We start from the raw sequence: 136,264 nt of genomic DNA on the forward strand, positions 1-136,264 counted from the left end.
GAGAGAGGGAGAATCAGAGAGAGAGAGAGAGCGAGCATCCATCTGCTGGTTCACTCCCCAGATGGCCACAACAGCTAGGGCTGGGCCAGGTGGAAGCCAGGAGCCAGGAGCCAGGAGCTTCATCTGGGTCTCCCATGTAGGTAGCTGGCAGGGGCCCCAGCACTTGGGCCGTCCTCCACTGCCTTTTCCAGGCCATCAGCAGGGAGCTGGATGGGCAGTGGAGCAGGCAGGAAACAAACCAGTGCCCGTATGGGATCCCGGCATCGCAGGCGGTGGCTTTACCTGCTCTGCCACGAGGCCGGCCCTGTCATTTTCAACGTAGCTTCTGCGTGAGTTTCATTTATGTTTGAGCGGTTAGGCTTGCGTGGGCTCACTGCGGGTCCGCAGAAGGTCTGGCGTGGTGGCTCCTGTCCTGTCGCTGGTTTGTTTCTAAGTCACACAAACATGTGGGGCTTCTTTGGGATTTTCTACGTAGAAAATCGTATCTTCTGCGAGCTGGGACAGTTTTGTCGCCCTCCGGGGGGGCTTCTCAGCACCTTGTTGACCGCGGGCGGTGAGGGCCGCTTCCCGCCGGGCCCCAGCTTTGGGGAGATGGCTCAGCTTGTCACCTGTGAGAGTAACGGTGCTGCCGGCTTCTGTGAACCCCTCTGGTCAAGCCGAGCAATTGTCCTCCGTTCCCGTTCTCATTTCTTGTTTTTACCCAGAATGGGTATCGGATGTTGTTAAGTAACTTTTTCTGCAGTATTGATATGATCTCGTGACTTTCCCTCATTAGTATATGCACACAGTGGTTATGTGTTTTTTTTTTTTTTTTTTTTACAGGCAGAGTGGACAGTGAGAAACAGAGACAGAGAGAAAGGTCTTCCTTTACCGTTGGTTCACCCTCCAATGGCCGCCGCGGCTGGCGTGCTGCGGCCGGCGTACCACGCTGATCTGATGGCAGGAGCCAGGTACTTCTGGTCTCCCATGGGGTGCAGGGCCCAAGCACTTGGGCCATCCTCCACTGCACTCCCTGGCCACAGCAGAGAGCTGGCCTGGAAGAGGGGCAACCGGGACAGAATCTGGTGCCCCGACCGGGACTAGAACCCTGTGTGCTGGCGCTGCAGGCGGAGGATTAGCCTAGTGAGCCGTGGCGCCGGCCTTATTGAGGTCTTTAGGGTCTGCACTGCTATCTCTGCTCCACCGTGGGGTGGAGAAATTTGTGTCAATATTATTGATCGCTTGTTTATTGATCGCTTGCTTATTGATCATTGTTCTCTATGATTTTTCTGCTGTTTCTTTCATTGATTGCTCCTGCATTCTCCATCAGTACCCCCGTCCACTTTCGTAGGGTGTGCTCGTCCCCTCCCCTGGAGGTGGGGTTTAGGTGACTGACATGAGACCGTTTCTCTGGTCAGTGGCAGTGTCCCGCGTGCCTTGTTAACATTTCTGCACTGCCGTCACTGGGACCCACACGCTGCTGTCATTTTTCTTCAGTTCCAAGTATATTTTAAAATTAATGAACTATTATTTATTTATTTGAAAGGGTTGGGGGAGAGACAGAGAGAGAGAGAGAGACAGGGAGACAGAGATTCTCCATCCGCTGGTTTACTCCTCAAATGTCTGTCAGCCAGGGTGGGCCCAGCCAAAGTCAGGAGCCAGGAACTCCATCCTGGTCTCCCGGGTGGGTGGCAGGGGCCCAAGCGCTTGGACCGTCACCTGCTGCCTCCCAGGGTGCGCACTGGCAGGCAGTGTAGCCGGGACTCGGGCACTCCAGCGTGGGATGTGGGTGTCCCGAGCCGCGTCCTGACCACGGTGCCAAGCGCCTAGCCTGCCAGATGTATTTTTGTTTCCCGCGAGCGGTTTCTTCAATCGGCGGTTACTTGAGAAGCGTGTTGGCGACTTTCCAGTTGTTTCTAGTAATCCCATTGTGACTGCACTTGATCTGGACACACCCACGTCTACAGAGGACGCAGCAAAGGCCCTGGAGGTCAGCCAAGCGGCTCGGGCCTCTGGGCTGGGGGTGCTGGGGTGGGGGGCGGTCCTGACACCGGGCGGCCCTGCTCCCGGTGGGGAGCTGCTCTGTGAGCAGCTGGGGTCTTGCGTTGGGCTCCGACATCACGCAGCCACGGCTCCCCACAGTGGAGCAGGGGCTGGGGAGCAGGGAGGTCCAACTGAACAGGCAGGAGACCCCAGAGCCCCAGAGCAGTCACTTCTGTGCTGACGCAGAGGCGCGAGGAGGTCTGGGGGTGTGGGACACAGAAGCCAGCCTGGTGTATCCCCTTCTGGGGGAATCCAGGTGACCACCGGGCAGAGGCGGCATTAGGGAGGGGAGCAACTGAGGCCGGTGCCCCTCAGAAGGCGGCTGGGGATGGGAGCCTGGGCAGGGGTGCAGCCGTGGACTGGGGAGGAGAGTGCCACTGACCATGGCCCAGGATTGGGGGGGGGGGGAGCCGGTGCCACAGTAAGACACAGACACAGAACAGCAAGCAGGGAGCCCAGGAGACACAGGAGACCCCACTCTGCAGGGGCTGTGCTGCGGTCTCCGGCCACGGCCGGCTCGGGCTCAGCACGGCTCCCTACGGGGAGACTCACTGATTGAGAGATCGTCACCGTGCCATGTATCTGCCGATCCGGTCCTGACGCAGGGACAGACCCAGGATGGAGTAGCCTGGGAAATGCCCACAAGGACTGTAGGGGTCCAGCCGGGCGTGCTGGGGTCCCTGAGACGGCCACGCTGCCTGCTCACAGGCGGTGCAGCAGCCATGGCCACAACACGAGCTGGCCAGGTGCACGGGGGGTGTCAGGGGCCTCCAGGAAGGTCACATGGGCTCCCCTCTCCCCCCAGCCATGCACCCGAGGCAGCCAGGTCCTCAAGGACCCCCAGGGCCACCGCTGCTCGGCTGGAAGCCCTCACAGGCACCTGCTGCAGGAGCAGCCCCACAGAGGGTGACGGGGGCGGCCGCTGCGGCAAAAGGGCCAGACGAGGGGCGGCGGCAGGGGCTCAGCTGAGACGGAGCAGTTCTAAACAGATATCCGGGAACAAAAATAGATCCTTGGTTTTAAAATAAAATCTCTGCAAAATAGCAGCTATTTTGGGGGAAAGAACTAACCGGAGGGGAGTGAGGGAGCCAGCTGGGTGCTGAGTGTTCGTGATCTTGACTTGGGAGGGGGCTGTATGAGTCTACGTGTGGATAAAATCCGTCAGTGCCTGTCCTTGAGATCTGTCCGTGTTGCTGCACGTGAGCTGTAACGGGCTGAGCCGTGGCCATGCCCAAGGTGCTTGTCAACATCCTGGCGCCCAGTGCTTCATCGAGCGCTCTTATCTGGGTCTTACTGTGTCGTCAGCTAAGTGTGTGCAGCCAGGCTTCGTGGTTAGGATGGTCCCTAAGCTCACGCTGTGTCTGAGGGCAGGCACAGGCGGGCATGCATGGGAGTGGGCATTTGCTGCCACAGATGCCGGAGCGAGGGCCGCACCACTCACGCCCGCAGGCCCCGCCGACACCCTGGCTCCGGGACCAGGAGACGGCGAGCTTCTGGTCTGAAGCCACCCAGATGGCGAGACTGTCACAGCAGCCAGGGCAGACACACACGTGCCGCACCCGGCTCCCGTTAATCAACACCCTTGGGCCCAGCTTCCTGCTAACATGCGCCTGGACCGCAGCAGGTGACAGCCCGAGGAGCCGGGTCCCTGACGGTCACGTGGGGCTCAGGGGGGTGGAGTGAAAAGTTTATTTTGATGCAAAAGGTTTTGAATCTAAATCTTCAAAGCATTCATGGAAAACATGGATTTCAAATTTTTTTTGTACCAAAATGAACTTATAAGTCCTTGAACTCTGTGAAGTACCCTGTATGTCTGTGTGTGCACCCACAGAGAGAGATGCAGCTCCGAGATTGTGGTGATGGTGAGGCTGGAAACAGTAGGGCAGGGGTGCGGGCTGAGGGCAGCGGGGGCCGAGGTCACAGCTCACCTCCAAGGCAGGGGGAGCCGAGGTCACGGCTCACCTCCAGGGCAGGGGGGCCGAGGTCACGACTCACCTCCAGGGCAGGGGTGCGGGCTGAGGGCAGCTGGGCTGAGGTCACAGCTCACCTCCAGGGCAGGGTGTGGACTGAGAGCAGGGGGCCCCCCCCCCGAGGTCACGGCTCACCTCCAGGACAGGGGTGCGGGCTGAGGGCGGGGGGGGGCCGAGGTCACGGCTCACCTCCAGGGCAGGGGTGCAGGCTGAGGGCAGCGGGGGCCGAGGTCACAGCTCACCTCCAAGGCAGGGGGGGCCGAGGTCACGGCTCACCTCCAGGGCAGGGTGTGGACTGAGAGCAGGGGGGGCCGAGGTCACGGCTCACCTCCAGGGCAGGGTGTGGACTGAGAGCAGGGGGGGCCGAGGTCACGGCTCACCTCCAGGGCAGGGTGTGGACTGAGAGCAGCTGGGCTGAGGTCACAGCTCACCTCCAGGGCAGGGGTGCAGGCTGAGGGCAGGGGGGGGCCGAGGTCACGGCTCACCTCCAAGGCAGGGTGTGGACTGAGAGCAGGGGGCCCCCCCCCGAGGTCACGGCTCACCTCCAGGGCAGGGGTGCGGGCTGAGGGCGGGGGGGGGGGCCAAGGTCACAGCTCACCTCCAGGGCAGGGTGTGGACTGAGAGCAGCTGGGCTGAGGTCACAGCTCACCTCCAGGGCAGGGTGTGGACTGAGAGCAGGGGGGGCCCAAGGTCACGGCTCACCTCCAGGGCAGGGTGTGGACTGAGAGCAGGGGGGGCTGAGGTCACGGCTCACCTCCAGGGCAGGGTGTGGACTGAGAGCAGGGGGTGCCGAGGCCACGGCTCACCTCCAGGGCAGGGTGTGGACTGAGAGCAGGGGGGGCCGAGGTCACAGCTCACCTCCAGGGCAGGGTGTGGACTGAGAGCAGGGGGGCTGAGGCCACGGCTCACCTTGGAAGGCTCTTCCTGGGACTCATTTCTCCTTCAAGGTTTTGACTGGTGGGATACGACTGCTTTCGTGTTAAAGGGTAACGTGTTTTATTCAAACCTGTGGGTTTACTTCACCTAAAAATATCGTCACAACACATGCAGAACAGCGTTGGATCAAATGTCTGAGTAACCAGTTTCATATTTTCTAGCATTATTGATCGAGCATCTGTCTTCCCCCAAGGACCCGTAATGTTTTACCACGGAACCTTTGCTAAGTGCCACTGTTTGGGGCACACGTGGATCCGTTTCTGAATTATTTTGTTCCAGGGTTCAATTTGTCGCTTCCCCTTCCTCAGGAATGCCTGCCTCTCCCAAGGTCTTGCTCTGACACTGAAGTTTTTTTTTAAATTTATTTTTTATTTTATTTTATTTTTTGACAGGCAGAGTGGAAAGGTCTTCCTTTGCCGTTGGTTCACCCTCCAATGGCCGCCGCGGCTGGTGCGTTGCGGCTGGCGCACCACACTGATCCGAAGCCAGGAGCCAGGTGCTTCTCCTGGTCTCCCATGGGGTGCAGGGCCCAAGCACCTGGGCCATCCTCCACTGCACTCCCTGGCCACAGCAGAGAGCTGGCCTGGAAGAGGGGCAACCGGGACAGAATCCGGCGCCTCGACCGGGACTAGAACCCGGTGTGCCGGCGCCACAAGGCGGAGGATTAGCCTAGTGAGCCGCGGCGCCGGCCGACACTGAAGTTTTAAAATTAGGCTGTCAGTTTTATATTTAAAACCTTTTAAGGCTTGTGATTGGGATTGTAATAGAGAGAATGGACATCTTTTGGACACTGGGTTTTTTGACTCTTAAATACAGCAATTCTTCCATTTATGTGAGTTTCTTCAGGACTTATAACTCTTGTGCTAGATTTATTCCTGGATATCTTATAATTTTTCCTGTTATCCTGAACTAATCTTTTCCAAGATCCTGTGTCTGGTTTTTTCGGAGGTATAAACACATAGTTACCTTCTGATGCTGATCTGTCCCATGCAAAGCCATCGTGCTTAGGCTGCCGCTGGGCTCGGCTGGGGTTTCTGTGTGGGAATCACCCCGTATCCGCATGGTTTCCCAGTGTGCGAGCTTTCTGTTTTTCACATTGTGCGCTGCTTCTTGACCTTCCGTAATTCTGAACGTGAGCCGGGCAGATGGCTTCTTTATCGCGTTCTCTGTTTGTGAAGAAAATGTTTCCAAGACCTCGTCACACAGCATCCCGCGTCCTGAAGGCTCCTGACAGACACGTGCTGTCACGTGCTGTCAGCCGAGAGCTCCTCCTGTTTGCTGTCAATTAGAAGACTCATCACGAGTGTGTGATGAATTCTACCAGATTTTACTGCCTTAGTTGAGATGATCCTGCGGTTTCCCCCTCATTAATATGCTAATTTGGAGAAAGATATTTACAGATTTTTCAATGCTAATAAAGTGTGGTAGCTTAGAAAAGAAGCTGTATGTAGAATATCCCCTCTTTTTCTACCTAAAATGCTCTAAATTAACTTTTCAAACAAACGGCTATTCACGTTTTTTAATTAAAAAAAATTTTTTTTTAATTTTTGACAGGCAGAGTGGACAGTGAGAGAAAGAGAGAGACAGAGAGAAAGGTCTTCCTTTTTGCTGTTGGTTCACCCTCCAATGGCCGCCACAGCCAGCGTGCTTCAGCGGGCGCACCGCGCTGATCCGAAGCCAGGAGCCAGGTGCTTTTCCTGGTCTCCCATGGGGTGCAGGGCCCAAGGACTTGGGCCATCCTCCACTGCACTCCCGGGCCACAGCAGAGAGCTGGCCTGGAAGAGGGGCAACCGGGACAGAATCCGGCACCCCGACCGGGACTAGAACCCGGTGTGCCGGCGCCGCAGGCGGAGGATTAGCCTAGTGAGCTGTGGCGCTGGCCTCACTTTTTTATTTATTTAAAAGACAGAGTGATATAGAGAGATAGAAATAGAGAAAGAGGGAGCGAAACAGAGGGAGAGAGAGAGATTGTCTACATAAGACTCCCGGCCCCCTGCCCCCAACACACACACAATCCCTAAAGCGGAGTGAGCCATCCAGGACCGCGGCTCCAGGTGACCCTGCACCGCAGGCAAGGTGCTGCTCCGGACCCCCGGGAAGGGCAGGAGGAGGGGCAAACACCGTCTCCACCCTCAGCTGAGCGGCAGTCTGTTTTCAGAACCACTCCACTGACAGAAGTCAGGCCTGGTGCCTGGACAGCCTGGGCGGGCTCATCCGGAAAGAGGCCGAGGCTGGATAACAAACTGACTGAGTGCCCGCAGCCGGCTGCTGGGCTCCACACGGTGTGTCCTGCCCCAGGGAGCTCCCTCCACGTCCAGGTGCGGCCCCCAGCAAGGGTGCAGGTGTGCAGGGGGCTGGGCCCAGGGGCGGGCCTGGGGGCCGTGTGCTGCCCCAGTGGGGTTCCCAGCTGGCTCCTCGGCCCCTTCTCACACGACACCAGCACCAGCGGGAGCCCGCGTGTCGGGAGAGTGCTGCCCGGCACCGGCGTCTCTGAGCCTTTCTCCCCGGGGGCACCGCGGTCCCACTCCTCTCTTCCATGACGACCTTGGGAGCGCGTCCCTCAGTTTCTGGCTGTGGACGCTGACTGCACGGCGCCGAGCTGGCCGGCTCTGCCCTGCCCTGCTAGGACGCAGCGTCCCAGTGGGGTCTGCGTCCTTGTGCGTCTCAGCCGCCCAGCCCAGCTACTTGTCGGTCCCCACAGCAAACCAGCGCTGGGTCAGCTTTCAAACCTCGCACGTTGACTTGTTTTGGTAAAGAAGATTTTTTTGCTGACTTGAAAGGCAGAGTCACACCGAGAAAGTGATCTTCCACCCACTGGTTCGCTCCCCAAGTGGCCGAAACACCCAGGGCTGGGCCAGACCGAAGCCGCAGCAGACTGAAGCCTGCAGCTCCATCTCGGGCCGCCTTCCGCTGCTTTCCCAAGCACATTAGCAGGAAGCAGGGTCGGAAGTGGAGCAGCTGCGACTGGAACTGGTGCCCGAAGGGGATGCTGGCCTTGCAGGCAGCTGCTTAACCTGCTGTGCCACAATACGGGCTCCAAATCGCACTTCTCTGATGAGAAAAACCTACCGCGGAAACTGCGGGTCACAGAAGCGTGTATAGATGAGGAACAGGCACCTTGAAACTCCACGGGGCTGGAGGCACGCGCCCCGCGCCCCTCTGAACCGCGGGGCTGTTCCTGTGAACCCGTGGTGCACCCTGCGGGTAAGCGGGGCACCTGGGTGAGTCGCCTGCTGCCCTGGGGGCCGCTGGCTGCTCCAGACAGGGCTCGTGAGAGGCTCAAGTCTGCAGACGAGGGGGCACAAGCTGTGGGTGACGTGGGGGCCCCCGCTGTGGCTGGCACCTGAAGCGGGCGCACCCCGTGGGCTGCAGGCTAACTGCAGCTAAGCTGTAGGACGCCCAGCAGGTGCCGGGGTTGGTGGGTGTGGGGAAAAGCCTGCACCGTGGTGATGAGAGGGGTTCTGTGCTGAGTGTGAGGGTATAGGGGACACTGGGGCTTTGCTCTCTACTCCGGAGGAGGAACAGACACTGGGGGAGGGAGTGGCAGGGTGCAGGGGGAGAGGGCACAACAGGTGAGGAGTCCCAGGTGGGAGTTGGGGGCGAGAGGGCCCCAGGACGCCGGCCTGTCCCCTGCAGCGCCCGCGTTGCCCAGAGCAATCTCAAGCTCTCCTGATGCGAGGGCGGCCACAGGTGCTCCCTGCTTGGATACACTGGAGACGCCGCCTGCGGGGAACGCGAGCGCATTTCCTGCCCGCGATTTCTCTCGAATGCACTCAAACACAGCCTTTCTTTTTATAGGGTTTTCTCAGGACTTGTGTGCTGTAAAAACACACTTCAGAGGATGCTTGGAGGCACTTGGAAGCTCTCGATTTTTTTTTTTTTTTTAAGAGCAAGACATGGGAAAGACCTCTCCACATTTCAGAAGAAATGCAGAGTGACGGAGCTGGGGGAGGGTGGGGGCTGAGGCCCTGCAGGAGTCGGTGGCGGGGACCCGAACGTGGGGGACACAGAGGAGGGAGCTATTTTGGGCAAGCGATCCGCAGGACTCGGGGACAGATTGGGCGTGGGGAGGAGAGGAAGGCGTGCAGCGAGATGCTGGCTCCCGGCGGGGGGAGGGCGGTGTGTGGCGTTGCGGGGAGGCCGGAAGGGGCTGTGTGGGGCTGGCAGGAGCGTGGTCACGTGTGTGTGTCAGGTGCGAGGCCCCGCAGCACGAGACGCTCTGCTTTAGCCAGAGCCCAGCAGCGGCTGGGGCACCACTCAGGTTCCAGCGGCTCCGCGGCCGGCCGTGAAATGCAAGCTCCCTGGGCCGGCTCAGCTGGGTCCCCACGGAGCAGCCGCTGCATCTGCAGGGTCCGGGGCCCCTTCCCTTAAAGGAGATGCACAATTTATTTTCAAATCTTTGTGGGGTTTTGGTTTTCCTTTTAATCCCAAATGGCCTTTTAAGCTTCTGGCTCCTATATTTAACCTATTTAATGAGATTTCTTTTCCAGTAATTCCTGAAACGGGTAATCTCTAATTGGGTCAGATTCTCTACCCACAAGCCAGCGATGCTATTTTTAGCAAATCCTCAGGCCGGAGCTGCTCGGCCTGTCAGACGCAGCTGCCGGAGCCGGCTCCCGGCTGCGCTTGCTCTCCTGAGCCAGACCTGATTTTAAATATTTTCCCGGTGGGTTCCAGGGTGCGCCTGCCGGCCTGCTCCCGGTCTGCTGTCCATCTGGGCCCCAGGATGGTTTTCACAAATCCATTTAACGCTCATCAGCTTAGCTCTCTAGGGTCACTATAAATAACAAGGCCAGCCTGGCTGTGGGGCAGCACCTGGGGGCTCACCAGCCATGGCCTCTGCCCCCCGCTGGGGATGGTGCAGGGAACAGGGGCTGTGGGGGCCGGGGTTCCACGAGGGCTCCTGCTGGCCCAGAGAGCCATGGGGTGGGTGGGGTTTGCGCCCACCTGCTGCCACGGCCTCCCTGGGCCCCTCTCAGAGCCTGCAGCCTGTGGTCCTCTCATGCTGCCTGTTCTGCCTCCTTCCTAGAGGGCAGGCGGGGGGCCTCCCCACGTCTGTGTCCCCAGAACGTGGTGCGGGGCGTCCTCTCCTGCCTAGGGAGACCCTGGCTCAGTCCAGGGTGGGACCAGCAAGAGGTGGCCGGGGAGACCCTGAGTCTGGTCTGACGTGGGCGGGCTCCTGGGCGCACCTGCCCGGCAGGTCGTCACAGGGCCGTGACCAAAAAGCCCAGCCCATTCCCTTAAAAGCCAGGATGCTGGCGAGAGGGAGACAGACCAGGGCAGCCCCTGGCTGCTGCTTCCCAAAGATCCTTTAGCTCTCAGCAGTGTCCATGGTGAGACTGTGCTGGAAGTTTGTCACCCTCCCCCTGTCCCGGGGGCACTTAGAGGAAGGACACCCCGCCCAGTGGCACCTTCACGTCCCGAGCCTCAGGTCCAGCCCTGGGAGAGGGCTCTGGTCTCTAACACTTTGCTCACCCGCAGACCAGGCTGCTGCGACTCAGGAAGTTGCCCTGCGGACAGCTTCCCTCTCCGGTGGCGTGGGCCGGACTCCCCGGGACAGCTAACTTCAGGGCGGGGCCATGGCGCCCGGGTGTGCGCCACACACTATCCCGGTGTTGCAGGACGAAATTGGCAGCCAAGTCTGAGGACCACGCACAGAGCAGATGTCCCGCTCTGGGGGCCCCATGTGATTGGACGCGCAGCAGACTCCAGCCACCTGGACAGCGTCCTTGCTGTGGGAACGGCGCGGCTGTGGTCTGAAGCCAATGCAGAGGAGTTGGAAGGGAGCACGTGAGCCCCCAGCCTGCGGCGCTCAGCAGGAAAGGACTGTGGGGGTCCCTGGTCCTGTTCTCCCAATGCCCCGGTACCTGGCCACAGCTGGCCTTGAAGCACCCCGCCTCCTCCCACCGAGCGTATTAGGACAAGGACTGGGTGTCCTCTATGAAGTGGGCAACCAGTCTGGGACAAGCAAGTACCTGTGCTAGGAGGTGCTCACAGGGTGGCCAGCCCTGGTGGGACGCACAGCCCGAGCTGACAGAGTGAGTCCTGCACCCAAGGATGAGCCTCGGGGGGCTCAGCCAGGACACAGCATTGCCACACGCCACGTCCACGCCACGTGGGTAAGCTCCGGCTTGCCTGGGCTTTCAGGAAACGGGGACGTGGGGATTGGGGTTGCCCCGCGAACCTCAGCGAATCCCTTGTCTTCTGAAGTGAGTAGGGAGAAACTGCAGTGAGAAAGAACGGGAGCAGATGCGCCGGCTCGGCTCCTGGGGGACAGCTGAGCGGGTGGCGGGTGGCAGTGACCTGTCGCCTCCCAGGAGTGGACACAGCATGGAAGCTGCGTGTGGATAGCACTGGAGACAGAACTCACCGCTCGCCCAGGGCTCGGGGGCACGCGCTGGTCTGCAGAGGGCCAGGGAGAGAGGCTGGGTCTCAGATGGGCTCAGGGAGCTCAGGGGGGTGGCAGCCGGGGCCGACGGTGTCCTGGGGACTGAAGCCTTGGGAGGTTCTACAGCGTCTTCGGGGCGGCCTTTGTTCAGTCTGTCCCTGCATCCACTGTGAGGTCTGCTCGGCTCGGGGGGACAACGGAAAGGCAGGGAGGTGGCGGTGGGGAGAGGACGAGGAAGGGGAAGCCCCACCCTGCCCTGCAGGTGCCAGGGACCACGGCTTCCCTCGGTGGACGTTCCAAGGGCGTGCCGGAGGCAGCAGGGGAGCAGCCCTCTCTGTGCGAGTCAGCGTGGCCAGGACGATGTGTGAATTCAGCAGCCTGCTGCGGCCCCTGTGTTTGCGCCACCGCCCCCTCCCCCAGGGGCGAGGACCCCCGTCCCGTGGACCTGGGCGCAGCTCCCTCACACGGCCACTTCATAGAGCAGTGGGAGAGAGAGCCAGAGCAGGTGTCCCCGCCCGCTCCCGGGTGTGCTGCAGCCATGCCCGGGCGGCTCCTCTCTCTGGCCACGTTGACAAGCACCTGTTTAGGCTTACAGCCTGCCTCTCCCACCCGGCCAGGTGTCCTGATGGGGCAGGGCCTCCTCTGTCCACCACCAAATCCCATGGGACAAGGACAATGCGCAAAGCTGTACCCGCCAGCCTGAACACAGGCACACACAGCAGATGCTTATCTGATGCCCAGTGTCCGCCCCCAGGCCGGCCTGCGACCCTGGGGACCCTGAGTGCTGCAGCCCCCCACCCCGTCAAGCTGAGGCGGAATCAGCAAGGTCAGCTCCTCCCACCTCTGTCTGCTGGGCGTGGCCAACCATCATCCACCTCTTTCCTGCACCTGCTGCCCTGCCCTTCCCCCCAGGACTCTTTCCCCATGGTGTCTGGGTGCTGCCCCCTGGTTCCAGGAGGGGAGCACACGGGTGGCCAGCACCTCCTGCTGTAGTCACGTGGCCTTGGCAGCTGAGCAGGGTGATGTGGGTGGCAGCAGAGACCCCAGCCGTAGCCTCTCCAGGCTCTGGGGCTGTGGGCCTGACACAGCCACGCTGCTCACTGCCAAGCGCAGACCCGACTCTGCCAGCCCCAGGCTTCTGTCACCACAGCCCCTGCCGTCTGGCTGTGCCGGCTTAAGGTGTTGTGCCACAGAGCTTTCTTCACGTTGGGACCGGAGGAAGCCTGAACAGATGCCTGTGCCGCTTCCTACTGCCACCCTCCACACACCACAGATGCTTCGTGTGTCCCCACGCGATCCAAGCACAGAGCAGGAAGTAAGCAGGGGCCGCGGGCCGGTGCCCGGTGTCCCTCCGAGGGGGCTGGGGTTGGGAGTGGCCCCACACAGGGGAGGAGCGGGAAGAAAGCCCGACTTCTAGGGCGTCCCCATCTGAAACAGCCCTGAGGTTGGTCTTCACCCCTCCGGAAACTGCTGTGCCCAGGCTCACCCCGTGAGCGTCCCACGGACAGAGCTGATGGCCTCTGCCCAACTTCATCCCACCAGCGGCTCCAGAGCTGGAGACCGTGAGGCTGATGTGGCTCTACATGTGGCCCAGGAGAACACGAAGCAGGGCGGTGTCCCATACGTGCTCCCCCCTGAGGCTCAGTCTCTGGAGTTAGTGGGAACGGGTAAGCGTCTCCCCAGGCTGTCCCGATGCCTGAACCGATGCATGGAGCTGGAACAGCTTGAATGACACCTGCCCAATTCTTGGGCACACAGAGCAACGAGCTCTTAGAGCAAAGGCTGTGTGCCTGTCACGTGGACAAAGCGCAGACTGTGGGCGCGCATGGGCCCCACTTCCCACGCATCCTGGGAGCGAGGCGCTAAGAGATAGAGGACAGAGAAGGGTGGCAGCTTATGCAGTCACATAGCCAGGAAGGGTGGTGCCGCGACACCAGCACAGCAAAGCAGCTCAGGGCTCCGGACCCCCAGCCCCGACACCACCTGACCCTCTTGTAATGGCCGTGAGCTGGACTTGGGTCAGAGGAGCTGAGCCCGCCCCTTGCAATCTGGGAAATTCATTCAGTTTCTGGAGAAGTTCCGGGCGCTTGGCGGTCAGGAGGCTCCAGAGCAAAGACGCACAGGAGAGGTTTGCACATGGTGAAGGGCCGGGGACGCGGGCGGCGGCGTCACCGCTGCCTGAGCCCTGCCCGTGTCTCCAGCGAGGCCCAGGCAGGAGGGGCCGCGGTGGGAAGGAGCCGGCCCAACATGCCCCGCGAACTTGTTTCTCTGGAGAGCCGGAGGGTGCTGGCGGGAGGAGGAGGCAGCCCCGTGGCCGTCCCTGCAGACACCCCCACAAGTGCCCCCTTTGCTGCCCTCTGAGGGGGTAGCAGGTGCTCCCCAAAGGGGCGGCCTTTCCCAGGGACCATCGTGCAGGTGGACAAAGCGCTCACTGGGGGAGGCTTAAGCCACAGACATGTCCTCCTCCCGATGCTGGAGGCCGGGGCTCCCAGCTCAGGGGGAACCAGGGCTGGTTTCTCCGGAGGGTCTGGTGCTGGCCTCTCCCCCCACCTCTCTCCGACTTCACCCAGCGTCCTCCCCTCCCGGTGTGCTCCAAGTTCCCGTGCACATTTCCCCGGCTGCACCGGTTGCATTGCAGGGGGGCCCGCCCCTCCCCAGCACAGCCCATCTTTTCCAATCCCATCTGCAATGACCCTGCTTCCAGACAAAGCCACGGCTCCAGGCACTTGAGAACTTGGTGGGGGGGCAATGCAACCTCTGACAGCCACGGGGTGTGACAGCAGCTCTGAGACTTGGCCTGCGCTTGCACACTGCCCCCGTGGAGGCTGCCTCTTTCCAGGGAGTTACAGGCTCTCCCTCAGGGGTTTGAACAACAGGTGGTTGAGGGAGGGGCCCCCTGCTCCGGGCCCATTCGGGGGGACCCCCAAGGCTTGGGTGTCTACTTCATTGACAAACGAAGCCCCAAAATCTGCTTTCTAAGATGCCCCTTTGGGGCCAGTGGGACCAGAGGCATGAGGATGACGGACGCCACGTGGGGCCCACCAGCAGCCCCGGGTGCCATCCTGGGACGGGGCGGCCATGCCCAGTAGCAAACCCCTTGCCGTCCGAACCTGAAGATACTCGGAAGCCCAGCAGTCTCCCGGACCGCCTTCAATGCTGTAAAGATACTTCCTGAATGCGGGGGGGCCCGAGGGCCCAGGCAGGTGCAACAGGGGCTCTGTGCGTGTGAGCTTTGTCACGCTGCCCTCATCTGAACGCCGCTTGGTCTGTTTTGGTTGTTACCTAGCTCTGCTTTCATAAAATCCCGAGGCCGTGGACACACAGCATTGAGTCACAGGCAGGATCCTGGTGCCCGGTTCTTCGGAGGAAGACTCTGGGCGATTTGGCTGTGCTCTGGGGAGGAGGAAGGCAGCACACGATGAGGACAGAGTGACAAACCAAGACCCAGCCAGGCCTCCTTCCAGTGCTCAGAGACGGCACCAGGAACAGAAAACGGCTTTGGAGGGGTGCGGATGAGCCTGCGGGAAGGTGGGGGCCGCAGGCAGCAGGGAGCTGCGTGGGTGGGTGCCCGTGCCCGGGAGGAGCCAGCCGGTCAGCCAGCGCGCACCCGCGCCTTCACTGGGAGCTGCTGTAGGCTCTGCGTGGGACCCCGCGCGTGCCCTGGGCACTGGCTGGAGCCTGGCGGTGGATGCGGGGCTGCCTTGGACTTTTTTACAAAGGCGGTTTCACGCGGTTCTGCCTACTGCTGCATTTCTCATTCTCACGCCCATCTAACAGCCCCGGGCCGTGGCTGTCACTCGAGCGTCACTGGGTCTCTGGGGGCCCCTAAAATACACCCGTGTCTCCGAGAATTCAGGGGATCCCCAGGTCGTGGGACGACGACGGGCGGGTTGTCCTCGCCGCCTCCACGCCCACGGTTACTCGGGATGCTCACGGTACACGGCGCCGGCCAGAGGGCGCCCACCGAGACGCTGGGCGCGCAACCCGTCCCCTGTGCCCCCCGCCCCTTCCTCCCCGCACGCGGGGACACAACTCCTTGGTGCAGCCCGGGGGAGCGACCCCACAGCCCGCCCCCTCCTCAGGCTGCGCTAATTCGACTTCGCCCCGCCCCCTGCCGCAGCCCCACGCCCCGCACCTGCGCACGCGGTGTGCAGGCGCCCCGGGGGAACAGCCACGTGGAGGGTCCCGCGTGCGTGCCGAGGGGCCGCCGGCCTCCGCCCAGCCCCGGGCGTCCCCAGGCCCGCTCTCCTGCCGCGCCCTGGGTCCGCAGTCCGGCACCGTCCGGGTCTCACTGGGGGAGGGGACGCGCTGGTGGCGGGATCACGCCCCCCTCCCTGGGCGATTTCGAGGATTTCGGCTTTTTTAAGGTCCCAAAAGACGCTGAGGGGGCGGGCTCCGCTGCGTAAGGGCGGGGAAAGTGAGGCCCTGCGGGGCTAGGCAGGTGCCCGCAGGTCACGAGGCCCTCCCTGCGGGCGGGGGCGCCGGTCGCCCAGGCGGGGCGCGCCCCGGACCGCGGCTCCCGGGCCCGGCTGTCGCAGCGCGGCCGCCGCCGAGCCCCGCGGCCGGGGTGCGGGCGGGCGCAGTGCGCAGGCGCGGCGGGCGGGAAAGGACGCGCTCGGGGCGCGCGCGCTGGGCAGCCGGCGCCCCAACTCCGCCCGCCGCGCCCCGGCGCCTAGCCGCCCGCCCGCCCGCCCGCCCCGGCGCCCCGGCGCCCCGGGCTGGCGAGGGGCGCGCCCGCGGCGGCGGCCGCTGCATGGCGCTGAGATGGCGGGGGCGCCGCGCGGCGGAGGCGGCGGCGGAGGCGGCGGCGCGGGCGAGCCCGGGGGCGCCGAGAGGGCGGCCGGGCCGGGCGGCCGGCGCGGGCTGCGGGCGTGCGGCGAGGAGTTCGCGTGCCCCGAGCTGGAGGCGCTGTTCCGCGGCTACACGCTGCGGCTGGAGCAGGCGGCCACGCTGAAGGCGCTGGCCGTGCTCAGCCTGCTGGCCGGCGCGCTGGCGCTGGCCGAGCTGCTCGGCGCGCCGGGGCCCGCGCCCGGCCTGGCCAAGGGCTCGCACCCGGTGCACTGCGTCCTCTTCCTGGCGCTGCTCGTGGTCACCAACGTGCGCTCCCTGCAGGTGCCCCAGCTGCAGCAGGTCGGCCAGCTGGCGCTGCTGTTCAGCCTCACCTTCGCGCTGCTCTGCTGCCCCTTCGCGCTGGGCGGCCCCGCGGGGGGCCCCGCGGGCGCGGCGGCGGGGCCGGCGGCCGCAGAGCAGGGGGTCTGGCAGCTGCTGTTGGTCACCTTCGTGTCCTATGCCCTGCTGCCCGTGCGCAGCCTGCTGGCCGTCGGCTTCGGGCTCGTGGTGGCTGCCTCGCACTTGCTGGTCACCGCCACCTTGGTCCCCGCCAGGCGCCCTCGTCTCTGGAGGACGGTAAGTGCCGCTGTGCCCCGCATCTGGTCTGGGACGCACCTGCCCGGTGGGACCGGGAGCGCCCGCAGTGGGGCGCGCTTTTCCCTATCGGGCGGGGGGTGGGGGGAAACTGAGGCCCCGAATGTGGGGAAGGGGCGGGGGTGCGTGTTCAAGGTCACCCAGACCCTTGGGAACGCAGCCGGGGATGGCACCCTCGTCCGGGCGCTCCTCTGAGCTGGAGTCCACCCAGCTCCCTCTTGGAGACAGGCAGGAGGAGAGGGGGACTGGCCCAAGGTCAGGCAGCTGTTGAGCGGTGCTGGAGCCGGGGCCGTCGCTGGCTGTCTCGCTGCACCGCTCTCCGTGGGCGGGGGTCTCCGCTCCTGGGCTGGCGGAGCGCGTCGCCCGGGGCTCCTCTTGGGAGCGCCCAGGGCGCATGCCGGGCTCGCCTCCCAGCCTTGCGGATCCGGGGATGGATTGCGGGAGGAGAAAGGACTTCGCCGCCGCTCCCGCTCCCTGCCCACCCCGCGCGCGTCTCCCGGGGCCGCTCTGTGCGGCCCCGCCTGCGGCCCCGAGGGAACAGGTTTGCCAAGGTCACACTCGCGGTAGGCGCTGCCGCCGTCCTGACTGGTTCCGCAGCGCCGGAACTTTGCCACTGTCCTCCGAGCGGGGCGGGCGAGGTGGTGGCAAGGACGGCTTCCAGCTCCTCCTGGGCTCTGGGGAGGTGGAGGTGCAGGCGGCCCGAGCTCTCCGCGGGGCTTTCGGAGCCGGTGGGGGGCAGCGTGCCTGGGGCTGGAAGTGCCCCAGAGACCGTTTGGTTTCTCCCTCTAGCTGCAGTGGGCAGGAGGACTGGCTGAGTCAGGTGGGGAGGGGGCTCCACCAGGAGAGGTTTGCAGTACTAGTGAAGGGGGGGAGCTGGACAGAGAGGGTGAGAGGGGTCAGACCCTGTGCCGTGGTCACCGGGCATTGGGACATACGGCTGGGTGCAGGGACAGGCGCATGTCTGGACTCTGCTTTAAGGGCAGAGAGCTGGGATGTGCTCAAAACCACGGGCCCCTAGGGGCGACATGGAAACGGAGCTGAGAGAGGGAGGGTACGGAGCAGAGGTGAAGGTGGAGAAAGGGGGAATGGAGCCAGAGACCGTGAGACCCCTCCCCTTGAGGGCGGTGCAGGGTTCTCCAGCAGCCTCCTCTGGACTCCAGGTCGGCCTTGCCTGACCATCTCAGGGACACACCTGTGCCTGCCCCACAGGTCTGTGTTTAGCCGGGGCCTCATGCCGTCCCCCACACCAGACCTGTCCCCAGGAGACGACTTCCCCACTCTGACCAGACACCCAGGCCGTTCAGGAGTAGAACAGGGGCCCAGGGACCCCGACCAGGCTGTTTTCCCTGTGCACACCAGGGACGCAGCAGGTGCACTAAAAGGCTGCATTATTGTTTTCTCCTTTTAAATTAAGAATTTTCCTGTAGAGCCTCCAGGCTTTCATTTTAGAAGATTAAAGCTTTGAAAAGGGAGGGGGTTTTGCAGAGGTGCCCGCGTCACAGCACTGGTCCACCCCGCCACTGGTGGCCTCAGAGGTGCCTGTGTCAAGCAGTGCCCCCCCCCCCCCGCCCCGTATGGGGCAGCCTCAGAGGTGCCCGTGTCAAGCAGTGGTCCACCCCCCACTGGTGGCCTCAGAGGTGCCCGTGTCAAGCAGTGGTCCACCCCCCCATGGGTGGCCTGAGGTTCCTGTGGCACAGCAGTGGTCCACCCCCCCACTGGTGGCCTCAGAGGTGCCCGTGTCGAGCAGTGGCCCACCCCCACGGGGCAGCCTCTGGAGGTGCCTGTGTCACAGCAGTGCCCCCCCCCCCGCCACGGGGCAGCCTCTGTCCCACTTCTCAGGAGGCACCTGGGCTCCTTTCCTAGCAAACGTTGGGGTTTTTCTGCCGCCAGCCCCTTGGGCATTGCAAACCCTGCCCTCCATGGGCCTCGGTTTCCCCACTCACAGGAGGGGCATGAGCCCCCCACCAGCAGTACCGTGCTGAGGGCTGAAGGTCCCCATTGCAGGAGCCCGTGGTGGAAGCCCCCGGTCGTCTTGAACACTCCTATGAAGTCCTCCAGTCGGCACAGTGGTCGTGGTGCTGACATGGTGTGTGGGTGTGGGGTGAATGCACAGAGACGTACTGAGGGGCCTCCAGGACCCCGGGGAATCCCGTCTTCCAGGTGGGAGATTCTGGGACCTGTGGAACTCCTGCCCCGTGTCCTCGAGGGGAGCCAAGCAGGTGGCACCCACCCTGCGGAACGTGGGGGTGGCTGCTGCTCTGCCTCCCATTCAGACCCTGCGTGGTCGCCTGCTGAGAGTAGCACCGCCTCGATCCGGAATTCTGGGCAGGTGCGTTGGATGCCCCCAAAGAGGCCGACTGACCGCCTGGATGAGCAAGAGGACAGGAGGGGCGGCAGCTTCGCGCAGGGGTTGCCCTGCTGCGCAGACAGCCAGACCCTGGAGGGCTCGGGGTCGGGGGTTGGCCTTGCCCTCCAGGGCCCAGCCGGGCAGAGGTGTCATGTACTTGTGCGTCAGGCCCCTGGGTGTTCTAACGCAGCACAATTCATTTTCACTTAGGGGAGTGCCTGCCAGAACTCAGCCCTGCCCGGGTGGGTTGGAGAGTGAGGGCGTGGGTGTGGGCTGAGCCCCCTGCGGACCCCGCTCAAGGGACAGACTGACAGAGCCCAGGAGGGACGATGGCATCTAGGGTGGCCCTTGCCCAGCTGCTGGGGCCGGGCCCCCATCGTGCGCCAGGAGAGCCCAGGGTGTGGTCCCTGGCAGCTGGGAGCACGCGCGCTCTGAGCGCCCTGGCAGGACGATGGGCGTTATTTTATGTTCTGCAGCGGCAGGAGCGCATTGCTGCGTGGAAGAATGAGTGACGCGTGGTCCTGATTCTGCCGAGTCTTCACCGTGGCCAGGGTAGCCGAGATGGCCACTGTAGTTGGGGACGGAAGTCAGCTGAAATTCCCCGTGCGGCCCCAGCTCCTTCCCGGCCCTCGTGCAGAACCGGGTGACCTGGTTGTTGGTGGCACAGCTGGCGGCCCAGGTGTGCGCCGCTGATGCTAAGCGGCCAGCACTCGCGCCTTCGCCTGTGCGGGGCCCAGGGCCGGACACACAGTCTCCAGCTGCTCTGAGGCTGCCTGAGCCCGGCAAACCGCACTTCCCCTGCTGGCTCCGCCTCCTCGCCGCCCCGCCCCCAGCTTAGCTCCTCCCCACCAGCCCCTCCTCATTGGCCCTCTTCTTCCCCAGCTGTCCTTGTCTCGGTCCTGACAGCCCCGTGGTGCTCACCTTCCTGGGCACGCCCCTGCCTTGACAGGAGGGCGACAGATGGGCGCTCCTCCTGGGGCAAGGAGAGGCTGTGGGGAGGAGACACCTGCAGGTGGTCTCCTTGTCCTTGGCTGGGCCCCTCACCCCCACCCTCCCCTGTCTCCTGGCTGCCTGGGCGCTCCTGCCCCCCATGCCTGGCTGCAGGACCCTGCACTCCCACCAGTCTTGCTACTCCCTCCAGGCCTTGTCTGCTGCAGCCCACAGGGGATGCAGATCCCTGGAGGTCACCCCGTGCCTCTGCCCAGAGTGGTGGCTCCCTGGGTCCTGGCCCACAGCCGGGCCTGTTTCTCTGTCACCTCCTGCCCCCCCCCCCCACGCCAGTGGTCTCTGACTCCCACAGGACAGCTAGAGGGAGGCTGGGCTGGGAGTCATCCCGGGCACCGGGACTCCCACCTGCTCCGCCTCCACTGTCCCGTGCCAGGGCTTTCTCTGCTCCCAGCCCAGAGGGACCGCTGCCCGGGAAGGTGCTGGGGCCCAGTCCCCTTGGGAGCACACGCGGCAGCAGCTGCCTGGTGTGTGTGCTTCTCGGTGGCACTTCTGTGGTCAGATGGTGTTGGGAACCAGGCTCAAGCTAGGGGCTGGGGTACCCCCCACCCCCCGGGAGACCCTGGCCTGCACCTGACCTGGGCAGGGGTTCATGGGGCCTTGGGGAGGGGCATGGGGGACTGAGTGACCCAGGGAACAGGCCAGGCCAGGGGCATGGTCAAGGAGGCCAGGGGCCTGGAGAGTGAGAAGAGGCCAGAGGTGGCCCCTGGTGGGGCGTCCCGCTCAGCAGGCTTCTGTGGGCTGGGGTCTGCATGGCCCATCCCCGCCACTCTCAGAATGGTCATCATGCCCTTCTGGGACCCACGGCGATCCTGGATGATGTCCCTCTGCTGTCATGTTTCTGAGGCCCAGGGGGCCGGGTCTGTGCTCTCCTGGGGGGTGGGCCGTTCCGGCAGGGGTGCAGCAGGGCGGGGCAGGTGGAGCAGGGGCTCAGTTGACCATTCAGGCGGAGCCCAGGCCTGCACCTGGGTGGACCACCCAGCACCTCAGGTGCTGGCGTAGCTGTGCGACCTGGGGCACAGGCAGTCCTTGGGCTCAGCCCCCGTGGTCAGTGGGCTCCGTGCCTCTCCCGTGTCTGTAAAGCAAGAGTGTCCTGAGCTCTGCCGTCAGTGCCTCACCCCTGGGCTGCAGGACCAGTGTACCCCGCCCCCCTGCCAGCTCTGATGCTAGTTGTGCCCTGCAGGGCCCTGTGACACGGGAGCTGTGTCTCGCTGTCACACCTACTCTAGCTGGTGGCCTGTGAGCCTGAGCCATCGACGTGTGGCACCGGCCTGGAGCACATGTTGGACGATGCCCTGGCACGCGGGTGGCGGTCTCGGTCAGCCAGCAACCCGAACAGCCGGGCCTCGACAGCCCAGCCAGAGGGGCCGTGTGGTGGCGGTGCAGGTGGGCATCCCTGTGGCTGGGGGCTTTGCGGGTTTCTCCTGTCAGGCTGGCCCCTTTTGGGCCTGGCTGGGGCGCCCAGCAGGGCCCTGGGGCCTTCCTGAGGGACCCTGTTCCCACAGCCACAGGCCCCACCCTTCACTGTGGGGCTGAGTGAGGATGGGAGGTCCCCCCACTGTCACGCACTCACACACGTGCCCCCCACACGTGCCCGCCAGAGCGCTCCCCCTTTCTCACACTTCCACGGGTGCTCCCACCCAAAGACACGCTCCTGTGCCCACTCAGGGCGTGCACTCCTGCACACACTTTTGTCACATGCCCCTCGTTCGTGGGTGGCTGTGTCCCTGTCTCCGAGGGAGGGTCCGTCTGTGTCCCTGCTGACGCTCAGCTCCTGCACCTGCAGATCCGTGACCTTGGGCGACCTCAGAGGTGGCCTGTGGGGTGGGGTCAGTGAATCCGGCGGGAGGTCATTCCCCGGGTCCTCTGCTGCCCCTGTTACGTGTGGGGTTCCACGCTCGCCTGGCTTCCTGGCACCAAGGATGCCCCAGGCTCAGATCATGGTTTCTTTGTGCCATCTACAGTGGCCTTAGTGGCCGTGGGGACAGTGACCAGGACCCCAGGGTCCTAGGCAGGAAAGGGAGTGGAGCCGCCCACCAGCTGTGCGGGCCCCTCTCTCTGCCCTGTCCCTCCTGCCACCCCCCCCCCCCCCAGCTTCCTCCTCTGTCCACTTTGGCTTTGTGTGTCCTCAGTGACGCTCAGGGAGTCCAGTGTGTCCTGCCAGGGGACCCCCCGGCCTCCCTCCCCACGAGCTGTGCAGAGACGCCCGCCCCAGGAAGCAGACAGAGGCTGTGGGGGTTCTGGGGAGAGAGCAGGCCCGTGGGGGCCCCCACCGAGCGGCTGAGCTCCGGCTCCAGCGGGGGGCAGCGCAGACCGCAGGATCCGTCTCCGCAGATTTACCGCGGGCAGAACCTGCTTTGATCTGGAGCTGGGCGTTTGCTTGGGGGGCTGGAGGCTGCTCAGAGCCCGGAGCGCAGGGCTGCCTGGGGTGTCCGGGGCTCGGGTGTCGGCGCACAGTCTGGACGCCGCTCTTGGGGTGGGATCACTGTGTGGGCGTGGGCGTGGAGGTGTGCAGCTGTGCACCAGAGCGTGTGTGTGCGTGCGCGTGCGTGTGAGTGCGTGCAGCATGGTGAGCCTGGGCCGGAGCGTGCTCTCAGAAATCCTCTGTGCCTTTTGCTTGGTGCCTTTGCCTCTGGAATGAGCCGCGGCCTTCAGAGGGTCTGGGATGGTCAGTCCATGAGCACGTTTCCCATCACTCGGTGCCCTGCTGGACTGATTAGCCGAAGGAGCCCCTGTGGGAGTCACGGGTTAGCCTGCAGATGTGGGACTGTTGGGAGGAGGAGCTGCATTTGCAGGTGCCACAGACGCCTGCCGGGCACAGACCACATCCCCGGTGCCGTGCGGGCTCTGGTCCCTGGCTGGACCCTGTGGTTGTCGTTAACCAAAGCCCCTTGGCTTCGGTTTGTTCAGAGGTTGGAAATGGGCGGAGCCCTGAGCGCTCAGCTGACGCTGGGCCCCAGGTGTCTGGAGCTAGGGGAGGTGCTGAGGGGGTGGGTGGGCGCGCCGCGTGGGGGGCTGGCTGAGGCTGGGTGGGGGCTTGGGCCTGAGTTGCCCTCTGTGGGGGGTCCCCCCGTCACGGTGTCACTCACTGATCCTCTAGGCAAGAGAGGTGTGGGGAGCTGCTGGCGTCTGATGGGGGCTGAACCTGGGGTGCTGGGCTGCGTGGGCCCCCATCTCTCTTCCAGTCTCCTCTGCCGGTGCCTGCCGGCCCAGCCTGCACGGGTCCCGGGCGAGGGCCCTGGTGTGCCCACGTGGAGGGCGTGTGGTGGGTGAGCAGATGGTGGTGTGGCTGCTGCATGGGGCCCTGACACCCGAGGCCCCTTGGAATGGCGGTGCTGGGGTCGGCGCAGGAAGCACCAAAACCGGCTGCTGCCCCAGGTCCCGCACGGGTCCGTCCCCGGGTCTGTGACCAAGGTTGCGGGTGTTAGGGACCTGCCATCGGTTGCCTGGAGGCCGTGGGTGTTAGGGACCTGCCATCTGTTCTGGGAGGCCCTGGCAGGTTCCCCCCACTGGTGTTTGTTTTCTTTCTTGTCACGGGAGATTCAGACAGACACAGGAGATTCCTGGAGTGCCCGTCCCGCCTGCCTCGTCCAGCAGGGCTGGTTCCAGGCCACTTTTATTAATTCAGAAGCAGAGCGCTAACGAGCGCTACACTGATTGGAAAACACACTCGCTTGGGGTGTTGAGAAAACAGCCGCGGCTCGGGAGAGGCATGGCCGCCACGCGCAGCCCGCGGTGAGTGCCCAGGGCGGTGAGTGCCCAGGGCGGCCTGCAGTACAGCCAGGCCGTGCCGGTGCTGTGTGGGTCCTGCCGCCGGCCGGGGGAGCAGGGGCTCGGCTGTGTCCTCTCTGGCAGTCGCTCGGCTGGGAGTGGCCCCGCCGGCTCCCTGGGCCCCGTGGGTGGTTCGAGTGCCACCCAGGCACTGCGACCTGGTTGAAGGTGGCAGCAAGTCCCATAGAGGTGGAGTCCGGGGTCAGGAGGCCAGAAGCTGTGGTGACAGGTGTGGACTTGCCTCGCTGGGGTGACACTGAGGGTGTTGTCTGCCCAGAACCGGGGCATGTGCTCAGGTGTGCGCATGCACGCACGCACATACGTGTGCTGCACATACAGCATGCGTGCGGCACAGGGGACGGGAGCCCAGGCTCCTGTGTGCTGGGAGCTGGGAGCTGGGGCTCCGTGCAGTGCAGGTGGGGGGAGGCCCTGCTCCCAGGGTAGTTTTACTGCAGAGCACAGAGGGAAAGAGCGGGGGAGGGGGGCGTCAGAGGACTCGTAGGTTGTCTGGGCAGGGACACCTGTGGCTACATGTGGTACAAAGCTGGTCGGGGGGACGGGCCATTTCTCCTGGGACGTCGCAGGTTGGCAAGGCTGGAGCTGCCCAGGTGAGTGACCGTGAGCGGTGCTCACCTGCTGACCATGAGGCAAGTTCACGCAGTGGCCTTGGAGGGTGCCTGCTGGTTTCCTGTGGTTACTCTGGGCCCCCAGGGCAGCACCCTCTCTCTGTCACAGCCACATCCATCAGCCTGGCTGTCACCCGGTGCCACCGTGGCCGCGCCCCTGTGAGGCAGCAGTGCGCCGGCCCCCAGGGGCGAGGGGCTTCGTCATCAGGAATGCCTGAGTTTTGCCTGCTTGGCTGTTTCCCTTCACTCTCAGCGTGGGCTGGTGATGTTCGTTTGACGCCGTGGGTTTGCTGCAGTCCACTTTATTTGGTGACCGGAGTTGTTCCGGCTGTGGTCCCAAGCTCTGGTTGGCCCCCGAGTCCTCCGACCCCTGTTGGGTGTGGGGTCAGCACCTTCCTTTCTTCCTGGTGCTGGGGACGCTCTGGGGTCCGTCCTGCTCTCGTGGCCTGGCCCAGGAACCTGGCCTGTCCCGGGAGCACCGCCCCTTCTGTTGGTGAGGCCATCACGGTAGAGACCAGGCCCCGGGCCCAGGCGGCCTCGTGGCTCCTGGGCACCCTTTGCTGCAGGGGTGGGCCCATCTGTGTGGACGCTGGCGCCGTGCCCGCCCGTGTCTCTGTTGAGCTGAACCCGAGTTGCTCTGGGTGTGACTGGCTCCCTGTGGGCCCCTGCGGCCTTGCCCAGGCTAACTCGTGGCTCCCTTCCGTGGGAGGCACCTGGGAGTGGGGGTGGGCAGACAGCGACCTCCTGAGGCCCATGGCTGCCTGGGGACTGTGCTGTGCTCAGTGTTGCTGGGTCCCGGGCCCAGGGAGCGCTTGTGCTCGGGACTGGCGGCTCAGTCCCCGGAGGCTGCCCCAGGTTGTCCAGCTGCTGGTCACTGTGTGTTTCCCGTGGCTTCGGTGGTTCTGCTGGGTGCTCTCCCTGTGGTGGGCGGGCCAAGCGGTGTCTGGCCGGAGCCAGCCCACGTTCCTGTGGGAGAATGCCCGAGGGAGGGCCTTGGCCTCTCTGCTTGCCCTCTGCCTCTGGCCTGTGTGAGGTGGGCACTCTGATTCAGGGCTGAGTTCTGCCCCCTCTCTGGGCACGAGTGGGCGCTGGCGGGCTGTGGCCAGGGCGCCACATCCTCTGTCCACTCCTGTGGGCCTGCCTGTCCGGTGGGAGCTGGGGTGCAGGGTGCGGTGGGGCACGAGGAGGGTGCAGCCGCCCCGCCCAGCTCCACACTCAGCTCTGCAGTGGGGGTGGAGTTGTCGGGGTGCCCGTGACGTCGGCGCTACCCTGGCATCCACACAGAGCCTCCCGTGCACATGCGGAAGTTGTGTGGTGGCTCGAAGCGGACCTGAAAGGAGCCGCCCCGGCAGTCTCACAGCCCCCCCCCCCCAGCGGCCCCCTTCCCTGTGATCCTGGTTCCAGAGCAGGACGACGGGAGGGGTGGGAGAGCTCGGAGGGAGGTTTTCTTCTTGATTGCAGCTTTTGTCTTCAGACCGAGCTCTGCCTTTCCCTTCCTGCTGCAGGTGGACACTGGCGCCCAGTGCAGCCCCTCTGCCCCCTTTCCACCCTCCCAGACCCCACGCTGGCCAGTGGCCGGCCAGGTCCGTGCTGTGTCGTCCTGGGGACTCTGCTGCCCCTGCCTCCCCTGCTCAGCCCGGCTGTTGTCCTGCGTCAGGCCACAGCCACCCTCCCACCTCCAGCTGCCCTGATGCCTGCTCCCCGCGGTGCAGGAGCCCTGGAGACCCTGAAGGCTTGTTCACCCTGTGCTGAGGGGCAGAGGTGCTGCGGCCTGCAGCCTCCCCAGTGCAGGGTCACCGCTGTGTCTGACGCCTGGCCCTGAGACCCCCGGTGCAGGGTCACCGCTGTGTCTGACGCCTGGCCCTGAGACCCCCGGTGCTGGGGTCACCGCCTGTGTCTGACGCCTGGCCCTGAGACCCCCAGTGCTGTGCTGGGGTCACCGCCTGTGTCTGACTCCTGGCCCTGAGACCCCCAGTGCTGGGGTCACCGCCTGTGTCTGACGCCTGGCCCTGAGACCCCCAGTGCAGGGTCACCGCCTGTGTCTGACGCCTGGCCCTGAGACCCCCGGTGCAGGGTCACCGCCTGTGTCTGGGACCAGACGCCTGGCCCTGAAACCCCCGGTGCTGGGGTCACCGCCTGTGTCTGATGCCTGGCCCTGAGACCCCCGGTGCTGGGGTCACCGCCTGTGTCTGACGCCAGACCCTGAGGCCCCCGGTGCAGGGTCACCGCCTGTGTCTGATGCCTGGCCCTGAGACCCCCGGTGCAGGGTCACCGCCTGTGTCTGACGCCTGGCCCTGTGACCTTGGGAGCTTTTCCATACAGTGGCAGGCCTTGCCCAGGGCCTGGAGGCAGCCCCTATGGCTCCCTGTGCTCCAGGCCCTCGCAAGGTCCCCCATCCTCTGCAGCCTCCAGTGTGCCTCAGGTGGGGGTGTGGGTGGCTCTTGGCTCCAAGCCTCGCTGTCTCTGGGTGTCCTGTGGGTTCCCAGGCTCCGTGTTCTTCCACCCTCTCTCCTGGCCTCCGTAGCCCTGCAGTCCTGAGCAGTCACCCCTGGGACTGGTTTGTGTCCTTTTGGCTAAGTCACTTCCCTGGGGACTGACGGGGCCGGAGGGTTCAGCACCCAGCATCCTCCCTGGGGCCACTTCACACAGTGCCAGCTGCCAGTCTGTTCTCAGCACCCAAGGAGACGTGGAGGGGGCCTAGCTGGGGTGGGGGCTGCAGGAGGACAGCCTCGTGCCGGCAGGGGGGCAGCAGACTGGCCCACCTGCCCCAGTCCTTGGTGACGTGGCCCCCAGTGGCTGGGGAGATTCAGCGCAGCCCAGCCACTGTCCTTGCACGAAGCAGTCAGAAGAGCTGGGGCCATCCCTGCTTTGGCCAGGTGGCCGAAGTGGACACGCCTGCAGGGTGTGGGCTCAGGAGGCACAGTGGAGGAGGGGACCCTCACCTGAGAGCAGGAGGCACAGGCGGCCTGGGCTCTGAGCTGCGCGAGGGATTCCGTCCCCAGGGCTGCGGGGGGCAGCGACGGGCAGCCTGTAGGAAAACACCGAGCGAGGCATTTCTGCAGCGGGAGTGGGGCTCGGCCTGGACCTGCTCAGAAACCCAGAGCCGAGAGTCACCTCCTAGGGAAACACAGGGACGCAGAGGGAGACCGTGGCTGTGGGAGAGACGGGCCGACTGTGCCCCCCAGAACCTCCAGGTCACTGACACCGTGGCCGTGAGCACCCAGCGACACGTCCCAGGCGCTGTAGGAGAAAGCAGGCTCTAAATCCCAGCCATTCTCTGACGGGAGACGGAAGAGCAAGGACAGGAGGAGTGGCAGATGTACCTGTCACAGTGACATGTCTGAGTCACAGGGAAACATGGTCACTGTGAGGTGGTGAGGTCACAGGTGGTGAGGTCACAGTGAGGTGGTGAGGTCACCATGAGGTGGTGAGGTCACAGGTGGTGAGGTCACAGTGAGGTGGTGAGGTCACAGGTGTTGAGGTCACAGTGAGGTGGTGAGGTCACCGTGAGGTGGTGAGTTCACAGGTGTTGAGGTCACAGTGAGGTGGTGAGGTCACAGGTGTTGAGGTCACAGGTGTTGAGGTCACAGTGAGGTGGTGAGGTCACAGTGAGGTGGTGAGGTCACAGTGAGGTGTTGAGGTCACAGTGAGGTGGTGAGGTCACAGTGAGGTGATGAGGTCACAGGTGTTGAGGTCACAGGTGTTGAGGTCACAGTGAGGTGGTGAGGTCACAGTGAGGTGGTGAGGTCACAGGTGTTGAGGTCACAGTGAGGTGGTGAGGTCACAGGTGTTGAGGTCACCGAGAGGTGGTGAGTTCACAGGTGGTAAGGTCACAGTGAGGTGGTGAGGTCACAGTGAGGTGGTGAGGTCACCGTGAGGTGGTGAGGACACAGGTGTTTGTGTTCCAGGGAGCTGTTGCGGTCACCGTGGAGACTTGAGGTCATCTTGAGGATTTCCAGGGGCCTGGGGAACCCTCTCCGTGGCTGTCACGCCACCCTTGCTGAGCCTCTAAGGAACGCCTGCCTGCATTTTGCTTGGCCCTTGGAGGCTGTGGCCTTGCGGTGACATCAGGCAGGGTGGCTCCTCCCCTTGTCCATGTGTGCTGTTGAGTGTCGTCGAGTTTGTCAGTGGAGGGCTGTGCTGGGCAAGGGGTAGCTGTCCAGGGAGGTTTCGGGCTGTGGGCACTGACCGTGGGGGCTGCAGATGCTTTCCTTAGTTCTCACTCCTGTCACCTTCTGAGACTGTCTCTACTGTCCTGGGTTTCCTGAGACTGTCTCTACTGTCCTAGGATTCCCGTACTGTGGGATGTTCTGGGATCCTGTGACTGTGGAGTGTTCTAGATCTTCTGTGACTGTGGGATGTCCTAGGATTCCTGTGACTGTGGGATGATCTAGGATTCCTGTGACTGTGGGATGTCCTAGGATTCCTGTGACTGTGGGATGTCCTAGGATTCCTGTGACTGTGGGATGTCCTAGGATTCCTGTGACTGTGGGATGTTCTAGGTCTTCTGTGACTGTGAGATGTCCTAGGATTCCTGTGACTGTGGGATGTCCTAGGATTCCTGTGACTGTGGGATGATCTAGGTCTTCTGTGACTGTGGGATGTCCTAGGATTCCTGTGACTGTGGGATGTTTTAGGATTCCTGTGACTGTGGGATGTTCTAGGTCTTCTGTGACTGTGGGATGTCCTAGGATTCCTGTGACTGTGGGATGTCCTAGGATTCCTGTGACTGTGGGATGATCTAGGATTCCTGTGACTGTGGGATGTTCTAGGTTTCCTGTGACTGTGGGATGTCCTAGGATTCCTGTGACTGTGGGATGTCCTAGGTTTCCTGTGACTGTGGGATGTCCTAGGTTTCCTGTGACTGTGGGATGTCCTAGGATTCCTGTGACTGTGGGATGTTCTGGGATTCCTGTGACTATGGGATGTTTTATGTCTTCTGTGACTGTGGAATGTTCTAGGTTTCCTTTGACTGTGGACCACAGGTTTTATTTCCAGCCTCCTGATGTGTGTACCTTGAGGTGTGACAGTGCCACCATATGTGGCACAGTACAGTTGTCAGGCGTTTGAAGCAGCTATGAATTGGGAAATGTCACTGAAGCAGTTAAACGTTCTGAGTGCAGAGCGTTGGGTGCTGGCACACTGGAGACTGCAGAGACATAATGAATTATTATATTGGTTACGGTGATACACCTGCTTCATTTGATCTGTCTCATCGGAAAGTCCCTCACATAATTATAAGATTTTGTTGGCTTCCGAGGGATTGAGCTGCTGTCATATGGGTGTTTGCAAGCAGTTGGCCAAGTTGTGTTTTTATCAGGCAAGGTGGGGTCACTCCAGAGGTGCACCTGCTGTTGTCTGCCCAGCGCTGCTTCAGGCTTGGCCTCCAGACAGAGGTTGTGTCTCACACCTCAAGTCCGGGGTGCCCAGGTCGCCCTCTCGCTGGTCCTGGTCCTGTTCTCCATTCCCCCATGGCCCTTGGCCCAGCACCCAGTGGGTGCAGTGCTGCCAGTGTGTCCGAGGCTGTCTGGATGGCTCCTCTGTGCTCCCTGGTGGTGCTGTTTGTGTCTTTGCTCTGTTCAGTGGAGTGTAGCATGCCGCCATGTCTCAGGTACTTGTGGTCAACCTGTTGTCAGTCATGTCTGGGTGCCATGGTTACTCTGTCGTTGGGTGGTGTGTGGGTGCTGTGATTACCCTGTTGTTAGGTGGTGTGTGGTACACAATCATCTCTGGGTGGGGTTACCCCATCGTTGGGTGGTATGTGGTGCACAGCTGTATCTGGGTGCCATGGGTACCCTGTTGGGTGGTGTGTGGTGCACAATCGTGTCTGGGTGCCATGGTTACCCTGTTGGGTGGTGTGTGGCACACAGTCGTATCTGGGTGCCATGGTTACCCTGTTGTTGGATGGTGTGTGGTGCACAATCGTGTCTGGGTGCCATGGTTACCCTGTTGGGTGGTGTGTGGCACACAGTCGTATCTGGGTGCCATGGTTACCCTGTTGTTGGATGGTGTGTGGTGCACAATCGTGTCTGGGTGCCATGGTTACCCTGTTGGGTGGTGTGTGGTGCACAGCCGTATCTGGGTGCCATGGTTACCCTGTTGTTGGGTGGTGTGTGGTGTACAGCCGTATCTGGGTGCCATGGTTACCCTGTTGTTGGGTGGTATGTGGTGCACAATCATGTCTGGGTGCCATGGGTACCCTGTTGTTGGGTGGTGTGTGGTGCACAGCTGTATCTGGGTGCCATGGTTACCCTGTTGTTGGGTGGTATGTGGTGCACAATCATGTCTGGGTGCCATGGTTACCCTGTTGTTGGGTGGTGTGTGGTGCACAGCCGTATCTGGGTGCCATGGGTACCCTGTTGGGTGGTGTGTGGTGCACAATCGTGTCTGGGTGCCATGGTTACCCCATCGTTGGGTGGTGTGTGGTGCACAGCCGTATCTGGGTGCCATGGTTACCCTGTTGTTGGATGGTGTGGTGCACAATCGTGTCTGGGTGCCATGGTTACCCTGTTGGGTGGTGTGTGGTGCACAGCCGTATCTGGGTGCCATGGTTACCCTGTTGTTGGGTGGTGTGTGGTGCACAATCATGTCTGGGTGCCATGGTTACCCTGTTGTTGGGTGGTGTGTGGTGCACAGCCGTATCTGGGTGCCATGGGTACCCTGTTGGGTGGTGTGTGGTGCACAGCCGTATCTGGGTGCCATGGTTACCCTGTTGTTGGGTGGTGTGTGGTGCACAGCCGTATCTGGGTGCCATGATTACCCTGTTGTTGGGTGATGTGTGGTACACAATCATGTCTGGATGCTGTGGTTACCCCGTTGGGTGGCGTGTTGTGTATAGTCGTATCTGGGTGGGGTTACCCCGTCGTTAGGTGGTGTGTGGTACACAGTCATATCTGGGTGCCATGGTTGCCCTGTTGTTGCATGGTGTGTGGTACGCATTTGTGTCTGGGTGCTGAGGTTTCCCTGTTGTTCAGTGGTCTGTGGTACATGGTTGGGTATCTGGAGACCTGCGGTTGCCCCGTGAGTAGCCGGGCTGGTTGGGACCTGTGGCGCCTGCTCCCTGGGCAGGGAGGAAATGCCCGGCTCTCACCAGGATGCAGAAGTCCCTGCTCCTGCTGGAGCCCACCGCTGCACCCGGCACGTGCAGACCCCAGCCCTCCTGGGGGGCTCCTGAGCGGCGCCTCTGTCTGTCTGTCCTGTGATATGGGGACAGAGCTTTGTCCTGGGGACCAGGTCTCCCAGTGTGGTGGGGCGAGTCCCTGGCTGTCACAGGGTCCTGTGACACGTCCCCTTCTGAACCGTGTGAGGTCTTGACGGGCGCTGGGTTAGGGTCAGGACGTCGTCAATGCCGCGCTCCTGTTCCTGGGGTCCTTGAGCCGAAGCAGCCTCTGGGGGGGGGTGGAGGCCACAGGAGGGGTGCAGCTGCCCACAGCTCGGCCCTGGACTCCGGCCTGTGGACCCAGAGTGCGTTTCCAGGGCGCAGGGCGCGCCACCTGCAGCAGCCCGAGCTGACTCACGCTCAGAAAGTGCGGCCGCTGCCTGTGGCTTGCAGACGCCGTGTTCTCCCTGGGTCCTTGGACACGGTCATCCTGGGTCGGGGCTGCCCTGGCGACATCGGTCAGCTTTTCCCAGGCTCTGCCTCTGAATACGGTTGCATTGGAAGCACGGGGCATTTGGTCTTCAGCGTGTGGGTGTGGGGGGTCGGGTCTTCAGTGCGTGTGTGTGGGGGTCTGGTCTTCAGCGTGTGGGTGTGGGGGGTCTGGTCTTCAGCGTGTGGGTGTGGGGGTCCAGTTCAGCCCTTTCCCTGGGCTGGGCTGCTGGGGTGGGCTGGTAGTCCATCAGCTTGGATGGATGGGGGTGAACCTGTGCCCGGCTCGTGGTGGCTTTGTCTCGAGTGGCCGTGGCTGCCCTGTGGCTGGCTGCAGGGGTGCTGGGGGGCCTGTTGCTCCCTGGACAGCCTGTGGCCCTCAACTCCATGGGAAGTCCAGGCCCTGAAGCCACACGTGTTCTCTCCTGCAGCTCGGCGCCAATGCCCTGCTCTTCGTGGGCGTGAACATGTACGGCGTGTTCGTGCGCATCCTGACCGAGCGCTCACAGCGCAAGGCCTTCCTGCAGGCACGGAGCTGCATTGAGGACCGGCTGCGGCTGGAAGACGAGAATGAGAAGCAGGTGAGTGGCCCCGGCCCCATGGCCCCTCTGCCCCTCTGGAGCTGCGTGGGCGCTGGGCTCCCGGCTGGTCTGTGTCGGGTGGTGGGCCATATTCCCAGTGTCACACATTGGCACTGGGGACACAAGACTCCCTCAAGGTTGTGTAGGAGTCGCACGGATGGGCAGCTGGACTGGCTGTCCTCGGAGGGCTGACCAGCTTGCAGGCAGTGGTGTAGCAGCTGGCATTGGGTGCATTGCCTTCTGGATGTGCCTGGAACAGGCTAATAGGGCCAATGTGAGGACAAGGCTGGTCCTGGCTGTGCCCCTAGGCCTGACCCACAGGCCCCCGCGGCATGGACAAAGGGCTGAAGCCTCCATAAGCTCAGTGTTGGCCCTGCATGGCTGGCCCCAGAACGTGCTGGGAGTGAGTGGGGCAGGGTGGCCACAGTGGAGGCTGCGGCCTGGTTCCTGGACACATCCCACATGGCTGCCACCCCATTCTCACACCCCCAGGCTGGCCTGGCCTCACAGGTGCATCTCTTGGTGGGTCTGGCCAGGCTCTTTCCCAGCCTGGGGCTCCCAGGCCCTCCCAGGCGGGGGCTGCTGGGAGATGGGAGAGGCAGGACCTGTTTCTGAACTGTGTTCCCTATGTGGTGATGATAGGGCGTGGCCGTGCTGACCGCACCCGTACAGATGCACACATTGCTTTTCGCACATAAACATCGTGATGGTACCTCGGGTCCACAGTAAAGCAGGACATAAGTAAGAAGTAGGTCATAGAGGTGTGTTAAGATCACGTGTGTGTTGCCATCTGTGCGTGTGTGTGGAAGGACACACAGGTACAGTACATGTGTCCGTTTGCATATGTGTGGAGAAGCACGTGTGGATATTGCGTGTTTGCCTGTCTCTGCATGGGTGCACATGTGTGTCTTTGTGGCCGCATGTGTGCACCTGCACGTGTCTTGGGTGTGTGGGATCTGCGTACGTGAGTGTGGCCATAGGTCTGTTGTGCGTAAGCCTTAGTCTTCTGACACTGTGCCCTGAGCAGAGTTGTCAGCGCCAGCAGTGACGTCCCCTGGCTGCTTTCTGAGAGGGCTTGACCTTATTTCTCTCACCCACAAGGTCCTAGAAATGAATCTGAGAAGCCCTGTTTCCTGCCAGTGCCGTGGCTCACTAGGCTAATCCTCTGCCTTGTGGTGCCGGCACACCGGGTTCTAGTCCCAGTCAGGGCGCCGGATTCTGTCCCGGTTGCCCCTCTTCCAGGCCAGCTCTCTGCTGTGGCCCGGGAGTGCAGTGGAGGATGGCCCAGGTGCTTGGGCCCTGCACCCCATGGGAGACCAGAAGTACCTGGCTCCTGCCATCAGATCAGCGCGGTACGCCGGCTGCAGCGCGCCCTCCGCGGCGGCCATTGGAGGGTGAACCAACGGCAAAGGAAGACCTTTCTCTCCGTCTCTCTCTCTCTCACTGTGCACTCTGCCTGTCAAAAATAAGGAAAAGCACCTGGCTCCTGGCTCCTGCCATCGGATCAGCGCGGTGCGCCGGCCGCAGCGCGCCGGCCGCAGCGGCCATTGGAGGGTGAACCAACGGCAAAGGAAGACCTTTCTCTCTGTCTCTCTCTCTCACTGTCCACTCTGCCTGTTTAAAAAAATAAAAAAATAAATAAAGAAGCCCTGTTTCCCCTTAAAACCTCCCCTGAGTCCTGGAGAAAGCAGAGACTTCCCTGTGGACTCTGCTTGTGTGCATTTCTTCCTTTTCTTAAAACCTGATGTATTTGAGAGTCAGAGACAAAGAGAGGGCGGGTTGGGGGAGACTCCGTCTGCCTGCAGTGACCAGGCCTGGGCTAGGCGGAAGCTGGGGGCCAGGCGCTCAGTCCAGGTCTCCCTGCGGGCGACAGGGACTCAGCTGCTGGAGCCATCGCCACTGCTTCTGAGGGTGTGCGTCAGCCGGGAGCTGGAGCCCTGGGAGTGCAGCACACGCTCGGCTGAGGCCGTCCGATGTGGGACACGGGTCCTAGCCAGCGTCCTTTTTTTTTTTTTTAATGTAACATTTATTTGTTTACTTGAAAGACAGAGAGAGAGAGAGAGAGAGAGAGAGAAAGGGAGAGGGAGGGAGGGAGGGAGGTATTGATTGAGATTGAGAGAGATTGAGGAGAGAGATGTTCTGTTTACTGGTTCACTTTCCAAATGACTGCAATGGCCAGAGCTTAGTCAGGCAAAAGCCAGGAGCCAGGAGCTTCTTCTGGGTCTTCCTCATGGGTGCAGGGGCCCAAGCGCCTCGGCCATCTTCCACTGCTTTCCCAGGCCATTAGCAGGGAGCTGGATCGGGAGTGGAGCAATCAGGACACAAGCCGGTGCCCATAGGGGAGGTCAGCGATGCAGGCGGCAGCTTTACCCGCTACGCCACAGCGCTGGCCCCGTATCTCCTCCTCCTACCAGCGTGCTTGACGATGGCTGCTTCGCTTTGCCTTTCTGCCTGACTACAGGAGAAGACCAGACCGGAGCTCAGGTTCCCCAGTTCTGCTTTCACAGCTCTGACACCAGGGGCTGGCGCTTCCCTGCCCGGCCAGCCGGCAGTGGCACGGTGATGTCCCCGGCCCTCTCTTGTTTGGTTCTGACGCCATCAGAGCCTGGGGCTGAGGCTCAGTCCCCACGACCACCACCGCTCCAGGGAGCTGGTTCTGGAGTGGAGCCGCCAGGTCTCAAAGCAGTGCCCACATGGGGTGCTGGTATTGTAGGCAGTGCCACAGTGCTGGTCCCTCGCGGTCATTTCTCTCCCAAGTTCCTGGGCGATTCTCTGAAGTTTCCCTCCCTGCAGCACTGGCTCTGCGTGGGGCCCTGGTGAGCCTGTTGGAAATGCAGACTGTGGGGCGCTGCAGGCGGCCGGGCCCTGGGGAGCGGCCCCTGGGGAGCAGCCCCGTGCCCCGTGCGGCTTCTCATCACCTTTGCTTGCCCCCTTCTCTGTCCCTGCCTCTCCCGCCCGCCCCTGTGCCGGCACAGACGCCGCCCTGCCCGCCAGCCCCTGCAGGGCTCCCGCCTCTCCCAGAGAGAGGGGCGCCTGTCTTCCAGCTTTGTGTTCCTTTGCTCAGAGTCTCTACGTTTCCTTCCTGGCTTCCTCTCCTTGAGAGCGGAGCAGGTGTCTCCTTGGGCAAGCACAGACCTGGAACACGGCCTCTGGGGTCCCGGGGCCCTCCTTGTTGGCTGCTGCCCTCTGCCGCCCCAGCCCGGGCTGCCTCTCAGGGGTCGTACCCGGGCCTCAGGGTCCGCCCCGCCTCCTGCTGGATCCGGGAAGGAAGGGAGCCCTCTGCCCTGTGGTCCTGCCGGCTCCGCTGGTCTCAGATGCCACAGGCGTGCGGTCTGCTCCTGTCTGAGCACTGGTGTTTGGGGAGCCCTGCCCAGGCGTCCCCTGTGTCCAGTGAAAGCGCAGCCTCCCGCGTGCATCCCGGGGCGGGGACCCTATCCACAGCCCGCTCAGTTCGCAACACTTCATTCAGTGGCTGCCTCTAGCGCCGCCTTTAGCCACTTAGTGCCTGTTAAGATGGGTGATGGGGAGCACCCATTCTGGGGGTGACTGGGGTAAATCCCACCTGGGGGTCCAGCATTGTCACCAGGGGCCAGGGAGTGGGGCCTGCAGGGGGCCGGGCCTTGGAGTGGGCGCGTGGCAGGGGGAGCTGGGCTCCCGTGTGAGGGGCTGGGGCGTCGGTGGAAGGAGGTGGCCCTGAAGGGGGCAGGAGGCAGGGTGGCTCCTTGTCTCCTATGTCTGCTCAGGGACGGCTGCACACGGTGGTGGCACTGGTGCTGCACGTGGACGGGGCCTGGACACCCATGGGAACGAGGCACTGGCCGTCGGGAGTGAGAGCCCGGCAGGGGAACAGGTGCACAGGGGGGACTTTGGGGCTGCTTTTGTCCCTTCCTGAGGCTGAGTGTGACACCTCTGGGGCCTGGCGGAGGTACCATGGGCGAGGAAAGGGTCCAGCTCCCAAAGTGAGTGCTTGACTCAAGAGACCAGAAAACACCTTCCCCTGGGACCAGCCCAGCAGACGGGAGGCCGAGCGGTAGACTGCTGCCCTGAGACGCAGGCCCAGCACTCACCCCTGGTCCTGTCCCGGGGATGTGACGGAGTGGTTGGGCGATGCTGGGAGAGCAGCTTCCTTGTGCAGGGCCTGGGCAGGGCTTCTGCTGCCTGCACATTGGCGGACCCACGCCAGCAGGGCCCACAGCCCGGGCGGACCCCAGCAGCAGGGTGTGGTCCTGGGTGGAATCCAGCGAGGGCCAGGCTGGGTCTCTGTGCCCACCCGCTGCTGAGTTGTGCACCAACCCTGGGACGTTGCCAGTCACAGCAGCCGTGGACTGAGGAGAGCAGGTCAGGCCTGGGAGGGTGACCCGGGGGTGGTCCCCAAGGCGGGTTGTGGGCTGGGTCCTGGATGCTGTGGGTGGCCGAATGGCGGTCGGCTCAGGGAGCTTCTTGCAGTGGTTGGACAACTGGCGTGGGCCTGGCACGTGAGGGGAGGACTCCGGGGCCTCGTGCCGCCCACCTGGGTGAGGCCGACCAGGTGCTCTTTCTAGGGAGAACACACGGCCCCTCCTTCTCCAGGCACCTTCATGCCCTTTGCGCCTGCATCCGGTCCCTGCCCCCCCCCCCACCTTCCTGCCCAGAAGCCCCCGTGGGAGGGTGCACCCCAGCTGCAGGGAGTGAGGGTCCCAGCGGTGCGTGGGGGAGAGCCACGGGCACCCAGCCCCTCCCATGTCCCCCGGAACCAGGCTGTGCAGCTGAATGCCAGGAGGTGGTGCCTGAGGAGAGCTCTGGCGCTCGTGGCACACGGGTTCCGGCAGCACCGCCCCGTGGGGCCTGCCTGTGGGAGGCTGGGGGCGGTGAGGGCTTTGAGGGAGGTGTAGCAGTCTGCCAGGCCAGGCGGGAGGTGGGAGCTGCCGGTGGCGTCAGGCGCAGGCTGGGGGCCATGGGACGTCTTCAGCAGGGCCGCGAGCTCTGGCTTCCTTCGTCATGGAGAGGTGGGGACGGGCCTAGACCACCTGGGTGCCATGGGTCCTGGGGTCCGGCCCTGGGCTCTGTGCTGGTCACAGCTGAGAGCCCAGAGAAGGGTGCCCTCTGCCTCTGGGTTGCTCCCCCCGCCACCCCCCACTGCGCCCAGGAAGCCTGGGGCCCCTAGCTCAGCACCCCCACCCCCACCCCCACCGTGGAGCTCGGGTCCTCCTGGGGCCCAGCTGTGCCTCAAGTGCGTTATCGAAGCAGAATTCCAGAAAGAACACCTGGCTCCTCACGGCACACCCTCCTCCAGCGCTGTCCTGGCTGGGCGAGCGGAATGGCCTGGGGGCAGCAGGCGTCCCTCTGGGTGACACAGGCTCCATGCAGGGCGGGGCCCCACCTCGGCTCCGCCCTTGTTCTTGTCCATCTTGGTAGTTTCCATGACAACGGCAAATTGCAAGTTCAGAATAATTAAATGCTTTCCCAGTATTTATAGAATTATTGTTCTTTAGAATTGCTATAATTTTATATTAATTATACTTAATATGTATTTTTATGTAACCTTAATAATATTTTGGTCTTATTTAATCCTGATGTTAAGTAGCAGTAATATTGCTGTACAGAATCACTTTTATGATACTTTTTGGGCCATAAACAGAAACTTTGCATCTGCTAGAGTTCTCCCCATTACACCCCCACCCGCATCTCAGCCAGGCCTCAGCACCCCAGCACGCCCCCACCCCCCTGTGTCTCAGCCAGGCCTCGGCACCCCTGCACACCCCCACCCGCATCTCAGCCAGGCCTCTGCACCCCTGCACACCCCCACCCCCCGAGTCTCAGCCAGGCCTTGGCACCCCTGCACACCCCCCACCCCTGGAGTCTCAGCCAGGCCTCGGCACCCCGGCACACCCCCGCCCCCGCTGTGTCTCAGCCAGGCCTCTGCACCCCTGCACACCCCCCACCCCTGGAGTCTCAGCCAGGCCTTGGCACCCCTGCACACCCCCACCCCCTGATTCTCAGCCAGGCCTCGGCACCCCGGCACACCCCCGCCCCCGCTGTGTCTCAGCCAGGCCTTGGCACCCCGGCACACCCCCACCCCCTGTGTCTCAGCCAGGCCTCTGCACCCCTGCACACCCCCCACCCCTGGAGTCTCAGCCAGGCCTTGGCACCCCCCTGGTGCCTGCCCCCACGTGAGGGCCATCTCTCCTCTGCGGCTGGCTCCTTGCACTGAGCCCCGTGTCCACTGGGTGGCGTGAGTCGTGTTGAGATGGTCCCTGTTGGTGGATGGAGCATGCTTTGTGTGCCCGTGTGGGCTGTCTTCACGCTCGCCGCCACGGATACTCTGCTGTGCGGACCGCCTGCAGGTCTGTGTGGACGCGGCTTCGGTTCTGCTGGGGCCGTGCCTAGCAGGGAAGTCGCTGGCCCGGGGGGCCACTCTCAGGCCGGGCTGATTCCCACAGCGACTGCTCCATTCTCTGTTCCCGGTAGGACGAGCTGAGGCTCCCGTGCCTCCACGTTCACGATCTTTTGCTTTTCATCCACTTGCAAGTCAGAGAGTGAGAGGGAGGGAGCGAGAGTGAGCGAGAGTGAGAATGAGCGAATCTGCTGCTTCGCTCCCCAAATGCTTGCGAAAGCCAGGGCCGGACCAGGCTGAAACCAGGAGTCGAGACCTCCACCAGGTCTCCCACGTGGGTGGCAGGGACCCATGATGCACTGCCTCGTAGGATGCATCAGCAGGAAGCTGGATTGGCAGCGGAGGAGCTGGGACTTGGACTGGAGCTCCCGTGTGGGATGTGGTGCCCCAAGTGGCCGCCCAGCCTGCTGTGTCCGCCTCTCACCCCTGTTTTTTTTTTAAACTTTTCAAAAACCTTGAGCCCCCTGTTGGCTCACGTGGATTTGGAAGAAGCAACGCAGAGGTCCCACGTGTCCTTGACCGGTTTCCTTCTGGGGACACGGTGAGGTCGCAGGTGCAGCGTCACAGCCAGGAGCTGGACGCTGGGTGGGGGCACGGGCATCGCTCCCTGTGAGGATCTCTGCTGTCGCCCTGACGTAGCCACACCTGCTCGCTGCAGCCATGGCCCAGTTCTCTGCTTCTGTGAGTTTGTAATTTCAAAAATGCCACGGACGTGGAATCCCGTGGTCTGTGGGCTTTCCGCGCTGGCTTCCTTTCACCCAGCATGCTTCTCCGGAGAGTCGGCCCCGTGGCTGGTTCCGTTGTTTTGCTGGGTGACAGTGTCAGGTGTGTCCGTATCATCGCTAGCCCTCTACCCCTTGAAGGAGGCTTTGGGAGAACATTCGTGAACAGGTTCCATCTGAACGTAGCTGTCACTCTGGATGAATGCCGGGAGTGCAGGGGTTGCACAGTTAGCTTCGCAGACAGAGGAAGCTGTTTTCCAAAGCGTCTACACCATTTCCATTCCTGGCAACATGTGTGTGTTTGTGTCTTTTGTCCACTTGCTTTGTTAAAAAAATATTTATTTGAGAAGCAGAGTTACAGACAGAGGGAGAGGCGGGGGGGGGGGAGGGATGTCTTTCATCTGCTGGTTCACTCCCCAAGTGGCCTCAGTGGCCAGAGCTGGGCTGATTTGAAGCCAGGAGCCAGGAGCTTACTCCAGGTCTCCCACGTGGGTGCAGGAGCCCAAGGACTTGGACCATCTTCCACTGCTTTCCCAGGCCATAGCAGAGAGCTGGATTGGAAGAGGAGCAGTTGGGACTAGAACCAGTGCCCACATGGGATGCTGGTGCTGCAGGTAGCAGCTTTACCTGCTACACCATAGTGCCGGCCCCTCACCCACTTCTTAAGTGGGTTCTTTAACTCTTGGCTTTAGCTGTTGTAGCTTCCATTCCTTCCCTGGGCTGTATGCGTCAGAAACATTTCTCAAAGCTTATCCTTTCATCTTAACAGGCTCTTTCAGAGAATACATGTCTCTAATCTCGATGAGGTGCAATTGATTGGTTTTTCCTGCCATGGGTTGTACTTTTCATGTCAAGTTTAAGGCCTCTGCCCACTCCTTCGTCCTGAAGATTTTCTCATGTGGTTTCTTAAAAGTTTTGTAGCTTCGCATTTTGTGGTTAAATCTGTGAGATATGGTAAGTCAGTGTTTGCACCAGGTGTGGGGTTTGGGCGCAGGTTTGTCTTCTTCCTATGGATGTCCACTTGCTCCAGCGTTTGTTGAAGTCTGCCCTTCCTCCATTGGATTCCTTTGGATCTTTGTCAGAAATTGATTGGGTTCATTTGTGAGGGTCTAGTCCTGGAGTCCTAGGTTCCAGTTCCTGTTATATTGTACTGTGTGGTTATCCTGCAACCAGTATCACAGAGTATTGATTAGTATTGTGGTATAATAAGTATTGAAAGCCAGTAGTTAATCCTTGGCCTGCAGTGCTGGCATCCCATGTGGGCACCGGTTTGCGTCTTAGCTCCTCCTCTTCCAATCCAGCTCTCTGCTATGGCCTGGGAAAGCAGTAGAAGATGGCCCAAGTCCTTGGGCCCCTGCACCAGCGTGGAAGACCTGGAAGAAGCTCCTAGCTCCTGGCTTTGGATCGGCACAGCTCTGGCCATTGCAGCCAATTGGGGAGTGAACCAGTGGATGGAAGACCTTTCTCTCTGTCTCTCCCTCAGACTGTAACTCTACTTCTCAAATAAATAAATTAAATCTTAATAAAAGATGTTTTAAAAAAATCCAGTAGGTTGACTTCTTCTACCTTACTATGCTTTTTCAAAATTGTGTTAGCTATTATTATTATTTATTTTCCTTTTTATGTAAGTTTTATGGTAAACTTGGCTGGAATTTCGATAGGAATTGTGTTAAGTCTGAATTCAATTTGGAGAGGATTGACCTCTTTACCGTGTGGAGTCTTCCAGTCCATGAACATGGTATGTCTCCATTGATTTAGAGCTTTTATGATCTAACCAATGTCTTATCTTTATAAGTGTACAAATCCTCTGTGTATTTGTTAAATTTACATCCAAGTATTTCATTTTTTGAACAATAATAAGTGGTATTTTAATTTTGATGTCAGTTTATGTGTGTTTATTGCTAGTCTACAAAAGCACAATTGACTTTTGGGTGTTGACCTTAAGAATTTCACTCTGCAGGCATGTGTGGTGTTTTGTGTCTGTGCATCCTCTCTGTTTGCTGTGTAGCCCATCATGTCTTTTTCACCTCTCCTTCCCAATCTCTGTGCCGTCTCTTTCTTTCCTTAGCTTGTTTCGCTGACTCGCCCTCCCAGGGCGATGGCATGTCTGGGTGTGGGAGCTGACACCCGGCCTTGTTCCTGGCAGGAGCATTTACTGTTTTTTGCTGTTAAGGGGAACGTTAGCCCCAGGTTCTTGCTGCTAATCTCTATCTGTCTCCATCTCTCTGGAAGTTTTCATCATAAGTGGGTGCTGGGTGTCATCACTTTCCTTGTCTGTACCCATTTCTCTGCAATTTTTAATTCTTTTTCCTGCTGGTATGGTGTTTTTTTCATTAAAAAATTTAAAGTTCTTTTTTAATTTAAAAGGCAGAGTGACACACACACATACACACACACACACACACACACACACACAGATCTTCTGTCTGTTGGTTCATAACACTCCTGGTTCCCAACAGCTGGGGCTGGGCCAGGCCAGAGCCAGCCGTGAGGGACTCCATCTGGATCTCCCACGTGGGAGGCAGAGACCCAAGGACTGGAGCCATCGCTGTTGCCTCCCACGCACGTTAGCAGGGAGCAGAGGCGGAGGTGGGACTCCAGGCGCTCTGGCGTGGAGTGCGATGACTCAGCAGCGTAACCTGCTGAGCGTCACAGCCTGCCCCTGGCGTGGTGTCTAGCGCTGATGGGTGGTGTGGTTTTGAGCACTGGAACATCCGTGGCGTTGCATCCGTGGATGGAGGGAGCCCCGTTGGGCCTGGGAGCACAACTCTTTCTAAGCGTCACTGAATTGCTGGGGTGTTATCAGGAATTCTACATTTATGTTCATGTTTTTACAGATATTTATTTTAGTACTTGAAAGAGTGGTACAGAGAGAGGGAGAGACAGAGATTTTCTGTTCTCTGGTTCACTCCTCAGATGGCTGCATAGAGTCGGGGCTGGAACAGGCTGAAGCCCCGAGCCCGGAACTCCACCTGGGTCCTCCAAGTGGGAGGCAGGGGCCCAAGTCCTCCTGTCATCTCCCCCTGTTTCCCCAGGCATATTAGCAGGGAGCTGCATGGGAAGCGGAGCAGCCGGGGTTTGAACCAGCGCTCGGACGTGGGATGCTGGTATTGCAGGCTGCGGCTCAACCTGCTGTGCCACAGTGCCTGCCCCCATATTCATCCTTAGAGCGTGTTTGCAGCCGTTCACAGGCCCATCCCTAGAATGGCCGCTTTAGGGGCCAGCGCTGCAATATAGGTGGTGGAGCTGCCAGCTGTGATGTTGGCAGCCCATGTGGGCAGCAGTTCGAGTCCTGGCTGCTCCACTTCTGATCTGGCTCCTGCTAACGTGTGTGGGAAAGCAGCGGAGGAGGGCCCTGGGCTCCTGCTCCCACGTGGGAGACCAGGTTGAAGCTCCTGGCTCCTGCCTGGCCCAGCGCAGACAGGTTGGACAGCTGGGGAGGGAGCCAGCACATGGAAGCTCGCTCGCTCACTCTCTGTCTCTCTCTGTAACTATGCCTTTCAAATGAATAAAATAAATCTTTAGGGAAAAAAAAGAATGGCTGTTTTAAAGTCAGTTATGCTAGCGCCTCCTCTGCTTGGTGGGTGTGTGTTGGTGGTCTGGGTCCACTGGCTGAGCCCATGGTGTGTGAGCTTCCACAGGCCCCTGGACCTGGGGGTTGCCTGAGGCTCTGTGACCTTCATCTGGGCTGGTTTCCTGGGTATCGCTCTCGTGGGGGAAGGGGGCTGCCACCTCTCACTGCTGTGTGGATGTGAGAGTCCCGGCTCCTGGGAGGTAGCGGGTAAAGTTTCCGCCTGTGATACCGGCGACCCCTGTATGGGCACTGGTTTGTGGCCCGGCTGCTCCACTTCCAGTCCAGCTCCCTGCTAATGTGCTTGGGAAAGCAGCAGCAGAAGGCCCAAGTGCCTGGGCTCCTGCCACTCACATAGCAACGCTCCTGGCTCCTAGCTTCAGCCTGACACAGTCTGGCCATTGTGGCCATCTGGGGAGTGAACCAGCGGATAGAAGATCCCTCTCTGTGTCTCTCTCGGTTTCTCTCTGTGACTTAACCTTTCAAATAAATAAAGAATATTGAAGAAAAACCAGTGAGTTGTGGCTCCCGTGGCCCCACACATATTCTGTGCTGAGGGAGGAGGGGGGTCCCTCCTTTCTAGGAGGTGGGGGTGCCAGGCCTGGCTCCACTACGTGGCCTGGGGTAGGGTGGGGGCCGCGTCCACTGGGGACCTCTCACGCCAGCTTTGCTGCTGGGGGCGGGGCTGGAGCCCTGGCCTTTCACCGTCTGTGGCCTGCAGTGGGGCTTACTGCCTAGAAGTTTCTTTTCTTTTTCTTTTTCAAGATTTATTTATTTACTTGAAAGTCAGAGTTACACAGAGAGAGAAGGAGAGGCAGAGAGAGAGAAGTCTTCCAGCCATTGATACATTCCCCAGTGGGCACAGTGGCCAGAGCTGCTCTGATCTGAAGCCAGGAGCCAGGAACTCTCCCATGCTGGTGCAGGAGCCCAAGCACTTGGGCCATGCTCCATTGCTTTCCCAGGCTACAGCAGAGAGCTGGATCGGAAGTGGAGCAGTCGGAACTCGAAACGGCACCCATATGGGATGCCGGCACCGCAGGCGGGGACTTTATCCGCTACGTCACAGTGCCGGCCCCGTCTAGAAGTTTCTTTTGTGAGACTGCTCAGCCAAGGGCCTCAGGCTGGGGAGAGGGTTCTGGGGGGCCTTCTCTGGTCTGTGGCCACTGGCGTTTCTGAGTTGCTGCCTCTCCGGCTCTGAGGCCGGGATGTGCTGCGCAGACAGAAGACGCAGCCGAGCCCAGCTGAGTGGGTCCCTGCCGCCTGGGCCATGAGGAGCTTCCTGGGTGGTCCGAGCTGCCCTGCGGGAGGAGGAGGGACCAGGACGCGGCAGAGTCCTCACGGCTGCCACCTCCGCCTCTGATTGGTGTTGAGAGTGGCGTGCCGGGCAGTGAGGGTCACCAGGTTTAGGTTTGCGGGGTCCTAGCAGGCGCTGCCTTCCCTGCAGGGTGCTGGCTCAGGGTGGCCTCTGTCCCGAGGCCTGCTGCCCTGTGTTCTCTCCACACTGATGCTTTGCTTCTTGGGCCCCCGGTCGGTGTTGAGACTGGGTGCACATTTGAAGAAATCCCTCTGTACTGCCGCGGGCCGGGCTGGGAGGGAGGGTGGGGGACTGGCTGGGTAACGGGGACCCCTCTCTCCCGCCCAGGAGCGGCTCCTCATGAGCCTCCTGCCCCGCAACGTCGCCATGGAGATGAAGGAGGACTTCCTGAAGCCGCCAGAGAGGATCTTCCACAAGATCTACATCCAGAGACACGACAACGTGAGGTAGGGTCGCGGTGGGGCGGGGCGGGGTGCGGGCCGGAGCCGAGCCTTGCTCCGCCGGTGCCGGTGCCGGCGTCTCGGCTGAGCCTGCCACACTCCTCGCTCCTCGGCTGTTCCCGTGACAACCTCGGGAGGTGTCACAGTTATCCCCACTTTACAGGTGAGGAAAGTTAGCCCTCAGAGCCAGCCGACTCGCTGGCTGCAGACACTCCAGGGTACGCACTGGCGCTGCCTGTAGGGAGTTGACACTCGAGGTGGGCGGACCCGGCGGGACCCAGACGCTCCCTGTCCGCTGCCCTCTGCCGGCTCTTACGGTGTTGCTGTCAGGCTGTGTGCACTTGGGCCCCTGAGGAGCGCTGGTTCTGCCTTCCGGCCAGCACCGCAGACTGGTCCCCGTGAGCCAGGGTTTGTGGACCTGTCCGGGCCCCTGCTGTCCCTGTGTGCTAAGGGCGTGGCCGCTTGGCAGGCGGCTCATTCACGCCCTGCCTCCGGCTGCTGCGTGAGGACCCTGCAGAGGGTAGGGCCGAGGCCCTGCTCTGTCCTGGAAAGATTTCAGCCGCAGGAGCCAACGGAAGAGAGACCGGGGAGGAATGGAGCGGTCGTCAGTGAGAACAAGCGCCGGGTTTAAGTCAGGGCTGTGGGGCAGCCTGTGGCGCAGGGCGATGCCCGCATCCCACGGGGGAGCCCCGCATCAGGCCCGGCTTCTGCCCCGCCCCGCGTCCCGACGGCAGCAGGACGGGCCTTCCTTCCTCAGAGCTTCCTTGGGCAATGACAACAGGCGAGGCAGACAACAAGGGGACTGGAAACCTCAAGGAAACCCAGCGAGCGAGATGCCCGCGGGGCACTTGGAGAACGGAATTCTGCGGGGCTGCCCAGGGACCGAGCGCGCACAGCGTGAGGTCAGCCGCCGTCTCAGCCGCCGCCCCCAGTGCTTCCTCGCGTCTGAGGGGAAGCTGCGCGTGGTTTGCTTCGTTTCTCTGTGAGACTGTGGCTCCCACGGGCAGAGCAAAGGCAGGCGACAGAAGCCCCCTGAGGACCCTCGGCACTGGACTTCTGGGAGAAAACCTTCAGTCTGCTGGTTTAAAGGTGTTCAGAGAAAAGCCGTCTACACAACAAAAGGAAACGTGTTCTCCTCCAGCCGGGCAGAGCCATAGAAAGTGTTTGAAAAACCCGATGAAGCAGAAATTGCAGATTTGAAAAATTATTGCAATGAAAAATCCGCCGTTGCACACGGCTCAGCAGCACTGAGCGGGCAGGAGGCGGCAGCAGGCGTTTCGGGGAGGGCTGGCGCCCCCGGAGACCAGGGTGGGGGACACACACACACACACACACACACACGCCACCCAGCGGATCGACAGGCGGCCGGGAGTCCCAGCAGAGAGGGAGGCGGGGTGGGGCACGCGGAGAGGAAGCGGGGATTGAAGAAACAGTGGCCAGAGATGTCGCCCACGCTGGGGAAAGCATCGACCCACATCCGAGAAGCTCCGTGTACTCAGAGGGTATGTGCACGGACACCCACCGTCAACAGACGCTCTGAAGCTGAGCGCGGCGGAGCAGCCGGGGAGGGACCACTCGGGCCCTGCAGGGGCTGCCCGGTCAGACCCACAGCCAAGTCCTCCCCGGGGCCCAGGGGGCCGAGGCGGTGGGGGGCAGGAGCAGCCCCGTCAGCAGGTGTATCCCCTGCCCAGCCCTGGCGGACCACCAGGGACCCTGATCCAGTTTTCTCCGTGGCTCCCTGGGCCATCTTGGACGTACGCTGGGTGCAGAGTGGATCCTGCTGAGGGCAGTGACGTTCGCTGGGCGCCGTTGTTCACTGCTGAGTGCCGGGCAGCTGGAGCCGTGCCTGCCCACACAGCCCTCACCATTGGTACCTGGCGGATGAGCCAGTGAAGTAATGGACGAGTTGAACACTGATGGTGATGAATGACTTAAGCACTTGCCTGGCTCATCTCCGGTGCAGGACGAGATGGGCAAGTGGCCTGGGGTCCTTGTGCCCTCCTGTGCTGGCCTGTCTGTGGCGACACCCTCTGCTGTGGCCCTCCTTGGCGTGGATAGCTTCTGTGTGGGGCTGTGGTTTAGGGAGTCCCAAAGTTGGAGAAAAGCCAGGAACATCTGGACTGAGGGGAGCGAGCCATCAGGACCACGTTTCAGCGTCTTTGTTCTGCAAGGAGCACGCTGGGGAAACCCTGGAAGCGTCTTAGTCTTCTCGTCTGCACGGGGGCGGCTGTGGCTTGCAGGCGGACGCCGTCTTGCTCCGGCCCACCCAGCTCCCTGCTGCACCGAGCAGACCCCCAGCCGGCCCTCACCGACCGAGTTTCCACTGCACTGCAGCCTGGCGTGCAGGAAGTCATGGTCGGGGACCCTTCCATTGAGGGCCTTGTGGTCACCCCTGTCCGGCTGGCCAAAGGGGCCAGGGAGGGTGTGCAGGGGCCCAGGCACCTTGGGAAAGCACGCTGCTGCTGCTGCTGGCCACGTCCAGGCACGTGGTCTGCCTGGGGTTGGCGTGGGGGACAGCGAGCCCTGACCAGCTCAGTGGCTGCCCTCCCCACAGCGTCCCTGAGCCCCAGTGTGAAATGGGAGCGAGGAGGCCCTGCTGTCCAGCCTGCACGAGGAGGACGTGGGTGCCCCTGCCGCTCTAGGGGTGCGGTCACTTCCCGAGGGACGGGAGGAGGAGCCCATCACTGTCCCTGCCCCAGGGAAGTGTCCCTGTCCCTGTCACCACTTCTTTCTCTTGCAGCATCCTGTTTGCGGACATCGTGGGCTTCACGGGGCTGGCGTCCCAGTGCACGGCCCAGGAGCTGGTCAAACTCCTCAACGAGCTGTTCGGCAAGTTTGATGAATTAGCCACGGTAAGCAGCTCTGGGCGGCAGCGGGAATTCGGCCGCAACGGCTCCCGCAGCACGCTTTGCCAGGAGGGTTCCGGCCGCGGACTGGGGCAAAGCTGCTCAGCTGGCCCGTGGTCAGTGGCCACAGCTTTTAGCCTCGCCCTTCGCCGATGCGGACCTAGGAGGCAATGCTGCACCAGCTCGGCCAGCCGCCTGCCATCGAGGGCTCTGGGCACACGGCTCGGGCTCGGCTCGGCTCGGCTCAGCCACGTGCTGCCTCGTGGAGTTCTGGGCGTGGCACACAGAGCCAGTGGCTGCAGCCTCAGGGTTGGAGGTGGCTGTGGCCGTGGCTCTGTGGGCGCTGCCTCCGCTGGGCTGCCCTCCTGGGATGGAACTGACTGCTGGGGCCATCTGCAGAGCTGCCGAGCTGGCCTGGGAGAGGGCCACGCTTGCTCAGGGCAGGCTGCCTACTGGGACTGAAAGTCCTTCCTGGGACTGCCCCTGGCAGATCCCACGCAGGAGCGCGCGTGTTTGCATTCCCAGGTGGTCGAGTGGCTGATACTCGCTGGGTGTCCTGGTCTGGGGTCTCGGGAAACTCAGCAGTAAGCCACAAGGTATTTGCAGAGCGGGGAGGGGGCCTGCAGGGCTGGGCTGCCAGCCGAGGACCGTGCAGGCCAGGAGAGGGCACCTGCCCCCGGGTTTCCCCGCGGCCTGCATTGGTGCTGGGGATGGATCCGGCAACAGTGGGTCCTGTGCTGGGCTGCACCCTGCTGGCCCGAGGGGAACCCCGCACTCACTCCACTCCGCTCGTGCGTCCCCCCTAGACGTAGCGGCCCCCGGGCTGGAGGGGACGGCTTCTGAGGCTCCTGCCCACCTCCCAGGAGTCCCCTCTCTCCCTCTCCAGGAGGCCTGTCAGGCGCTGGTGCCCGGGGTCCCTGGAGCCCAGCCCCGTGAGACGGGAGGAGTGTGTGAGAGGAGCGAGCGGGAGGCTGGGCGGGGCCGCTGAGGTCGGGGTGGCCAGAGGTTCCCTGGATGAGGGGAGGGAGGGGCTGGCTGGGCGGGGTCACTGAGGTGCAGGAAACCCTGGAGGCCGTGTGGACCCCGGGGTGGACGCTGCTCCCTTTGGACGGTTGCTTTGGGAAGGGAAGGTCCCGGCATGCGTTGGCTTCCTGGGCATGGGGTGCTGGCAGGTGCACAGCCCTTCCTCCCTGGGGGGGCCGGGGTGCTGCCTAGGAGGCTCTGTGGACAGGAAGGGGAGCTGACACACGGCGCCTTCCTTCTCCCAGAAGACGAGAGTGCTGAGTGCCCGCCCTCTGCCAGCCCTGGCCCTGATCCGCGGCCTCGGGCGCTCTCCCACCCGTGCCTCCCTGTGGCTGGGCCCGAGCCCCGCAGAGCTGCCTCCTCTTGGCTGCTTCCTGCGCGGGTGGCAGTGCCTGCCCCCACCCCGCGGCCGCCTGGACCCTCTGCCGTCCGTCTCTCCCCGTCTCATCCCCACCTCCCTTCAATCCAGGCAGCCTTTGGTCTGCTCTGTGCGCCTCAGGTTGGCATCCTCTATGTCCCTGTGTGAACAGCGCAGGGAGCGCTCTGCGTGTCTGGCGTCCCCTCTCTTGCACCGCCAAGCTGAGACCTGTCCATCCGGGTGCGTGTGCAGCCGTCCCCGCCTTGTCCCCCAGATGCCCAGGACAGCGGCGGGCACCCTGGCACACCGTGCGGCAGCGCAGGTTTCTTTCCTCGGAAGCACGTGGTGGCTTCTCTTGGGCGAGGCTGAGTTGCCAGCACTGACTCTGTCCTTGGGGGCCTTATTCAGAGAAACAAGGCATTTCGTGTCTTTTCCTAGTTTATCCCTAAGGAGTTCCTGGTCTTTGATAGTACTGAAGGTGCTATTATTAACCCAATTTCTGATTCTCGGTTACAGTGTAGCAAAGTATAGTGGAGTTTTTGTATTCATTTGTAGTTCTGAAGTTCTCCTATAGTCACTTATTTTTGGCAGGTTTCTGCGGGTTTCCAGGGAGATCTTGATCATGTTGTTTGCAAATGAAAGCAGGATGCACGGTGCACTTGGGGAGGGCGGGCCCTGCTGTCTCGTTCTCGCTCCCAGGGAGAGCCGTCCAGCCTCTCTCATGAAGTTTGGAGTTAGCTGTGTGTGTGTGTGTGTGTAATCAGCAAATGGAATCTCTTTCTGTGTCACCCTGCTTCTATGCAGATGAAAGTAAAGACACATTGCCCAAAGAATTGTTTATGTCTCCTGCAACTTCCCGGGCCTTGTTCTCTCCATCATTGCGAGTGTTGAGATCTTGAATTCTCCTTCCAGATTGGTCAGTTTTCTGCGTCGCCGGTGCGTCAGCCGGGTCATCAGGTTCTTGGCCCGCACACCTTGCTGTGTCCTCCGGATGAACTGGTCCGTCCATGTGAAGAAGCGGCTCCACCCGTAGTGTTCTCTGCTCTGTCGTCTCGCTAGCCTGACACTGATGACGATCTCTGTTCCGCTTCCCTTTGGTTGTCATCAGAACGTAGGCGTCTTCCATGCTGTTAGGTCGTCTCTTCTGTCTTTCTAGTTAAAGTTTGTTTCCAGTTGGATTTTGCTTTTATTTTTTGTCCCATGCAACAATCTTGGTTAGGTTTGGAGTGTTCAGACTTCTCTTTGAGATATATTTATTTGAAAGATATGTATCTGGGGCTGGCACTGTGGCGTAGCTGGTAAAGCCGCCACCTGCAGTGCCGGCATCCCATATGGGCGCCAGTTCAAGACTTGGCTGCTCCACTTCCAATCCAGCTCTCTGCTATGGCCTGGGAAAGCAGTAGAAGATGGCTCAAGTCCTTGGGCCCCTGCACCCGTGTGGGAGACCCAGAAGAAGCTTCTGGCTCCTGGCTTCGGATCAGCACAGCTGTGGCCGTTGCAGCCATTTGGGGAGTGAAACAGCAGATGGAAGATCTCTGTCTCTCTCTGCCTCTCCTTCTCTCTCTGTAAATCTTTCAAATAAAATAAATAAATTAAAAAAAATAGAAAGATATGTATCTTCCATTTGCTGATTCATTTCCTTAAATAGCCACACACCCAGGGCGGGGCCGGGCTGAAGCCAAGACCAGGAACTCCGTTGTGGTCTCCCACGCGGGCCGTCTTCTGCTGCTTTCCCAGGCGTGTCCGCGGGGAGCTGGATTGGCAGTGGAGCTGCTGGGACTCGACTGGCGCTCTGATGCAGGATGCTGGAACTGCGAGCAGCGGCCTGGCCTGTGGCGTTTGGACTCCTGGCCGCTGTGGCCAGCTGTGACCTGTGGCTTCCCAGGACCGTGGTTTGTCCCCTCTGCCCTTTGTTCCCTGTTTGCTTTTCCCGCCTTTATGTGGATTTGTTGAGTACACTTTATGATGCTGTTTTACTGTGTTTGTTTGTTATTAAAAATAAGTCCCTTTACTCCATACTCGCGTGGTTCCTTTGGGCTTTCCTAGTGTCTTGTAACATCTGGTGTCCCGTGATCTGACTACCGCGTAAGAGCCTCACTTCTGGGGCGCAGCAGGTGAAGCTGCCGCCTGTGATGCCGGCATCCCATTCTGGAGCGCCAGTTCAAGTCCCCGCTGCTCCACGTCCCATCCAGCTCCCTGCTAACAGACGGGAAAGCAGCTGAAGATGGCCCAAGTGCTTGGGCCCCTGCACCCACATGGGAGACCCTTATGGGGTTCTTGGCTCCTGGGTTCCACCTGGCCCAGCCCTGGCTGTTGCGGCCATTTGAGAAGTAAACCAGCTGGCGCCGCGGCTCACTAGGCTAATCCTCCACCTAGCGGCACCAGCACACCGGGTTCTAGTCCCGGTCGGGGTGCTGGATTCTGTCCCAGTTGCCCCTCTTCCAGGCCAGCTCTCTGCTGTGGCCTGGGAGTGCAGGGGAGGATGGCCCAAGTGCTTGGGCCCTGCACCCCATGGGAGACCAGGAGAAGCACCTGGCTCCTGGCTTCGGATCAGCGCTATGCGCTGGCCGCAGTGCGCCGGCCGTGGCGGCCATTGGAGGGTGAACCAATGGCAAAAAGGAAGACCTTTCTCTCTGTCCACTCTGCCTGTCCAAAAAAAGAAAGAAAGAAAGAAAAAAAAAAAAGAGAAGTGAACCAGCAGGCGGAAGAGCTCTCTTTCACCTGCCTTTGAAATTAAAATAATTTTATTTTTTGGTAAAAAGAACCTGACTCCCATTTCTTCCCCGTTGGCCTTTCTGAACACATTCCAGTGTCTTAGTTTCTCCTGTGTGAGGCTGCTGTCTGTTGTTGGTATGCGTGTTTACACGGTCCGTTCCCTTCCGGGGGATTTCAGCACGAGGAGCTGCTGCGTGCGTTTGCGGGGCGCTCTTTCCCTTTCTCCACCCAGAGTCTCCCTGGCGTCTCCCGTGGGCTGGTGGTGACTTCTTCCTGCCTTCGTGTCTCTGAGGAGCTCCTCATTTTGCCTCCATTTACAAGGGGTTTCTCGCCACTGCTCGTCCGATGCTAGGCGGGCGGCTCTGCTTCCTTCGGAACGTTGGAGCCGCAGCTGTCATGCTCTGTGTTCTGTCTCCAGTGGGAGGCCTGCGTCGGCTCGCGCTCCCTGGGGTGGTGGGGCTCTGTCTCTAGTGGGAGGCCTGCGTCGGCTCGCGCTCCCTGTGGTGGTGGGGCTCTCTTGGCCTGGAAGCCCTGCCCTCTGTCCTGGTGTCAAGGGCTTTGACTCTGCTGTGGTTTTCTGTGCTTGCAGTCCGTGGAGCTTCTTGCATCCGTCCATTCACCATTGTGTCTCATTAGAGCCCAAGGGCTGGTGTGGCTTACCGGGCTAAGCTGCTGCCTGTGACACCGGCATCCCATGTGGGTACCGGTTGGAGTCCTGGCTGCTCCACTTCCAATCCAGCTCCTTGCTAATGCACCCAGGAGATCAGTGGAAGATGGCCCAAGTCCTTGGGCCCCTGCGCCCACGTGGGACGCTCCTGGCTCCTGGTTTTAGCCTGGCCCAACCCTGACCATTCTTTTTTAATTTATTTTATTTATTTATTTTTTTTGACAGGCAGAGTGGACAGTGAGAGAGAGAGAGACAGAGAGAAAGGTCTTTTGCCGTTGGTTCACCCTCCAATGGCCACCGCGGCTGGCGCACTGCGACCGGCGCACTGCGCTGATCCAATGGCAGGAGCCAGGTGCTTCTCCTGGTCTCCCATGGGGTGCAGGGCCCAAGCACTTGGGCCATCCTCCCCTGCACTCCCAGGCCACAGCAGAGAGCTGGCCTGGGAGAGTGGCAACTGGGACAGAATCTGGCACCCCGACTAGAACCCGGTGTGCCGGCGCCGCAAGGCGGAGGATTAGTCTCGTGAGCCACAGCGCCGGCCTTTTTTTTTTTTTTTTTTTTAAGATTTTATTTATTTATTTGAAAGGCAGAGTTACAGAGAGGTAGAGAGAGAAAGAGAGAGGTCTTCCATCTGCTGGTTCACTCCCCACATGGCTGCAATGACTGGAGCTGGGCCAATCTGAAGTCAGGAGCCAGGAGCTTCTTCCAGGTCTCCCACATGGGTGCCAGGGCCCAAGCACTTGGGCCATCCTCCACTGCTTCCCCAGGCTCATTAGCAGAGAGCTGAATCGGAAGTGGAGCAGCCGGGACTTGAACCGGCGCCCACGTGGGATGTGAGCATGGCCGGCAGCCGCTTACCTGGTGTTGTGCATTAAGTGAGTGCTTGGATCTGCAGGAGTCCCTCTCAGGGGAGCCCCTGGCGTGTACCCCTCCGATGTGCTCGCCTTGGGGCCAAGTCCCGAGCACCGCGGGTGCCTCTTGGAACGTCACAGACTGCCTTCCCAGAGCTCTCTGTGAAGGCCGGGGGAGGGAAGCAAGCCCAGAGCGCACTTGCCTTGGCTTGGCGGTTGCCGCGTGGTTGACAGTCACAGAAGGGGGCGATATCTTTGACCTTTTCCCATTGGTGGAGTAGTTGGTGGGTTTGCGGTGGCCCTGGCACTCCTGTATTTGGGAAGCTGGCGAAGTCACTGGACATGATGGAGAAGCGCCTGTCCTGCCGTCTTCCTCCAGCGTCACCTGGTGGTGGGGGGGGACAGGCCTCTGTCTGGATGTCAGTCTCCTTAACGGGAGTGCATTTGCTGGCCTCAGCCCATGGAGGGCCAGCTGGGACTGGCACAGCGTGGTGAGGCCCCGGTGTGCATCTGCAGAGGTAAGCCTGCTGGGGCCTGACTTCCTGCCGGCTGCGCCCTGGAAGCCCGTCCTGAGCCTGTCCTGGGGTGGATGAGGGCCTCCTCGTCCTGCTGTGACACTCGGAATCCATCCGGGACCTCCTGTGTCCACGAGAGCACATGGTGGTGTTTTGGGTTTCGGCCCCCGTGTGGCTGCTGCCTGGCCAGTGTGGGTTCCGAGTCAGGAGGGGGCAGGCGACAGCGCCAGTGGCCAATTTGTAGGACTGAGCTCTGGGCCACCCCGTGTGTGAGGAATCCCAGGGGGATGCGTGCTCACAGGCTGTGCTGTCCCCAAACGTGGCCACAACCAGGGACTTTGTCGTCCATAAGGACCGACACCAAGGAGTGTCCCAACAAGAATCCAGTGTGCGTGTGTTGCAGTTGATTTCTCAACAATGTTGCAGTGGATTGGTTTCTGAGAGGAGGAGCGTGGTGGGGGCAAGAGGCGGGGAGTCACCACACAGACCCCGGGAGTCGGGTGAAAGCAGGCCTGAGGCCAGCAGCCTACAAACTCGTTTATTTCAGTTGGTACAACAGCTTATATAGCCAAGACAGCCAATCCGGTCAAGGGGCGGTCTATGCCCCAACCAATCACAGCCTGTTGCCAGGCAATTTTCAAAGCCATCCAATCACAGCCAAGACAGCCAATCCAGTCAAGGGGCGGTCTGTGCCCCAACCAATCACAGCCTGTTGCCAGGCAATTTTCAAAGCCATCCAATCACAGCCAAGACAGCCAATCTGGTCAAGGGGTGGTCTTTACCCTAACCAATCACATCCTGTTGCCAGGCAGTTTTCAAAGCCATCCAATCACAGCCTGTTGCCAGGCAGGCTCCGTTGCCAGTTGGGTTTCAAAGCCATTCCTGAGTAACTGACGCTCGCTTGCCAGTGGCCATCTTGGCATGGCCTTCTCATTCCACCACATGCGTGTAGGGTCGGATCATTTGCATTGCTGTTGTTTGCTTAAAGGGGACAGGAGACAATCGTCGCACCCCCTTTGGGAACACGCGTGGCTTCAGGGTGCAGCGAGGTGTGAAGTCGGAGCAGATAATACGACGGCCCCCTCCGTGCCCACAGAAGTGTAGCCTCAGCAGCTGCCCCCGCCTCCCTCAGAGCCCCAGGTGCCCGTGCACCTGTCCTTAAGCCCGTCAGCACACAGCGCCACCACCTGGGGTGTCAGCCCCGGTCACGCCCACCAACCCGGCGACAGCTGCGGCTGGCTCTGGGGTGACGTAGGGCAGGGACAGTGAGAGGGGACGCGAGGACGTTGGTAGAGGAGTGGAACTTAAAGATGAGTATATTCTGGTGCAAAAAGTGGACGTCCACGTCTGTTTTTTTCGTAATATACATTTCCGTGAACTGGGTGTGGCACCGGGGAGTGCGGGCCGGGCTGGCTCGCACAGGCGAGGTGAGGGCCCCGTGAGCGGCTGCATCCCCGGGTCAGTCGGCGAGGCCCTGAGACGTCAGGAAATAGCCAGTCACGCAGGAGGAGAAGTCTAGAGCTTTCTCGTTTCCCTCTGAAGGTGTGATGGTTTAGTGTCTGGCGGCAATGGACGGTAGGTGGCCGGGCTTGGTCTCCTGCACTGGTTGGTGCAGACTCCCCCCCCCTTCCCGGGGGCATTAGTGCTTTTCCCTGGGGATGTTTGGGAGCCCCTCCCTTTGTGGCCCCGCCTTCTGTGCAGTGGGCCCCGCCCGTCATGACTTGGGTTCTGGGGTCCCTTTGGTTTTCAGCTTTCTTCCCTGGACGGCTGTGGGCGTCTGGTGGCTTCTCCCGGGCAGAGGGCGTTGGCCAGGTCGAGGTTGACCGGGGAACGGTTTGTCACGTGATCTGCCCTCGCTGCCCCCCACCCACCTTGCCCTGTGCTCCCCACACGTGGCTCAGATTGTGTGTATTTGGTTGGCGACGTGGTGGTTTTTAATTCCATCACTGCTGCATTTAACAGCTCCTGGTTTTTTTTCTTAACGAGGGTTTATTCATTGCTTTCGGTCGTCCTCAGAAGTCTTCGGATACTCCATTCTTTTCAATGCATCAGTCTTCCAACCAGCGAGTCGCAGCCTGTCAGAAACTCGTGGGCTTAAACCTTGGCCTGCCGGAGCCTCCCGTCCTGCAGTGCTCCGGTGTTCCCCGGGACGCTCCCGCCGCAGCCATGCCCTCCGCGTGCTCCCAGAAGCCCTCTCTTAAGGACGTCATTTTTCAAGCCCATTTTCTGGGCCGTCATCGGGCCTGGGGTGTTTCAGGGCACAGAGATAAGAGATTTGTTCACGCTTTCTCTCTCTCTTTTTTTTTTAATTTTTGACAGGCAGAATGGACAGTGAGAGAGAGAGACAGAGAGAGAAAGGTCTTCCTTTGCCATTGGTTCACCCTCCAATGGCCGCCGCTGCAGCCCGCGCACCGCGCTGATCCGATGGCAGGAGCCAGGATCCAGGTGCTTTTCCTGGTCTCCCATGGGGTGCAGGGCCCAAGCACCTGGGCCATCCTCCACTGCACTCCCTGGCCATAGCAGAGAGCTGGCCTGGAAGAGGGGCAACCGGGACAGAATCCGGCGCCCCAACTGGGACTAGAACCCGGTGTGCCGGCGCCGCAAGGTGGAGGATTAGCCTATTGAGCCACGGCGCCGGCTCTCTCTCTCTTTTTTAAGATTTATTTATTTATTTGAAAGTCAGAGCTACACAGAGAGGAGTGGCAGAGAGAGAGAGAGAGAAGAGAGAAGAGAGAGAGAGAGAGAGAGAGAGGGGTCTTCCATCCGTTGGTTCACTCCCCAATTGGCTGCAACAGCCAGAGCTGCACTGATCCAAAGCCAGGAGCCAGGAGCTTCTTCCAGGTCTCCCATGTGGGTGCAGGGGCCCAAGCACTTGGGCCATCCTCCACTGCTTTCCCAGGCCATAGCAGGGAGCTGGATAGGAAGTGGAGCAGCCAGGACTAGAACCGGTGCCCATATGGGATGCCTGCGTTTCAGGCCAGGGTGTTAACTGCTGCGCCACAGAGCCGGTCCCTCTTTTTTTTTTAAGAAACAGATTTTGCGGTCATGTTAGGATTCCAGGTTCACTTGCCTTCGCTGCCTGGATCCCTGTGTGTTCTCCCTCGCTGCTGGAGACCTTGCACACGGAATCATTACTGTCTCCTCCGGAGGCTGCCGCGTGCAGTCTCAGCGGTGGGGAAGGGAGACCTGTGCCACGCCAGTGCTCCTGGCTGGTCCCCACAGGGCCCCTCTCTGCGCCCCTTGCCGGGCGAGGCTGCCACGCTCAGCCACGCCGCTGCGCACCCATGGAGTTTTGGAAATTCCCTTCTGCCCCCCGGCTGATGCACGGGCACTCCTCTGTCTTTCTGTGGGAACAGGAAGTGGCTGCTTTGGGGCCCAAACTGGGTTAATTCAGGCTTCTATGCCTTCTCCTGTGGCTGCAGGAGCGGCCACGTCCCAGAACGTCCCTGCTTCTCAGAATCGAGGCGTGGCTGGCGGCCCTGCCTTGACCTCCAGCCTCTGTGCGGGCGGGGCTTGGGCATCTCGGCTCCGGGGCCGCGCGGCTCCTCCTGCCACCGACCCTCCCGTCCCGTTGTGGCCGGAGCCTTCTCAGCACTCTGTGACCTTCTGGGGCCAGCGCTGGAGACAGGCAGGGGCCAGGACGCTAGTGTGTGTGGGTCCCTGCTGCCCTGCGCCCAGGTCACCTGTGCAGCCTCTTAGATGTCCGTGTGTGGGGCATGGCTGTGCCTGCTCTGGGAGGGGCGCTGTCCTTTCCGTGTCACCGCTCTGGCAGGTGCACCCTGGACGCACAGTGAGGCTAGAGCTGGGAGGACACGGGCCTGTCTGACTGTGAGCTTGTGCTCCTGGGCCTGTGATCAGCTGGCTGGGGGCCCGTGGGAGGACCCCATTCCAGCTGGTGTCCTGAGGGTTAAAGGGCCACCATGGACCAAGAGTGCACTCTGGCCAGTGTCCGTGACCAGCTCCTGCCCATGGGAGGAGCCTGCGTGGCCCAGGAAGGGCAGGCCCAGCCCCTGGCCTTGGAGGCCGGGCCCAGTGTCCTCTGACAGGTTGCAGCCTCTGCTCACGTCCTTGCCACCTACGTGTCCGTGGCGTCATGTGCAGAGGGAGGTGTGGGGTGGAAGGAGTGGGCATGGAGCCGTCTGCCCGGCCGGCTGCAGGTGCACTGTTCTCAGATGCTGCACGGTGCCTGGGGGTCCCTCTCAAGATGCCTGTGTCACTAGGCCTGGGTCTGTGCAGGACAGCGGGGACAGCTGTCCACTCGGCTCTGGGCAGGCCTGTCCATGGACAAGCCTGGGGAGACCTCGGGCCATTCAGCTGCTCTGTTGGCCCCTGCCCAGCCCAGGCACTATGGCTTTCTGAGTCTGCTCTGTGCTGGCCCCTGGTCCTCCTGCAGGAGTGGGGGCGTGGGTGAGCTCGGGTGGGGGAGCACCAGGACACCTCACCCCCGGTGCCCCTGCGTGTACCCAGCCACAGGGAGTAGCTCGCTCACAGCAAGGGAAGGGGGAGATGAAATGGCTGGGGGCCATCCTGGGGCCGTGAGCTCTCGCCTTGCTGTGGGGCAGTCTCCCTTCCCGGACGCCTATGAGAAGGGCTGGACGCAGACTCGGGCATCAGACTGTGTCTGTCCAACTGTGTGTCCCTAGACGGGCGGCAGAGGGCGCTGCTCACTCAGTGTCGGGGGACACGCTGTGGTTTCACAGGATGCCACCTAGGTTCTCGTGCAGTGGGGTCGCTGTTCTAAAAACCCCAACCACGCCGCTCTGCAGATCCCTGGGGGTAGCGTCGTGGCGACAGCAGTAGCCTCAAGACGTAGCCTCAAGATGTGAAGGGGCCCGGCATGGAAGCTTCTGGAGCTGCCACCTTAACGTGTGCCTTGCCGTGAGCTAAGGAGTCGCTGCGCTCACCTGCGGCTGGCTTTCCCCGGACGCTGCCCCCTTCAGTGTGGCCCGAGGTGGCTGCCGTCACCTACGGGGCGCCCCGAATCTGCCGATCTGGAATCTGACGTGACTGTCAAATCCCGTCGGATTTTGGGGCATCTTGCGTTTGGATTTTTGGGTTCGAGATGCCCAGCCTGCACAGCCTGATCCAAGATCCCACACCCTGGAAACTCCACAGCCTGAAGCCCTGTGCCCGGCAGTCCTGTCGGGGGACACGCCTCTGGGTTCTGCACCCTGCTGGGCAGAGGGGTGGACGGGCATCCAGCACCCGGCCGTGTCTCGTGCTGGGGAGGTCAGGGCCGAGGACACGGGGACAGGCGTGTTCCCCTCTTCCCGGGGGCGCTCGCCCCACACCCACGACGCTGCACTGCTGGTCAGGGGAGGTGCTGGGCAGGCTCAGGTCGGGGCAGCTCCCCGTAGGGCCACCTGGATCTTGGGTGGGAAGCTTGGCCGCGTGCAGAGGGCTGGAGGGTTCATCCAAGTAGGACAGGAACCCGAGAAGAGGTCCTGGGTGGGTGGGCAGGGCCATGTGGGACGCCTTGCTGTGAACCTGGTCCTGGGTGGGCGGGGCCCTGTGGGAAGCCTTGCTGTGCACCTGGTCCTGGGCGGGTGGGCGGGGTGGGGCCGTGTGGGACGCCTTGCTGTGCGCCTGGTCCTGGGCGGATGGGCGGGGCCGTGTGGGACGCCTTGTTGTGAGCCTGGTCCTGGGTGGGTGGGCGGGGCCATGTGGGATGCCTTGCTGTGAACCTGGTCCTGGGTGGGCGGGGCCGTGTGGGACGCCTTGCTGTGAGCCTGGTCCTGGGCGGGTGGGCGGGGCCGTGTGGGACGCCTTGCTGTGAACCTGGTCCTGGGTGGGCGGGGCCGTGTGGGACGCCTTGCTGTGAGCCTGGTCCTGGGCGGGTGGGCGGGGCCGTGTGGGACGCCTTGCTGTGAACCTGGTCCTGGGTGGGCGGGGTGGGGCCGTGTGGAACGCCTTGCTGTGCGCCTGGTCCTGGGTGGGCGGGGTGGGGCCGTGTGGGACGCCTTGCTGTGCGCCTGGTCCTGGGTGGGTGGGCGGGGCCGTGTGGGACGCCTTGCTGTGAGCCTGGTCCTGGGCGGGTGAGCGGGGCGGGGCCGTGTGGGACGCCTTGCTGTGAGCCTGGTCCTGGGTGGATGGGCGGGGCTGTGTGGGACGCCTTGCTGTGAGCCTGGTCCTGGGCGGGCGGGTGACCCCGTGAGGCTGTGGCCTGAGCGGGCGGGTGCCCCGCGGTGCTCGTGTGCAGTGGCCCCTTCCTCTGGTGGTGGTGAGGGAGGCAGAGGCGCCTGCCGGTGGCGACGTGGTCCCTGACCTGTGCTTTGCCTCCCCAAGGAGAACCACTGTCGCCGCATCAAGATCCTTGGGGACTGCTACTACTGCGTGTCCGGCCTCACCCAGCCCAAGGCCGACCACGCCCACTGCTGCGTGGAGATGGGACTGGACATGATCGACACCATCACGTGAGTGTGCGGTCGCCGAGCCCCCTCCTGCCCGCCACGGGCGCCCCCACAAAGCTGCACGAGGGCCCGGAGGTCTGATGGTGCAGCAGCAGCAGGGCCAGGGGCCAGGAAGCCCACCGCACCCGGGGCTGTGCTCCCCGACCCCTCCTCTGCAGGGGCTGGCGTGTTTCTTCTCCCACAGGATCCCGCGTGCTGTGGGTGTGCATGGATGGCACACAAAGGAATGACCTTGGCAGCTGAGCCAAATCAGGGAGGCCCAGGCAGGAGGCGTGGGCTCCTGGCCTCAGTGCTCCGTGTGGGGCAGGGTTGGGATCCGAGCAGGTGTCTTTGAGGTGTGAACGGTGCACCTGCCAGGCTGCTGCTTCCTGGGCAGTCTCAGCTCACCGTGGTCCTTACCGCTGACAGAGTTGGGGGGCTTTTGTCAGGTGAGGGGGGGTACAGAGCTGGGAGGCTGGCGCCTGGACCTGAGGCCACATCCAAATTCAAGTGTCTCCCGTTGTGGAGAGGTGGGTGTGCTCCAGCGTTCATGGGGATTGGTTACAGCTTCGCCCTGGAGCAGAAAAGCAGTGGCACTGGAACGGTGTAGGTAGGACGTGGCCGTGGGGAGGACGTGGCTATGGGGAGGACGTGGCCGTGGGGAGGACGTGGACGAGTCGCCCAAGAACCACTGTGGGGCTGTGAGCTGGGTGGGCCTGGCTCCCTGGACCGTGGGGCTGTGAGCTGCGTGGGCCTGGCTCCCTGTGCGGTGTTACCGCGTCTGGGCTGCCCCAGCCGTGCCATGTGGGTTTGACCAGAGGAGGCTTCAGGAGGGAGCTGGCGTGGGTCCCCTGTGCCCGGGACACTGAGGGACGCTGGGCCCTCCAGGCACTGATGTGCGTGCTCTCCCCGAGGGCCTGGTGTGGGTCCTGGGTGTGGTCCAAGGCCGGGCGTGGGGCAGCCCCTCACTCCCCATTGCAACCCCTGCCCTGGAGAGATGCTGCCTGCAGGAACCAGGCAGGGGTGTGGGCGGGCGTGTGGCTCGGAGAGCTGCCGGGAGGGGAGGGCTGTCTCCCGCGTGCTGGAGGCTGGCGCGTCACACGCCAGCATCACATCCTCTCACCCCAGGTCACAGAGCATGGAGCACGTCCTAGCATACATCACAGCATCATACACATCCCACATCACATCACACGTGTCACTCAGGTCAGGCTGCATCACTTCACGCATTGTCACGTCCTAGCATACATCGCAGTGTCATACACATCCCACATCACATCACACGTGTCACTCAGGTCAGGCTGCATCACTTCACGCATTGTCACGTCCTAGCATACATCGCAGTGTCATACACATCCCACATCACATCACACGTGTCACTCAGGTCAGGCCGTGTCACTTCACGCATTGTCACGTCCTAGCATACATCGCAGCATCGTACACATCCCACATCACATCACACGTGTCACTCAGGTCAGGCTGCGTCACTTCACGCATTGTCACGTCCTAGCCGATACAGCACGGTCACATTACATACATGTCACACAAAACATCACACGTGTCACTCAGGTCAGGCCGTGTCACTTCACGCATTGTCACGTCCTAGCATACATCGCAGCATTGTACATATCCCACATCACATCACACGTGTCACTCAGGCTGCGTCACTTCACGCATTGTCACGTCCTAGCTGATATAGCACGGTCACATTACATACATGTCACACAAAACATCACACGTGTCACTCAGGTCAGGCCGCGTCACTTCACGCATTGTCACGTCCTAGCATACATCGCAGCATTGTACATATCCCACATCACATCACACGTGTCACTCAGGTCAGGCCGCATCACTTCACGCATTGTCACGTCCTAGCCGATACAGCAGGTCATGTTACATACATGTCACACATGTGCCGTATCATGCATCACAGGATATTGCATCATGTATACAGCATGTCGTCATGTCACATCATACATTATGCACCATGTCAGAACATACATCAGATCGTACTGTGTCTTGCCATGTATCACGTCACGTGCACCAAGTGGTACCCCTGTGTGTCATTGTCTGATGTCCTCATATGTCGCATCATGGCATGGCATGGCACGTTGCATGGTATCCTGTGTCATATGCGTCACACCAGGGTGCTTCAGAAGTCCATAGGGAGACAATTAGGTGAGTTCCTGTTGGGACCGAGCGTTTGGAATCCGTGTGCAGATTTCCCGTGGCACGCACCTGCTGAGAACTGCGGAGGCCCCCTCCGGAGCTGTCGGGCTTTTTCTTTTCTTTTTTTTTTTTTTAAATTTTTATTTATTTATTTATTTGAAAAAGTTACACACAGAGAGAAGGAGAGGCAGAGAGAGGGAGAGAGAGAGGTCTTCCATTCATTGATTCAGTCCCTAGTTGGCAGCAATGGCCAGAGCTACTCTGATCTAAAGCCAGGAGTCAGGAGCTTCCTCCTGGTCTCCCACGTGGGTTCAGGGGTCCAAGGACTTGGGCCATCCTCCACTGCCTTCCCAGGCCACAGCAGAGAGCTGGACTGGAAGAGGAGCAGCCAGGTTGCTGTCGGGCTTTCTCTTCACCACCATAAGCTTGCCTTTCCATTCCGTTTTCTTTTCGAAGTGCCCTGGGGTGTCTGTCTGGACCCTGTGGTGTGTGCTTTCTTGGGGTGGAACACAGAGCGCTGGGTGGGAGCAGCCAGGGGCTGGAGCTCAGCTTGGGCCGAGGTGCGTGTGGGGAGCAGAGCCGTGGCCTGGGCTGGCCGGCAGCTCTCGGAGTTGATCCACGGTCGTGCCCTTGCAGGCAGTGGCCCTGCTGTGCTGTCGGCTGGGACCTCTGGCCGGGGCCCTCGTGCGTTCCGGCTTCTGTCTTGCCCGATTTGCACCTTGATGAATTCTAGCCTGAGGGGCCCTCGTTCCTGGCCACCACCCAGCAAACCCTGTGTGTCCCTGCTCGGTTTGCCACTGTGTGGAGCCGTGTGGAGCCGCACACCCACCATCCCACTCTGCTCCTTGGTCCGCTACTCCACGAAGCGCTGCCCAGCGCTCACCTGTGTGTCAGCTGCTGGCTTTCAGGCCCTGAGCCTCTTGGCCTTGTGTCCTGGCCCCGCCTGAAACCAGCTACCCCAGGGCCACTGGAGCTGCCTTGACTGCTGATTGCCTCGGAATCCCCGGGGCCTCAGCTGTCCAGTGGGGTCCTGGCCCTGGACAGGAAGCTGCAAGACACTGGGCTCTGGAGGTGGCCTCCCCCTGCCCTCTCTGGGGCCACCAGGGCGCACTCTGCTTGGAGCCCCTCCCACTGGGACTCTCCGCACCCGCGCCCTCCCCCGTGGCCACACCAGGCGGCATCTGGAAACCCCAGGACAGCGCAGTATCTGGGGAGGCGGTCCAGGCCGAGGAGGACAGGATGTGGTTCTTCCCCTCCTACCTCCGAGGGGCGCTTCAGCCGGAGCCCCCAGCATGCGGGCATCTCCTTGGAAAGATGATGGAGATGATGTCCTGGGAAGCGGAGGCCCAGGGCTGTCCCCCTCCTTGGCCACTCCTGGCTCCAACAGCCTGGAGGGCCAGCAGGACCAGCCCCCCATCTGCTGCTGTTGGGGGCCCATCCTTGGGTTACTCCAGGACTCCCAGTGGTGCCCTGGTGGCTGGGATGTGGGCAGCAGCACCTGCCTGCGACCCTCGGGAAATGGGAGGCCTGGCCTGTGTGAGGCCTCTGTGCCTGGAACTGCCCACAGCACAGCACTGCCTGGGCAGAGGGGCCAGGGCAGGGCCGAGCAGGTGGAGCCAGATGAGGCCTGCCCCTCCCACCGGCGCTGGCCCCCTGGGAGACCTGTGCCCCTCCCACCGGCGCTGGCTCCCTTGGGAGACCTGTGCCCCTTCCTCCAGCACTGGCCCCCTGGGAGACCTGTGCCCCTCCCGCCGGCACTGGCCCCCTGGGAGACCTGTGCCCCTCCCGCCGGCACTGGCCCCCTGGGAGACCTGTGCCCCTCCCACCGGCACTGGCCCCCTGGGACACCTGTGCCCCTCCCGCCGGCGCTGGCCCCCTGGGAGACCTGTGCCCCTCCCGCCGGCGCTGGCCCCCTGGGAGACCTGTGTCCCTCCCGCTGGCGCTGGTCCCCTGGGAGACCTGTGTCCCTCCCGCCGGCACTGGCCCCCGGGAGACCTGTGCCCCTCCCGCCGGTGCTGGCCCCCGGGAGACCTGTGTCCCTCCCGCCGGCGCTGGCCCCCTGGGAGACCTGTGTCCCTCCCGCCGGCACTGGCCCCATAGGAGACCTGTGTCCCTCCCTGCTGGCACTGGCCCCCTGGGAGACCTGTGTCCCTCCTGCCAGCACTGGCCCCCTGGGAGACCTGTGTCCCTCCCACCAGCACTGGCCCCCTGGGAGACCTGTGCCCCTCCCGCTGGCGCTGGCCCCCTGGGAGACCTGTGCCCCTCCCGCCGGCGCTGGCCCCCTGGGAGACCTGTGCCCCTCCCGCTGGCACTGGCCCCCTGGGAGACCTGTGTCCCTCCCGCTGGCACTGGCCCCCTGGGACACCTGTGCCCGCCCTGCTCTGCTTGTGCCACGCCCCTTGCACATTCCTCCCCGCTGCTGTCTTCCGAGTCTCTGAGGAAGCAGAGGGGCCTCTCCATGGCAGCGCCCGTGTCTCGGTCTCTCTGAGAGCCGGGTGGCGCCTGAGGAGGTGCTCCCGCAGCCATGCAGGGGAGGGGGGTGGCGGCTGGCGCCCAGGGTGCCCTGGGCTGCGGGTCTCCCCATGGGCAAGGCTGGGCCGTGCAGGGGCTGCCCCTGCACACGGCTCCCGCTGTGGTCTGTGGATCTGGCTGGCTGGCGTGTGCTGTCGTCGGTCGTGGGAGCAGGGCCTTGTGCCCAGCCTTGGGGCTGTCGCCAGCGGCACTTGCTCGTGTGTGCACCACGGAGCCTGCCTCAGTTTCCCGGCAGGGAGCACCGTGTCTCAGTGCTGGGTTCTGGTTTTCAGAGGCTGTTGGACTTGGAGCTGGGTTTTCTGTGGGGTCAGGGGTGCCCACGGTTCTTCACCTCTCGGGGTATGCAGAGCCGGTGTGTCCTCGGTTGAGACTGCAGAGTCGCGGGGATCCTGAGGCCCAGGAGGGCCGTGGGGAGCCCCAGGGGAGCTGCGATGTTGGACGAGGGTGGGGTGGGGCTTGACTCTGTCTTCTCCACCGTTTCCACCACACCTGCAGGGGTGTGTGTGTGTGTGTGTGTGTGTGTGTATGTGTATGTTCTTGCCTTTTCTGGAACCTTCCACCTCACCTAGAGGCTGGAGAGCTGGCCTTGGTCGCATCCTCGCCGCCTTTCTGCTCCTGTGGCCTGCGTGGCTGCAGCACAGTACATAAGGAGGACCAGTGACACCTGCTGCAGGTGTGGCCGGTCCTCCCGTGGGGCACTGCAGGTGGCCACCGCGAGGGGTTGGCTCTGGCAGCGTCTCTTAACACCAGGGAGCCCAGAGTGGCCCCCATGCCGTGGGGGGGCTGCTTCCTCCTTCCTCCCTGTTGGGGTCAGACCTGCAGACGTGGGGGGATAACACACGAACTGAAGGGGAGAAAGAAGAAGGGGGCCGGTGAAGCGGGGAGGGCCGTCCCGGGAGAGTGGCCGAGAGCAGGGTGGTGGGCGGCGCTCTGGGCGCCTGGCTGACCAGAAGCAGGGGTCCTAGGGCCGGCAGAGCTGCAGCGTTTGAGGCGGGCCCTGCTGGGCGGGGCTGCAGTGGGGCCAGTGGCAGGAGGCGCGGCAGCAGAGGCTGCGTGGGTTTGGTTGGAGGCCGCTGTGCTGCTCCCTGGACGTCCAGGACAAGGTGGGCCTGGGCCCCAGAGACGCCTGCCCTGTTAACCCTTTCCCGACTGCAGGGGTGAGGACGCTGAGAGGCCCCGCGGCACCGTGTGCCAGGTTCAGCTATGTGTACTCCCCCCTCTTAATTTCCTTTTTTTTTTTAAAATTTTTTTTTGACAGGCAGAGTGGACAGTGAGAGAGAGAGAGACAGAGAGAAAGGTCTTCCTTTGCCGTTGGTTCACCCTCCAATGGCCACCGCGGCCGGCGCACCGTGCTGATCCGAAGGCAGGAGCCGGGTGTTTATCCTGGTCTCCCATGGGGTGCAGGGCCCAAGCACTTGGGCCATCCTCCCCTGCACTCCCAGGCCACAGCAGAGGGCTGGCCTGGAAGAGGGGCAACCGGGACAGAATCCGGCGCCCCAACCGGGACTAGAACCCGGTGTACCGGCGCCGCAAGGCGAAGGATTAGCCTAGTGAGCCGCGGCGCTGGCTTAATTTCCTTTTGTGAATGTCAAAAAATGAGTAAAGTTTTTTTTAAAGATTTATTTATTTAATTTTTTGAAAGGCAGAGTTAGGGAGGCAGAGGCAGAGAGAGAGAGAGAGATCTTCCATCTACTGGTTCACTCCGCAAATGGCCACAATGGCCAGAGCTGGGCCAATCCTGGCCAGGAGCCAGGAGCTTCTTCGGGTCTCCCACGTGGCTGCTGGGGCCCAAGCACTGGGACCATCTTCTGTGGACTTTCCCGGGGCGTTAGCAGGGAGCTGGATCGGAAGTGGAGCAGCTGGGACAGGAATCAGTACCCATGTGGGATGCCTTCGTCCCAGGGGGTGGCTTGACCCCTTGAGCCCCAATTCCGGATAAGGGAAGTTTAACTGAAGTGTTTTGTTTTAGTGCTTCTGGAGATGGACAAAGAACTGGAAAAAACTGAAAATTAAGAAGTTCTGTAGAGAATGCAGGAAGCTGAGTTGGTCTGCCTTCCTAGTAACTCGTAACTCACACACCTAATGGCTCCCGGAAGCGGGGTGCGTGCCGGACCTCGGGGCCCTGGCTTGGTCTGCCGCCGCCCAGGCTGGTGTTCCTCACAGGCCAGCAGCGGCCGCACAGGGCCCTTGTCGTCCTGACTGTCCTGACCTGGCCTCCAAGGACCCTGGCGGCCACTGGGCTCATTTCCAGTTGGGGCCTGCCCTGCAGGGGTGGGCAGTGGAGGGGCCCAGGAAGCTGGGTGGATGCTGTGGCCGAGCAGCCCAGCCCGCCTAGGGACCTAAGCCCCCTGACTGGGCCCGGAGACCTCCCACATCCATCCTGTCGCAGCCCCCACGGTCAAGGCCCAGCCCCACCCTGTGCCCTGTCTTGCAGGTCCGTGGCCGAGGCCACCGAGGTGGACCTGAACATGCGCGTGGGGCTGCACACGGGCCGTGTGCTCTGCGGCGTGCTGGGCCTGCGCAAGTGGCAGTATGACGTGTGGTCCAACGACGTGACCCTGGCCAACGTCATGGAGGCCGCTGGCCTGCCCGGGTGAGTCGGGGGCGGGGTCCCGGCTGTGGGCAGGCGGGTAGGGCTGTCCTCCCCAGGGCTCTGCTCTGACCCCGCCCGTGGCTCTGTCCGTCTCCCATAGGAAGGTTCACATCACAAAGGCAACCCTGGCCTGCTTGAACGGGGACTACGAGGTGGAGCCGGGTCACGGGCAGGAGAGGAACAGCTTCCTGAGGGCCCACGACATCGAGACGTTCTTTATCGTGCCGTCGCATCGCAGGAAGGTGCGCCCTGGCCTGCCCCTGTCCCCTGGGCCCTGACAGCTGGGCCTGGGTCTGGGGGGTGTCCTGTTCCCGCCGCCCTCTCCACCACTGCCTCTCGGCCTGTGAACTTGCAGACGGGGAGAGGGCTCCCCAGCAGCGCTGTGACCTGAGCCGGGTTTCTCGTAGGTGTGCGGTGGGGGGCAGATTAGGCAGGGGAGGGGGCTGGACCCCTGTCAGAGGCCCGGGGTCTTGTGGGGACTGGGCCAGCCTGTGTCCACACTCCCCTCCCTGCCACCTCCCCTTGAGACCCCTGAAGGGGACTGGGTGGGGAGCTCTGGGAGCTGCGGGGTGCAGTGCCTATGGGCGGCCCTGACCATCCCACCTGGAGCACTCGGGGTCACCCTGCCAGGAAGGAGTGACCCGGACAAGGTGCAGGGTGGCGGAGTCATGTGCAGGGAGTAGGTGAGTGCAGAGCTGAGACAGGGTGCTCACTCCAGGTGTTAGCCTCAGGCGAGGGGTGCTTGCCACGGGGGAGATGCAGGAGGCAAAGTGAGAGGTTCTGAAGGGCGCAGGCTCAGGTGGGGGTGGGTGTCAGGTGGGACAGGCTCAGGTGGGGGTGGGTGTCAGGTGGGATGCAGGCTCAGGTGGGGGTGGGTGTCAGGTGGGATGCAGGCTCAGGTGGGGGGTGGGTGTCAGGTGGGACAGGCTCAGGTGGGGGTGTGTGTCAGGTAGGACAGGCTCAGGTGGGGGTGTGTGTCAGGTGGGACAGGCTCAGGTGGGGGTGGGTGTCAGGTGGGACAGGCTCAGGTGGGGGTGGGTGTCAGGTGGGACAGGCTCAGGTGGGGGTGGGTGTCAGGTGGGACAGGCTCAGGTGGGGGTGGGTGTCAGGTGGGACAGGCTCAGGTGGGGGTGTGGGTGTCAGGTGGGACAGGCTCAGGTGGGGGTGTGTGTCAGGTGGGACAGGCTCAGGTGGGGGTGGGTGTCAGGTGGGACAGGCTCAGGTGGGGGTGTGGGTGTCAGGTGGGACAGGCTCAGGTGGGGGTGGGTGTCAGGTGGGACAGGCTCAGGTGGGGGTGTGGGTGTCAGGTGGGACAGGCTCAGGTGGGGGTGTGTGTCAGGTGGGACAGGCTCAGGTGGGGGTGGGTGTCAGGTGGGACAGGCTCAGGTGGGGGTGTGTGTCAGGTGGGACAGGCTCAGGTGGGGGTGTGTGTCAGGTGGGACAGGCTCAGGTGGGGGGTGGGTGTCAGGTGGGACAGGCTCAGGTGGGGGTGTGTGTCAGGTGGGATGCAGGCTCAGGTGGGGGGTGTGTGTCAGGTGGGACAGGCTCAGGTGGGGGTGGGTGTCAGGTGGGACAGGCTCAGGTGGGGGTGGGTGTCAGGTGGGACAGGCTCAGGTGGGGGTGTGGGTGTCAGGTGGGACAGGCTCAGGTGGGGGTGGGTGTCAGGTGGGACAGGCTCAGGTGGGGGTGGGTGTCAGGTGGGACAGGCTCAGGTGGGGGTGGGTGTCAGGTGGGATGCAGGCTCAGGTGGGGGTGTGTGTCAGGTGGGACAGGCTCAGGTGGGGGTGGGTGTCAGGTGGGATGCAGGCTCAGGTGGGGGTGAGTGTCAGGTGGGACAGGCTCAGGTGGGGGTGTGTGTCAGGTGGGACAGGCTCAGGTGGGGGTGGGTGTCAGGTGGGACAGGCTCAGGTGGGGGTGTGGGTGTCAGGTGGGACAGGCTCAGGTGGGGGTGTGTGTCAGGTGGGACAGGCTTAGGTGGGGGTGGGTGTCAGGTGGGATGCAGGCTCAGGTGCGGGTGGGTGTGTCAGGTGGGATGCAGGCTCAGGTGGGGGTGGGTGTCAGGTGGGACAGGCTTAGGTGGGGGTGGGTGTCAGGTGGGATGCAGGCTCAGGTGGGGGTGGGTGTCAGGTGGGATGCAGGCTCAGGTGGGGGTGGGTGTCAGGTGGGATGCAGGCTCAGGTGGGGGTGGGTGTCAGGTGGGACAGGCTCAGGTGGGGGTGGGTGTCAGGTGGGACAGGCTCAGGTGGGGGTGGGTGTCAGGTGGGACAGGCTCAGGTGGGGGTGGGTGTCAGGAGGGACAGGCTCAGGTGGGGGTGGGTGTCAGGTGGGACAGGCTCAGGTGGGGGTGGGTGTCAGGTGGGACAGGCTCAGGTGGGGGGTGGGTGTCAGGTGGGATGCAGGCTCAGGTGGGGGTGTGTGTCAGGTGGGACAGGCTCAGGTGGGGGTGGGTGTCAGGTGGGACAGGCTCAGGTGGGGGTGTGTGTCAGGTGGGACAGGCTCAGGTGGGGGTGGGTGTAAGGTGGGACAGGCTCAGGAACTGACCTGCCCTGAGTCAGAGGCCCTGGGGGGCTGCCTTGAAGCTTGGCCACCCCGACCTGGGCAGGGGAGGTTCTGGGGGAGGGGCCAGGCAGGACGAGCCCCGTCTGCTCCAGCCCTGAGCTCACTGCTCAGCTCTGGAGCCCCTGCCTTGAGGCCTGGGGTCCCAGCAGACCGGGCCTGGCGTGAGTGGACAGGACTTGGACGGTGGGTGTGAGTCCAGTAGTGACTCCCACCCTCCTGCCCTGGGCCTGTGCTCTCCTTGCCGTGGGGATGTGGTTGTGGGCCTGCGAGACCCTTCTCATGGGTGGGTGTGGGGGCCATCCCCATCTGCCTTAAGGGGCTGTGTGTGGGTGGCAGCAGTGCTGGGGTGGCCTGGGGTCCAAGGGCAGGGCGTTCTGCTGGGGGCGGGGGTGGTGTTGGGGTGGGACCCTGAGGGAGAGCCTGAGGAATGTGAGGGGCAGAGCTCAGAGGTGGCCCAAGGACGAGAGGCACAGGTTCAGAAAGGGAGGGGCAGGTGGGTGTGGGGCCCAGGGGCCCTGGGGTCTTGAGAAGGGGGCTCTGTGGTGCCTGTGTGGGTGCTGGTGACAGCGGTGCAGGGCAGGGTCCCGGGAATGAGAGCGAGAGGGGCTCCCGGTGTGACAGGGCATGCAGCCCCTGTGTGCAGGGGTGTGGGGAAGGCGGGGGCGGGGGTCAGCCCCGAAGTAGTTGGTCTTCTCATGTTGGAGAGTAGGGGGCTTCGTGCCTCGGTGTTGGCGCAGGAGAGGGGTGTGGCGGGCGGCCTGAGCCCCACCGAGGCTGGTGTCAGGTGTTTCGGCACCACCTTGGGAAGCCGGCAGCCGGCAGCCGGCAGGGAAGATGTGCCAGTGTCCTGTGGAGCTTGCTGGCCCCCGTGCATCCCCTTGACCCTCCCCGAGCTGCCCCCTGCCGAGCGGGCCCCACCATGCAGACCGAAGCCCAGGCCGGCCGCAGCCCTGCCCCCGTGAGTGGCCCTGGACTGTAGGGGCCGGAGGTGTTTGGGAATGGGCCGTCTCCCCCGCACCTCCCCGATGCCCCGACGCCCGGCACCGAGCACGCCTTTGTCGTCCCAGCAGGTGAGCAGGGAGCGCCCCTGCTGAGCCTCCCTCTTTCCTGCTGTGTTCACACAGATCTTCCCAGGCCTGATTCTCTCAGACATCAAACCGGCCAAGCGGATGAAGTTCAAGACCGTGTGCTACCTGCTGGTGCAGCTCATGCACTGCCGGCGGATGTTCAAGGCTGAGATCCCCTTCTCCAACGTCATGAGCTGTGAGGATGACGACAAGGTAGGGGCCGGCCTGCCCACCCCTCCCCGGCACCGTCCCCCGTCCATCCTGGGAGCGCTGCTCGGAGCCGAGCCCCACTAGGGGAGTGCCGCCTGGAGATGAGCCCCGCCCCGTCCTGCCCACCCCTGTCCCCAGCACAGACCCCCTGTGCATCCTAGGAGTGCTGCCTGGAGATGAGCCCCGCCCCGTCCTGCCCACCCCTGTCCCCAGCACAGACCCCCTGTGCATCCTGGGAGTGCCGCCTGGAGATGAGCCCCGCCCCGTCCTGCCCGCCCCTGTCCCCAGCACAGACCCCCTGTGCATCCTGGGAGTGCTGCCTGGAGATGAGCCCCGCCCCGTCCTGCCCACCCCTGTCCCCAGCACAGACCCCCTGTGCATCCTGGGAGTGCTGCCTGGAGATGAGCCCCGCCCCGTCCTGCCCACCCCTGTCCCCAACACAGACCCCCTGTGCATCCTGGGAGTGCCGCCTGGAGATGAGCCCCGCCCCGTCCTGCCCACTTCCACCCCTGTCGTCATCCCCAGCACGGTCCCCCTGTGCATCCTGGGAGTGCCGCCTGGAGATGAGCCCTGCCCCATCCTGCCCGCCCCCCTCCCCCATCCCTGGCACCGTCCCCTTGTCCATCCTGGGAGTGCTGCTTGGAGCTGAGCCCCACTAGGGGCCTGTCCTGCCCGACCCCTCCCCAGCACGGTCCCCCTGTGCATCCTGGGGGTGCTGCTTGGAGCTGAGCCCCGCTAGGGGCCCCGTCCTGCCCACCCTGCTTTTGCTGGCCTGGGTGGGCGAGGGGTGGCTGCAGCTTCTGTGGCCTTTGGCTGTGGGAGGTGGTGGTCGCTGACGTGTCTGGATTTCTGGGTTTTCCCATTCGAGGTTCTGGAGCAGGCAGGCTTGTCTGGAGGCTTCCAGGAGTGGGGTCCACTGCGGCGGGCGTTTCCCGCTCACTGGCCACTCCTCTCGCCACTGCTTCTCCTTCCGGGGCAGGGCACGAGCCCTGCGCTGTCACTCGGGGCGTGCTCTGCTCCAGGCCCTGTTTCCCCTACTGCACGTGTGCAATGCCCCAACCCCTGACACAGCGCTGGGGACCCCGGCAGGCTGCTGGGAGGACTCACTGCCGGGGGGCAGGGCTGGGGGCGCGTGGAGGGCTCTTCTCCATCAGGGGCGGGGTTCGCTGATGCTCCCCCGTTCCCACGGTGGCCGCAGAGGAGGGCGCTGAGGACAGCCTCGGAGAAAGTCCGAAACCGCTCGTCCTTCTCGACAAACGTCGTCTACGCCACGCCGGGCTCGCGCGTCAACAGGTACATCAGCCGCCTCCTGGAAGCCCGCCAGACGGAACTGGAGATGGCGGATCTCAACTTCTTCACGCTGAAGTACAAGCACGTGGAGCGGGAGCGGAAGGTGAGCGCCTCCGAGTGCCTGCGTGGGCGCGGGTGGGGGGGGCGGGGCTGGGCGGGGCCCCGCTGCCCTCCCGCTGTCCCCTCTCCACAGTACCATCAGCTGCAGGACGAGTGTTTTACCACTGCCGTTGTCCTCGCCCTCGTCCTGGCTGCCTTGTTCGGCCTCGTCTACCTTCTGATCATCCCGCAGTGAGTGCCGGTCCCGTCTGGGTCGCTGGGACGTGGGTGCCGGGGCCCTGGGCTCCTGGGGGTGCCGGCTGCTTCCTTTGAGGTCCAGGCTCTCCTCCCCAGGACCCTCGCTCACGCCTGCCTTTGCTGGGGAGGACACCAGCCCCGCTGTCCTGCTGTTACTCGAATCAGTAGCACAGCAAGCCTCGAAGTGTGGCGCTGGTCACGGCTGGGTTTTGATTCTGAAGTAGGTTTTTAAGGATTCCTTTATTTATTTGAGAGGCAGAGTTGCAGAGAAGGAGAGGGAGAGAGAGGGGGAGAAAGAGAGAGAGAGAGAGAGAGAGAGGTCTTGCATCCACTGGTTTACTCCCCAGATGGCCACAGCAGCCAGGACTGGGCCAGGCTGAAGGCAGGAGCCAGGAGCTTCTTTTAGATTCCCATGTGGGTGCAGGAGTCCCATCTTCTGCTGATTTCCCATGTGCATTAGCAGGCAGCTGGATCAGAACTGGAGCGGCCGGGATGCTCGTTTGTGATGCTGGTGTCGCAGACGATGGCCTAACCCGCTGTGCCGCAACGCGGGTCCCAGGCACATTCATTCCCTAACAGGGTCTCCCTGTGGGGCCAGGCTCCGTGGGGTCTCCAGGAGACACCTGCTGAGGAGGGGGGTCTCAGTCTTAGGCACTGTGCCCCCACACCCACACAGACAGTGCCGTAGTGGCCACCCCACAGCTGTATTTGGGGGTCAAGCATTTTCTAGAAAAAGGGCTCACAGCTGTGTCACACAGCCAGGCCAGGTTGTGGAGGTGGGGACAGTAAGAGTGGGGGCAAGCTTGGGAGAGGCCACTCCCCTGGGGCCCCCAGATGCCCTTCCCTGGAGGGGAACCCCTGTGGGCTCCCAGGGACCCCGGGCAGGCAGCTTCCTCCTGGAGGCGCTGGGGTGTGGGGAGCAGAGCAGGGGCGGTTCCCAGGAGCCTCCTGGTGCCCCTTGGCCCCCGTCCGGCAGGGACACCTGTGTCTTCTGTCTCCAGGAGTGTGGCCGTCCTGCTCCTGCTGGTCTTCTGCATCTGCTTCCTGGTGGCCTGTGTCCTGTACCTGCACATCACCCGAGTCCAGGTGCGTGCGTGTGTGTGTGTGTGTGTGTGTGTCCTGTACCTGCACATCACCCGAGTCCAGGTGCGTGCGCGTGTGTCCTGTGTCTGTCCATCAGCTGACAGGGTGCGTGTGTGTGTGTGTGCGTGTCCTCTGTGTGTGTGTGTGTGTGCATGTCCTGTACCTGCACATCACCCGAGTCCAGGTGCGTGTGTGTGTGTGTGTGCGTGTCCTGTGTGTGTGTGTGCGTGTCCTGTGTGTGTGTGTGTGTGTCCTGTGTATGTGTGTGTGTGTCCTGTACCTGCACATCACCTGAGTCCAGGGGCATGCATGTGTGTCCTGTGTCTGTCCATCAGCTGACCAGGTGCATGTGTGTGTGTGTGTGTCCTGTGCCCATCAGCTGACCAGGTGCATGCGTGCATGTGTGTCCTTTGTCCATCAATCAGGTGTGTGTGTGTGTGTCCTGTGTCTGAACATCACCTGACCTGGTGTGTGTCCTGTGTCTGTCCATTACTTGGATCACGTGTGTGTGTGTGTCCTTTGTCTGTCACCTGACCAGGTGTGTGTGTGTGTGTCCTGTGTCCATCACCTGACCAGGTGCGTGTGCGTGTGTCCTGTGTCCTTCCATCACACGAGGTATGTGTGTGTGTGTGTGTGTGTACATGTGTGTGTGTTCTGTACCTGCACATCATCTGGTTCAGGTACATGTGTGTTTGTCCTCTACCTGTCCATCACCTGGACCAGGTATATGTGTGGTGCGTGTTCCGTAGCTGTCCATCATCCAGTTCCGGTGTGTGCACAGTGTGTGTCCTGCTCCTGCACCTAGTCCAGATTTGCAGGAGTCCTGGCGGCTTGCCCCGTCAGCAGGATGGGTGGCGGAGCCGCCCACGTAGCGGGTGCTCGTTAAGGCCAGTCCTGGGCTGGGTACCATGTGCAGCTGGCCGGTGATGAGTATTGGTCGTAGAAGTGAGCGCTGAGTACAGAACTGTACAGAATATATATTGATTATATAAATGGAGACTCTGACCCTGTGCTCTGGAGGCGAGAGGCCAGCGGGGGCAGGAGGTAGTGGTGCTTCTCATGTCCGCAGCGCAGACCGGGGTCCTGCCTGCTCCGCCGTGGGGCTGGAGCTTCCTGTCCACCAGCGGCTGCCTCCCAGCTGTTGCTGCTGGCACACCCAGAGTGTGTCCCTCTTGCTGTGGAGGGCAGGGACTCTCAGAAGGGAGCGTCTTGCTTTTTGGGTCAGAAGATGCTGTTGATGGGCATTGCGTTCCCAGCTGTGGGCCGCGTGTCCTCCAGTCGGGCAGATTTGAAGTTGCCACTTGAAATGCGATTGCTGTGTGCACGTGATTTCAAGGAGAGCCTGACCGAAGGGAGGTCGTTTTGAAACCTGTCACTTTGTCCCCGTGCTGGGATCCTGTGTGCCCTCCTGCAGGTGTACAGATAGCACGAGGGATGCAGAACGTGTGTGAAGGCAGCAGAGCTGCCGGGGCAGCCCAGGGCCCCCGGCCTCTCGTGGGCTCAGCCCCTGCCCGTGACTGCACTCAGGCTCTGTCTGCAGGCAGGGGCAGCGTGGGAGCAGGCCGTGGCGTGGCCCATCGTGTGGCTGGGGAGCTGCACCGCCCCCGGCCTCTGTCTGTCGGGATGGTGTCAGACTTGAGCCCGACCTGGCTGCCCACGCGCGAGCCTGGGGGTGTCGCCCCCTCGCTGATGAGGTGGCTGTGCCTATGGCTGGGAGCGTGGGCCAGGACAATCCCGAGTGGCCCGTGTGAGGGGACGCACAGCTGGGCGAGGAGCACGCTCCCCGGTGTGGGGCGCCCAAGGACTAGGCTCGCAGCGTCCCAGGGCTCTGGCTCGCCGTGGCCCGGGGTCCCCGTGCTCGAGTGGGAAAGCCGAGCTGGCAGTGCGGCCCACTCGACGCAGGCCTGGCGTGGCGTGCGAGTGTGGAGAGGCTTCTTCCGTCTGTCCACGGAGTCGCTTGCTGACTATTTCAAAACGTATTTAGATTAAGTAGATTGAAAACACAGGTTCCAGTAACGAGGAATTACGTGCCAGTCTGCGGGAAGAACGTGGTAACCGCACTACGCGGGGCACGGAGAAGCGCAGGTGAAGGTGTGCACTCACCGTTTCTGGGTGGAGCACGCACCTGTGCCTCCGTTGAATTTCAGCCAATCACAGGCGTGATGCCTGAAGAGGGAGGGAGATGTTGTTCTCTTTGATTAGATTTTGTCTGGCATTGGCGAGTTTGTCACCGGGAGAACAAAGGCGTGAAGACAGCAGGGAGCTGACGTGCGAGGACCAGGGAGCAGGCAGACGGCGCGCAGCCGCCCCCCGCTGTGCCTGTGTGGCTGCCTCGCGTGGTCCGCGGCGGCTCCGTCTGAAACGCTGTCCCCCCCAGTGTTTTCCAGGGTGCCTCACCATCCAGATCCGCACCGTCCTGTGCATTTTCATCGTGGTCTTGATCTACTCGGTAGCCCAGGGCTGCGTGGTGAGCGTCTCTCCCTCCCACAGGGGCCAGGGCTGTGGACATGGGGACGGGAGGACAGCACGGGCCGGGCTGCTGTGAGAAGCAGGTGATGAGAGCCGCACCCAGAGAGGACAGGCGCCCTCACCCCAGGAAATGCTCTTGTACAGGGAGCGAACACAGGGTGGAGTAACGTGACGGAGTAGAGCAGGAAGGACAGATTAGATGGGTGTGAGAGTAGCAGGTGAGGGAATGAGGAGTGGAGGGTGGAGGGGAGGAGGGGTGAGGGTGGGGGAGAGGAGGAGAGACGGTGGAGGTGAGGAGAAGTGAGGGTGGAGGTGAGGAGAAGTGATGGTGGAGGGGAGGAGGAGTGGAGGGTGGAGGTGAGGAGGGGTGATGGTGGAGGGGAGGAGGAGTGAGGGTGGAGGTGAGGAGGAGTGAGGGTGGAGGGGAGGAGGGGTGACTGTGGAGGGGAGGAGGAGTGAGGGTGGGGGAGAGGAGGAGAGACGGTGGAGGTGAGGAGAAGTGAGGGTGGAGGGGAGGAGGAGTGAGGGTGGGGGAGAGGAGAAGTGAGGGTGGAGGGGAGGAGGAGTGAGGGTGGGGGAGAGGAGGAGAGACGGTGGAGGGGAGGAGGAGAGTGGAGGGGAGGAGGAGTGAGGGTGGAGGGGAGAGGAGTGAGGGTGGAGGGGAGGAGGAGTGAGGGTGGAGGGGAGGAGGAGTGGAGGGTGGAGGTGAGGAGGGGTGATGGTGGAGGGGAGGAGGAGTGAGGGTGGAGGTGAGGAGGAGTGAGGGTGGAGGGGAGGAGGGGTGACTGTGGAGGGGAGGAGGGGTGACGGTGGAGGGGAGGAGGAGTGAGGGTGGAGGGGAGGAGGAGTGAGGGTGGAGGGGAGGAGGGGTGACTGTGGAGGGGAGGAGGAGTGAGGGTGGAGGGGAGGAGGGGTGATGGTGGAGGGGAGGAGGGGTAAGGGTGGAGATGAGGGGTGAGGGTGGAGGTGAGGAGGGGTGAGGGTGGAGGTGAGGAGGAGTAACAGGGTGGAGGTGAGGAGGGGTGAGGGTGGAGGTGAGGAGTGAGGGTGGAGGGGAGGAGGAGTGAGGGTAGAGGTAAGAGTGAGGGTGGAGGGGAGGAGGAGTGAGGGTGGAGATAGGAAGAATAACAGGGTGGAGGTAAGGAGGGGTGAGGGTGGAGGGGAGGAGGAGTGAGGGTGGAGGGGAGGAGGAGTAACGGTGGAGGGAGGAGGAGTGAGGGTGGAGGTGAAGAGGAGTGAAAGTGTGGGGGTGAGGAGGGTTGAGGGTGGAAGGGAGGAGGGGTGAGGGTGGAGGTGAGGGGAGTGACAGTGCCAACCTCCCAGGTTTGGGGGAGAGGCGGGGCTGGTTCCTGCCCCCCCCCCGCCCCTTTCCTTCCTGGCCTCAGGGCTGTGAGAGCCCGCCGGGCCCTGGGCTGGCCAGCAGATGCGGGTGGGGCTGGGAGCCCGAGCGCCCCTTGCCGGACGCTGGCTGAGCCCCTGTGCCCTCGCCTCCCAGGTGGGCTGCCTGCCCTGGGCCTGGCCCGCCAAGGCCAACAGCTCCATGGTGGTCCTGGCAGCCGGCGGCCGGCGCACCGTGCTGCCCGCCATGCCCTGTGAGTCTGCGCCGCACGCCCTGCTCTGCTGCCTGGTGGGCACCCTGCCGCTGGCCGTGTTCCTGCGCGTGTCCTCCCTGCCCAAGATGGTCCTGCTGTGCGGGCTCACTGCCTCCTACATCCTGGCCCTGGAGCTCGGCGGCTACGGCGAGGCCGGGTGAGTGAGGCGCCGGCACGGCCCCGCGGGCTGCCTCAGCTCCTGAAGGGGGCTTGGCGCTCCCCTGCCGGTGGGAAGGCCGCTGAGGACCAGGCCGGCGCAGGATTTGCTGTGGTGGCTTCCCTGTCACTGCTCTGCAGCCCGGGTCGGAGCCAGGGCTCGGGGGTCCCACGGCACAGAGGCTCGGGGCCTGGCCCCTGCAGCGGGAGTGGGGGTGTCCCCGCGGAGGGGCCGCTCCGAAGGTGCCGGGGGTTGATGGGCTGGGCTCTGACGGTCTCTTCTCCCCACAGGGCCGGAGCCGCCCCGGGGCGCAGCTACGAGCCGGTCATGGCCATCCTGCTCTTCTCCTGCACGCTGGCCCTGCACGCCAGGCAGGTGGACATCAAGCTGCGGCTGGACTACCTCTGGGCAGCGCAGGCAAGCGGAGGCCTCCCTGCTTCCTGGGGGCGGGCCGGGGGCTGCAAGGAGCCTTGAGTGAGCGCCAGGCATGTGTCCCAGAGGCCTGTGCTCTGCTGGGTGCAGGAGTCCCCCGCGGGGACGTGTGGGGCAGGAGACCGTGCCGGGGCCGTCGGATGGGCAGTGCTCCCCCGTCCGAGGGCTCGGCCTCTGCAGGGCTGCACTGGCCGTAGGTGTCACTGGGAAGTCAGGCGCCAGTGCAGGAGGTCTGCATGTAGGGACTGGGACTCTTATTTATTTATCTATCTTTTGACAGGTACGCGGGGAAATTGAGGCAGTTTGGGAGACTTGGAGAAGTAGTGGTGTGGGCGGCCGTGGGCCCCAACCATCTGGCACCAGGTGGGGTCACACTTTCTTGATGTCTGTAGGTGGCTTCGGGTTCAGGTGCCGCGGGCACTGCCTGCCGGGTGTTTGCTCCCTGTGCCTGCCGTGTGGTCACACAGAGATGCCGGGGCTTGCCCATGGCCACTCCGCGGGGGCGCCAGGACAGCGCGTGGCGCTTGTGTAAGGTTCAGGTGGGAGCCCCAGGCTCACCTGCAAGACACAGTCACAGGCATGGGGCCACCACGGGGGCCCCCAGGAAGTGGTCCCAGGGGTCCAGCCCCAGGTGGCCATCGGGTGGGGGACAGTTGGGGAGGTGTTGCGTGTGCATAGCAGAGGCCACACTCTTACTGATGAGGTCGAGACCAGAGTGACCCTTGGACTGGCAAAGGAGGCAGGGGCAGGGCACCCCAGGGTGGTGAAGAGCTCCCGGCAACCTCGGTGGGAGGGTCCCCAGAGCCGGGGGCGGGGGGAGCCGCGTGATGCGGTTCACACCTTTGGGCCAGGGCATCTACCAGCCAGAGCAGCTGCCGAGCCAGCAGGGCCCCACCTGCTCCCTCTCTGCCTGCCAGCTCCTGTGGGTGCTCCCCACTGACGCAACCAGCCCCAAGCAGGAGCCAGCGAGCCTTGGGAGAGCGCGCGGGTGACCTCGCAGGGACAGGGCGGGGAGAGCGGGTTGCAGCACACACAGGCTCCCGCAAGGGGGACCTGGCCCGGTGAGGGGGCCTGAGGCTGCCAGGTAGCAGGGGAGAGCGTCCTCTGTGGGGCGGTGCTGCCCGCGTGCTCCTTGGCTGGCTCTGCTGGCCGTCGGGGGTAGCCCAGCTGTCCGGCCCCTTTGCCGTCAGCTGCCCTCTGGCCTCAGGTCTTTTCCTGGTGGACGGCTGCTCTGAGCGAGGTGGGTTCAGGTGGAGCCTCGGGGATCGCAGGCTGTGGATATGCTGCCTCGGGGCTCTGGGATGCCCCCGGCAGGGCCGCTTCCTCCTCCCTGGGGCCCCGGCGCCCGGTGCTGTGCCCCGAGTGTGGGTGTTGGTAAATACGGGGCTGCCCTGCACCGCGCGTGAGCGTGCCAGCGGGTGTTCCTGGCGGGTCAGGGAGGAGGCGTTCCTTGAAGCTAACACGCTGACATATTTCTGCATGGATCTGTCGTGAGAAACAACACCGCTGTTTCCCGTAACCCTAGCACAACACGGAACTTTCCAGAGCTGGCGTGAGTGCCCCTGGACAAAGGTGTAGGCGGGTTGTAAACAGCAGAGTGCCCGTGGTGGTTGTGCAATGGCCGGGCCGGCTGTTACTCATTCACCGAGGACGGACGGGGTTGCCTGTGACGACATCCCCCTGCCCCCAGTCGCCGTTGGCACTGGGTGGTGTTGCTGTTGGCACTGGGTGCTGTTGTCGCTGTTTGGTTAAAACCGCAGGCTAATGCACCAGCGGATGCATTCCTGAGGGAACTTGCGGGTGTGTGGTAACAGGTGTCCCGGGGTGAGGGGCCTGTGGCGTGGCCAGGGTGCAGGTGGGCTTCCTGGTGGAGGAGGGTGCCCTCAGGGAATGCGGTGCTTGGTCAGTGTCCAGTTATCCTGTCGCTGTGAGAGGTGTTGGAGTCTGCACCGTGACTGGGCGGGGTTTCCCAGCGTCATCGGGGTGGCTGCAGGTGCCCTGGTGGTCTGTGGTCACATCCGAGTGTTGAGGGCATGTCCCCTGAGAGCCCAGCCCTCCGTCTCTGGGGTGTCCTAGGAGAGCCTCCTTGCTCACTAGTCACTTGGCTCGTCTCCTGCTCTGCTGTGCCAGTGATCCCGCTATCACCTGCTCCCATCGGCGTGCTGTTAACCCTGTGTTGTGTTGTTTACTGAAAGCGGTGTCTCCTAAGCCACACGCACTGAACTTTGCCTTTGTGTCCGTAGTTTACGAATCCACGCCTTTTACTGCGCTGGTCGGGACCCTCTGTAGGCAGTCAGGCGTGCCTGGGTTTTATTCTTCATTCATTCGTTTTCACGTTCCCTTCTTCCTGCCTGTTTTTGGGTTATTTTATTATTCCACTTTTTTCCTGGCCTGTCAGCCATGCCTCTGTTGTACTGTTGTGACAGGCACCTCTCTGTCTGTCCTCATGTGGTCTCAGGACGTGTCCCTCATGGGTCCTGGCCCCCAAGGGGACGGCACTGCAGGTGGGGGGGTCCTAAGGGGGAGGAGCCCTTGTGGGTGGGACTCGTGTCACGAGAGGGCGCCCGTACCCCTGTGCTATGTGGGACACGGTGAGACGGGGCAGCCATGGTTGGGACAGAATCTGGCAAGCTTGTGGCCTGACCTCAGCCCTCCAGGCTGCACAGTGGGGAGAAGCAGGACCAGGCCAGGCTGCTCCTCGCGTTCCAGGATTTTGTGCGTGTGCTGTAATCCCAAGTGTGTCATTCCTGCTTCTGGCTGGAGACTTTCGGTGAGGGGGAGCCAGCCCCTTCCCCGACAGGTGTGGCTGCTGGCGCCTTCGCCCTCTGTGTGGAGCTGGCCCCGCCCTGCGTGGTCTTTCTGCCCGGGGGACTTGTGGGCACCCCTTTCAGGTCTCCTGGGGGTCGGCTCTTGCAGACGCTGCAGGTCTGTGAATTCCTCATTTGCCTTCGTCTGCGAGACAGATTTGCTGAGCGCAGGGTTTCAGTGCCTGGAAGCCGTCGCGCCTCCTGTCTGGCGTCGGTTCCGGCGAGAACCTGCTGTCGTCTTCGTCTCGGTTTCTGCGAGTGCGTGTCGGGCTCTTCCAGATTCCCCCTTTATCGCTGGTTGTAACTGGTGTGATTATCATGTGCGCGCTGCGGTTTTTTTCAGGCTTCTTGTGCTAGGGTTTGTTGAGCTTCTCGGATCTTTAGGTTTATTGTTTACAAAAAATTAGAACAATCTTTCAGCTGTGAGTTCTTCCAGTGTTTTTGTATCCATCTCTCCCTGTTTCTCTCTCCTTCAGGGCTGCCCGAGACAGCTGTCAGGCCACGCCCCTTTCCCCTCTCTCCTTGGGGCCCCCACCCATGGCTGTGCCAGGCCACGCCCCTTTCCCCTCTCTCCTTGGGGCCCCCACCCACGGCTGTGCCAGGCCACGCCCCTTTCCCCTCTCTCCTTGGGGCCCCCACCCACGGCTGTGCCAGGCCACGCCCCTTTCCCCTCTCTCCTTGGGGCCCCCACCCACGGCTGTGCCAAGCACTCGGAGCCGACCCACACCGCACGATGCTGGGTCCACGTCTGTTGTTGCTGTCTTCCCCGTACTTCACCTGGTTTCACAGCCGTGCCCGAGCCTACAGATCCTTTAACCCAATCAGCGTGTTTTCCACCTCAGCCGTTGCAGCTTCCTGGGTGCTGGAGTTCGGTCTTTTTTGATATTTTCTCTGTGCCTGCTTAACACATTTCCATGAGCCTCTGCGGTGCGTAGAATGCGTTTATAATAACCATAGATTTATTTATTTATTTGAAAGTCAGAGTTACACAGAGAGAGAAGGAGAGGCAGAGAGAGAAGGAGAGGCAGAGAGAGAGAGAGAGAGTCTTCCACCTGCTGGTTCACTCCCCAATTGGCCACAATGGCTGGAGCTGCGCTGATCCAAAGCCAGGAGCCAGGAACTTCTTCCGGGTCTCCCACGCGGGTGCAGGGGGTCCAAGGACTTGGGCCATCTTCTACTGCTTTCCCAGGCCATAGCAGAGAGCCGAATTGGAAGTGGGGCAGCCGGGACTAGAACCGGTGCCCATATGGGATACCGGTGCTTCAGCCAGGGCATTAACCTGCTGCACCACAGTGCCGGCCCCTGTAATAACCATTTTAATGTCTTTGACTAATCCGATCAGCTGCATTCCAAGTCAGCATCCCCTCGTTTCTCCTCTTGGTCAGGGAGCCTTCCTGCTTCTTGGCTTGTGTTAATTTCTGGTGGGTGTCAGACATGACTTCCTAAAATTACCCTTGATCCTTTGGGGCCCAGGTCATTTGGAGCCTTCGAGGTCTTGCTTTTGTTTGGGAGTACATGGGAGCGTTGACTCTGGAATGGTTTTCCTGCCGTGGTGCTCAGCCCTTCTCCGGGTTTTGCCTGGTGCCGGCGAATCCTGAGGTTCCCGTTTCTTCCGCTGGAGGCAGAGCCGTTCTCGGGGCTGTGTGAGCGCTGGGGATTGTTCCCGTCATCCCGTGGGGCTCTCGGTCCCTGGGCTGTGCTCAGCAGGACTCTGCCTGGGGCTTGGAGGGGCCCCTGCTCTGGCCTCTGGAACCCCCCTCCTCTCCGGTGCCTTTCCCGGGAGATTGGGCCCCGTGGGCTCCCCCACCTCACTCCTGTCCACTCTGGGAGCCGCTGTTCCCAATGGAATCCCACCAAGAGGGACACAGATCTCATTTGGGCAGCAGGCAGAACTGTGCATTGTGGGCGGGGGAAAGGCACAGCCAGCTCAGCAGTAGGTCCCCCCTCCCCGCTGAGCCTCCCATTGGCTAAATCCCTGACTTGGGCCACAGTCCTTCCTGGGGAGGCCTGGGCCTCACCCAGCCTGCTGGGCTCAGCCTGGACAACTGATGGCAAGGGCCTTCAAGCCAGTCTGGGGTCAGAACACCGGCTGGAGGAGGGGAGGGTGAGGGAGGGGGTTCCAGTCCTCTGTGCCCCATCAGGGTGCGCTGGGAGCGGAGTGGGGATGGAACCCAGGCCCAGGACGGAGGGTCCAGGTTGGATGAGGCAGGTGGGTGGGACTGGAGGAAGAGTGGACAGTGGCTCGAGGAGATGCTGGGGACAAGTTGCTTGCTACCATGCAGGAAAGATGACTTCTGGAAATGCTGGTATTGGCGGGGAAGAGCCTGGGCGCCGCGGGAGGGAGGCTGGAGAGCGGCGGGGTCCAGGGGGCCCTAACTGTGGGAGGTGTCCTGGTGGCTCTCGGGCAGGGAGGTGCTGCAGCCACAGCGTCCCCGGGAGGCCCCGTAGCATCCACAGAGCTTCATCCTTCCCTCCAGGAATGACATGTGCCATGTGGTTTAGGGAGGGCACCTTGTCCAGGAACCAGGCTGGAGGCCACCAGAGCTTCCCCAGCCCCCGAGGCCAGAAGTGCCACATGGGCTCGCTCTGCCTCGGGGTGGGTGAGCGTGGACAGTTCCCATCCCCCCGAGAGGTCGGTGGTGACCATTAGGGACGTCTACGTCTCTCCTTGTGGTGGTGACACCACGCCGAGTCGCCTGCCATCTTCGATCTGTGTGTGCCCTCTGTGTTGCCACGGTGCACGACAAATCCAGCCCTCTGCTTCCCTGAAGCGGGGTGCCTGCCCCCCAGAAGGGCACTGGGCGACTGAGCGGGCGTGGGGAGGGGCATTCGTCGCGGGCGAGAGGTGTGCTGTTAGAGCCGAGGTGGCGCCCACGCTGGGCAGGTGCCTGCTGGCCCAGGCAGGGCCCCGTGTTGGCCCCAGGCCCTCCCTTTGCACTCAGTGTGCACGGGGCTGGCTCAGCCGTGTGCTGCGCTGTTCTGTTTCCCCAGCAAGTGACCGGGGTGGTGACCTCCTCAGAAATCGATGTGGCTGGGCCAGCCGTTTCCAAAACATACCCCGGCAGGAGGGGAGGCAGGAGCGCGCTCGGCCAGCGGGAGCCGAGCCTGTGTCTCTCGTGATCTGGTTGGCAGGAACGGCCGGTCGCCCACGACACGACTCCTTCTGGAACGTGCTACAGCTTCCTGGCTCTCCTGAGAGTCTTCTCGGGAGAGCGTTCCGTCTTATTGTCGGAACGCGACAGTGCAACTTCCGCTCGCTTGATAGGAATACGTGGCGTGGGTGTCACCTGTGCCTGGGTTAGGCTCCGTGGTGGTGGAGGAGGGGCAGCCGCTCCGATGGTCACGCGTGGGAGTGGGCGGAACAAGCCCGTGAACCAGGATTGTACCCTGCCTGAATGTGTCCAGTCCCGCTGTCACTGAACTGTTGGCACCCACAGTAGCACTTGGGAGGCAGCGAAGGTTTCTTATGCCGCTAATAAATAAACAAGAGTACCACTGCTTGTTCGCCTCCCCTCAGAAACCTGTCTCCCGTGCAGGCCAGAGCGTAGCGTGTGGTCGCGTGGCGAGGACACACGTCTCACATGGGGACCTTGGCTGTGGCACACTCGGCAGGGGCCTCTCGGCCGGGCTGGCGGGCAGCCTCCTGGGAAGGCTGCCTCTGACACGGGCGTCTTTCAGCCACGTCACAGCCAGGAGACCATACGGCGGGAGACGCTCGTGCCAGCCACGTCCTGGCCTTGGCTCGGGATCGGGCCTGGCGTCCTGGGCTTGTGGCACCATTTTCCCTGCTCAGGAGTTTACTGTCCTGTGAGGCCATCGGCCTCATGGAGCCAGGAGCTGCCTGGCTCCCAGGCCTTCGCTGACCGCTGGCCGGGGGTGGGGCCTGACCTGTCGGCACCCCCCACCTCGGCCAAGACTCTGCAGCAGGTGGACAGCGCGTTGGGCCCCAGGGTGCTGGCCTGTCCCCGAGCTGCCACCTCCTCCTCCTTAGTGTCTAGAGTGAAAGCAGGAGCCCCAGGGAGACGCCACCCCACCCCCTGGCTCCCGGCATTGTGGGGAGGGTGAGGCTGGAGCGAGCGTGCTGGCGACGGGGAGCCGGCAGCTTTACCCCCCCGGATGCCCCAGCAGGTGGGGTGCTGGCTCCGCTGGTGTGTGTGGCTCTCCGGACCCTTGCCGTGGCTCTGGCGCCCCTGGTGGGGAGGAGGGGAGGGTTGAGTGTAGACCGTGGGCACGCCTGGGGCCTCATGCATGTGATCTCACAGAAGCGTGCGTGGGCGGCGAGGGCCACGTGGCCGGGGGACTCACGGGGCTCCCGGCCCGCAGGCGGAAGAGGAGCGAGACGACATGGAGCGGGTGAAGGTGGACAACAAGCGGATCCTGTTCAACCTGCTGCCCGCCCACGTGGCCCAGCACTTCCTCATGTCCAACCCACGCAACATGGTGAGCGCCCGATCGCCACGGACCCCACGGGTGCCACGCGCAGCCTCTCTGCCTCCCCTGCAGGCCTGGGCCAGGAGGGTCAGGTGCAGGGGTTTTCTTCGGTGCCATAGCCTGGAGGGAACGTAGAGAACGTGGCTCCCATTGCCCCCAAGGGAGGGAAGACGAGCAGAGGCTGCAGCGCAGGGTGTGGGGCGTGGGCCGGGCGTGGTGTCCCTGGCCGCTGACTTAGGGCTCCGGGCACCTTAGCGGCAGCCCGTGCCCAGCCCCGGGGCCACGTGCTGCGCACGCTCCCTGAAGCTCTGGGAGCTCGTGTCCCGTGGCTGCGCTCGTGCGGCAAGGCTCTCAGAACTGCCGTGGAACGCGCCAGAGCCCCAGACTCCAGGCGAGGTGTGGGTTGGGTTCCGGGTCCTGGAGGCAGCCCAGGAGCCCAGCCCGAGTATCACCCTCCCGCTCGGCTGTGCAGAGCCCTCCCCTGTGGGCTCTGATTACGCTTACGTGGCTGAGCTCTGGGACGAGGTGGCTCCAGAGCCTCGATGCCTGTGTGGGGCTGACCCAGAGCCCCGGTGCCCATGCAGGGCTGACACAGAGCCCGGTACCCATGTGGGGCTGGCCCAGAGCCCCAGTGCCCATGTGGGGCTGACCCAGAGCCCCGGTGCCCATGTGGGGCTGACCCAGAGCCCCAGCGCCCATGTGGGGCTGACCCAATGCCCAGTGCCTGTGCAGGGCTGACCCAGAGCCTCGATGCCTGTGCGGGGCTGACCCAGAGCCCCAGTGCCCATGTGGGGCTGACCCAATGCCCAGTGCCCATGCAGGGCTGACCCAGAGCCCTGGTGCCCATGCGGGGCTGACCCATAGCCCCAGCGCCCATGTGGGGCTGACCCAATGCCCAGTGCCTGTGCAGGGCTGACCCAGAGCCTCGATAACTATGTGGGACTGACCCAGAGCCCCGGTGCCCATGTGGGGCTGACCCAATGCCCAGTGCCTGTGTGGGGCTGACCGAGGGCCCAGTGCCCATGTGGGGCTGACCCAGAGCCCGGTGCCCATGTGGGGCTGACCCAGAGCCTCGATGCCTGGGCGGGGCTGACCCAGAGCCCCAGTGCCCATGTGGGGCTGACCCAGAGCCCCGGTGCCCATGCAGAGCTGACCCAGAGCCCGGTGCCCGTGTGGGGCTGACCCAGAGCCCTGGTGCCCGTGTGGGGCTGACCCAGAGCCCTGGTGCCCATGTGGGGCTGACCCAGAGCCCGGTGCCCGTGTGGGGCTGACCCAGAGCCCGGTGCCCGTGTGGGGCTGACCCAGAGCCCAGTGCCCGTGTGGGGCTGACCCAATGCCCAGTGCCCATGCAGGGCTGACCCAGAGCCCTGGTGCCCATGCAGGGCTGACACAGAGCTCGGTGCCCGTGTGGGGCTGACCCAGAGCCCAGTGCCCGTGTGGGGCTGACCTGTGCCCTGGCCCTACAGGACCTCTACTACCAGTCCTACTCCCAGGTGGGCGTCATGTTCGCCTCCATCCCCAACTTCAACGACTTCTACATCGAGCTGGACGGCAACAACATGGGGGTGGAGTGCCTGCGGCTCCTCAACGAGATCATCGCCGACTTTGACGAGGTGAGGCCGCCGCAGCCGGCGAGCGTCTCTGTGGCTGCGGCGGGGAAGGCAGAGCCCGAGGCACGCCGCGCCAGCCCCAGGGGGTGGGACAGGCCACCGGGCGGGGCTGGCAGCCTCCTCACCACGTGGGTGGGCAGGCTTCCCAGGCCCTCGAGTGGTGGGGGACAGGACCACATCCTGCCCTGTCCTTTCTCGCCGCCCCTCCCAAAGGAGCTCCCAGAACCGTGTGAGGCCCCAAGTGATGGAGTCAGGCTGTGTCCAGAAGGCGCTGGGCCACTCTGCTTAGCTCCTGGTGGCCGCTGGCTGTGGTGCTGTTTCTTAAATGTTGTGTAATGTTTACCAGTTTTGTGTTTTAAACAAAGCTCATGGACAAAGACTTTTACAAGGACCTAGAGAAGATCAAGACCATTGGGAGCACCTACATGGCTGCAGTGGGGCTGGCGCCCACGGCCGGCACCAGGGTGAGTGCCGTCCTGGGCTGCCTGCTCGGGACCCAGCCCAGCCCTGTGTTCCCTCTGCGCCCCGGGCGGGTCCCTGCGGTTTGTCCTTCCCAGAGCAGGGTTGCGAATACACACAGATACATAATCGGAATAGATCGGTGTCTGTCGGGGAAATCCGATCCACAGTCATGCTCTAAAACAGAAGGCACCGGCCAGATGCCTTTGCCGGGGGTTTCTCCCAGTTGCGCAGTTCTCTCCTCCCTCCTCCAGGAGGCGCAAGGAGCGACCACGTGGTAGCTCATGGTGCGCGGCCAGCACCACCCAGAGTCCCCAGCAGCAGACACTGCGAGGAAGGAGGTTGCAGGAGTGTTTCTCCAGGATAGCGATGCGGAGGTCCTCTACACATGTTAGCAAGTTGAATCCAAAAATAAATAAAAAGAATTAAATGTCAAGACCAAGTTAAACTTACTCCAGCTGCGCAAGGCCAGTTCAGCTTTCTGAAGCGAGTCATGCGATCCAGCGTGTCCCTAGGACGAAGAAGAAACCTGATCCCAGCAGCCGGTGCAGAGGAGTCACCTGGCTCTGCCCGCCACCCGTGCTGATGGCAGCTCTGGGTGACCAGGGAGAGAAGGGAATGCCAGTTACCTGGAACACCTGCAAGAGCCCACAGCGTAGCCTCACACCCAGGAATGAGATGACTGTCCCTGGGCCGCAGCCTGAGTGGGCCCGGGAGGCAAGGTGTCGGCCAGGCGGGAGACTGTGCCGCTGCTCAGTCTGCCTGTGAACGGGTTTGCCGTGGGAACAGCCGAGCCCTGGATTAGTCTTGGTTACCCGGGTTTGCTGTGAGCATAGCCGAGCACTGGATTAAAGCCGAGTGCCGGATTATAGCCGAGTACCAGATTATAGCTGAGTACTGGATTATAGCCGAGTGCCGGATTATAGCCGAGTACCAGATTATAGCCGAGTACTGGATTATAGCCGAGTGCCGGATTATAGCCGAGTACCAGATTATAGCCGAGTACTGGATTATAGCCAAGTGCCGGATTATAGCCGAGTACCAGATTATAGCCAAGTACCGGATTATAGCCGAGTGCCAGATTATAGCCGAGTACTGGATTATAGCTGAGTACCGGTTTATAGTACTGGGTTATAGCTGAGTTCTGGATTATAGCCGAGTTCTGGATTATAGCCGAGTTCTGGATTATAGCCGAGTGCCGGATTATAGCCGAGTACTGGATTATAGCCGAGTTCTGGATTATAGTCGAGTACCGGACTATAGCTGAGTACCGGATTATAGCTGAGTACCGTATCATAGCCGAGTGCCGGATTATAGCCGAGTACCAGATTATAGCCGAGTACTGGATTATAGCCAAGTGCCGGATTATAGCCGAGTACCAGATTATAGCCAAGTACCGGATTATAGCCGAGTGCCAGATTATAGCCGAGTACTGGATTATAGCTGAGTACCGGTTTATAGTACTGGGTTATAGCTGAGTTCTGGATTATAGCCGAGTTCTGGATTATAGCCGAGTGCCGGACTATAGCTGAGTACCGGATTATAGCTGAGTACCGGATCATAGCCGAGTGCCGGATTATAGCCGAGTGCCGGATCATAGCCGAGTACTGGATTATAGCTGAGTACCGGTTTATAGTACTGGGTTATAGCTGAGTTCTGGATTATAGCCGAGTTCTGGATTATAGCCAAGTTCTGGATTATAGTCGAGTACCGGACTATAGCTGAGTACCGGATTATAGCTGAGTACCGGATCATAGCCGAGTGCCGGATTATAGCCGAGTGCCGGATCATAGCCGAGTGCCGGATTATAGCCGAGTACCGGATTATAGCTGAGTACCGGATTATAGTACTGGGTTATAGCTGGTACTGGATTATAGCCGAGTACCGAATTAAAGCCGGGTACCGGATTATAGCCGAGTACCAGATTATAGCTGAGTACTGGATTATAGCTGAGTACCAGTTTATAGTACTGGGTTATAGCTGAGTTCTGGATTATAGCCGAGTACCAGATTATAGCCGAGTGCCAGATTATAGCTGAGTACTGGATTATAGCTGAGTACCAGTTTATAGTACTGGGTTATAGCTGAGTTCTGGATTATAGCCGAGTACTGGATTATAGCCGAGTACTGGGTTATAGCCGAGTACTGGATTATAGCCGAGTACCGGATTACAGTACTGGGTTATAGCCGAGTACTGGATTATAGCCAAGTACTGGGTTATAGCCGAGTACTGGATTATAGCTGAGTACTGGATTAAAGCCGAGTACTGGATTATAGCCAAGTACTGGATTATAGCCGAGTACTGGATTACAGTACTGGGTTATAGCTGATACTGGATTAGCCTCTCGTTTCTTTGTGAACACAGCAGCTCCCTGACTTTGAGGGCTATTAAAATCTCCTTTAGAAATAAAAATGAAAAATCTTAGAGCTGCTGCTGTTCCCTGAAAGGGCCCTGTTCCTCACACACACACACGCACACACACACACATGCACACACACATACATGCACACACATGCATGCACACACGCACACATGCCTGCACACACATGCATGCACACACGCACACACATGCATGCACACATGCACACATGCATGCACACAATGCCTGCACACACACATGCACACACATGCATGCACACACATATAGGCACTCTCACACATACATGCACACGCATGCATGCGCGCACACACACATCCACACACATATACACACTCATATTCGCACACACATGCATGCACACACATACACACATGTATGCACACACACATGCACGCATACACACATACACACATGCATGCACACACACATGCCTGCACACACATATACACACATTCGCACACACATAATCCTAACACATACACATACACACTCGCACAATCACACACACACTCACAATCACACAAATATAGACTCACCTTCATACACTCACATAATCTTACATACACATAAATACACACCCAGATATTCACACATACATGGAAATATACATTCATGCACTCACATAATCACACATACACTCACACATAATCTCCCACACAGAACACTCATATACACATATGTGTACACTCACATTCTTCTCTCTCTCTCACACACACACACACTCACACACACACACGTGCGTGCAGGACCAGGCTCTCGGGCTAGGGAAGGAGGCCGGGGCTGCTCCCTCCCCTCTGCCGCCCCCTCTGAATGGGCAGTGACCGTGCCGTTGTCCCTGCAGGAGCCCCCAGACAGCCCTGCGCCCTGTGGCTCACATGGCTTCGGGTGGGTCGTGTCGGCCTCTCAGAGCTGGGGTCTGCCCAGGACCCCGTCTCTACTCCGGCTCCTGCCCACGAAGAGGACCAGCGGTGTGCCCCGGCCAGACACCTAGGGCACCTGCCACGCCCAGGCTGCAAGCCCCCATCCCGTGAGGGGCGGGGTGCTGGCCGGCCCCTGCTCGCTTCCCCGGGCGTGCCCCAAACACAAGGCCCCCATCTGTTCCCGCCCAGGCTAAAAAGTCCATCTCCTGCCACCTCAGCGCCCTGGCAGACTTTGCCATCGAGATGTTCGACGTCCTGGATGAGATCAACTACCAATCCTACAACGACTTCGTCCTCCGCGTGGGTACGTGCTCACGCCTGCTGGCCTGGCTCCCCGTCCTGCCTCAGCGAGGGTGGAGCTGCCCAGGGCCACCCCCGCGGCAGCTTGGACTGGGGTCCTTGTCCAGGTCCCGAGACCTAGTGGGACTCAGGTGCTGCTGAGAGGCTGAGAGGCACACAGCTGGAGGGAGAGGTGCAGGCATGGGCACAGGCACCCAGGAAGAGCCCCCGGTGGGACCCTGGAGGGCCTGTGTCCTGGGGGCTCCTTCCGTGGCCTGGGAAGTGAGTGGGGGGAACCGCCAGTGTCCAGGTTCCTTTGAAGCTTTTCAGAACCATGGTGTGTTGGTTTTTTAAAACACTTTTATTGGCCGGCGCCAGTGTCCCCCAGCGGCTGTGCTCAGCATCATGGCTCCGCCTCTGAGCCGCCACATTTTATTATTTAAAAAAAAAGAGAAGCCCAAGCCGGCGCCGTGGCTCACTAGGCTAATCCTCCGCCTAGCGGCGCCGGCACACTGGGTTCTAGTCCCGGTCAGGGCGCCGGATTCTGTCCCGGTTGCTCCTCTTCCAGGCCAGCTCTCTGCTGTGGCCCGGGAGTGCAGTGGAGGATGGCCCAAGTGCTTGGGCCCTGTACCCGCATGGGAGACCAGGAGAAGCACCTGGCTCCTGGCTTCGGATCAGCACGGTGTGCCGGCCGCAGCGGCCATTAGGTGAACCAACGGAATGAAGACCTTCCTCTCTGTCTCTCTAAAAAAAAAAAAACACTTTTATTCATTTTCATTTTACTTGAAAGGCAGGGAGAGAGAGAGAGAGAGAGAGAGAGACTGGGACACAGAGGTGGTTCTCTCCACTGGTTTATTCCCAGATGCCCAAGCAGTGAGGGCTGGGCCAGGCCGAAGCCAGGAGTCAGGAGCTCGACACAGTCGCCCACGTGGGTGGCGGGGGCCCGGGCACCTGCGCCACCACTGCTGCCTCCCAGGGTGTGCACCAGCAGGGAGCTGGGCCTTGAATTCAGGCTCTCCCATGTGGGGCGGGCACGCCCCCTGGATGTTCCACCTGTTTGTATTTTAATCCTACCCCCCCCCCCCATTAGACAGTTTACCAGGAACTTCCTGCTAGTACAGGATAGAGTTAAACTGGAGGAGTACAGTTTCCCCCTTTTCTGTCTCTCTCCCTCTTTCCCTCTCTCCCTCCCTCTCCTCTCCCTTCCTGGCTCAGAATGCAAGCTGGAGAGTTCTGGCCTGTTTGGCACTCAAGCGCTCCGTGGCCTTAAGAGCACAGCTGGGTGCTGTGGGGGTGTGGGGATGGTGGCAGGGGGTCCCCTTCACGGCAGGTGCACTCGTGTGTGCTTGGCGGCCTGAGGGGTGTGCTGGGCAGGTGCTAGCCTGCCGATGGGCCTTGGGCTGTGACCAGAAACAGATCTAACTGTGGGCCAGGGAGACCCGCTTCCACGTTCCTTGCACTCCCATGGGGCAGTGGTTGGCGGGCTTCGGGGCTCGTCATGTAGTGGAGCCCAGAAGTAGCCCTGGCCGTCTCCTCCATGTGGGGAGGGGCCTCAGGGTGGGCAGAGGGGGCTCGCTCAGTCCAGAAGCCCTGTGAGGTTCCTCTGGGGGTTTCCCACTGGAACCTGTCCTGGCCCACACCCCCGTGTCACCTCTCGCTGTTCCTGCACACCAGCCCCCACCATCTAGGGTCTCGGGGGAGTCTGCAGGCCAGGCTTAAAAACACCCACCCGGCAGCAGGGAAGGGGGCAGTGGAGGTGGCCTCGGCTTGTTCCAGGCCATGTCGTGGGGAGAGCTCGCCAGATGCCCCGCCCGAGGCCAGGCCGGGGGCCCAGGTGCTCAGGTGAGGCCCGGCCAGGGTCCCAGGTGCTCAGGTGAGGCCAGGCCAGGGCCCCTGGTGCTCAGGTACCCTATTTTCGGGGGAGGAACCCAGTCCCAGCGAGGGTGAGTGCTTTGCTGAAGGTGGCACAGGGCCTGGGTCAGGCGATGGCCTGAGACATACCAGCGCCTCCCCCCACCAAGTGTCCGAGAATCGGCTCAGTGCTGGGACCCACGGTCTGGGGCTGCACCCAACATAGGAGGGGAAGGGGCTGCACTTGGGGACAGACTGACCACCTCTGGTTTTCTCCAGGATCTGGAATCTGCTGACCGCCAGTGTGGCTGCAGGGGGCAGTGGGTGGTGATGTGAGGGTCCCGCTGCCTGCTCAGGGAGCCCAGGGCAGGTGGAGCTCACGGCTGCCTTCCTGTGAGGCTGGGGGAGCCCCTACTTAGGGTAGAGCCTGGTACCAGACGACCCCAGGAAGCAGGACCCCAGTAAGAACAGCTTTTCCACCAGCAGCTGTGGCACCCAGTCCAGGGCGGCCCCTAGCAGGTGCGTGTGGCACTTTGCCAGCTGGCCGCAGGCCACACCTGCCCGGTTGTCTTGCAGGCATCAATGTGGGCCCCGTGGTGGCCGGGGTGATTGGCGCTCGCCGGCCGCAGTATGACATCTGGGGGAACACGGTCAATGTGGCCAGTCGGATGGACAGCACTGGCGTCCAGGGCCGAATCCAGGTCAGTTCCCCCGGAAGTCCCCAGAGCACACGCACGCCTGTTCTGCGGGTGAGGGCACCCAGGCGTGGGGGCCCAGGGCCAGCCCCGGAGCGTGGCCAGTCTGTGGCAGCACGGACCCCAGCATGTGTCAGGGTGTCTGCTGGAGCTGGAGTTTGCCGCCTGACTGTACGGCCATGGGAGTGCCGTGGGTGCTCCAGGGCCCTCCCTGTGCTGGGACCCAGCCCCGTGCTGCCGTGGCCAGGAAGGGCTTCTTCCCTGGGGCTGAGGGCAGAGTGCCTTCCACATCCCAGGAGCTCCCAGGCCACTCGGGGGTCGTGACCTGGTGGCTGAACCTGGGCAGGTTCAGTAGGCAGCGTGGAGGGGCGCGATGGACTCTGCTGGCGTCCCGAGGGACAGCGTGACCTCAGCCCTGACACCCCCAAGGGTCAGACGGAGCCAGGAAGGGACCAGCTCGCCTGAGAACTGAGGTCCCTTCTCCTGGTGTGTGACATCATCAGCGCTGGTCTTGGGGACCTGTGACAGTGGGGCAGAGCTGGCCAGGCAGGGCTGGTTCCCTGCTGCTGGGCCATGGGCCATGGAGGCAGGTGTCTGGACCCCTCCTGCAGCAGCCGTCAGCTTCCGCGGCTTGGTCATCCTGCGGAGCCTGCTGGGGGCAGTGTTCGCCCATTTGTGTGGAGGGTGCCGGGGGCAGTGCAGCAGCCAGCGTGGTCTCCAGCCCGCAGGCCGCCAGCTGGGGCCTCAGCACGAGCTCTGGGTGGGGCGCCTTGGCTGCACCCTGGAGCGCGGCAGGTCGGGGGCGGTCTAAGGCCGGCAGCTCAGTGCTGCGCCTCTGTGTTCTTAAAAACATCCTGTGATTTCCTTCACCGCAGTAAAATCCACAAAAGCGGCGCCGGGCTCTGGTGGTCCAGCGCACACAGCGTGTTGCTGTGTGGACCTGAGCTCCGGTCTGCAGCCTCCCCAGCTGCTCACGGTCCAGGGAGAGCTTCCCAGGAGCACCGTCTGCCCTGCCCCCACCCCACAAGGCGTCTCTGTTTCCAGACTCAGATCTGAGCCCGTCGCTGCCCCGGCCCCGCCTCCTGCACACGTGGCCACTCGCCATGGCCTGTGTCTCCCGTGGGCCTCCCTGGCACTGAGAGGCCCTGGCACCGTCCTCCCTGCTCAGATGTGCCCGCGCCTTCCGTGCTGCCGGGACTCAGGACGGGGTTTGGGATGCACTGAGCTGCCGCGGCTGAGGGTGACAGAGCTGGGTGCCCACATGGGGCGGGGAGCAGCCAGGACACCAGGGAGGCCAAGGGGTGGCTCCGGGATGAAGCAGGGGAGGGGCAGCTCTGACCCGTTTGGCTGCAGGATGAGGTCCCTGGGAAAGTGCTGCATCGTCGTTGTCGCTGCTTGTCCAGCTGAAGCGTGTCCCTGGTGGCTCACACCGGCCCGGCCCCCATCCCCTGCCCGTGGGAGCATCCAGGTCACCGCTCCCAGCTCAGGGCCAGGCCAGTGAAGGTCGTGTTTGCCATTTGTTCAGGAGCAGGAATCAGGACCCCTGGGCTGTGCCTCCCACCCCAGCCCAGGTCCCTCTGGGTCCCATGGGTGGTCTTTGCAGGGTCTCGTCCGTCTTAAGGTAGAACGAAACAGTTGCAGCAGGAGCTAGGGCCACAGCTGACAGGGTGGGCAGGGACAGAAGTGGCATGGAATGTTCTGGAATGTTCCGGCTCCTGCTCCCACATGACCCCCTCCTGGCTTCTGTCCGTCCACAGGTGACGGAGGACGTCCACCGGCTGCTGAGAAAGTGCCCCTACCACTTCGTGTGCCGAGGCAAAGTCAGCGTGAAGGGCAAGGGGGAGATGCTGACCTACTTCCTGGAAGGCAGGACCGACGGGAGCGGCTCCCAGCCCAGGTCCCTGAGCCTGGGGCAGAAGATGTGTCCTTACGGGAGAGGTGGCCTCCAGGCCAGGCGCCCCCCACTGGGCCCTGCGGCCGGCCCCCTGGTGGGTGCCGGGCTCCCCCAACAGCCCGCTGCCCAGTTCCTGCCCCCTGCAGCCGCTGGGAAGGAGGCCTAGCAGAGCCCAGGCTGGCCACTGGGCACGCACCCGGGGCAAGAGTGCCCCAGGCCACACAGGCCATGTGGCTGCAGCCAGGACCAGCCGACATGCAGTGCAGAGAGCCTGTGGCCTGGCTGTCGGAGTGTGAACCGAGGGCCCGCGGAGCCCTGTCTGTGCCAGCCCCCCCGGGGGCTTAGCTGTTCCTCCCCAGTGGCCCTGCCGGGGTCAGGCCAGGCTGGCGCCAGCGTCAGCACTTTGAGAGATCCGTCGGACTCGGGGCGAGGGCGCGGAAGTCTGGCTGGCGGTGACCGAGGAGACCCAACACAGCTCCGTGTCCATCCGGCCCGAGCGGATCCTGACTCCAGCCATGAGCGGCGGCCTTGAGAGCCAGAAGGGAAGTGAGGACCCACTGGGCAGGGCCCCAAGGCCTGGGCCGCTCACCCCACGGGCACAGCACGGGGCTGGGTGGCCTTGCAGGGGACCGTGTGGGCAGGACTGCGACACGCCTCTCACGCGTGGGGAGCGGTGAGGTTTTGTGTCGAGACTGTGGGGTGGGGCTTCAGGAATCCTCACAGGAGGGGCTGGCCCACAGCCTCACTCCCAGCGTTGTGGGTGTGGCCACGTGGCCCGCCCATGTGTGCTGTACCTGCCGGCCCTGGCTCCGGTGACCCTGGGACATCCACCTGTGCTGTCGCCGCGTTCTGAGGAGGGGGTGGCCTCATCCTGTCTTTCCTGCCGGGTGAGAACAGGCCAGTTCCCTTGCTCAGGACGTGGTCCTCTGGCAGATCGAGCCCTCCTGGCCAGGGTCTCGGCTGTGGTCTGGGAGGGAGCTACAGTGGCTTTGACAGTGGCCCCATGCACTGGGTCCAAGATGAGGGTGTGGGGGGACTGGTGGGCAGGGGCCGGTCAGCCCCTGTGGGCGAGGCGGAGCCCTCTGGTGTGCAGGGAGGGGGCAGGGCGAGGCCCCCTGTTTGCAGGGGTGGCCACAGGGCTCGAGTGGAGAAAGGGAAGCCTGCCTCCAACCCCCGCTCGTGGCCACCAGGCTCAGGGGCCTCTCTCCACCGCCCCCTCCCTAGAGTGTAGACCCTTGTGTGGGCCCTGCTGTGTGTGGATCCCAGTCGGGTGGGATGGTTGTGTCCCCTGGGCAGCTGGATGGCCTTGGCCACAGCTGGGGGCGGCCGGGGTGGCTTTGCTGGGCCGTGTGTGGTGCTGGGACAGCTGTGTGTGCTTGGTACTGTGTGGTGGCTGTGGCCGAGGTGGCTCTGAGAATGGGGCACAGGGACCATGCAGGGTCCCCTGCCTGCCTGTCCTGAGGTGTGGACCTGGGGACAGGTGAGAGCTGAGAGGAGCTCTGTCCACTCTCCTCCCTCTCGGACAGGGCTGCGTCTCCACGACGGCCCCTGGTGACCCTCCTCTGGTCACCCAGGAGCCCCTTGGCCAGGGCCAGCTGAGCTCAGAGCCGGCCACAGACTTCAGGGGGTGAGGAGGGCAGCTTGGTCTTCCTCTGGGGGCCTGTGTGTGGCGTGGGGCTGGGGGCCGGCGGGGGTGCTCGGGAGGCAGGAGCTGGTGTCCCCCACAGCCCCACTGTGGGCAGATGCATCTGCTGACCCACGGGCTGAGAACCTGGCTGGCCCTGCTCAGGGCCCTGCCTCAGCTGGGCTCCCCACCTTGCTGTCTTTAGGACGACAGATGACTCGTCCTGGTCATCCCCTTTGTGCTGGGACTTCCCCGTCCATCCATCTGCCCCCAGCAGGAGCCACATGCAGTGAGCGGGGCCCAGTGGGTGTGGTGACCCCGGCCCTGGTCACTCACAACCTGGGTGCCCCAGGCGTGGGGCTGCCTCTCATGCAGCCTGGTCCCCGTGGGTCCCCAGTGCTGCTGGCTGCCCAGGCCATCCTGTGTCGGGGGCAGAGGACTCATGGGACTTGGCCGGCAGAAGGAAGAACAGGGATGTTAGAAGACAGGTGGGGGTTGGACCCCGGCCTGCACTGTGCGGGAACACGGTCCCCTCCCCGCAAAGGGACCAGGGCAGAAGGGCTGGGAGGGGCTCCAGACAGGACGGCGTGGGGACTCGGCTGTATTTGGGTTTACAGAAGGCTCAGGAGGTGGTGCCGCTGTGCTGCCATGCAAGGCCAGCCCCCAGCCCTAGCCAGCGGGGGAGGTGGCGCGTGGTTCCCACAGCCATGGCAGCCATGCTCGGCAGCAGCTGGAGGAGGAGCGGATGTGTCGCCAGGGCCTCTGGTGACACCTGGACTTGACTTGTAGGACCCGGAGCACAGCCAGCCACATTGTGACCAAGCCTGGGGGACACGGCTGGGCACATGTGCCACCAGGCCGAGAGCACAGGCGGGCGTGTGAGTGAACGCATGTGGTCCCCCCTGTGGCCGGGGACCGGGAGGCCTCTGGGTGCAGGGTGGCGCCGTGCAGCCCGGCTGGGCCCACACTTCTCCATCATCAGCAGCTCCAAACCCTGCCCGCCTCCTGCGTGTTCAGCGGCACGTGTAGCCATATGTTCCCAGGGGTTTGGTGAAGAACCTGTTCCTTTTTATTTATGAACTGTATGATATTGCCTTATTTATTTTTAATCTTGTACAGTATTCATGTACAGAGGGTGGAGCCCTCAGTAGGATTCTCTAAGTTCCTTCTTGTAGGATGCTCTGTACATAGTGCACGCGCTGCAGGGCCCACCTGCACACCGCACCAAACACGAGGAAGGGCCTGGCACCACGCCTCCCTGCGAGGGGCGGCCTGCCCCCCGGGCCTCTGGCCCCCAATGCTTCCACTCCTGGGGGCCTCCCAGGCCCGGCAGCCGAGCCGCCAGCCCAGGTTTCTCAGACTCCAAGGCCATCAGGGCTTCTAGACCCTCTGTCCGAGAAGCAATAACCCCAACTCCATCCCAAAGAGATGAGTCTGGCCCAGAGAAGAACCACACACCCCTGCGCTTGTCTTACCCTGGGGCCGCCACTCCCCAGGCCCCGCCCCTCCCTCGGCCCGGCCCCAGTACCAGGGCTGAGCTCTGCGCCCCGGCAGGTGAGCAGACAGCGTGGGTGTGCGAGCCTCCTGTGGGGAGCCTCGCTCGGGGAGGGAGGAGGAAGCCAAGGCAGTCCCCACGCAGGATCCGACCTGTCCCTTGCTGTCTCCGTGGCTGGCTGCGTGGTGTGTTGCTACAGTGAGTTAAAGGGGGGAGCAGTGCGAGGCCTCCCCAGGATGTCCCCCTGGCTGGAGGGGATGGCGGGAGACGTGGGGGCGTTCTGGGTGAGGTGGAGGATGCAGCCTGACCACAGTGGTGCACTTCACCCAGCCACGGGGAGACAGAGAGGTCCTGTCGCTGACCAAGAGCTCCTGGCCACAGTGGGCATGAGGCAGGGTGTGTAGAGGGTCCCAGTGGGGCACTGGGCTACAGGGCAGCGCCCTGACCCACGTGGGCCCCACACGGGTGCTTGGTCTGCAAAGCGTGCGCCCTCTGGAGCTGTCACAGCCCCGGAGGGTGAAAGTCCCGTGTCCAAACCGTACATTCTGGAAATGTGCAGGTGTGCTGGTGGTGTGCGAAGCAATGGCCGCGCAGCGCTGGGCCTGCTGAGACAGTGGAGTGTGCTGACCCTGCTGGCCGCACGGCTGCTTCTCTTGCAAAGCCTCCCGGGTCGCTCGCGTGGAGCTCTGCTTCCTGAGCGAGTGGGGGCCCGTGCGAGCGGCTCCTGCTCCACACTCCCGGCTGTCTGCACTTGCTGCTTCTCAGGCCAGGACTCGGGGACCCGCCTGGAGGTGTGGGTGGAGGGGCTGCTGGGGCCGGTGTGGGTGTGGCTCAGCCTTCTAGATGAGCCCAAGGGTGGCAGAGAGACAACGGGGGACTTGCTGGGCCTCAGAAACCCACGATGGCCATCTGCACACGCATTGTTCCGTGCGCTCTGGCACCAGGGAGGACACGCTATTTCCGGTGTTCGGTGAAGGTGCTGGTGGCGGTTGGACAGCCCATGGCTTCTGCCTCCTGCGACCCTACCCTGTTCAGGCAGCGGGAGACGAGGGCTGAGAGCAGTGTCCCAGCTGGACCCCCTGAAGCCGAGGGGCTCCCGGGGTTGGGGCCGGAGGGGTGGGCTTTGAGAACCTTCTGCCCTGCTGGTGGGCAGGGATGGTGCCCAGGGGGTGTCGGGAGGGGTGAGCCCTGTTGCATTGGGGGAGGGGGTGGCTCGGTGCATCGGCCGTGCTGGAGAACTGGGGGATGGAGGACCCTCTCCCTGCGCCTGGGAGACAGCCAGGGCATCAGAGTGGCTGCAGTGTGGTTCATGAGCTCAGCCCTCCGCTGACACAGTGGGCTCCTGGGGCTGCCACAGCGCCGGACCTGCAGGGACGCTGGGGGAGTGTCGGGTTTCTGCCTTGTCCCCAGACCCTGGGATGGGATGGGAGGGGACCTGTCACTTTCAAAGTCAGCACCGTTAGCGCCGCCCGTCCATCCCACAGCTTCCCTAAACCACGAACAGCCAGTTCATAACTTGAACACCCGTCTGAATTTCCCTGGAAGCTGAATGCATTGTGTCCAAATCAGACCTGTTCACAGCTCAGATCAGTGGGAGTGCACGCACATGTATGTTGTCTGCACAAGTGTGCCTGTGTGTTGTATTTGTGAGCACTGGGATGTGTATGCTGTGCACATGTGCATGTCTGTGAACCTGTGTGCTATGCCAACATGTGCCATATGTGTGCACATGTGTGTGTCATAGGAACATGCCTCATGCCATGTGTGTGCATGCGTGCACGTGTGAGTGCTTATGTGCATGTGGGTCATGTGTGTTTGCATGTCTGCACGTGTGTTGAGTGTGAGCACATGTGTGCATACAAAGCGTGTGTAGCATTTGTGGACATGTATGTTCATATGTACCATGTGCGAACACATGCATGTGTGCACTGTGCATTTGTGTGTGCCACACAACTAGGTAATGAAATTTCATAGGTAATGAAAATCACTTATTCCTGGGATTAAGACCAATTTGTGTAAGGAACAAAATTAAACTTTCAGCCAGCCATGATGGCCACTGGGGCGTTTGGGGAGCTGGCCCCGCGTGTCTGATGTGATTGCCCTGGAAAGTCCTCCTCACGGAAGCAGGGCAGCTCAGCGCCCCCTGGGGGTCCTCGCGGCTCCTGAGCCCCCAGGCCCCCAGCTCCACATAACCACCAGGGCTCTTTCTGAGGCCTCTGGTCAGTAGCAGCACTAATGTCTGGGGACGTGAGGCACCGGATGGGTCCCGTTTGCTTGGTGTGGTGCACATGGAAGCCTGGGGACAGGGATTCCAGCAGGAGAAGCCCCAGGCCCCTGTTCCCAGACCCCCCCCCCCCCGGCTGAGGTGCTGGCTCCCGTCCCAGATGTGCAGGGGAAGGAGGAACAGGCAGGTGGCCCTCTTGCGCTGGCTGGAAACAGCACCTTGGAAGTCAGAACTGTGGTGGCCGTGCCCTGGCCTCCCAGTGTCGTGTCCAGCCCCTGCAGTTGACGGATCATCGCACGTGTGAGTGCTTGGCCCTCGTGGAGGGTGGGAGGTTCCTTCACTCGATGAGCTCCACCCTGATCACCAAGGGAGGGAGCCGTCCCTCTCCCGTGCGCTGAACAGGTCTCCAGCGGACCTGGCTGGGCTGTGGCTGGGCGCCTGCGTGTGCCGCGTGTCTCTCCCCAGAAAGCCGTGGAGGGAGTGGGCGGTGCAGCCCTCATGTTGTCCATGGAGGATCTGGGGTGCAGAGAGCTGAGGGACAACCCTGAGAAGCAAGGCCACGCGTCACCTCCTGTTCTGTCCCCATCCAAGCCCTTGTCTCTGCATTTCATTTAGTGCCTGTGCTGACAGTGACCTCTGCAAACTGGAGAATGCTAGCTAGCTTGTCTGCTCACCAGTGTCCCTGGTGGCAGAGGGGACCCCTGGCAGGAGGGCTCTTGGTATAGCCTGGGTTGGTTCTCGTGGGCAAGGCCAGCTCTCAGGCCCCCCTCCTTGGATCGGTGTCCCTGCCTGGCCTCAGACTGCTAAGTTACAGCCATGTGCCTCGTCTGGGCTAAGCCATCCCCTCCTCGGTAGGCAGAGGTCTTCCCAGCAAGGACGAACGTGGTAGGCTTGAGACCTCCCTGCCTCGCCACCGTAGACTGTATGTCCCAAAGCTTTGCAGGTGCACAGCCTGCTGTAGTGGCCAAGGTACAGCATCCCCTTAAACAGGGAAGACAGCGGCCGTCATTCTTGGGAGGGGGCACCCCGCCATCAGGTAAGGAGCAGCCCGGGTCTCCCAGCCTCTCCACCCACAGGGAGTCCAGCTCCAGTCCCAGGCGGGGCTCCAGGGAGCCAGGGCTGCCTTTGAAGTCTGTGTTCCCCTTCCCTGTGGCAGAGCCGTCCCTGGCCAGGACGTGGGTGTTGGGGGTCCAGGGTGAGGGGACGTTGGCAGAGCAGGTTGCCCTGGGGAATGTTCCCAGGTAGGACAGGTGGTGGGAAGCCGGGCGAGCACCCGAGCTCCGCCGCCGGTGCTGGGCCGCTCACCCTCAGCGGGCGGGGTTCACAGCCCATCCAGCTGCTGTGTTGGGAATTCCTGTTTCAGCAGAGGCATCTCCTAGATGAGCTGCAAGGTCTCGGTGGCATCTCGCGGGCTTTAGCACGCCTGTGGGGCGGCAGTGAGGAAGCTGCCGCCAGGTCCCGCCTGTAGCCATCTGCCTCCCCGCAGGGCAGCGGGGAGACACTCCACAGCAGCCAGGTCACCTCCCACCAGCAACCACCACTCACCCGGGCCCCTGGGCACTGGAAACCCAAGTCTCAGGGGACCCTGCCCCCACGTGGGGGTCTTGAGGAAGCCCACCGCTGCCTCCAGCACGCGCCGGCAGTGCCAATGCAACCCGCCACCCGGAGCGCACCTGCCCGGTGCCGCCTTCATCCCTGTTCAGACTGTGTATATGCAAGCCGTCTGCATGCCGTGAGATTCCTGATTGTGTGGAATTTAGTTCGAATTCGAAATCACGCAGCATGCACCACGGGACTGGCCCAAGCCTGCCCCGAGCCACCCGTGGGCTGGGCCCAGAGCCTCCCAGCCACCACGGTTCATGCACTTAGTATGCACCGTCTCCCTTCCTCCACCGCCCTACCCGTGCACTGACTGCACACGGACTTGCACAAAGGAGAGTGGTGTCAGCATGGCCCCGCCTCTGGTGGATTCCATCCTGATCGCAGCCTGGACGGTCACGAGTGGAGAAGGCCGTGTGAGCCCCTGGGTTTGCCTGGAGAGGGGTCGTGGGCCGGGGGCCATGTCCCGCACGGCCCGAGAACGCGATGGGCGCTTTAGCACTACCGCCACTCGATCTCACTGGGTAACTTCTCATGATAGATTTGCATAATCAATACGGGTCTATTTTTATGTCAACTGAACACTGTAGAGCTCCTTCCAGTGTTTTTCAAGGTTGTTAAATTGAGACAAGTCATTGACTAATTTGTCCTATTTTTATTTAAAAAAGTGAATGGCCTGAAATGTTGTATGTGAATGTACATTTCTTAACTGCAACTTTTGTACTGAGTGTTTGCACTAGACTTTCTGAAGTCTTATTTAACAAAAATAAAGGAAAAAAATTGCTTGAGTAAGCCGGCACGACCCCTGTGCTGGAGGATGCCTGGTCCTGTGGGTGCTCGCGGGTGTCTCCTGCCGCGTGTGCCTTCGGGGGGTTTATCCATCAAAGCGCGTGTGGATGAGGCAGGTGTGCCTCCCTCGGAACAGCCGCCCTCTCGCTGACGCGCCGTGCCCACCAGTGTTTACGTTCTTTAAAGTTTCATTTGAGAGGCAGAGAGCGCCGGTGAGCACTGCCTGTCTGTGGGACCATTCCCCAGACGCTCAGGACGACCTGGGCCAGCCCAAGGCTGAAGCCGAGAGCCAGGAACCCGATCCAGGTCCCCCACGTGGGCCTCTTAACTGTGGGGCCGAATGCCTGTCCCTGCCCCGCATCTCTGTGCCATCCTCGCTCGTGGTTTAGTGTGGGCTCCGTGTTGTGTCACAGGCTCAGCGTGTGGGCTCCGTGTTGTGTCACAGGCTCAGCGTGGGCGCCCATGTTACATCATGGGTTCAGTGTAGACGCCTGTGTTATGTCACAGATCAGTGTGGGCTCCGTGTTGTGTCACAGGCTCAATGTGGGCTCCGTGTTATGTCACAGGCTCAGCGTGGGCGCCCACGTTACATCACGGGTTCAGTGTGGGCGCCCGTGTTGTGTCACAGGTTCACGGTGGGGGCTCCGTGTTGTGTCACGGGCTCAGCGTGGGGGCTCCATGTTATGTCACAGGCTCAGTGTGGGTGCCCGTGTTATGTCACAGATCCGTGTGGGCTCCATGTTATGTCACAGGCTCAGCGTGGGGGCTCCGTGTTACATCACGGGTTCAGCGTGGGCGCCCGTGTTGTGTCACAGGTTCACGGTGGGGGCTCCATGTTATTTCACTCTCCTGGCCGGGAGGACTCTGCTGGAACAGTGTTGCCGCTCGGGTCTGAGTGTGCGGGACTTGGTGATGAACTCACTTTTGTTCACCTGTAAGCTGTCTCACCTCCTAAGAGGTGCGCACAGCCTGTGGGGAGCAATCCGGACTAGACTAAGTTACTCGAATTAAGACTTATTCTATGCATCTGCTCTCCCACAATATGGCGCTGGGAGAGAAGTAAACAGCTTCCGCACAGCTGCCTCCAGTTCAGCCAATAAACTGTAGGACTTGCTCCTGATTGGAGGAGAGCAGCGTACTCGGCGTGTGGGCAGCCGAGTTGGGATTGGCGGAGGAGGACTATAAAGGAGGAGAGAGACGGCATGCACCGGGAACATCTATGGGGAACATCTAGCTGAAGGAACACCTGTGCAGCCCCCGAGTAGAGCCGGCCGGCGGTGTGCTGCTCCCCTGCGGAAGTGGGGAATGTGGCCAGGGGGAACTGCCCTTCCACGGAGGTGGAAGGGATAGTAGCCAACCCGGGAAGAACCAGCAGCAAACCCGGGGAGGGCCAAGCAGACGAAAGAACAGCGCAGGGTCCTGTGTCGTTCCTCCACGAAGAGGGGGAGCGACAACAGCCGACAAGTTATTGTCCTTTGAAAGTTGGCAGTGACCTCGCTGGGGTTAGCGGAGTGGCGAGGGCCGGGCCTGATGTTTCTATTGAGAAGTGGGCAGCGTGGTTTTCCCTGGATGCTGTCTCAGTTCTCCAGGGGCACAGAACCAATTGTGTGTGTGCATGTGTGTGCTTGCCTGGGTCTCAGGGCAGCAGTGGGCAAGAGCGAGACACACGCACACCCACACCTTATCTTAAGGAAGTGGCTCGCGGCATCCAGGGCAGAAACTCCCCTTCCTGGGGACTCGGTCTCCGCTCTCGTGGACGTCAGCTGGCTGCAGGGGCCTAGCCTGTGGCGCAGGCTCATCACAGCCCCCAGAGCACTTTGCAAACCCGAGTCCCAGCTACAAAGCATCCTCACGGGGCACTCGCCAGCCACTGGGTCCACGGCCACACCAAGTCCACGCGTGAGGTCGGCCCCGGCAGGTGGGAAGCACACTTCGCTAAGTGCCTCCTGACTTCAAGTCAGTTTCTAGTTAAAGGGTTTTTAAATCTTTATGATGCAGACACTCCCCCCCACCCCCCAGCCAGAGGAAAAAAGCCAAAGGCACACAAGCGGAATTTAACTAGAGAAGCAAACATGGCCAACCACAAGACGGACGGCTGCTCTGCAGAGCCATTCAGGAGGGGACAGCTGACTGAGCACGCGCATGTCCACGCCCGCCTTTAGGAGACGCCCCCGGGATCCGCACGAAGCTGCAGGGAGCTCACGGGCGCCTCCTGCGCTCACCGCGGCAGCCCTGGGGGCTTCCTGAACATCCCGGTAAACTCGCCTCTGGCTCGGAGACTGGCAGCCGACGGGGAACAGGGCCTCGGCCCACCACTACGCTGCACGGCCCTCTGCCATCCTGAGCCTGTTTCCCGTCGGCACCTGCACAGGGACAGGACGCGCCCCCCCGCTGCGTGGTGTCATTTGTGAGACGGCCCAGAGCGCTGGCACAGCCACGTGTGCTTCAGTCGGACAAGCAGGTGGTGATCAGCTCGCGTCGCGGTGCGGCGGGCTAAGTTCTCCTGTGCACCTGACACCTCCCTCCAAGCGCCCGAGAGCCCCAGTCCTTCCAGGACACGTTTCCCCAAATGCCTGCCTCATTTTTCTTCCTCGCTGGACTCACTCTGCATTTGAATTTCATCCTTGGGAAGCGAGCTAGGGCCGGAACTCACCTGACAGCCGGTCTGAATCACTTGGCGTTGAACGCAGACTTTTGGAAACAGTTCTCATGAGAAGTTTTATTGTTAACAAGGATTGGGAAGAATTACTCTGAAGCTGCACCTCTGTTGTGCACTTACAGTTTTTCTGCTTCTTTATACTTTAAATCTCATTTGAAAAGCAAATTTACCATTTTAATACATCAGTTTTATAACTCGACAATTCATAACTGTTACAAAAGAGAAGAAAGTGAACAGTTAGTTGGACACCTGTTTGTGCAGGGAGAACTTGGAGCTGTGAGGGTTCCCACGACACAGCGGGCACAGCCTGGGCACTGGAGGGACATCTGTGGTGTCTGGAGCCGCCAGCCGGAGGCTCAGCCCTGGGGACGCGGTCTTGCTGGCCACTGCCCCTGGCTGGCACCGTGTGGAGGGGGTGGGGGCTTCCCCAGAGAGGGCCTCCTGGGCTGGGACCTGCGCAGAGGGACTTGGCGCCTGTTTCTCAGTCCAGGCTGAGGTTTCCCGTGGGGTTGCGCTATGACTCCACTCTGCCATTGGCCTTGACCCTGTGCCCTAGAGGAGCCAGCCCACGTGCAGACACACGGAGCGGGGTGGCAGGAAGCAGCCAGCCCGGCCTGGAACCTCACTCTCTCATGCGCAGAAAGCAAATGGCAGCCCTTTCGGTGAGCAGGGGCGATGGGATCCTCACAAGAACAAGCGGGAGGCGACGCTCGTGTTGTGGACGCTGGGGCTCCAGGAGGCCGTCTCCTCTTCCTCACTTCCGTCACGGAGCCAGGCCCCAGCTCCAAGTCCACGCTGGGCACAGCAGCTGGGCCCTGTACGCCCCTCCCTCGGCACAAAGCCCAGGGCGCAGCGTCTGTCCCAGGCCCGGTCAGCTGCGGTGCCCTGGGGTTTGTGTTTCTTCTCTGCAACAGCCCCCCCCACCCCCCCAATCCCGAGGATCTGAGGGTTTGAAGGAACGGAGCCCAGAGCAGCCCACGCTCCGGCTCCCTGCCCTCTCAGAGGACCCCGGGAGCCGGACAGCTGGCCGTCCTCGTGCAGGGGTTGCGTCTGTCTTCAGGGAAGGAAACCCAGGCCGTGACGGCGGCGATGTCCCCGAGGTGAGCACCAGGCTCCATCCAGGCCAGCAGCCTCGTCCTGGAGCACAGGACGACACGCAGGGCCCTGCCTCACCTCCCACACCTCACTGGCGAGGGGGCGTGGGCCTGGGGCCAGCCCAAGGAGGGCACAGCCGAGTGGGGCCCCGCCCTGGCCTGGGGCCAGGCACTCACTCCTCCTGGACGGCCAGCTCGTGCTGCACGGCCTCCTCGATGTCCAGCAGCAGGCGGATCTCCCACTGCCTCACCCGCTCCATCTGCACAGGAGAGGCGCCCCAGCGTTACCGCGGGCAGGCTTGAACAGAGGCGCCAGGCCCGGCGTCCGCGCCCGGGCCACAGACACCAGGGGAAGATGCGCCCGCCAGGCTGGGGGCCTCCAGTGCTGCAGGCGGCCTGGCTAGCGGCGTGGGCTCCCTCCAGGCATGCAGAGGGACGAGGGCACAGAACCGCTGCAGGGCTCCCCACCTGCTCTGCTCCCAGGGGCTTCTCCTCCAATCCTAGCAGGTGCACCCCCAGCCGGTGGAGGAGGGAGGTCTCGGCAGTGCCGGGCCACTCCCTGGCTCCTGGCTACTCAGAGGCCTCACAGAGTGCGGGTGGGCTAGCCTTGTCTGCGGCCGTGCTGGGCCATGGGGCCAGGTCCCCGCCGACCCCTCAGAGCCCAGGGCGGTCCCAGGAGTAGTGACGGCAGCACCAGGTGCAGCTCAGGTGCCCTGGGAGGTGGTTGCCAAGGAGCTGGCCCCAGGCCCCTGTGTGCTGACTACGGAGGCCAGAAGCAGCCAGGCCCCACAGCCGGTGACGAGAGGGCGGGGTCTCCGAAGGCAGCACTGGTCACAGCAACGTGTCCAGGCAGAGCCACCTTGGGACAGGCAGTGCTGGCGTCCATGGCCCAAGGGCCGGGGTCAGCCCAGGAGGACTCCCCTGCAGAGTGGGGGTGCTGCCTCCTGAAGCCCAGGGCCATGGAAACAGAAGAGGCCGGAGGCAAGTGTTGAGCTCACTTGTCCGGGGCAGGGTCGCCCCCTAACCACCCCCAGGGACCCTGAGCTCCGGCGTTTGGGGCGGGGGCTGGGGGCAGAACGTACCGCAGCAGCCCGGGCCTGGGGGTCTCGTCTCTTCCTCGGGGCTGCGTCAGGAATCCCAGGCAGTCCCGTGGTCCCCAGCCCGCTCCTTGCTTGAGGGACTCCTTGCTGTTGCTGAGGCTCTGGGGCCGATGTGTGTGGTTCCTCCCCAGGGACCGAGAGAGCCGAAGACTGACCGGATGCCCTGATGGTGGACAGCTGCCTCCTGCTGGCGGTGGTCGCAGGGATGAGCCCTGCTGGGTGGGACACGAGCTCTTGGGAGGAGAGTGTGGCCTCAAGGGACGCAGTGAGGCAGGACGCCCCTCCTGGGGCCGGGGGGCTGAAGCCCAGTGCCGGCCCCGCGGGGGTGCTGTGTGTGACCGGCCGTCTCACAGCGGGGCTCGTCTCTGGGAAGGGGCTCAGTGCCGGCACCTGCAGGGGGAAGCAGGAGACCTGGGTCTCGGAGGGCACGCGACCACCATCCCAGCCAGGAGCTGACCCAGCACGACCGCCCGGGGCCCCAACATGGAGCCCCAGGGCGCGATGTCCCCAGAGCCAGGCCACCACCATCACCACCAGGGCAGCAAGCCCTGGCCAGAAACAGGCTTGTGAGGTGGGATCCAAGCTTGGCTGATTTTCATATAGACCTAATGTGCAAAGTTAACATGTAACCCTAACACGGACAGTTAGCATGTAAATCTAACATGCACAGTTAGCATGTAATCCTAGCATGAGAAGTTAATATCTAAACCTAACATGTACAGTTAACACATAAATCTAACATGCAGTTAACATGTAAACCTAGCAAAGTTAACATGTAAACCTAACACATAGTTAAGACATAAACCTAACACGTGCAGTTAACATGTGAATCTAACATGGAAAGTTAACGTGTAACCCTAACATGTGCAGTTAACATGGAAACCTAACGTGCAAATTCACGGTGCAAGGCCGCTGGACACGGCAGTTTTTCATGCGTAGGCTGGGGGACCACGGTGGGCTGGTGGCTGCACGTGGACGACGTCCAGCCAAGCCTTCGTCCAGGGTGCGGCCTCCATTCAGGTGATCCCAGCCCTGTCCACACGCTTTCAGAAGGGAGGCATGTGCTCTCAGTGTCCCTGGAACACTGCTCGTACCGAATGGCCTGTCACTACCTCTGTGTTCTGGACACACGTGGGCATTGGAGACAGGGGCTTTTATCAAAAAGGAACTGCAGGGGCCGGCGCTGTGGTGCAGTGGGTTAAGCCACTGCCTCTAGCACCAGCATCCCATATGGGCATGGGTTCGAGTCCCTGCTGCTCCACTTCTAATCCAGCTCTCTGCTGTGGCCTGGGAAAGCAGAGGAAGGTGGCCCAAGTGCTTGGGCCCCTGCACCCACATAGGAGACCCAGGTGAAGCTCCTGGCTTTGGCCTGACCCAGCCCTGGTCCTGGTAGCCTCTGGGGAGTGAACCAGAGCATAGAAGATATTCTCATTCTCTCTCTCATCCTCCCCCCCCATCCCCTTCTCCTTCTCTCCATCTAACCCTGCGTTCAAACATATAAATCTTAAAGAAACTGCAAAGTAATATAGTTTCTTATTAACAGGCTCCTTTTAACCTATTTGTAAAAGTGAGGAAAGAATCGTGATTGCGTGTGGGTACCTTGGCGTGGTCTGGGTGCCCTGGCCTCACGGGTTCAGACTTAACCCCCCTGTGAAGTCTTAAGAGGGTGGGCACTTCACGGAATCTGGTGCCGGGAGGCGTGGCCTCTGGGAGGTGTCTGTGGCGGTGGGGAGCCCCGTCACCAAATCCTGGTGGCTCTGAGAGCGAGAGGCCAGGTACACACAGCCAGAATGGCCCCAGACGGTGATGGGGAACGCGGCGTTTATAAAGTCGCCTGCCTCAGGGTCAACACGTGATTTGTGTTTTGCTGGTGAGTTAACATTGCAAGATGTGGGCAGCTGACAGGACGAGCTGAACCTTGTTCCTGCCACCGTTCACGGGGGGCGGGGAGCTTCCGTCTCCCAGCACCTGCTGTCCTGGCCATCTGGGAAGCGAGTGGCGCTCAGGACCCCGCCTCCTGCCTCGCGCCTGAACACGCCACAGGCGATCAGGACTGTGTTCTTTAACAGTTCATCGATTACCAGAAAAACGTAAAGGAATCTGAACCGGACCTGGATTGCTGTGGCACATCACCTGCCAAGGAAAATCCCAAGCGGAATAAGGACCGACACGGGAAAGCAAAGCTACAGAAGGGTGGGACGGGGAGGCGGAGGGTGGTCCTGAGCACTTGTCCTAATCAAGCCTTTCCTGGGACTCCCAGCATAGAAGCTGTAAGAGAAAAATCAGGGTAAATACAAACTCCTGCAGGATAAGAGCAAGGAAGAAACGCTCATGAAAACTCAAAGACCAATGTCGACTCCACACGAGGGCAACAAGAGGTGGATCCCTGTTATCTGGGGACCAACGCCCCAGTGGGTCACAGAGCCTGGCCCCTCAGCACGCACCTGCTCCACTCCACCCCGAGAGAAAGCATGGATCAGCAGGAAACCAGCCCACACTGTTTAGTCCAGCAGACAAAAACCCCAAGTACAAGAGCTTTAGACACAGTGGGGAGGCGACCGGGCAGCGTTCCGCGTGCTGCATTTGACCGGGAACTCTGCTTCTAGAAGTTTCTGCCTAGGAGAATGTGTGTTCATGGCATCGTTTTGTAGAAGACTGAAGACAACCCCCACCCTCACCCTCGTGGTCTGTTTCCTGGACACGGCCATTTGTCAAAGTGCGGTGTTTTTACAGAACAGGAAACTCTGGCTGCACCAGACACAAACCGAGGGAAGGCAAGCGGCAGCCCCAGTCCCGTTCACCTCCCGGCGGCAGGGAGGGGAGAGCCAGGCTGCCGTCTCTTCCTGTGCTCTAAGGCGGTCGAAGGCGGCAGGGAGTCCTCTGCGTGGACCCGAGTCGTTTGCACCGAAATCAGCTTAGCTTTTGGATCCATTTTCCAGGAACTTCCCGAGGCACCTGCACATTGTTGAATCACCCAGGTGCCGCCTCCTGCCATCAGAGCCTCCAGGCCGTCCGGGCCTCGGGGCGCCCAGCAGGTGCTAATCAACCAGACTGGCCTGCACCTGGGATGGCCTGTGTTGGGGGGGCTTCCCCTAGGTCACCACCGCTCTGGGGCCCCTCCTGCCCCTGGCCGTGGCCGAGGGAGAGCTGTGGTCAGGAGGCTCCTACTGCGAGACTCCAGACGCAGGATGGACCCAGAAATGCCCCATGTCCCAGGACAGGACCTGGGTCCCCCCACCACTAAGTTGTCACTGAGGGCCTGGCCAGGCCTGGGGTGCATTCTTGAAACCTCAGCCCAGGTTAGGGGGACATGACAGCAGGCTTGGCTGGTGGGAGTGCCCTGTGGGGACCCTAGGCAAGATCACGGAGGACCCAGGTGGCAGCACAGTCAGGTCCTGCCCAGAGTGGCCAGAGCAGGGTCACGGCCTTGTGTCAGCCGCGGACTGGCGGGACCCTGCCTCCTCGTCCTCCCGTGTCAAAGCCCCTCCACCATACCTGCGCCCCAGGCTCCATCCCGTTTCCCTGCAGGACTGGCCTCCGCGGAGAGTTGGGCACTCGTGGCGTGGTGGTGCCTGCCCTGAGACCCTCCCACTGCACGTCCAGCCCAGGCAGGAGCTCGCTCACCCGCGCTGGAGCTCATGTAATGAGCACGCGGCCGCGCAGGCGCAGGGCAGGCCGGCTTCACTCGCGCTGGGGGCCTCCACCTGGCTGGTGCCTTCTGCGTGCACCTGTGTGCGTCCCTGGCCTCCAGCAGGTCAGGCCTGGCTGAGGCCTGGCGGGACAGGTGGCGCCCTGCTGCCGGCCCCCTATGGACTCAGAGCAGAGGTGGGTAACAGGCACCCATCTAAGCCATCTGCTAACACCCATCTCCTCCCCCTCTGGGTATCTGCACACCTGTGCCTCGGGGGAGGGGCCTGAAAACCAGGCCAGAGGCTGGACCAGGAGCAGCCACTGTGTTCGCTTGCTTTCAGAAACACGCCCCAGTCTCCCATGGGTTCACAGAAACAGTGTATCTCCCATGGGTTCACAGAAACAGTGTATCACGATGGGTGGATTTAGAATATTTTTACCAAGATACACTTACCTTTTAATTCCATCTGCACAGCTCCTCTGCAGGACCCTCCTGCTCCCAGGCCCCCGGCACCTGGGGGGCAGTGCGGGGAGATGGCGCCTGGGGGTGGGGAGAACAGCCCGGGGTGGCTAGCAGAAGTGAGACAGGACCCAGGACCATCTGACCAAGGTCACTGCCCTGTATCCTTCCTGCTCGTTTATACTGTTTAATAAGTTATTTTCCTTAACCTTCCATTAAGTCCCCATGTGCCTTTGGTGGATTTTGCCACTGGCCCTCCGGTTTCTCTGTGCAGTGCGGGCAGCTGGGGGGCTGCTCCAGCTCTGACATCTGTGCACACAGGGACCTCGGCAAGGGACGCACGGCGCAGACCACGGGCAGGTGCAGAGCTGACACCTGGGGTAGGTGCCATGGCACCGTCCTGACGCCCGCTCTGAGGAACCAATTGGTGGCCAGAGAGGCTGAGGTTCCTGACCATAGAGAGCAGGGGCCTCCATGGGACCCACCTGCCTGTCCTGGTGGTACAGGGCTGCCCAGCGGCAGGTGCACGTTGACATTCATGTGCTGTGAGCTTAAGTGTGGGTGACCGAGCCAGCAATTCCACCTGCCAAGTGTCGGGGGTAGTGCCGGGGTTGGTGCTTAGCGCCATTACTGATAGCCAGAGGGGTTATCTTTACGGGTCCAATTAGTGCACACTTCCAGGAAAAGGACACAGAGGAAGTCAGTGTGGACGAATCTAAGGGAAAGATCTGTAGCTGATAAAGTGTGTGTGCAAACACACACATGCATGTATGTACACCTGTGCGTGTACGCGTGTGAATGTGTACACTGTAGGCGGGATGTTGGTGACACATGGAATGAGAAAGCCTACATGGGGGATCCACTTTAAAAAGCAGACACATATACGTGTGCACACACATGTACATGCATGCACACACATGCCTGGAGAGAGACACAGAAATGGTGACATTGGTGATACCTGGCAGGCACAATGATGGGTAAATTCTAAGTTCTCTTCCTGATTTTTCTAGGAAAACATGTGATGAGTAAGTAAAAATTCTAAAAACTGAAACTCACTTGGCATAGTCCATTCAAGGGGGAGCTGGGGAGGCAGTGGGGGGGTTGACCAAGTCCTGGGTGAGCCAGGCACTGGGCGCCTGCTGTGATGGGCATGGGCCCAGCGAGGTGCTCTGAGACATCAGGTGTGCCGTGACATGGCCCCCGCCATCCAAGGCAAGTGCCACGTGGCCCGGGACGGTGGCCTCGCCGCTCGCACCTGTGGGTCTGCGGTCACGGGGAAGAGAAGTTTGCAGGTGCAAAGGAGGTCCAGACTCTAAAACCAGGGCGGTGCTGCGGCAGGTCCGACAGCAGAGCCAGGCATGGCGGGGGCTCCCGGGGCACACTGGGAGCTGGGGACAGCACCCCTGTGCAGTGAGCGCACTGTGACGGGGGCGCTGAGACCCCTCTGCTGGGGTTGGGGCCGTGGCTGCCTGCCTGGAGCCCTGGAGAGCTGGGGGCCGCCAGTCGTCGGTGCCTGCAGACACGCAGACCTGTGGAAGCCCTCGTGAGTGGCACTCAGGAAGGAGCTGGGCCCAGCACCGGCTGGGGAGACCACACAGGCGGCTGGGGCGAGGGTGGCCTCACTGGCACACCGAGGGCGCTTGCCGATGGCAACCCTGTCTCCCCTCACAGGGCCAGCCTCGGGCGGTGCCTTCCACCATTTCCGGCAGCCGGTGAATCTGCTTCAGCCAGTGACACTGGGCTCCCAGAGCAGACCCCGCTTCCCGACGCCCGGGACATCCTGGGTGGGCGTGGTCCCCTCTCTGATCCCCGTTTGCACATGGGCAGTGGGGACTGTGTGGGAAGGTCCCTTGGGCCACCTTGGGGCCACTCACCTCTCTCTTGGCCACCCTAGCTCCCAGCTGCAGCCACGGCTGCTCTGTCCTCCTTTCAAATGCACCTGCTTCCCACAATCCTCTGCCCATTCCCTGGTGATTTGAGTGACTTTGGGACCGGAGGGCTTGGTGAGCCTGTGGCCTCCGAGTGGAGTGTGTGCGTCAAGTCTCTGGGGGTCTTGTCCACCCAGGGGTCAGATTTCTGCACGCACCTCATGCATGGAGGGGCGGGTGGACGCCTGCTGTACCCTGAGTGCAGGGACACTGGAGTCGCCCAGCTTTGGTGGCCAGCGCGGAGACTGAAAGCGGCCGTCTGAGCTTGGTCTCGGGGCACCGGCCCCTGGACACCTCCGACTGCCACTGTGCTCAGAGCCGGGCTTGTTGACGTGACGAGGGCTGGGTGCCTCCCGCCTCGGGCAGCGTGGGCGTGAGTGCTTTTCCTGCAGTTTGCACAGCAATGACCTTCACCTGCCCGGGAGACCAGGGCAGTCGGTCGGGCCTTTGTACGCGTTTACATCATTCTGGCGTCGACCTGAACACGGCCAGAACACCGTGTGTGTGTGTGTGTGTGTGCGCGCGCGTGTGTGTGTTTCCCTAGGTTAAAAACGATTTCCCTTCTGAGGGTTCCTGGATCGCAGTGTTTTTTTCCCTTTGAAAGTCTGACGCTGCCCTTGACCCCTCATACTGTTTTCAGATCAGGGATTGCCCAAGCTTCCGGCTGCTGGCGAGTGGGGGACGCACCGCCTGGGGGCAGAGTGGGGGGCAGCGGGTGAGGGGAGCCCCGGGTGATTGCATCAGCCTCTGAGGAGTGAGCCCCGCAGTGTGGCCCAGGAGGCAAACAGCTGGCGTCTGTTCAGTGCACACTTGTGCCAAGCGCTGCTAGGAGAGAAACTGAGGCCCGGGGTCACGTGCGGTGCATTCGCGGGTGGGCAGGCCAGCCCCGCGTGACACGGCCTCCACCACCTTCCTTCCAGCCGCTAACGGAGCTCTGGGTGGAGGGCTTGCACTGTGCTTGCTCTGGGTGCCTCAGGAAGGGCCAGTGAGTGGGCAGAGCGGCCGCTGCCTGGTGGCCCCAGGGCCAGGCCGTGCCTGCTCCTGCCCTCGGGAACCAGATGGCTTCCCAGGGCTGGAGGCAGAGGCTCTGTCTCGGGTCCCTGGTCCAGGGCTGGCTTTCGCCACGTGGGTCCCATGGGAGTTCCTTGGCTGGCCCCGAAATCCTCTCCCGCACCCCAGCAGCCCTGCGGCCTGGAGCGCGCCCTGCGGCCTGGAGCTCGTCACGTCTCTGGCCACTTGCGAGCAAATACCTGTGTGAGGCAGGAAGGGACGGGCACGACCCTGGGCAGAGCAGGGGCGCTGAGGAGGCCCCTGGGGACTGTCCCAGCTGCTCCTGGCCCGAGGAGTACACCGCCCGTGCTCATAAAATGCTGGCTCCAAGCCGTCCCCAGCCCCTGAGCCCCGCACCTGGGGGCTCTCAGCTCTTGACTGGGCAGTCCCTGTCAGATGGGCTCGGGGCACCTGCCGTGTCCTGGGATGGCTGGACCCTGCTGCTGCCCCCAGGCTGGAGGGGGGTCAGGTTTCACACGCACACATACAAATGCACACACAAGCATGCGCACGCACACACGCAGGCCTCTTCGTGGCGACAGCCCAGCGAGTCCTGTGCAGGCCTTTACTGCCTGTCCGTCTGCCCGTGGGGCAGCCTGGCCCCAGCATCCCTCCTTCTGCCCTGCAGCTGTCTCAACGGTGGCTGGCTCTCAGTGTCCACCCGAGTGTGTGGCTGGTGCTGGGAGGGGCTGCCTGAGCCAGGGTCCCCACGGCGGCCCCTCCCTGCTGCTCTGTAAGGGAGGGGGCTCCACCTGCTGTGTCCTCGCACCGGCGTCCTCTGCCTCCCCAGTGGGTCTGAGCCCCCATGCGTCGTGTCCAGAGCCCCTGCTCCCCTCTCTCTCCCCATATCCCAGCTTCTGGGCAGGAAGTGAATGGCTGGTGTCCCCTCCTCTCACACGGACTCCCACCTGCCCTCCGAGGCCAGGTGCCCAGTGACGGCCGGACACCCCCTCTTCCCACCACACTCCTCACCAGGGCCAGCCGCCGTCCCCGCGCTGCACAAGCAGTGCAGTTTTGTGGGGGGTGCTGCAGGAGGCGGGGGTCCCAGGACAGAGCTGCTGGGATGTCGGTAGGAGACCAAGGGCTGAGGGATGGGGACAATGGACCGGCAGCAGCTCGGGCCCCGAGAACGGCGTGGCCACACAGGGGGTCCTGGGGATACACAGGTAATGCTGGCTTTTTCAAATTAACAGGGCAGCAGGAGTTGAAGCTGGGAAATGAGTGGGCGTTGTGGGGCAGGGGGAGGCTCGGGGCAGATGGACGGTTGCCAGCCTGCCCACACGGGCCTGGAGGCAGGGCTGGGTTCTGTTAGTGTTGACACACACGGTGTGGTTTGCTGTTGCCATGAGGCAAGCAATGGAAACATTTGGGGAATCGATTCTGCGGGAGGAAGCGCCGCTACGTGCAGGGTAACAGACCCCGGGGAGCAGGCTGGGCTGGCTGAGTGCCGGGCCAGCGTGTGACTGCCCAGGCCCTGCGTCCCAAAACACCGGCCCCATGGCTTCACGCACTGTGCTAAGCAGGCAGGTGTGGACACGGCGGGAGCGAGGGACTGCGCTTGGAACTCAGTGTTCGTGCACCTAGATAGAAGTGCTGATTTATAACAGAAAATGTAAATGTAAAAATGTGCATCTAAACTAAAAGGTTGTGGTGGGCGTGTGGTGTGGCGGTTGGAGACACCACTCAGGACACCCAGGTCCCTTTCAGGAGTCCTGGCTCTGTTTCAATCCCGCGTCCTGCTAACACCCGTGTCTGCTAACACCCTGGGGGGCAGCAGAGGTGGCGCCCACTGGAGAGACCTGGGCTCTCATTTCCCGGCTTCAGCAGGCTCGGCCTTGATGTTGTGGGCATTTGGGAAGTAAGCCAGCGTACGAGAATCTCTCTCTTTTGCTGCCTTTCAAACAAAATGGAAACACATATTTAAAAATTCAAGAAGCTGGGCCGGCGCCGTGGCTCACTAGGCTAATCCTCCACCTAGTGGCGCTGGCACACCGGGTTCTAGTCCCGGTCGGGGCGCTGGTTCTGTCCTGGTTGCCCCTCTTCCAGGCCAGCTCTCTGCTGTGGCCAGGGAGTGCAGTGGAGGATGGCCCAGGTGCTTGGTCCCTGCACCCGCATGGGAGACCAGGAGAAGTACCTGGCTCCTGGCTTCGGATCAGCGCGGTGCGCCGGCCACAGTTCGCCGGCCGCGGCGGCCATTGGAGGGTGAACCAACGGCAAAGGAAGACCTTTCTCTCTGTCTCTCTCTCTCTCACTGTCCACTCTGCCTGTCAAAAAAAAAAAAAAAATTCAAGAAGCTTCAAACTCGTTGGTTGGTTGAGAATTAGCAGCAAGCTTGGCCGTGACCTTGGAGCAAGCTTGGCCGTGACCTTGGAGCTGTAGTGTCTCTCGCTGACCTTCCCTGCCTGCCGCAGAGCAGACCTGGGGCCGCTTGGGCTCGCGGAGTCCCCGGGGCGGGGGGAAGCCCGGGAAGTGGCCAGAAGTGCAGGAGAAGCCGTTTTACTTTGGCTACTCTTCACACGGGCCATGACGTCCTCCTGAAGTCACCCAGGCTGTCCCCTGCCCCCAGCTTCACCCTCCCGTCCCCCAAGTAGGCATCGCTGTCAGGTCCTGAGTTGTCTTCCCAGGCCCAGAGCCGGCCGAGCGCGTGCCGTCCCTCCCCGGGGATGGACAGACCCTGGGTGCCTCCCCCTTCCAAATCCCAGAGCCCCCCTTTCTCTGCGATGTCTCATCCAGAGCCTCACACCTCCTGCTCCACCCCCCCCCCCCCCACTCCGAGCCGAGAACCCTCCCCAGGGGCTTCCCTGCTCCGGCTCCCTGGTGCCCGCCGGCTGTCTCCCAGGACCTGGCTGTTGTCCTCACCGGTCCTGGCTTCAACTAAGAAATCCTGGCGGTCACTGCTGCCGCCTGCTCTGGAACGGCAGGTGCCGAGTCGCCCTGTTACAGAGCAAGGCGTCTCCCCAAGGCTCAGGCTCGGTGAGCGGGAGCTCGGGCCAGGCGACAGGGGTGAGTGAGTTCTGTCCATGTCCTTCCTCCTCTGGCCCCAGTGCCTGCTGGGAACTGAAGGGCTGGGCAGGCTCCCTCTGACAGCCCAGGCCCGAAACCTGGCTCTGGGCTGGCTGCTGGGGCCGCTCTAGGGCTCCTGGACTCAGAGACCAAGACGGCCGAGCTGGCGGGAACATGCCTGGCTGGGGCACACAGCAGGGGCCTTGGGGCGACCGGGAAGGCCGCTCTCCCAGGAGGCCGTGCAGCGGGTGCCGGAGGAGGCCAAGGCCACCTGTGTAGTTCAGATTCTCTCTGAAGTCTGACTAATTTCTTATTGCCCAGGAAATGGGAAAGTGACCTCGAGAGAAAGCCGAGGCAAGATGGCTCCTGGCTTGAGCCGCTGGCCAGCCCTGGCCAGCACGGGAGGCCCCTGGAGACTCACAGGGCAGGGTGCAGGCTCGGCCCGAGGGCTGCAGTGAAACCGGGAGCACTGGGAAAGCCGCTGACCCTCGGGGATGTGCGGGGGTCAGCAGGGGGCACTGGAGGCTTCTGGAACCAAAACAGGAGCCACCCGCACCTGGCTGAGCGCTCGTCATCAGAACTGGACTTTGGCCCCAGGCGGACCCCTTAACAACGGGACAAACAGTTTGAAAGCAACCATTTCCCTCCTCACTGCGTTTGCCCAGGGCCTTGGGCCCACGAGAAAAACAAACTTATTTTGAACACCGAGCTGCTAGCGCACCACGCTGCCAATCATTAACCTCGCGGAGGCGCGGCCGGCTCTTCATAAAGCGTGCGCGCTGCCCCGGCAGCATCGGCCACTGCGCCTCCGCCTCTCCCCCAGAGAGTGTCCAGCGCCGACAGCCGTCCCGCCAGAGATGCCCGCAATCCCCGTGATCAGTCCCTGGCCGCTGCTGCTCCTGCTGGCCGTGCTGGCCGTCCAGGCCGCTGCCGCCGCCGCCGCCGGCGCTCCCCAGCTGTGGCACTGCGCGCCCTGCTCTGCCGAGAAGTTGGCGCTCTGCCCACCCGTGCCCGCCTCGTGCCCAGAGCGCTCGCGGCCGGCTGGCTGCGGCTGCTGCCCGGTGTGTGCCCTGCCGCTGGGCGCCGCGTGCGGCGTGGCCACTGCGCGCTGCGCCCGCGGACTCAGCTGCCGCGCCTTGCCTGGGGAGCCGCGGCCCCTTCACGCACTCACCCGCGGCCAGGGCGCCTGCATGCGGGAGGAGACTGCCGCCACCCAGCGTGCTGCCCCCAGCACCAAAGCTCCAGGTACCGCAGCCCCCATCCCCGGGTCCCTGCTCCTGGGACACAGAGCCCTTTGAGGCCTCGCAGGGTCTTATTCAAAACCCGCTGGGCCAGTGTTTGCAGCCGGAGCCCAGGCCGGGGAGGGAGATACAGGCGCCAGCGGGGGCCTCCTGGTGTGGTCCTGGCAGGGCAGAGGAGAGGAATGGGGAGGCCCCAGGGCCACCCAGCTTAGTGCAGAGCTGGCGAGGGCCTGTGCCCGTGGGGTGGCGTGGCTGCCACCTCCCTGCTGGCTCTGGGTGCCTGGGGAGGTTGGGGTGGGGGCTCCCCGTGCTGCCCCCACCCTCCACTGTGTGTGTCCAGAACCGGCTCTGTCACACAAGCCCTGTAAGTGGCGCCATTTCCAAGAACGGAGCGCGGCTTTCCGTGGAGTCATGGTGGAGGGAGCGGTCCCTTATGGGCCACTCCCTGGGACCCCTTGTGAGCTGCCGGGCTCCTTGTGTCACATCCTGTCTGATGGAGGGGAGAGCCAAGGTTCCAAGGCTCCCATCCATGGTGTCAGGAGCTGACCCCAGCCCTTGAGTGCCGTGCACATGGCTCCATGCTCCTCCAGCAGACGCTCCCCCCGTGCCGGATGGAGCCGGTCTCGCTGCTGGGTCTTTGCTCTCCCTGGACATCAGTGAAAGCGCCTGCAAAGGGGGCATCGGCAGAAGCCTGGGAGGGAGGGGACCTGGGGGCAGCGCGGGGCCTCCCCAGGGCTCAGGGCCTGTGTGTTTCCTCCCCAGAGCCCCCCACGGCCCCCCAGAGCGGGGAGATGACGGAGGAGCAGCTGCTGGAGCGTTTCCACTTGATGGCCTCTTCCAGCGAGGACGTGCCGGCCCTCTGGAACGCCATCAGCACCTTGAAGGGCACGGGGGCCCAGGAGGGCGCACCTGGCACAAAGCGGAAGGTGAGGCCCGTGCGGCGGGCGCTGTGCTCTTGGGGCCCCTGGCTGGGGTCGGCTGGGCTGGGGAGCTGGGGGCCCGGGCCCTGCTTCCTGGGCCTGGCGCCTGGGAGTAGGGTGCGTGGCCACCTCCCCGCTGAACGTTTCTCGCCCTGCCCTAAGCGCTGTGGCCGAGCACAGGGGACGTACACGCACTCTGGTGGACATCTTTCCGGGTGGGCTCAGAGGCCCCTAACGCATTCCGTTATTTCACAACCATTGTCGCCCTCTGGAGAACTTTCTCATCTCACAATCAGACTCAACCCAAACTGCTCCTGGTCACCTCCATCCACGTCGGTCGTCCGTGCCGCCACTTGGGGGCGACAGAGAACCAAAGTTGGAGCTGCAGGCATTCCTTGGGGCTGGGAAGGAGGGGTCCCTTCTGCCCAGGAAAGCCCAGGAAAAGCCCAGGACCCCACACCAGGAAGCGAGGGCAGAAGGAGGGACGCTGGTTCTCGGATTCTCAGGCTTCACTCGCTCGTGAAATGACCTTGCTGGTGGCAGAGGAGGGAGGTTCAGACCTGGAATGGTCTCCGTGCAGAGAGCGGAATGAAGTTCTCCGTGCAGAGAGCGGAGCCTGCTCTGAGTGGGAGGGGCTGCATCGTCGAGCAGGGGAGGGGCAGCGAGAATCTTCCTGGAGTGAGCCAGCCTCCTGCCCGGGGCTTCTGTGACAGGTGCTCAGACGAAACCCAGAGAGGGAGGAACCGAGCCCCCTGCGTTTGTCAGCTCAAGGCAGACTGGTGGCCCTCACTTTGCCGGTGGAAAAGCGGGTTCAGAGAGGGCACCTGCTGGCCCCCATGGTGCAGGGTCCCCCGGCCAGCTTCGGGCTGCCCTGCCCCGTCCTCCCAGCTGGGACGAAGCCTCTTGGACGGGTGGTTCCCTGGGCTGCAGGCTCACTGTCTCTTGCCCTTTGTCTTCCAGGGGCCCTGCCAACGAGAACTCTACCGAGTGCTGGAGCAATTGGCCAAGGCACAGCAGGAGGCAGGGGGGGACGTGTACAGGTTTTACCTGCCCAACTGCAACAAGAACGGCTTCTATCACAGCAAGCAGGTGGGTGGCCTTGCGGGCGCGTGCTCTTTCATGCGAGAATGCCACCCCAGTGCCCACCCCCCTGCACAGTGCACGTTTCAGGCTGTGGCCCAGCGAGGGCTCAGGCACTCAGCAAGCAGTGGAGGTGGAGGGCTCGTGCCTACCCTCAGCTGAGATCCAGCAGCAGGGAAACTAGAGCCGAGCTGGACCCGAGTTTCTGAGGCCTGACAAATAGTGCACAAGCCCCGCGTGCCGCGGCCTCCACCTAGACGCACTGGAGGCCCTGCGAAGCACAGGCCCTGTGGGTTCTATTGGGGGAAACTGAGGCATGGCTCTGTAACAGACGGAGAGTGGGGGGGTCACACTCAGGGCCTGCTCCTTTGGGGCAGGGCGCCCCCAGCACGGGGACCACCAAGCCGGCAGCTGTCACAGCACCCGCGTGGAGTCCTGGTGCCACGTGGTCCTCGGCCACAGCCTCCATGTTACTGTGGGCATCAGGGGGCTTGGTGACTCAGCTCCCCGCTCAGCTGACCCTGGTCCTTGCATTGCAGTGTGAGACGTCCCTGGATGGAGAGGCCGGGCTCTGCTGGTGCGTCTACCCGTGGAGTGGGAAGAGGATCCCGGGGTCCTTGGAGATCAGAGGGGACCCCAAATGCCACCAGCATTTTAATGCACAAAACTGAGAACGGCTGCAGCATGTGCTCCCCCACTATTTAAGTATCTGGTGTATTTATCCTCAGAACACACACTTTATATATATATTTGTGCATGTATATACATAGGGCTACTTTTTATACTCCACATACAACTTATATGTAAGGCTGTCAGTTTATTTATTCTCTGTAAGTTTATTTTTTCTACATAGTAACGTTTGCTGTATTAACTTATACAAGAGTACAGGAAGCACTTCTCATCGCCTGGGTGTAAATCCTGGCGTTGCGGCCCCTCTGGGTTTTCAGAGTGGGAAAGCAGTGCCCAGAGACGGGCGTGGAGCTTCCACGCTCCCTCCCGAGGCTGGGGATGGCCTGCTGCGTGCTGGGGGGTGGTGTGGACTGTCAGGACAAGTACAGGTGCCGCGTGCCTAACCCTGGCTGCCTGGGTGGACCCTGCTGTTACCCACACACGCCTGCCTGTTTGGAATAAACGCCCGCCCGGGCCCGTGCTTGTCACCGAGGACGGTGGAATCGCCTGTGGTCTTTGTTTCTGGGATCTCGCGTCTCTCACCCTCACCCCCGCCCTGCCCATGCGCGCTGGGCTCGTGCCATATGGGGGCGCCGTGGTCTGTGTGCAGAACTCCTTGTCCCCGCAGCCCCGAGCACCCCTTCCTGGGCCTCCACCTCTCCGCCAGTCCCCTGCCTCCCAGGGTTCTCAGCCCCTTCCCCGTGGCTTCTGGCTGACCCCCCCACCCCCCCGCAGCCCAGCCCCTTCCTCATCCCAGGGGCTCCCAGCCATGGGCCAGCTCTTGTTCCCCTGGCTGAGCCGTGCAGGGCTGTCTCTCCTCCCCGACATGCTGTGGCCTCCAGCCTCGGCTGTAATTCGGATCCCAGGGGTCTGGCCAGCTTCTCCCTCCCACAAGGCCCTACCCTGGTCAATCTCTTCAGGTGACACCACTCTGACTGGACCACAAAGTGCCCCACCTTTAGCCTTGCTGATAACACCGGTGGGTGTCAGAGAGACGGAAGTCTTAGAACTGGCAGAGGGGCCGTCAGTGCCAGGCCAAAACCAGGAGCCAGGACCTCCTTCCGGTTCCCCCGTGTGCGTGGCAGGGGCTGAGCATCTGGGCCATTGTCGGCTGCTTTCCCGGCTGCAGGAGCAGGGAGCTGGATTGGAAGTGGAGCAGCCGGGCCTTGAACCTGCACTCCGATACGGGACGCCAGCGCCGCAGGCAGTGGCCCAGCATGGGGCCAGCACTGGGCCAGCATTCCAGATAAGCTTCCCACGGCCACCTCTGCTCCGTAGTTGAGCCACCCAGCGACCAGGCAACCAACCTGTCAGAATCCCTCACGCTCAGCGTGTCCATCTTAGTTAGTGTAGCGGATCCAGGGCTACAGTCCTCCCACCGCCAGCCCACACTCTGTGTCCATCCCCATGGGTCCTCTAAACAGGCGTCTGTGCAGATGAGAACACACAGGAGTTCTCCCGCGTGAGTGCGCCTCCTAGTGGTCACACTTTGACCTTCCCCTTCAGAGGCCTGTGGGCTCTGAACAGCAGTGTCTCTCCTTGCACTGCCTCGGGCGCCGCTGCAGCAGCCCTAGGGGCCAGGACACTGGTCTGGATGGGGCAGGGGGTGCCTCTGCCCTTGTAGGCGATCAGCAGAATCTCAGGGCTCAGCGCCCCAGCTTCACCAGGGCTTCCCACGTGGCCGATGTCCACCTGTCCCGTCCCCGTCATGGTCACAGGGCACACTGCTTGTGTAAGTTAGGCTCGTGGGAAGAGGTGCTCCAGTGAGACACAGGGTGAGACGGGGTCTCCTTCAGGCAGACACCGAGGCTTCCAGGCCCTGTCGCTGGGCGGTGGGCTGGGAGCTCCCAGCCCTGAGCTCGCCCTCATATTTCCGCACTGTCTCCAGCTTTGGAGGCCGCTGTACCTGTTTGCCGTGGACGTTTGAAGGCCTTATCCGTGCCTCCTGCAAGCACCCCGGGGTCATATTTTGGGCCTCTGTTGCCTCGGCAGGCTGTGCCTGCCAGGGCTCTCTCTCTTGCGGGGATGGAGCTGTTAAATCTGTGGGCTCATGCGTTCCCGAGGCCTGCAGGCCAGGGCCCGGGCTGCAGCTCAGGTCCAGCGCTGCCTGCTGGAGGCCTGGCTACTGCCTGGGGAGGAGGTTTTCACCCTGCTCGTCATTCAGCCAAGTGGCTGAGGCCCGCCCACGCCGCAGAGAGCCATCTGCTGTACCAAGTGTACTGATGTCAACGGGAACCCCTCCCAACACCCACACAGAAGCATTGGAGCGTGTTTGATTGCCCCCGGGCTCCTTGTCAGGTTGACAGGCAGCATTAACCTTCACAGCCAACATGCACAAAGTGTAGTTCACGGGAGATGCAACCATGGAAATGCTCAGCTAAAACTAGAGGAGGCAGGAAAAGGGGGGAAAAACAAGGAATAATGCAAACAGAAATTATTTACAAATACCATTGATTTCAACAAAACGTTCTAAACGCAACAACTAGATGACAGAGGTCGTCAGAGTGCTTGAAAAAACAGAACCAGGGGCCGGCGCTGTGGCACAGCGGGTAAAGCCGCTGCCTGCAGTGCCGGCATCCCATATGGGTGCCAGTTCGAGTCCCGGCTGCTCCTCTTCCGACTAAGCTCTCTGTTATGGCCTGGGGAAGCAGTGGAGGATGGCCCAAGCCCTTGGGCCCCTGCACCCATGTGGGAGACCCGGAAGAAGCTCCTGGCTCCTGGCTTTGAATCAGTGCAGCTCCGGCCGTTATGGCCATCTGAGGAGTAAATCAGAGGATGGAAGACCTTTTTCTCTCTGCCTCTATAACTCTGCCTTTCAAATAAATAAGTAAATCTTTAAAGAATGAAAGAGGAGCAGACTATTTGTTGCCTGGGGGGATCCCACTTTAAATATAAAGACTCAGGTTAAAGACAAAGGGATGGGCGTATACAGCAGGCTGACAGGAATCAAAGAAAGCAGGATTTCATACAGGGCAAACTTCACACAGGGGAAACAACCACTTTTTTAGAAATATTTTTATTTTTTTTAAAGATTTTATTTATTTATTTGAGAGGCAGAGCTGCAGACAGAGAGAGGGAGAGACGGAGAGAGGTCTTCCATCCGCTGGTTCACTTCCCAGATGGCTGCAACGGCCGGAGCTGAGCTGATCCGAAGCCAGGAGCCAGGAGCCAGGAGCTTCTTCTGGGTCTCCCACGTGGGTGCAGGAGCCCAAGGACCTGGGCCATCTTCTACTGCTGTCCCAGGCCACAGCAGAGAGCTGGATAGGAAGAGGAGCAGCCGGGATCCAAACTGGCCCGAAGGGGACGCTGCTGCTACAGGTAGAATCTTAGCCTGCTGTGCCACCACGCTGGCCCCAGATGATCACTTTTAAACAGAGATTTACATAATAAAGCGAGGATTCACTCAAAAAGGCGGAACAGCCCTAACAACAGGACATCAAGGTAAATGGGGCAAAACCTAGTAGACGTGAGAGGAGAACTGGACGGACCCCCGTGGGTAGCTGGAGACACAGAGCTGCAGCCGCCGCCCCGTCCGCCACCCGGATCCAGTGGGCGTGCACTGCACACACCTCTGCTCACGCTCACCCGGGGCCTTGCGCGGGGCAGCCTGCGTTCTGGCTCACAAGCACGACACAGCACGTTAAGGCCAATGGATGCCACACGTGTTCTCTCTGAGATGACGGCGAGTCTAAGCGGGAAGATCTGGTTAGGGTTAGGTTTAGGGTTAGGGTTAGGGCTGGGGTTAGGGTTAGGGTTAGGGTTGGGGTTGGGGTTGGGGTTGGGGTTATTAGGGTTAGGGTTACGGGGTTAGGGTTAGGGTTAGTTAGGGTTAGTTAGGGTTAGGGCTAGTGTTAGGGTTAGGGTTAGGGTTGGGGTTGGGGTTGGGGTTGGGTATAGGGCTGGGGTTATTAGGGTTAGAGTTAGGGTTAGGGTTAGTTAGGGTTAGGGCTAGGGTTAGCGTTAGGGTTAGGGTTAGGGGGTTAGGGTTAGGGTTAGTTAGGGTTAGGGCTAGGGTTAGGGTTAGAGTTAGGGTTGGGGTTGGGGTTGGGTATAGGGCTGCGGTTATTAGGGTTAGAGTTAGGTTTAGGGTTAGTTAGGGTTGGTTAGGGTTAGGGTTAGGGTTAGGGGGTTAGGGTTAGGGTTAGTTAGGGTTAGGGATAGGGTTAGGGTTAGAGTTAGGGTTGGGGTTGGGGTTGGGTATAGGGCTGCGGTTATTAGGGTTAGAGTTAGGTTTAGGGTTAGTTAGGGTTGGTTAGGGTTAGGGTTAGGGGGTTAGGGTTAGGGTTAGTTAGGGTTAGGGATAGGGTTAAGGTTAGGGTTGGATATAGGGCTGGGGTTATTAGGGTTAGAGTTAGGGTTAGGGTTAGGGTTAGTTAGGGTTGGTTAGGGTTAGGGTTAGGGTTAGGGGGTTAGGGGGTTAGGGTTAGGGTTAGTTAGGGTTAGGGATAGGGTTAGGGTTAGGGTTGGGGTTGGGGTTGGGTATAGGGCTGTGGTTATTAGGGTTAGGGTTAGGGTTAGGGTTAGGGTTGGATATAGGGCTGGGGTTATTAGGGTTAGAGTTAGGGTTAGGGTTAGGGTTAGTTAGGGTTGGTTAGGGTTAGGGGTTAAGGTTATTGTTAGGGCTAGGGCTAGGGATAGGGTTAGGGTTAGGGTTATGGTTAGGGGGTTAGGGTTAGTGTTAGGGTTTGGGTTAGAGTTAGGGTTAGGGTAGGGTTAGGGTTATGGTTAGGGATAGGGTTAGGGTTAGGGTTATGGTTAGGGGGTTAGGCTTAGTGTTAGGGTTTTGGTTAGGGTTAGGGTTAGGGTAGGGTTAGGTTTAGGGTAGGGTTAGGGTTAGGGTTAGGTTTAGGGTAGAGTTAGGGTTAGGGTTAGGGTAGGGTTAGGGTAGGGTTAGGGTCAGGGGGTTAGGGTTAGGGTTAGGTGGTCAGGGTTAGTGTTAGTGTTAGGGTTAGGGTAGGGTTAGGGTTAGGGTAGGGTTAGTGTAGGGTTATGGTTAGGGTTAGGGTTAGTGTAGGGTTAGTGTTAGTGTTAGGGTTAGGGTAGTGTTAGGGTTAGTGTAGGGTTAGGGTTAGGGTTAGGGTTAGGGTAGGGTTAGGGTTAGGGTTAGGGTAGGGTTAGGGTTAGGGTAGGGTTAGGGTTAGGGTTAGTGTTAGGATTAGGGTTAGGGTTAGGGTAGGGTTAGGGTTAGGGTTAGGGTAGGGTTAGGGTTAGGGTTAGGGTTAGGGTAGGGTTAGGGTTAGGGTAGGGTTATGGTTAGGGTTAGGGTTAGTGTAGGGTTAGGGTTAGTGTTAGGGTTAGGGTAGGGTTAGGGTTAGGGTAGGGTTAGTGTAGGGTTATGGTTAGGGTTAGGGTTAGTGTAGGGTTAGTGTTAGTGTTAGGGTTAGGGTAGTGTTAGGGTTAGTGTAGGGTTAGGGTTAGGGTTTGGGTTAGGGTAGGGTTAGGGTTAGGGTTAGGGTAGGGTTAGGGTTAGGGTAGGGTTAGGGTAGGGTTAGGGTTAGGATTAGGCTTAGGGTTAGGGTAGGGTTAGGGTTAGGGTTAGGGTAGGGTTAGGGTTAGGGTTAGGGTTAGGGTAGGGTTAGGGTTAGGGTAGGGTTATGGTTAGGGTTAGGGTTAGTGTAGGGTTAGGGTTAGTGTTAGGGTTAGGGTAGGGTTAGGGTTAGGGTAGGGTTAGGGTAGGGATAGGGTTAGGAGTTGAGGGCTGAATCCACAGCCACTGCCGCAGCCTCTGCCTTCCTGGACGCTGGGCAGCCTGGGGCCATGCCCGTACTCTTCTCTGTGTGGGAGGTGAGTTTTTGCTCGTGATCTCGTGATCTTAGGGCCGTTGGAAGTTAAATCCCGAGAGGACAGAAGGTGGCTGGGGAGAAGGGCGACTCCCAAGAGCTCCGAGGGTCCAGCTGGGAGGCCAGCGAGACAGGCCGAGAACCGCAGGGCAGGAGGAGCCAGGCGGGCGCAGCTCCCCGGTGCTCGCTGCCGGGGGCGGGTGAGTGATGTCAGCCAGCCTTCTCTGGAAAGCAGAACCACGGCGGCGTTCAAGCCGCTCATCCGTCCATCCGCCCCGTCTCCCTCCTCCCACCCTCCCTCCACCTAACATCCACCTGCCAATCATGCAGCTGGGCAATCCCCTATGAGAGGAGATTTATTATGAAGAATCGAGTTGCACGGGTACAGATGCTGCCATCTGCCGACGAACCAGGAAAGCCCGAGGTGCATTCCGGCCAGAGCCCAGAGCCTGGAGCCCTGAGCCCAGAGCCCGGAGCCCGGAGCCCGGAGTCCGGAGCCCGGAGTCCAGAGCCTGGAGCCCTGAGCCTGGAGCCCTGAGCCCGGAGCCCGGAGCCCGGAGCCCGGAGCCCAGAGCCCGGAGCCCAGAGCCCAAAGCCCGGAGCCTAGAGCCCAGAGCCCTGTCACCTGGGGTTGATCCCTGGGCAGAGAAGGTGAGGGCTGCAGGAGGCAGGGGAAAGCTGTGACTTTGTTCTCTCTGCAGCCCCTCTGCAGGTCGTGAGACCCGCCCACGTCGGGGAGGCCAGTCCACGTTCCTGAGCCCAGCGATCCAAACAACAGTGTCATCCAGGAACACGTGCAGTCACACCTGAGGCCTCTCCTGGACCCTGATGTCAGGGGCAGGGAGGACGGGGTAGCAAGGAGACGCTGTGGGTGAGGTCAGGGGCAGGGAGGACGGGGTAGGAAGGAGATGCCGTGGGCTCACGGAGCAGGGCGGTGGCTGCATAGGGCCTGCCGGGCTCCTGTCTGGGCTCCTGGGGGTCCCCACCGCCTGACTGCCCCTCACCTCCACCCAGTGAGCTCGCTCTGCTCACCGTCTCCTTCCAGCCCCCAGCGTCACAAGCACGGCTCCCAGGAGGCTGCCTGTGCACTCCCGGAGGGCAGGATGCGGGTGGGCTGGGGGAGTGACCGTCCCGCACGTGCTCTGGGTGTCGGATGGGACAAGCCGGGGAGCAATCCCACAGGTGAGGACAATGGCCGGGAGACGCACCTGCTGTCCTGGTGCCCGGGAGTGGAGCCCACACAGTCTCCAGGGTGGGATTTCCTGCCTGCTGAGAATCAGGCAGGGGAGCCTGAGCTTACGAAGTTTGCAACTCATTCTAGAACATTCTACCCTCAGAGACACAAACCATGGGGGCCACCAGGAAGAAGGCGAAAGCAGGCTTCAGTTTTAACGGTAAAAACTTTATTTACTATTTATAAATACACTGCAAGATGAACTTTTCAAAAATACTTTTTTCCCCCCGAAAACTTAATTAAAAAAATAAAGAGAAGCCAGCAGGCAGGCAGAGTGCCGGGAGAGCCGGCTGGGCTCCCGAGCGCGCGCGGCCGCGGCCGGGCATCCGCAGGCAGCTTCTCAGCGTCTCACCTAGGAGTGGCTAGCACAGATCCGGTTATACTCGGGCTACGTTGCATACAATGTGAACAGTGAATCAGGAGCGCGGCTTCTCTGCTTACATGTGTGATTTACAAAGAAAAGGGCGAGAGCGACCCCCGCTGCCCAGCCGCCGGTGAGCCACCCCTCCGTCCTGGTTAGACAGGTGAGTGACGGGGACGCACGCATCTCGCTCTTCCCGGAGCCGATCTTCAGACACAGGCGCTGTCCCAGGAGCCGGTGCATGGCGAAGGCTGTTCTCTGCAGGCATCTGAAGAAGGGGGCACCTGGACAGGGGGGCTGGCGCTGGCTGCCACCTGCCCCTCCCGCCCGCGGCCCTCGGAGCTGCCCGGTGAATTCCCAGGGGGTCGTTTCTGGTTGAACAGTCAGACTGCATCTGACCTCTCCCACTGGGAGCTCGGCGGCCCCCAGGGGTCTCCAGATGACGGGGTTCAGGGGCTCCCTACGGATCGGGATTGTGGAGGGTGGTATGAAGTGTGCTCTGTGCAGGGCAGCACAGCGGTCGGGGCCTTCGGGGTGGAGGGAAGCGCACAGCGGGGCGCGCTCCGTGGGGAGGGGGCGGGCGGGGTGTGAGGGGCTCTGGGGAGGGGAGGCGCCCTGGTGGGCATCCCGCCGGAACCGCAGGCGCTTCCAGAACTTCTGAACTTTGGTTTAAGGAAAATCAGTTCACCACAGAGAGATCCGAGTGGAGGCCGTGGCCCTGGCAGTCTCTTGTGCAAAATAAGGCGGATTTGAGCTCCACGAGAACTAAAGGGAAAAGACAGGGACATGGAGACAAACCCGGCGCGGGCTCCGCCTCTGCTCGCCGCCAGGGGTCTCCACCTGCATTTCCAACAGAGCAGGGTGGGGGGGTGGGGGGGGCGCTCACTGTCAATCAAGCTACCAGAGGTAGAGCTAATGTATTTTTCCAGCTTGCAAGATAAAACATTCTAGTCCATACAAGTTTCTTCTGCTTATCAAGTTCATCTGGCGAAGCTGAAGGGAAACGCATGCATCCGTCTCGCCCCAAACTCCCTCACGTTTGAGTGAAAAGAACACGGCACAGCACAGCACTCTTCAATGTTATAGCTCAAAGCGTCAGTGTTGCCCGAGACTTAGGTAAACTCTACTAATCACGTTAACCAGTCTAGGAAAATATTCATAACCTACATCACAGGGAAAGGGCCACGTCTCTAACTTGGAATTGAATTTAGGAACCAGGCGTTCGAATGAGCCTCGCTGGAAACGAAGCTTCCTGGCCTCGGCTGGCTGTGGTGTGCCTGGGCTGTGGTGTGTACCTGGGCTGTGGTGTGTACCTGGGCTGTGGTGTACCTGGGCTGTGGTGTACCTGGGCTGTGGTGTGTACCTGGGCTGTGGGGTGTACCTGGGCTGTGGTGTGTACCTGGGCTGTGGTGTGTGCCTGGGCTGTGGTGTGCCTGGGCTGTGGTGTGCCTGGGCTGCGTTGTGTACCTGGGCTGTGGTGTGTACCTGGGCTGTGGTGTGTGCCTGGGCTGTGGTGTGCCTGGGCTGTGGTGTGTACCTGGGCTGTGGTGTGTACCTGGGCTGTGGTGTGTACCTGGGCTGTGGTGTACCTGGGCTGTGGTGTGCCTGGGCTGTGGTGTGACTGGGCTGCGGTGTGTACCTGGGCTGTGGTGTGCCTGGGCTGTGGTGTGTACCTGGGCTGTGGTGTGCTGGGCTGTGGTGTGCCTGGGCTGTGGTGTGACTGGGCTGCGGTGTGTACCTGGGCTGTGGTGTACCTGGGCTGTGGTGTGTACCTGGGCTGTGGTGTGCTGGGCTGTGGTGTGTGCCTGGGCTGTGGTGTGCCTGGGCTGTGGTGCGCCTGGGCTGTGGTGTGTGCTGGGCTGTGGTGAGCCTGGGCTGTGGTGTGTGCCTGGGCTGTGGTGTGTGCCTGGGCTGTGGTGTACCTGGGCTGTGGTGTACCTGGGCTGTGGTGTGTACCTGGGCTGTGGTGTGCCTGGGCTGTGGGGTGTACCTGGGCTGTGGTGTGTGCTGGGCTGTGGTGTACCTGGGCTGTGGTGTGTGCCTGGGCTGTGGTGTGTACCTGGGCTGTGGTGTACCTGGGCTGTGGTGTGTACCTGGGCTGTGGTGTGTGCCTGGGCTGTGGTGTACCTGGGCTGTGGTGTGCCTGGGCTGTGGTGTGTACCTGGGCTGTGGTGTGTGCCTGGGCTGTGGTGTGTGCCTGGGCTGTGGTGTGCCTGGGCTGTGGTGTGTACCTGGGCTGTGGTGTGTACCTGGGCTGTGGTGTACCTGGGCTGTGGTGTGCCTGGGCTGTGGTGTGACTGGGCTGCGGTGTGTACCTGGGCTGTGGTGTGCCTGGGCTGTGGGGTGTACCTGGGCTGTGGTGTGCTGGGCTGTGGTGTGTACCTGGGCTGTGGTGTACCTGGGCTGTGGTGTACCTGGGCTGTGGTGTGTACCTGGGCTGTGGTGTGCCTGGGCTGTGGGGTGTACCTGGGCTGTGGTGTGTGCTGGGCTGTGGTGTACCTGGGCTGTGGTGTGTGCCTGGGCTGTGGTGTGTACCTGGGCTGTGGTGTACCTGGGCTGTGGTGTGTACCTGGGCTGTGGTGTGTGCCTGGGCTGTGGTGTACCTGGGCTGTGGTGTGCCTGGGCTGTGGTGTGTACCTGGGCTGTGGTGTGTACCTGGGCTGTGGTGTGTGCCTGGGCTGTGGTGTGCCTGGGCTGTGGTGTGTACCTGGGCTGTGGTGTGTACCTGGGCTGTGGTGTACCTGGGCTGTGGTGTGCCTGGGCTGTGGTGTGACTGGGCTGCGGTGTGTACCTGGGCTGTGGTGTGCCTGGGCTGTGGGGTGTACCTGGGCTGTGGTGTGCTGGGCTGTGGTGTGCCTGGGCTGTGGTGTGTACCTGGGCTGTGGTGTGCTGGGCTGTGGTGTGTGCCTGGGCTGTGGTGTGCCTGGGCTGTGGTGCGCCTGGGCTGTGGTGTGTGCTGGGCTGTGGTGAGCCTGGGCTGTGGTGTGTGCCTGGGCTGTGGTGTGTGCCTGGGCTGTGGTGTACCTGGGCTGTGGTGTACCTGGGCTGTGGTGTACGTGGGCTGTGGTGTGTACCTGGGCTGTGGTGTGTACCTGGGCTATGATGTGTACCTGGGCTGTGGTGTGTGCCTGGGCTGTGGTGTGTACCTGGGCTGTGGTGCGCCTGGGCTGTGGTGTGTACCTGGGCTGTGGTGTACCTGGGCTGTGGTGTGTACCTGGGCTGTGGGGTGTACCTGGGCTGTGGTGTGTACCTGGGCTGTGGTGTACCTGGGCTGTGGTGTACCTGGGCTGTGGTGTGTACCTGGGCTGTGGTGTACCTGGGCTGTGGTGTGTACCTGGGCTGTGGTGTGACTGGGCTGCGGTGTGTACCTGGGCTGTGGTGTGCCTGGGCTGTGGTGTGTACCTGGGCTGTGGTGTGTGCCTGGGCTGTGGTGTGTGCTGGGCTGTGGTGTACCTGGGCTGTGGTGCACCTGGGCTGTGGTGTGTACCTGGGCTGTGGTGTGCCTGGGCTGTGGTGTGTACCTGGGCTGTGGTGTGTGCCTGGGCTGTGGGGTGTGCCTGGGCTGTGGTGTGTGCCTGGGCTGTGGTGTGACTGGGCTGCGGTGTGTACCTGGGCTGTGGTGTGACTGGGCTGCGGTGTGTACCTGGGCTGTGGTGTACCTGGGCTGTGGTGTGTACCTGGGCTGTGGTGTGTACCTGGGCTGTGGTGTGTACCCGGGCTGTGGTGTACCTGGGCTGTGGTGTGTACCTGGGCTGTGGTGTGCTGGGCTGTGGTGTGTACCTGGGCTGTGGTGTACCTGGGCTGTGGTGTGCTGGGCTGTGGTGTGTGCCTGGGCTGTGGTGTGTGCCTGGGCTGTGGTGTGCCTGGGCTGTGGTGCGCCTGGGCTGTGGTGTGTGCTGGGCTGTGGTGAGCCTGGGCTGTGGTGTGTGCCTGGGCTGTGGTGTGTGCCTGGGCTGTGGTGTGTACCTGGGCTGTGGTGTACCTGGGCTGCGGTGTGTACCTGGGCTGTGGTGTGCCTGGGCTGTGGTGTGCCTGGGCTGTGGGGTGTACCTGGGCTGTGGTGTGTGCTGGGCTGTGGTGTGCCTGGGCTGTGGGGTGTACCTGGGCTGTGGTGTACCTGGGCTGTGGTGCGCCTGGGCTGTGGTGTGTACCTGGGCTGTGGTGTGCCTGGGCTGTGGCGTGCCTGGGCTGTGGTGAGCGCGGGGCTTTCTTTCTGCTCCGGTCAGAGGCCTCTCTCCCACCGGCTCCCCAGCCCCGAGCAATCCTCGCCCCCCACTGCTGCCCGGAGGAGGAGCCCCGACCCGTCCCGGGCTTACGTGGCTGCGTGGCGGCTACTGGCTCTGCATGCCCAGACAGTGCACCTCGTCCTTGCCCTTGGTGTCGTAGCCCGGGAGGGGCTGCCCGTACTTGTCCACGCACCAGCAGAAGCCCCGCTTTCTGCCCTTGGAGGGGCGGCACTGAGGGACAGAGATGGGATGGAGCCGTGAGCCTCGGGGGCTGGGTCCGCTGGCAACCAGGGCCCGAGACGGAGCTGTGGGCGAACGTGTGTGTGTGTGTGAATGTGGGACCTGCAGGCCCACTGTGTGCACGCGGGGGTCATTCCCTTGGACACTTGTCAAGTGGGGGCGGGGGAAGGATGCTGTGTCCGCCCGGAGCCCTCGAGCTGGCCTCTGCAGCCCCCCCGGCCTGCCGCACGGTGCCTTCAGAGCAGGCGTTTTCAGAGGCCGCGGGTGAGTTAGAGCCCGAGGGGGCCTGGGCTCCGCGTGGCCGCAGCAGACACTGCAGCGTGGCCAGAGCGCGGTGAAGGTGCCAGACCGCGTGGCGTGGGCTGTGCAGTCAGAGGACCCCAAAGTTCCCCCACGCTGCAGCCAGAGGGGCACACTGATAGAGATGCACACACACCTACACACAGTCACACACCTACACACAGCCATACACCTATACACACACCTAAACACACAGACACAGCCACACATCCAAACACACACCTAAACACAGCCACACACCTATACACACACCTAAACACACAGGCACACATACACAGTGACACACCTAAACACACCTACATATACAGCCATACACCTATACACACACCTACACACATACAGTCACACACCTACACACATACACACAGCCACACATACACACCTAAACACACACCCACATACACAGCCATACACCTGTACACACACCTAAACACACACACACACAGCCACACATCTAAACATACTCCTCACACACAGCCATACATTTATACAAACACCTACACACACACAGTCACACATACACAGTGACACACCAAAACACACCTACATACACAGCCATACACCTATACACACACCTACACACATACAGTCACACACCTACACACCTACACACAGCCACACATACACACCTAAACACACACCCACATACACAGCCATACACTTACACACACACCTAAACACACAATACATACACAGATATACAAATATACACGCATACACATGCACCCGCATGCACACAATAAACATATACACGTGCACATAAACACACAAACACATATACACACATACATAAACACATATCTTTACATGCAAGTACAAGCACACAAGTCTATATACACATGCATATACACACGCAGACACATACATGAGCACACACATGCATGTGCACACACGCATGGCGAGGAGCGGGGGAAGGCTGGGGCGCCCCGTGCAGGTCGCCCGTAGCAGGTCTGGTCTGCAGCCCCGCGGTCGGCCCGGCTCCCGGCGGTGTTACACACACACCACACACACCGGGGACGAGCGGAGGAGCCGGCGTGGGCAGCCCTTCGCGCCAAGCACAGGGAGGAGGCGGAGGGCCGGTTCCGGGCGGCCGGGCCGCTGAGTCGCGGTGCCGCCCTTAGGATGCGCGCGCACCCGCTGCTAAGCGCAGGGCGCTGCAGCCGCAGCTCCCGGCGGCAGGAAGGCGCGGGGCGGGCGGGCCCGGGCGCTGGGGGCACTGGCTGCTCCCGGGGTCCTCGCTCCGGCACGCGCAGCTCAGGGTGACGTCCGCCCCGGCGCTCACCTGCTTCTTCTTGTAGAAGCCCTTCTTGTCACAGTTGGGGATGTGCACCCCGCGGGG

General features: G+C 61.9%; 4 protein-coding genes across 5 annotated transcripts in view; 2 read left to right on the forward strand and 2 right to left on the reverse strand.

The window, feature by feature from the left end:
• The first annotated feature begins 15,488 nt into the window (after positions 1 to 15,488).
• Positions 15,489 to 103,953, forward strand: ADCY1 (adenylate cyclase 1). The gene is made up of 20 exons (XM_070059440.2): positions 15,489 to 16,722; positions 32,509 to 32,658; positions 44,967 to 45,085; positions 47,820 to 47,931; positions 60,340 to 60,467; positions 67,579 to 67,737; positions 67,838 to 67,979; positions 71,421 to 71,576; positions 72,772 to 72,966; positions 73,057 to 73,154; positions 74,162 to 74,246; positions 76,621 to 76,710; positions 78,208 to 78,461; positions 78,752 to 78,878; positions 86,024 to 86,140; positions 87,598 to 87,744; positions 88,107 to 88,205; positions 91,690 to 91,804; positions 94,207 to 94,331; positions 96,083 to 103,953. Exons 1-20 carry the CDS (start codon positions 16,081 to 16,083, stop codon positions 96,383 to 96,385), a joined length of 3,363 nt encoding a protein of 1,120 aa, XP_069915541.1. The 5' UTR covers positions 15,489 to 16,080; the 3' UTR covers positions 96,386 to 103,953.
• Positions 103,954 to 106,649: 2,696 nt separating this feature from the next.
• CCDC201 (coiled-coil domain containing 201) lies at positions 106,650 to 112,654 on the reverse strand. 2 transcript variants are annotated; one of them, XR_016222833.1, is made up of 4 exons: positions 112,299 to 112,654; positions 111,569 to 111,758; positions 108,786 to 109,193; positions 106,650 to 107,963 (listed from the first exon to the last, which is right to left on the reverse strand). XR_016222833.1 is itself a non-coding variant. In XM_089315892.1 (4 exons), the coding sequence occupies exons 1-4, from the start codon at positions 112,314 to 112,316 to the stop codon at positions 107,608 to 107,610; spliced, it is 648 nt and encodes a 215-aa protein (XP_089172018.1). In that variant the 5' UTR covers positions 112,317 to 112,617; the 3' UTR covers positions 106,650 to 107,607. The 2 variants fall into 2 exon arrangements, 1 of the variants encoding a protein (XP_089172018.1); XM_089315892.1 differs by lacking the exon at positions 111,569 to 111,758 and having other exon boundaries at positions 106,650 to 107,746; positions 107,881 to 107,963; positions 112,299 to 112,617.
• Positions 112,655 to 119,651: 6,997 nt separating this feature from the next.
• On the forward strand, positions 119,652 to 123,277 carry IGFBP1 (insulin like growth factor binding protein 1). The gene is made up of 4 exons (XM_002724212.6): positions 119,652 to 120,119; positions 120,878 to 121,041; positions 121,996 to 122,124; positions 122,655 to 123,277. The coding sequence occupies exons 1-4, from the start codon at positions 119,732 to 119,734 to the stop codon at positions 122,784 to 122,786; spliced, it is 813 nt and encodes a 270-aa protein (XP_002724258.3). The 5' UTR covers positions 119,652 to 119,731; the 3' UTR covers positions 122,787 to 123,277.
• Positions 123,278 to 129,945: 6,668 nt separating this feature from the next.
• IGFBP3 (insulin like growth factor binding protein 3) overlaps positions 129,946 to 136,264 on the reverse strand; it is a 10,158-nt gene continuing 3,839 nt past the window's right edge. Inside the window, exons 3-5 of the mRNA XM_070059442.2 lie at positions 136,208 to 136,264; positions 134,476 to 134,616; positions 129,946 to 130,924 (exon numbers count right to left, since the gene is read on the reverse strand). The exon at positions 136,208 to 136,264 is cut by the window's right edge and continues 63 nt beyond it. Coding sequence (XP_069915543.1) covers positions 134,491 to 134,616; positions 136,208 to 136,264 — 183 coding nt within the window. The 3' untranslated portion in view covers positions 129,946 to 130,924; positions 134,476 to 134,490. The remainder of the gene's footprint in view (positions 130,925 to 134,475; positions 134,617 to 136,207) is intronic.

This window comes from Oryctolagus cuniculus, chromosome 16 (assembly GCF_051225735.1).
Source record: "Oryctolagus cuniculus isolate XC-2025 breed Fujian yellow rabbit chromosome 16, ASM5122573v1, whole genome shotgun sequence".
NCBI lineage: Eukaryota > Metazoa > Chordata > Mammalia > Lagomorpha > Leporidae > Oryctolagus > Oryctolagus cuniculus.

Bases quoted from the DNA above. Each gene is read 5' to 3' on its own strand.
- CCDC201 (XM_089315892.1), bottom strand. The intron at 107,964-108,785 runs GTACGTTCTGCC...TCTCCTGTGCAG, and splicing joins CCCAGGCCCGGGCTGCTGCG to ATGGAGCGGGTGAGGCAGTG. The intron at 107,747-107,880 runs GTGAGTGCCTGG...CCTGTGCTCCAG, and splicing joins GAGCTGGCCGTCCAGGAGGA to GACGAGGCTGCTGGCCTGGA.
- ADCY1 (XM_070059440.2), top strand. From the start codon at position 16,081: ATGGCGGGGGCGCCGCGCGGCGGAGGCGGCGGCGGAGGCGGCGGCGCG. The intron at 72,967-73,056 runs GTGAGCGCCTCC...CCCTCTCCACAG, and splicing joins ACGTGGAGCGGGAGCGGAAG to TACCATCAGCTGCAGGACGA. The intron at 87,745-88,106 runs GTGAGGCCGCCG...TTTTAAACAAAG, and splicing joins TCATCGCCGACTTTGACGAG to CTCATGGACAAAGACTTTTA.
- IGFBP1 (XM_002724212.6), top strand. From the start codon at position 119,732: ATGCCCGCAATCCCCGTGATCAGTCCCTGGCCGCTGCTGCTCCTGCTG. The intron at 120,120-120,877 runs GTACCGCAGCCC...TTTCCTCCCCAG, and splicing joins CCCCAGCACCAAAGCTCCAG to AGCCCCCCACGGCCCCCCAG. The intron at 121,042-121,995 runs GTGAGGCCCGTG...TTTGTCTTCCAG, and splicing joins CACCTGGCACAAAGCGGAAG to GGGCCCTGCCAACGAGAACT.